Source organism: Cannabis sativa, chromosome 4 (assembly GCF_029168945.1).
Source record: "Cannabis sativa cultivar Pink pepper isolate KNU-18-1 chromosome 4, ASM2916894v1, whole genome shotgun sequence".
Taxonomy (NCBI): Eukaryota; Viridiplantae; Streptophyta; class Magnoliopsida; order Rosales; family Cannabaceae; genus Cannabis; species Cannabis sativa.
Window position 1 is genome coordinate 79880828 of NC_083604.1, and position 110542 is coordinate 79991369.

At 30.7% G+C, this 110542-nt stretch overlaps 13 protein-coding genes, 1 non-coding gene and 2 pseudogenes across 33 annotated transcripts in view; 7 read left to right on the forward strand and 9 right to left on the reverse strand.

Moving 5' to 3' along the window:
• Positions 1 to 146, reverse strand: part of LOC115712951 (RPM1-interacting protein 4) — a 3475-nt gene extending 3329 nt beyond the window's left edge. For both annotated transcript variants that reach the window (XM_030641386.2, XM_030641385.2), the window contains exon 1: positions 1 to 146. This exon is cut by the window's left edge and continues 217 nt beyond it. The gene's annotated coding sequence lies outside the window, so the exon portion shown is untranslated.
• Positions 147 to 26413: 26267 nt separating this feature from the next.
• LOC115713851 (uncharacterized) lies at positions 26414 to 27724 on the forward strand. Its single transcript, XM_030642336.1, has one exon. It carries the CDS (start codon positions 26414 to 26416, stop codon positions 27722 to 27724), a length of 1311 nt encoding a protein of 436 aa, XP_030498196.1.
• A 3168-nt stretch (positions 27725 to 30892) lies between these two features.
• Positions 30893 to 37025, forward strand: LOC115712424 (probable methionine--tRNA ligase). The gene is made up of 14 exons (XM_061114652.1): positions 30893 to 31257; positions 31350 to 31494; positions 32637 to 32790; positions 32890 to 33045; positions 33126 to 33356; positions 33445 to 33588; positions 34294 to 34384; positions 34461 to 34567; positions 34652 to 34766; positions 35432 to 35550; positions 35630 to 35695; positions 35784 to 35912; positions 36580 to 36726; positions 36824 to 37025. The coding sequence occupies exons 1-14, from the start codon at positions 31122 to 31124 to the stop codon at positions 36929 to 36931; spliced, it is 1848 nt and encodes a 615-aa protein (XP_060970635.1). The 5' UTR covers positions 30893 to 31121; the 3' UTR covers positions 36932 to 37025.
• A 933-nt stretch (positions 37026 to 37958) lies between these two features.
• Positions 37959 to 38031, reverse strand: TRNAK-UUU (transfer RNA lysine (anticodon UUU)). The gene has a single exon. It is a non-coding gene; the product is annotated as a tRNA-Lys (tRNA).
• Positions 38032 to 38100: 69 nt separating this feature from the next.
• On the forward strand, positions 38101 to 43218 carry LOC115714501 (uncharacterized). The gene is made up of 13 exons (XM_030643226.2): positions 38101 to 38299; positions 38382 to 39060; positions 39393 to 39477; positions 39580 to 39669; positions 39873 to 39946; positions 40344 to 40428; positions 40532 to 40621; positions 40943 to 41073; positions 41358 to 41439; positions 41521 to 41568; positions 41799 to 41871; positions 41961 to 42064; positions 42158 to 43218. Exons 1-13 carry the CDS (start codon positions 38152 to 38154, stop codon positions 42281 to 42283), a joined length of 1815 nt encoding a protein of 604 aa, XP_030499086.2. The 5' UTR covers positions 38101 to 38151; the 3' UTR covers positions 42284 to 43218.
• LOC115714948 (uncharacterized) lies at positions 42990 to 45563 on the reverse strand. 2 transcript variants are annotated; one of them, XM_061114655.1, is made up of 7 exons: positions 45313 to 45563; positions 45014 to 45154; positions 44591 to 44652; positions 44206 to 44471; positions 43982 to 44056; positions 43829 to 43891; positions 42990 to 43322 (listed from the first exon to the last, which is right to left on the reverse strand). In XM_061114655.1, the coding sequence occupies exons 2-7, from the start codon at positions 45118 to 45120 to the stop codon at positions 43278 to 43280; spliced, it is 618 nt and encodes a 205-aa protein (XP_060970638.1). In that variant the 5' UTR covers positions 45121 to 45154; positions 45313 to 45563; the 3' UTR covers positions 42990 to 43277. The 2 variants fall into 2 exon arrangements, with proteins under 2 accessions (XP_060970638.1, XP_060970637.1); XM_061114654.1 differs by having other exon boundaries at positions 42990 to 43891; positions 45313 to 45556.
• A 1857-nt stretch (positions 45564 to 47420) lies between these two features.
• LOC115712945 (cyclin-L1-1) lies at positions 47421 to 84708 on the reverse strand. Of its 3 annotated transcripts, none has more exons than XM_061114942.1 (9): positions 84683 to 84708; positions 50023 to 50317; positions 49860 to 49941; positions 49273 to 49413; positions 48954 to 49123; positions 48429 to 48702; positions 47897 to 48233; positions 47726 to 47767; positions 47421 to 47636 (listed from the first exon to the last, which is right to left on the reverse strand). In XM_061114942.1, the coding sequence occupies exons 2-9, from the start codon at positions 50172 to 50174 to the stop codon at positions 47593 to 47595; spliced, it is 1242 nt and encodes a 413-aa protein (XP_060970925.1). In that variant the 5' UTR covers positions 50175 to 50317; positions 84683 to 84708; the 3' UTR covers positions 47421 to 47592. The 3 variants fall into 3 exon arrangements, with proteins under 3 accessions (XP_060970925.1, XP_060970926.1, XP_060970924.1); XM_061114943.1 differs by lacking the exon at positions 84683 to 84708 and adding an exon at positions 50610 to 50909 and having other exon boundaries at positions 50023 to 50196; XM_061114941.1 differs by lacking the exon at positions 84683 to 84708 and having other exon boundaries at positions 50023 to 50370.
• Positions 51942 to 55025, reverse strand: LOC115714586 (uncharacterized). 2 transcript variants are annotated; one of them, XM_061114945.1, is made up of 10 exons: positions 54314 to 55025; positions 54143 to 54219; positions 53837 to 53922; positions 53644 to 53701; positions 53472 to 53536; positions 53288 to 53369; positions 53092 to 53163; positions 52585 to 52665; positions 52374 to 52493; positions 51942 to 52295 (listed from the first exon to the last, which is right to left on the reverse strand). In XM_061114945.1, the coding sequence occupies exons 1-10, from the start codon at positions 54405 to 54407 to the stop codon at positions 52104 to 52106; spliced, it is 927 nt and encodes a 308-aa protein (XP_060970928.1). In that variant the 5' UTR covers positions 54408 to 55025; the 3' UTR covers positions 51942 to 52103. The 2 variants fall into 2 exon arrangements, with proteins under 2 accessions (XP_060970928.1, XP_030499188.2); XM_030643328.2 differs by having other exon boundaries at positions 53472 to 53539; positions 54314 to 55024.
• Positions 55692 to 64317, forward strand: LOC115712952 (uncharacterized). Of its 4 annotated transcripts, none has more exons than XR_009687586.1 (4): positions 55692 to 56093; positions 56174 to 56269; positions 63778 to 63908; positions 64011 to 64052. XR_009687586.1 is itself a non-coding variant. In XM_030641390.2 (3 exons), exons 1-3 carry the CDS (start codon positions 55778 to 55780, stop codon positions 64148 to 64150), a joined length of 552 nt encoding a protein of 183 aa, XP_030497250.2. In that variant the 5' UTR covers positions 55692 to 55777; the 3' UTR covers positions 64151 to 64317. The 4 variants fall into 4 exon arrangements, 2 of the variants coding, with proteins under 2 accessions (XP_030497250.2, XP_060970929.1); XR_009687585.1 differs by having other exon boundaries at positions 63778 to 63903; XM_030641390.2 differs by lacking the exon at positions 63778 to 63908 and having other exon boundaries at positions 64011 to 64317.
• Positions 64318 to 68098, reverse strand: LOC115713847 (uncharacterized; annotated as a pseudogene).
• Positions 69277 to 74520, reverse strand: LOC115714766 (xyloglucan endotransglucosylase/hydrolase protein 2-like). Its single transcript, XM_030643521.2, has 4 exons — positions 74233 to 74520; positions 72601 to 72701; positions 72321 to 72514; positions 69277 to 69755 (listed from the first exon to the last, which is right to left on the reverse strand). The coding sequence occupies exons 1-4, from the start codon at positions 74414 to 74416 to the stop codon at positions 69371 to 69373; spliced, it is 864 nt and encodes a 287-aa protein (XP_030499381.2). The 5' UTR covers positions 74417 to 74520; the 3' UTR covers positions 69277 to 69370.
• LOC115713848 (xyloglucan endotransglucosylase/hydrolase protein 2-like) lies at positions 76613 to 78669 on the reverse strand. Its single transcript, XM_030642331.2, has 4 exons — positions 78387 to 78669; positions 78191 to 78291; positions 77274 to 77482; positions 76613 to 77027 (listed from the first exon to the last, which is right to left on the reverse strand). The coding sequence occupies exons 1-4, from the start codon at positions 78574 to 78576 to the stop codon at positions 76658 to 76660; spliced, it is 870 nt and encodes a 289-aa protein (XP_030498191.2). The 5' UTR covers positions 78577 to 78669; the 3' UTR covers positions 76613 to 76657.
• Positions 80541 to 85196, forward strand: LOC115712122 (ATPase 8, plasma membrane-type-like; annotated as a pseudogene).
• A 957-nt stretch (positions 85197 to 86153) lies between these two features.
• On the forward strand, positions 86154 to 87888 carry LOC115712948 (ribosomal RNA-processing protein 14-C). Its single transcript, XM_030641382.2, has 2 exons — positions 86154 to 86303; positions 86604 to 87888. The coding sequence occupies exon 2, from the start codon at positions 86604 to 86606 to the stop codon at positions 87657 to 87659; it is 1056 nt and encodes a 351-aa protein (XP_030497242.1). The 5' UTR covers positions 86154 to 86303; the 3' UTR covers positions 87660 to 87888.
• A 10853-nt stretch (positions 87889 to 98741) lies between these two features.
• LOC115712936 (uncharacterized) lies at positions 98742 to 103174 on the forward strand. 5 transcript variants are annotated; one of them, XM_061114948.1, is made up of 10 exons: positions 98742 to 98955; positions 99111 to 99265; positions 99446 to 99526; positions 99646 to 99839; positions 99873 to 99911; positions 100121 to 100357; positions 100869 to 102125; positions 102202 to 102351; positions 102445 to 102625; positions 102703 to 103174. In XM_061114948.1, exons 2-10 carry the CDS (start codon positions 99145 to 99147, stop codon positions 102882 to 102884), a joined length of 2442 nt encoding a protein of 813 aa, XP_060970931.1. In that variant the 5' UTR covers positions 98742 to 98955; positions 99111 to 99144; the 3' UTR covers positions 102885 to 103174. The 5 variants fall into 5 exon arrangements, with proteins under 5 accessions (XP_060970931.1, XP_060970930.1, XP_030497225.2 ...); XM_061114947.1 differs by having other exon boundaries at positions 99111 to 99318; positions 99465 to 99526; positions 99646 to 99911; XM_030641365.2 differs by having other exon boundaries at positions 99646 to 99911.
• LOC115712938 (uncharacterized) lies at positions 103005 to 107675 on the reverse strand. 8 transcript variants are annotated; one of them, XR_009687587.1, is made up of 10 exons: positions 107256 to 107653; positions 107074 to 107173; positions 106198 to 106339; positions 105861 to 106100; positions 104605 to 105598; positions 104290 to 104528; positions 104129 to 104202; positions 103922 to 104030; positions 103414 to 103539; positions 103005 to 103306 (listed from the first exon to the last, which is right to left on the reverse strand). XR_009687587.1 is itself a non-coding variant. In XM_061114953.1 (9 exons), exons 2-9 carry the CDS (start codon positions 107130 to 107132, stop codon positions 103471 to 103473), a joined length of 1926 nt encoding a protein of 641 aa, XP_060970936.1. In that variant the 5' UTR covers positions 107133 to 107173; positions 107319 to 107653; the 3' UTR covers positions 103005 to 103470. The 8 variants fall into 8 exon arrangements, 5 of the variants coding, with proteins under 5 accessions (XP_060970936.1, XP_060970935.1, XP_030497228.2 ...); XR_009687588.1 differs by having other exon boundaries at positions 103409 to 103539; XR_009687589.1 differs by adding an exon at positions 103655 to 103799 and having other exon boundaries at positions 103005 to 103539; positions 107256 to 107650.
• Between the last annotated feature and the right edge of the window lie 2867 nt (positions 107676 to 110542).

The following is a 110542-nucleotide window of genomic DNA, read 5'->3' on the forward strand; positions in this document are numbered from 1 at the left end:
ATTTTAGAGAGAAGGGGTAGGAGTTGTAGAGAGAGAGAGGTTTATCAACCCATTGACCGGAGCCACCGGTCAAGTTTGACCTTTCTTTGTTCTTCTTTTATTTTTCTCTCTGTAAAAGTCTCTGCTTTTTTTTTTAATTTTTTTTATTTTTAATTTTTCAAATAAATAAATAAAGTTTGGCCTAACTTGTCTGTAATAATATTTCAAATTCAATTCAAACGTCTCTCTCACTCGGTTGAGTCTATGCAATTTACGTGAGTTGGTGTATATTTGCTATTGCCAGGAATGTTTTTTACTGCTTCCAAGAACTTTAAAGCCAAAAGCTATGGAGACCGAGTTAACTCAGTGCGTGGAAATATGAAAAATCAAAGAGGGCACCGTTATTGGATATAAGTAGTGTTTATAGGTAATATTCTTAAATTTAATTATATGAGATTCAATATTTAATTTTATTAATTATAATTTGACATGTTAATAAGTATATTAGACACTATTAATATGTTTTAGTATTTCTTAAAATCAAACCCTGAATTCTCTATATAAACAAAGTAATAAGGTTTTTTCTAATGAGACTAAAATTTCAAAAATAGTAGAGTTTAGATATAAAATTGCTCTAATAAAATTCTAAATATTATCCTATATTTAGTTTTTAATATTAAAATAAGGTACTTATGATTAAAATTTTATATTTATATTTTAATAAAGAATATTTTTTAGTGTTTTGGTGAAATAGAAAAAAATCAGTGCTAAAATTATATTTTTTTGGTGTTAATTTAATATTAAATTTAACTTTGAGCATTGGAGTTATTTTGATATGTGCAGACATAAATCAGGCACAAATATAATACAATTATGTGGTAAGTTACTTTTGATAAGCGGAATTTATTTTAAATAAAATTTATTAGTTGAAATTACTTGTCAGCGTAAGTCAAATTTGTGTGTAAATTATGTGTGTTAATATCATTACTAGTATAAATATAGGTACTAGTAATACCCTAACACCATCACCAATAATATTGGATTATTGGGTGACACTACTAATGAATTAAATTAAAATATTTAAATATGTAAATTCAATATTTAGTTACACCAATACTTTATAATAGTGCATTTCTTTTATACAAATAAGTATAGTCTTGAAATTAATTCATTCTACCAATTATGTGAACTCTTTGATAATTTATCCTGTACGTCTAAAGTAATTTACAAAAAAATGTCACAATTATATTAAGAATAAGAATGGAAATTAGATTGGTAATAAGCGGGTAATGTACATCCTAATTTCGTCTCCATTTTTAATTTATGCTCTCATTTATGTTCTTGTCCCGTTTAATTCTCGACAGGTTTAGAGTAAGGAATTTCAGAATTGGTGATCCATTAGGTATCTATTAAAATTAAAATAACAATAATAAAAAAATAATTTAATGTAATTTAAAATAAAAATAAAAAAAATAAGATATTGACTTTAAAATAAACATATATTCTATCTATTAAAAAGTTTTTACTACACAGTAATACGTAATAATTAGAAAACTATATAAAAAGTTTAAAAACTATATATCTGGGTCGAGTATGGGGTAGGTAGTATCACAGCGACCCCGTTCTGAACTTGCTTTAGGTATATAAAATTACACTCTACCCTTGTCCTATCACTCATTAGGACGGTCCTATGTTAATTTGAGCCTTAGGCAAAAATAAAAATTAAAGTGAGACTATTGAGATTTGACCTTCCAACCTCTTAGTTGTTAAACTAATCAAATTACCACTAGACTACAACACATATTTATTATTAAAAGTATTATTATTTATTTTATTACTAACTATATTTTAATTTTTTTTTTTAAAAAAAAGGGGCTTGAGCGGTGGGGGCCTAAGGCGACCGCCTCTTCATCTTACCTCAGGGCCGGCCCTATCACCCATTAAAATAGTTAATCCTAACCCTATTTAGAGTGAGAACCCGTTTCCGTTGATTAAATTTTTATTACTAATTAAGAGTAGTTATGAGATATTATTTTAAAATTAATTAATAATATTTTATAATAATTATAAAATTAAAATAATTAAAACTTAACATCTACTAATTATGTTATCACATATTGTAATATAGTATTAAGTACTACTAATAAATGCTCTTCTTCATTCTCTTAAAGTATAAAATGACTTTGAAAAAAGATACTATTTTTGGGGAGGGATTGAAGTTTAGAGAGGCCGTTTAGTAGTTGGCCGTTGGGTTGAAGTTTGTTTTATATTACCTCAGCTGAGTCATTAACGCCGTTACTGTTAGTGGCGGCTAACTGACTGACTAACTAGCAATAATAATAATAATAATAATAATAATAATAATAGTATATCATTAGAAGGGTATAGTGGTAATTTTATTATAATAGTTAAAGCTTCGTTTGTCCTCTTATGTTGAAGATGAGCCTATTTGTCAGTATCTGTGAATACATAGTATGCTTACTACGCACCTTAAATTGAAGCTATTCAAAGCTAAATAAATTTGCACTAACTTAGAGGCAAATAAAAAATAATATATATGCCTTTTGGGTTAATCTTCTTAAATAATATATATGTATTTGATTCAGTGTATAATTCTTTTTATATACTTATGAATCTTCTATTTTCTTGTTCATATATGGGTCATTCATCATGGCCATGAATGAAGTATTCGGTCTTAAATTTAATAAATTGTGTTCATTTTCATTCTTTCTCATTTCATATCTATAACACAAATAGGGTATTTTTTTAAAAGTGGTAATATTTTTACTAATAATGTTTAATATTTTATTTTTTAATAAATGATGACATTTTATTAATAGCAATCAGCTAAAATAATAACCCTACAATTCAATCGAGAGATCTCTTCTAAAATTAGAATTAGAAAAGCAAGTCAAATAATTAATTATCTAATTCGCAAATCGTTTATAAAAAAATTATCAAATCAAATGAAAAAAAAAAAAATGTAACATCACAGGTAATTACCTTATCCAGTTACAACAGTAAAAATTATTACATGAAGTTCATTCAACCTGATTAGCTTGAGTACTCAAGTATTGTACAAAGTACGTAATTACACTACTAACAACCCTTCGGTCACATAGAAATTGTTATTCGCAACCACTAATAACAATTTGATTGCGAGCTATCAAAGAACAAAGAAGAACCTACAAACAAAATAAACAAAACCATATCACACAAACAAGACTAAATTACTCAAAACTATGTCGCAAATACACGACTAAAACACTCAAAACCCTACCACTGAGAAAGCACCACTCGATGGTAGACTAATTGTAATAATAAAAATAAACACAACTCCAACCAAGCCACACATGTGCCCAAGAAAAACCAGCGATCCTGACCGGAGAAAAATAACAACCTTCTGTAACTATAAATTTAGGAATGAAAAATTCTAAATTTTTAATTTAGTTCACAATAATGTCCAATATTAATAAAAGGTAACGTTTTAAATTACATCAAGTGTGATATGTTACTTTTAGGGTCGGCTTTGAGTAAATTTAAGCCTTAGAAAAATAATTTTTTTAACCATTTTTATAAAAATAAATATATAGTATTTTTATAAATTATTTAAAAAATATATATTTATTAATTTTTTTTTTATTTGGGTTAGAAGTGGGTCCTAAGCGCGAGCTTACCCCGCTTTAGCCTAGGGTCGACCCTGATTACTCAATTTTTTTTTTTTTTGAGATGATTACTATATTCATTTAGTTGTTGATATATTTTTTTTAAATGATTTAGTTAGCTTATTATTATTAATTCTACTCTGAGTAATATTTACACGCAATAAATTATGAACTATACCTGATTTATCAATTAAAAAAAACTTTAATTTACCAATAAAAATAATAGTGTGGTTTATCAATTTTCTTTTACTCATGTTTAGTAAAAGAAAAACTTTGATGATAGATTTTTAAAAATAGATTATTTCAAAATTATTCTTTTACCCTTAATTATTATTTTAAAATAACATTAGTATAGGTTATCTCATATATATATTATTTTTGTAATATTATATTACAATTTTCTGCTAAGAGTAATATTATATTACAATTGCTATTAGAGATTTGAGATAATATTATACATATATAGTTTTATAATTCTTATAGCTTATTACAATGTTTATCTGTATCTTTTTAAAAAAATATGTTTATTTTATTTTATTTATAATTGAGCAACTATATGGTATACTTTATATAGAAATTTAATTTACATTGTATTTTATTAAATGGAATCCCAATAAATTTATTTTTTCAATTTAATAATTCTAGTTGGTTTATTTTCATACGTGCTATACACTAGTCATAGTAGTCTAAACAATTTACTACTACTAGTTCTTCTACACAAAGTCAATGGAATGTCTTCTATGTACTAGCTGGCATCATAGAACAAAAGTACACCAATTTGGTACTTTTTATTTTTATTTTTTCTTGGTAAATGGTAAGACTGAATTTATTGGGTTACAAGTTACAACCACCCATCTAATTTATTTTTTGTAAACCTATATTAAATGATGATAATTAATTAATAAATTGATTTTGTTATAATTTAATAATAAATTAAAATTGTGTTCCAGCTATTTGCCAAACAATTTGAAGTAATTTAGTGATTTAAAAATTAATCATATGGAATGGATGGTTTAAAGTTTAAAGTTTTCTTATGACTAAAACTATTAGAGCAACAATTAATAATGTAGACTAGGTGTGTAGGCAATATATATATATGGACTCCAATAAGGAGACCGATTCGCCAACTAAAGAAGATTTTTTTTAATAAAAGCCAATTTTGCCAACCAAGTTTTACTAACACGTGATTTGTAACTAAAGAAGATTATTTATTATCATTTCTATTTTTTTTTTCTTTTGTTTTTATACAAGTGGGTAAAGAAACAAAACAAAATATTGCTTATATTTTTTCTCTTTCTTTATTCTAAAACCAAATTTTGAGTATGAAAATTAAGGTGGTATTTAGTTGAGAGAAATAAAAATACATCAACTTTCATTGTTCGTTTAAAAGAAAATCGGAATAAGAATGGGATTAAGGTACCAGTTATAAAAAATGTGAATAAAAATATTAAATAATTTTATTTCGATTCTCATTCACATTCCTATTTCGATTCTCATTTCAACAATTTAAAATTATTGCTATACAGTTATATGATACCAGCTCTAAATGTTAAACATCACTAGTATCGTATAGTAATGTCATCATCATATATATGTAATTGTGTTTATTTTAGTTGGTTATTTTCATAGTTGATTTGTTGGAGGAGATAAAAATTTATTATAAATATTATACATAAAGAGTATTAAGAGTTTGTGTTAAATTTTATCAGCACAAAGACAATTTCTACTTGCTATTCTTTTTTGTTTTGCTTTTATACTTTTTTTTTTAAATAAATAAGAAACTTAAATTAATTTTTAAAATTTACTCTTAATACTTTTCTAATATATTTTTTTTATATATTTTTCACTCTACTAAGATTATATATATTTCTTAATATTTAAAATATATATTATATTTTATATGTGTATTTTTTAATTAAGTTGTGAGAAGAAACAAAGTATCTTTACAAATGTTAGAATATAAATATACAACTCCCTATATACAGATGGTACTATGTACTCTAATTTAAATATAATATATAAATTTGAATATTGAATTACATTAATATATTATAGATTATTGGTAATTGAATTGTTAGTATTATATATTATCTCAATAAAAATTCACTCGCACTAAATTATATCAATAACATATAATATATATGATACAGTAGAACCTCTATAAAGAAAAAAAACTAAAAAACTAAAAAATATCAACGTAACAATAATAACAATAAATAATTATTAATACTATACCATAATAGAAATATTTTAGAGTAAATATAATATTCATACATGTATTATAATTTAAAATAAAATTATTAATTTTTTACATAAATAAATTTACAAAATACATATATATATTTTATTAAGTTGTAATTATTCTTATATAGAGGTATACTTTGGTAATACGAGACTTAAAAAATATATAACTAATTACAATTTAGAGGTTATTCTTATTTATAACTGGCCCAAATTGGGACTTAATTTTTTTATAACAAATTAGAGATTATTCTTGAATAGAGTATTCTTAAATAGAGGTTCTACTGTTTATGTAGTTTTTAACATCACTTTATACTCATAAATTACACGTACTTAATTATATCAATAAGAATATATGATAAAGAAAAATAATTAATTATAATTTAGATAATTATGATTAGTATTTTTAAAAATAAAATAAAAATATGATTGGTTTTTTCTAATAAAATAAAAATTATCGTGTCCTTATGAATAATATTTTGGCATAATTTATAGGTGCCCATATCATTTGCATATGTGTATTCATGAATTCAGGACACTTGGCAAATGGTAAGTGATTAATTATTGCCTAGTTGTGTGGAATTGGATTGATTTGCCTTCAAATGATTATGGTAATGATAGAAGGAACTTAGAACTAGAACAAGTTAACTTGCACTAATAAATGATAAATTTCATTCTATGATGATATATTATATAATAATAAAAAGAAAAAGAGCAATTAATAACTCCACTTTTTGTGTTGTAATTGATTTCTTTTCTGCTTTTAGGAGAAAGATACTAAGATAGACTAATGAATTTGGGGTCAATTTAGTCTTATATGGAATGGACCATAAGAACAAAACAGCCAATGTTGAAGGATTTATATGTGACCCAATGAGAAAAAAAAGTATCAAAGGAGAGGAAATTTCTCATCTACTTATTTAATCAATTAATCCACGTTTGCTGCCCACCAAATTTGTTTCCTTTTTATTATCATATTAAATGATTTTTTTATTAGATTAATTATTTTATTGTCTAAACTACAATACCATATCATATGACCTTATATTATATACTTTTTTTTTAACAAAATTACCTTATATTATATACTTAATAATAATAATAATTGAAATTTCTTATTTATTTATTTTGGACTTGTCAAACAACTCAATCAATAAAAATGTTACTTTTGGTCGGGATTGAGCTTAGGTAAATTAGGTCCGCGCTTAGAGCTTATCTGGGTTAAAAAATAATATTTTTCCTTTTAAGATATATAATTTAGATTTTTTTTTAAAAAAATATTACATATATTTTAAATAGAGAATTCAATAATTTTTATTTTCTAAGGTCCACCCAATTTTAAAACTGGACGTGGACACTGCTTACTTTCTTTCGTGAATCTCTTATTCCTTCTTTAAACTTGCACTATAATACAAAAAACAATACACCATATTTCGAGTAAATAGATTTTTTTTCGCCAAACTATTATTACATTCAATTTGTACTACTAAAACTTTCACGTATTAGTAAAAAATTACCCAAACTATATTTGTTATTGAATTATGTCTCTTCTAGCAACCACGGCGTCCCCAGGATAAAACAACCTCTGTATAAGTACGATACGTTCTGCACCGAACTGTATCGCTCTGTAACACCCTACTATTTGCTCTCAGAAAAATCGTAAAGAAAGAAAAGAATTTTTTTTTAATGTAGAAAAGATGTGTTCTTACGTTGTTCTGATACGACTTATATAGAAGTCGATCCAAGAAAAAACGGTAAGAAAACGGTAATATTATCGTTCGTGGGAGGAGTAGGATCGTGGGAGGAAAAGGCGGATCATTGACTGATCACGTTTTACCTCTTCTGATCACGTGTTAAAATTAATTAATAAATAAATAAATAAAAATAAATCTTTATTTAATTAAATAATTTTTTTCTTCAAAAAATAAAGTGACACCTCACCCGCCAACCCGGCTCGGATCGGTCGGACGGACGGCGGCGGCGGCGCGCGCGCGTGTGTGGTGGTCCAGTGTGTGAGTCCTCACCCATGCGCGCAAAACTGGGTACCCCTTGGGGCCCAAACCCATATCTCAAACTTGCACTAGATATACACTTAAAATGTAGTGTTTCTATCCCATGTGGGACTCCTACTCACACACTTCACTTTTCTATTTTTACATATTTCATACAAAGTTCCAACAATCCCCCACTTGAAATTTTTAAAAATATTTTCTCGAGCAACCTCAACAACTATAAGACAAGGAGCTTCAAAGAAAGATATCTTTCGATTTGAATCTTGCATAGTGAATACGATTTAGATTTTACTAGAGTGACTCGAAGTCTTGAACTCTATCTCTAACGTCGTACCACGCACCAATCTTTCAAGGGTGTGTTCAAATAAGCCCGTGCGTTAATGGCCATGCACGTCTATCCCAGTATAGTGAACGCTCTAGAAATTTTGCCCCAAATTTCATAGGAAGCGGCCCCACTCCCACATTCACATAGGTGAGTCTATCAAGAGTACTCCTGTAGCTCGGTACTCCACTCCACATAGAGTATAGATCTCATTAAGAGTTTCTATTAACTCATCCTCTTATCGCTTCAGGACTTCATGCTTCTCGTATAACTATAGCATGATCAACACATATCAACTCATAATTTGTTATTACCCGTTGAACCTAATTCTTGGGATCTCCAGTCATTAGGTTGGGTTACCATTATGAGTGACTCATTTTTCTAAGGGCAATAGTCCCATTCCTTTCGAAGTTTTATAGACTTTCTCTCTAGCTAGTCCTTTCGTCAAAGGATCTGCTAAATTGTCATCAGTGCGTACATGATCCACTCTAACAGCTCCTGTTGAGAGGAACTCTCTAACAGTGCTGTGCTTACGACGGATTTGTCGTTTCTTACCGTTATAATAACGGTTCTGGACTTTTGCAATAGCCGCGGTACTATCGCAATGGATCAACACAGCTGGTATCGGTTTTTCCCATAAAGGGATCTCAGCTAGCAGGCTTCTAAGCCAACCTGCTTCTTCACTAGCAGAGGCTAGTGCTATCATTTCAGACTCCATGGTGGACTGTGCTAAAATAGTCTGTTTCTTTGACTTCCAAGAAACAGCGCCACCAGCTATGCTAAAAATATAGCCACTTGTAGCTTTGGAGTCATCTGACAAAGTGTTCCAGTCTGCATCACTGTATCCTTCAAGGACAGCTGGAAACCTTTGATAGTGTAATCCAAGGTTCATGGTTCTCTTAAGGTATCTCATTACCCTCTCAATAGCATGCCAATGCTCTATACTAGGCCTACTGGTAAACCTGCATAATAATCCCACGACATAGGCAATGTCGGGTCTCGTACAATCAGTGGCATATCGAAGACTGCCAATGATGCTCGCATAATCAGATTGTCTCACACCGTCACCAGTGTTATTGAATAGCTTTACACTTGGATCATATGGTGTGCAAGCAGGTTTACAGTCAAAGTAATTATATTTCTTAAGAATCTTCTCAATGTAATGAGATTGATCCAAAGAAATTCCCTTTTCAGACCTAGTAATCTTAATACCAAGGATTACATCAGCTTCTCCGAGGTCCTTCATATCAAAGTTAGCACACAATAATGATTTCACAGCATTAACAACATGGATATTTGAACCAAATATAAGCAAATCATCCACATATAGGCAAATAATTGTGCAAATGTCATTATGAGATTTATAGTAAATACATTTGTCACTTTCATTCACTTTGAAACCATCTGAGATAACTAAATTGTCAAACTTCTCATGCCATTGCTTAGGTGCTGCTTAAGACCATACAAAGATTTATCTAACTTGCAAACCTTATGTTCCTGGCCTGGGATCACGAACCCTTCAGGTTGATCCATGTAAATTTCTTCTTCTAATTCACCATTAAGGAACGCTGTTCTAACATCCATTTGGTGCACAACTAAATTGTGTATAGCAGCCAGAGAAATTAAAACTCTAATGGATGTTATTCTAGTGACAGGTGAAAAGGTGTCAAAGAAATCTACATTCTCTCTTTGTCTAAAACCCTTGGCTACTAAGCGAGCTTTGTATTTGTCAACAGTTCCATCAGGTTTCAATTTCTTTTTCAGAATCCACTTACAACCTATAGTTTTGCACCTGTGTGGTAAGTTTGTATAATGCCAGGTTTTATTCTTAATAAGTGAGTCCATTTCATCATCAACGGCCTCTTGCCACGAATTCGGCATCTATGGAAGACAAAGCTTCTTGGAGGTTGGCAGGATCCTCCTCTAAGGTGTAAGCACAAAAATCTGAACCAAAAGTTTTTTCTACTCTAGCTCTCTTGCTTCTTCTAGGTTCTATTTCATTACTCTCAGTGTGCTCATTATCCCTAATGGTAGGAACATTGCTAGTAGATGTACCCCCACTATTTCTTAATTTAAAAGGAAATCTATGTTCATAAAATTCAGCATCATTAGATTCCACTATAACATGTGCATTCAGATCATAGAATCTATATGCTTTGCTATTCACCGCATATCCAATAAATACACATTCATAGGCTCTACTAGCTAGTTTTATTCTCTTAGGATCAGGAATCCTAACATAAGCTAAACAACCCCAGGTTCTAAAATAAGACACATTTGGTTGCCTATTTTTCAAGATCTCATAAGGTGAAAATTTACTCTTAGTTTTAGGAACTCTATTCAGAACATAACAAACAGTCAATAAAATTTCACCCCACCAGTGAGATGCAGCACCAGAATTCAACAAAATAGCCACAACTAATTCAGTAAATGTTCTATTTTTTCTTTCAGCTTTACCGTTCATTTCAGGTGAATATGGTGCAGTCCTTTCGTGTATCATACCATGTGAATTATAAAATTCAATAAACGAGTTTGATTCATATTCAGTTCCTCTATCACTACGAAGCATTTTTATTTTCTTATTATATTGATTCTCAATTTCAGCTACGAATAATTTAAACATGTCAAGTGCATCATTTTTATTTTTCATCAAGTACACATAAGTAAAGTCAGAACAGTCATCTATGAAAGTAATAAAATAACGTTTACCATTTCTGGTTAGCGTTCCATCAAGTTCACATATATCAGAATGTATCAAATCTAAAGGTTCGGTTTCTTTAGTAACTGATTTATGTGGTGTCTTAGTTATTTTTGCTTGACTACAAAAGATACATTTTTCAAAATCCTTTTCTGACATTTTCGGGATTAAGCCAATATTACTCATATTCTTAATGATACGTTTATTAACATGACAAAGTCTAGAATGCCAAACATTAAAATCACACAGCATGTAAGCAGAAGAAGATACTTTATTAAATTCAACATTTAATTTAAACATTCCATCAGTAGCATAACCCTTCCCCACAAAAGTACCATTCTTAGTGATGGTGTACAAATCAGCCCCAATTGTTTGAGTAAACCCAGCCTTATTAAGCAAAAAACCAGAAACCAGATTCTTTCTCATCTCGGGAGTGTGCATTACATCTTTCAGCAATAAGGTTCTTCCCGAGGTAAACTTTAGCTCCACGTTTCCGGGGCCTAAAGAATAATAGTGGTGTGGGAATCTCCCAACAACACTTTCTTGTCATCAGCAGCAGTGTATGTCTTAAACATAGCACGATCATAGCAAACATGGCGAGAGGCGCCAGTGTCTACCCACCATCCTTCTGATCCACCAATCATATTGATCTCAGAGATCATAGCTATAAAAGCTTCTTCAGTCAAGTTAGCCTGCGGAGCAGAGCTAGGCTTGTTCCGACACTTTCGTGCCATATGACCCGGCTTGTTACAGTTGTAACACAAAAACTGTGCGGGGTCATTCTGTTTATGTGGAGGTGGCTGCCTTCCATGTTGGTTCCTATTATGGTTCCAACTCTGATTATTGTTACGAGGAGGGTTGTTGCGGTTAGAATTAGAATTCGAGTTGCGGTTCTGATTCTTAAAATTTTTGCCATTAGGCTTCAGAACCGCTGGTGTGGATTTCTTAGTGTTGTTGTTTGAAACAAAAAGCACTTCATCTTTCTGGTCTTGTTTTCTTGCTTCCTCCTCTATACGAAGGCGGGTGATCAAACTTTCTAAGGAAAATTCCTTAGTCTTATGCCTGAGAGTACTTTTGAAATCCTTCCAGGAAGGGGGTAACTTATCAATTAATACAGCAACTTGAAACTGTTCATCTAAAGTCATACCTTCTGAGATGATCTCATGTGCAATTTTCTGAAGCTCGTGAGATTGGGCTTCCACAGGTTTGTCGTCCACCATTTGATACTTGAGGTAGCGACTGACAGCATACTTTTTAGTTCCAGCTTCTTCAGTATCGTATTTCTTTTGCAGAGCATCCCATATTTCGTTTGCTGATTTATCTGAATTATAATAGTCATACAGATCGTCAGATAAACCGTTAAAGAATAAAATTCTTACAGAGGAAGTCATTTTCGACCCAGGAGTCCAAATCCTTTTGTTGCTTCTCGCGTTCAGCCTCTTTGTCCTTGTCGGTAGAAGCTTCAGAGACGACTGGCTTCAGAGCAGTGAGAACGAAAGCAACTTTCTTCATCGTCAGGTAGAACAACATCTTCTGTTTCCATCGCTTAAAATGTAATCCCTCAAAACGGAAAGGCTTGTTAATATCGTTAGAAGCAGAACCAGAAAATTCATCGGTAGCAGCCATAGCAGAACTGAACGTCTTAAAATTGTTATACCGAAATTAAATACAGTGAAATTGGAACGAATTACCGATAGAATAATCTGGCTGAGTCGCGGACAATGTCGCTCTCTTTAAGACGTTTCGCGGCTCTGCCCGAAGTGTGCACGGCAGTCTAGCAACCACGGCGTCCCCAGGATAAAACAGCCTCTGTATAAGTACGATACGTTCTGCACCGAACTGTATCGCTCTGTAACACCCTACTGTTTGCTCTCAGAAAAATCGTAAAGAAAGAAAAGAATTTTTTTTTAATGTAGAAAAGATGTGTTCTTACGTTGTTCTGATACGACTTATATAGAAGTCGATCCAAGAAAAAACGGTAAGAAAACGGTAATATTATCGTTCGTGGGAGGAAAAGGCGGATCATTGACTGATCGCGTTTTACCTCTTCTGATCACGTGTTAAAATTAATTAATAAATAAATAAATAAAAATAAATCTTTATTTAATTAAATAATTTTTTCTTCAAAAAATAAAGTGACACCTCACCCGCCAACCCGGATCGGTCGGCGGCGGCGGCGCGCGCGCATGGTGGTCCAGTGTGTGAGTCCTCACCCATGCGCGCAAAACTGGGTACCCCTTGGGGCCCAAACCCATATCTCAAACTTGCACTAGATATACACTTAAAATGTAGTGTTTCTATCCCATGTGGGACTCCTACTCACACACTTCACTTTTCTATTTTTACATATTTCATACAAAGTTCCAACAGGAATCAACACCATAAGACACAGTTCAAAAAGGTAATATGGGGTGGTTGAAGATATCAATAAGCAATGAGAAAAATCCTCTATTCTTCAATCTGAATTCTAATCACAATTCATCAGAGATGTCTTACTCTTAGCCATGTGATTTTGTCAAACATTGAAAAGTAGTAAGTGTTGAAAATTCTACATTATCACAAACAATTAGTAAAAGTAAATAGGCACTTAATTAGAAACTCATATACTTCCTTCTCACAAATCTGCATGAAGAAAAGAAATGACTTCAATTAATCAGAACCAACATTATAATAATAATAATAATAATTATAGTCATCAATCACTCTGAGCTAAACTAAATGATTTTCTTTAATTAAAAACATAAAATAACCAAAGAATAGAATAGTTTGCATATAAGAATATACTTGTCATACTATTAAAACTCATTTGTTCTAAGAGCATTATATATGATCATTAATTCATGATCATACCAATCCAAGTATTGGCTCTATTTAAGTTTTCATGACTTGTGGGCAAATAAGAGGAAGAACATATTTGACTTTTGACTTATGCTTGACAAACTCAAGTGTCAAAGCTGGTTTTGTACTAAATTTGATCAATTTATCAGTTTCAAGTGGACCAAAAGTATGTTAAGATTCTTGGTCTAGTTCAAAATCATGCACATGCTCCATAATTCTCATCTTATAATGAAGAATAATGAAAGTTGATGGTGGGTGTTATCTTCCTTTAGAAAATAATGAAAGTTTTCATTCACTTCTACAACACTATAATTGTTTTTTCTTTTCTCTACAATTGAATCTTGAAATCATTTTGCATGAGAGAAGAAACCATTTTTTGACGGAGTGACTAAAGGCCAAAAGGAAAGTTGTGTGATTGGGTTTTAAGGTTTATTGCCATCTTCAGGGAGAACATTAAAGGTCGATCCTAAAATTGAGTGGATCGTAAGAAAAAAAAAATTATTGGACCTTTTATAATTTTGAACACTATTAAAAAAAATATATATAGTTTGTGCGAAAGCATATAGCCCGAGTTGATCGCTAATAATCATTGCATTTCAAAATATCAAAGTCCTTAAATTTTGTCTTATCAAATAGAGCATGAGCATAAGAAAGAGATCCACACTTATGACTCAATTCTCTTCAATTTACCCGTGTATGGATTTACCCAATTTCAAGAAACCAAATATAGACACTACCCAATTCAATTCTATGCATTTTTACCAACATTTCAAGAGCTGTGAATTCATTTTGGGCATAACCAGAAATCAAAGCACCCTATAAGTCATCTTTTAAATAACCAATCAAGCAAGAAATCAAACTTTTCAAACTTAACATACATATATCAACCCCAACATAACAACCCCTCCAGCTTCCACACCCTCCTTTTGCATAAATATCAACTGCTTTTAATGGCTGCCCACTTCAGACAAACCCGATCATAAAATCCCTTTTTGACATTTTATTGAACAAGCTCACTACATCATTTATTCTCCCACACTTGGCAATGGCATACTAAATACTTGCTAAACTTATTGACACAATATGAAATCAGCACGATCCTGAAGGTGAAGGTACGAGCACGATCCAAATTGGTACGATACGAAAAATATAAACTTAAGCAGGACACAATATTATAAGTCCAGACATGACCTGTAAACATGAATTACAAATATATTAGTTTGAAAGTCCGTTCAAAAATCTGATAATTTGATAATAATAATGATAAATATTTAGTTATCAACTATATATAAATTAAAATAATATTAAATTCTAATAATTATAATTTTTTATATGATCGTGTATAACTATTGTTGAAAATTATATTAAAGTAATCAGATCACGACCTCGATTCTAAATTTGGGAGTCGAACTTATATTGGTGTTGTGGTACTAAATCAAATACGTAGCGGAATAATTTTTTTTTGATTATCATCATACCACATCCTCAAGATCACCATATATATATACATTAAATCTAAAATAAATAGATAAAAAAAAAATTTACCTCTTGAAACCTACCAGGGTATCGTTGTTTCTTTTCATATATTGTATCCTTGAATGATGACAAAGAACTCACACCGTAGTCTTCCAAATCTTTCACCACACACAAGGACTAGTATGTGCTAGTAAGATATAATGTATATGGAGTTCTTGGTTTAATTCTTAACACATAAGTAAGAACTCTTTTTGGAGTGATGATGGAAAAAAAATTAATGTGATTAATTGTTTTTAGACTTCTCAAAAATAATACTTCATACACTATACATAAATTAAAACTAATAAAGCTTTTATTTAATTTAAATATTTAAACACAAATAAATTAATAAATAATAGTTAATTATTTGAATTAATATTTATAACTAATTCTGTTCATCTCTTATAGCTGATTTGAGGAAATCTCTCAACTACTTGAAATAATATTTCAATTACTTGGAAAAAATCTCTCAACTACTATGAGAGAATATCTCAACGAACTTAAATATCTATAACTACTTTTCAAATTCAAATTCAAATAGATATTTATTTTTTAAATTAATTAATTAACCCAAAAATAACACAGTACAAATCATGCCACCTATGTCTTAATAAGATATTGGTAGTGTCTTTTGTCAAGACAACTTTTATCTCCCCAATTTATTTAATTAATAAATTTAGAAATAAAATACTTACTACAAATAACTAATTACTATCCCTACCCTTGACAGTGTTTTAAGGTGGTAATCCGAGGGCTATGGACCTATAATTCTAAGCTCCAATAAATTCTATTATTTATTGAATCTCATCAACCAAATAATATTATTTATTAATTCTATGATTACTCTACTATAAATATGGAATTGAGCTCTTAGTAATTATAGATTATATTTATTGAGTTTTACTACAGTGTCCATTGATATAATCAATTCCACTAATTATCCCTCCATATGTCGGTTTGTAATTAGTTTTGGTGAAATTAATATTTTACTCTTCTAATTACTTCTATATCTTTTAGTACCGTTAATTCACTAGTGAATATAATTAAGATCTAATTTAAATTTGTGTACAACTTTTCAGTTCTAGAATTAACACTTAAATGGGAACCAACATTCGATCCGTTAGGAAAATCAGGATTCTATAATTGTAGATCAAGTTCCTAGACATCCATATTATTAGATTCCTAAAATAGAATTTGTAAGAATCATCTTCTTTGAGAAACTTTAATGAGTGAATAAGAGAAATTAATAACATAAACAGAAGTTCATAATTACTCAGGATTAAGGCCGATCTACTATTGATCATCTTTATGATATGAATTAGGTTTTTAAGGTAGACGATATGTTTGTTAAAGATAACTTAATTACATATCGGTCCTTATCATATATAATCTTGAATATATACACACTTTCACTTAGATGTCATACTACATCAGTAATCTTAATCGAGATTACTTGTACCGAATCACGAGCACCAGTGAACCACGCTATCAACCGTTGATTAAAGATTTCATAACTTTAATTTGTTGTTGACTATTTTATTCATTGCTAAGTGATCTTAATTCTCCATAACTTTAAGCCCCTCTTAAAACTCGAAATTAGGATTTAACAACCCTAATTTTTGCATTCTGACCATAGCGGGCCGCGACATTGACCCTCCATGTTGCGGCCATTGAAGGCCATTTTTAGGTAGCAAACTTCCTAGTGCAATGACTGATAATATTTTAGACATAACTCTATATTATTGATCGAAAAATGATGATTCAATATGTTTTAGAAAGTTAAAAGAGAGATCTAGAACTTTTATTCACAATTTTTTTTTTAAAGTGAGTCATTCATAGTCAAAAATTAGATTGAAGCTTTAGACTTGATTTTCGATCACAAACTGAGCGTGATGAGCATTCAAAACTTAAACTATTTCACCAATTATATCTTAGAATTCCAAGTTCCATGATAAATTCATCATATTCATCTTATTTAACATGTTTCTTCTCATTTTAAATTCATTATATGAATTTTACCATTTAAACCTGAAATAAGTAAAAAAACAAGTGTAATTCTGCACAAAATGAATATAATCAATTGAGGCACATATCTAAAACACTTCATAAAATGCACCTTAAACTAGCTTATCACCCTTAAGAATATTATAATACATGTTAATACATACCATTGTTTAAGTATTCAATAATACAATTCATATTAAAATTTATGATTGAAATAACTGATACAATACAAAATTCAACCTTGTTAATACATTAACTGTTACCATTTTTAAGTTAATACATGTTCTGTTTTTTTTGATACAATACAACCTTGTTATACGATATGCCAAACGAGTCTTAAGATATAAAATATACACATTATGACATGTTATTTAAATGTATAATTAAATAATAAATCACACTAAGAAATATAGAAGTTTATGTTGACGACATGCTTGAAATTTAAGACATCCGAAGAGCACAATATAGACTTCGAGGAAGCCTTCTCAGTTCTTGATTAGTGGTTAAAAATACACTTTTATTTATTTTAAATGATAAAATAAATTGAGTTTTAATTGATATTTTCATGAAATTATTGTAATATATTTTATAAATGAAAATATTTGATTTTGATTCAATTTATGTCTTTCTTGTAGGAATTAAAGTGTATTTTTGTTGAAAGAAAGAGGAAGGAGCAAAGTTGAAAAGAAATGAAGAAAAAAATGGCATTTTTGTTGAAGTCCAAAGCAACCCAACCCAAAAAGGTTAAGCCTAGCCCATGAAGCTCATCATCAATTTTGTCTATTCCAAAGCATGTGATGCAATGATGATAAGTCTAGGTCATCATCAACCCTATTTTCCTCTTCCACACTCAACCTTCATCCAAAGAGTAGAAGTCAAAATCACAATGATAACAAAAATAATATTAATTTTATTTTTGATTTGAAATGTCAAATTTAATCTCAATATTTATTTTATAATCCCAAATTTTTATTTATTTATTTTTAGTCCTTTTGTGGCTCTATAAATAGGAGCTCATTTTAGTAATTTTTGGAGTGTAATTTTTAGTGTAGAAAAACTATAGCAAAATTCTCTCAACTTTTCTTCTCATCTTTTCTCTTTAGAAATTTTATGAGAATGATTAGCATAATGGCCTAATCTTCCTTGGAAGGTTAGGGATGATTCCATATGCAAAGTGAGGTTATTTTGTATCTTTGATTCACTTTTTGTTGTAATGTTTATTTGAGTAATGCAAGTTCATATTCCACTTTTATTTTTATGTTCTTCTTCCATCTATACTATCTATGCTATTATACCAAATATATATATATAGACTTAGTCATGCTCTTTCTATATATTTTTATTTAGTGATTATAGTAATGGTAGTATTGCTCATTTCTATCTTTTATGTTCATTTTTATTTACTTTTTGTTAAATGATATATAGGTTTAGTCATGCTCTCCCTATGTGTCTAAAAATTAATAAAAGTAATATTAATGTTCATTTCCTTCACTATCACCTCCATCTCCATCTCTATCTCTTTGTCATTATTTTTACTAAAAATATATAGGATTAGTCATGCTCTTTCTATGTGTTACTATTTAGTAAAAATAATATTGATGTTTAGTTTTATATTTAATCTTTTATTGCATTATTGCTTGATGTATAATGTCATTTCTAGGTTCTACATAAGATTAATTATTTCTTTTATTTTTAAGAACTTGTATACTCAAAATATAATGAACTTTAATGTTACATCATTTGTGTCAACTTAGTGAATCAAAGGTACAAAATAGCTAAACAAGCATATGGATGATTCTTGAAGCCTTTCTCTCTTTTACTATTGATTACACATCTATTTGCTTTCTTTTAATATTTATTATCAAATTAAAAATCACAAAATCATTGGTTACTATTATCACTTATTATTAACCTTTTGTTTTTATTTTTCTACTAACGCTTTTGTCCATAATCACCTCCCTGTGGAATCGACCGCCCGATCTATACTACAACCACCGCTAGTGGAAGTCACATTTGGGCGTTAAACAAATTTTGGCGCCGTTGCCGGGGAGGTAATTTTTTTAAAAAAAGCTTAGTGAAATCTACAATCAAGAGGTTAGCAATTTTTTTTTTGTTATATTTTATTTTCATGTGAATATTAGCTTATGTTGTGTAAATATTTGTGAAGAAAAGAAAAAAAAATTATCAAGTAATTCAAAGTATGCTCTAAGGTTGCGGTTTTATCCGATCTTCCTTATCAAAAATGATTTCTTGATTAAAAAAAGAAACACATATATATTTATATAATTTTTTTTATTTGCTTTTCCTAAAAAAAAAAATTATTATTTAATTTTATAATAGCTATTGTTTAGTATTTTTATTTTTTTTTACTTTTTTTGTTTACTTTAGTACTTGTTATAGTGTGATAGTTTATATTATTTTTTGCTTTTTGTTTATTATTATTATTTGTTTTAGTTTAAAATTTCTTTTTCTTTATTTTAGCTCTAGATTTTAGCAACTCTAAAAAAATCATAAAATACAAAAAATATATAAAAATCATAAAATACTTAGTATTTCTTACAACAATGTAATAATATATATGACACAAACCGAGTTTGTTCTGTCTAAGAAAGATTGGTTTTTAAATAAGGTTTGCGTTAGTGTACCCTCCACCTTACCTGGGAACTTCGGTTCTGTCTAGGCAAGGTCGGGACGAAGCGGTACCTTGGCAACCTTTCCAATCGGCCTGGGAGCATTCTTGTGTTAGTTTTTGTAATATTGTATTTTTGTACCTTTTACTAAAAAAAAAAATAAAAAATAAAACTTATGACTAAAATAAAAGAGAAATGAATGAAGAAGAGAAGCAACGTTTTGAGTTTTATTTTCCAACATACTATGCTTCATGTAGAAACTTTGCAAATTATAGTACTACTGATGGTACCAATAATTTTAATGGTGCATTTCAACTTAGCGAAAGAGAAAAACTTCAAGCTCAAGTAAATTTATTAACTAGAAAATTAGATGTTTTGAAAGCTAAGTATGATGATACATATGAAGTTTATGATGAACCTTATTTTGACTATGAAGTAGTTGATAATAAGAATGATAATCATAACTGGAAAAATCTTATTGACTGTAGTTGGAAGTCTGAGTACAACTACAATGCACCAATTGATTTAGATTTTGCCGAGAAAGCTTATACGTTTTGTCATTCGTCTCAATTTACCAATAGCAAATCTCTAGAGGAAAATAGTTCAACATTCTTTTCTAGTCTAGAGAATGAAAGAAAGATGAATGAAAACCAAAGTGCTTTGCTCACTCAATTAGTAGAGGAAAATATGGAATTCAATGAACAAATTTCAAACAATGTTCTTCCTCCACAAATTGAGATAATACCATCACCCTCTACCCCAATCTCTTGCAAACTCGATGGGGATGATGCTATTACTATTTGGAGTGACAATATTTCTCATCCTGAAATTCTTCCAAATGAAAACAAGTGTTATCATACTGATGTGATACACACAGTTGTGGAGGAAATTTGTAAAATTTTCTCAAGCAACCAAGCATACTATTTCCTCCATGATTTTGAGAACAAATACTTTCTTTATCCTGAAAATGTCACCAATGCATCAATTCTTGAGACAAAGGATAAAAGAAAGTTCATTTTTGATACTGGATAGTACAAACATATAGTTGGTAGACTTACCTGAGGAGATCACTTCTGTCTACCAATGACTAATCAGGTTTTATCTTTATGTTTTTAGTAAGTTTATTTAAGTTATTTTATCTTTTTTATTTTCTATGTTTGTTTTGGGTTATTGTTATCAGGTTATCTCCACTCTCACTCCGTGCATATTATCGTCAATCAGGTGTACTCTTTTCCCTATCTTTTTTCATTTCATATTTTTTGTGACATTGAGGACACTGTTTAATTTTGAGTTGGGGGTGGTGAGCTCTGGTGAGCGTTCATTTAGAGAATTGTAATTGTCTTGTTGAATTTTTTAAGTCAATTTTTTTCAAAATTATCCAAGCATGATTGTAAATTACAGTTTGAGTCAATATTTGCTATATTTTGTTACCAAGTTGTGATTTTCAGAATTCTTTTGTGCACTTTCCAAACAAGTGGTAAAATAGTTGTTAACACATATAGTTGAGAAAAATTTTGAGTGTAAAGTTTTTCATTTTTGGTGAGTTGTGAGAGTTGAGAAAACAACTTGTTAAACTTTTATTGATCATTTGAATTGGCAAAGTCAAATTTTTGGAATTTCAAACATGGTATTTACTAGAGGGATTAATTTTATGTTAAAAGAGCCTTTGTATTTATGTCTTTGTAACCTTATTGTATTTCTTTGTATCTTTATTTTTATATGTTGTCTCGTCAAAAAAAAAATAATAATAAAAATGATCATCAAATCAAAAAAAAAAAAAAATCATCAAAAAAATATATATAATGAAAAAAAAAAAAAAGAACAAGAGCAACATCATTTTATTTTGATTTTCAAGTAGTCTCCATCTTTTTTTTTTTGAGAAGAAAAAAATAAAAAAAAAAATAAAAATAGCAAAAGTAATATCATCTTATTTTTATTTTCCTCCATTCTTTCCATATCTAAAAAAAAAAAAATCATGTTAGTTTATTTTAATTAAAAAAAAAAAGAGAAGCATCACATGTCTCTCTAAAGAAAAAAAAATTGTTATTATATTTCTTTATTTATTAGTTAGTTAGTTGGCTCTTTATTTTGTGAGTTTTTCATGTAAATCCCAAAGGTTGTTTGTCATTTGAATTCTATTAGTTTGATATGTCTATCTTGTGATCAATATTTGTTCAAATTGCTTGTCCTAAAAAGTTTATCCTCTCTCATTTGTGCGTTAATTGTTACATTTCCAACTCCAAAGAGTGTCACCCTTCCAATATAAATACTTTCAATACCCGTGAAAAAAATTGGAGTTGAGACCTTTACACTTTTGAGATTTTTCGATACTATTTGTGTTAAGACTTGAAATAAAATAAATACAGTTTGGTGCACACACACACAACTCTGTTGTTACAACTGAAATAACACTGATAGCAATCTTTAACTCTCTACTAATATTTTGAAAATGCTTGGATATTTTTGCGTGATTTGACTTGTTTATTCAACTCGATTATTCTTTTTCTCCGCTTGAATTGCTAGGGACTAGCAATAAGCTAGTTGGGGGTTGTGATTAGTGGTTAAAAATACACTTTTATTTATTTTAAATGATAAAATAAATTGAGTTTTAATTGATATTTTCATGAAATTATTGTAATATATTTTATAAATGAAAATATTTGATTTTGATTCAATTTATGTCTTTCTTGTAGGAATTAAAGTGTATTTTTGTTGAAAGAAAGAGGAAGGAGCAAAGTTGAAAAGAAATGAAGAAAAAAATGGCATTTTTGTTGAAGTCCAAAGCAACCCAACCCAAAAAGGTTAAGCCTAGCCCATGAAGCTCATCATCAATTTTGTCTATTCCAAAGCATGTGATGCAATGATGATAAGTCTAGGTCATCATCAACCCTATTTTCCTCTTCCACACTCAACCTTCATCCAAAGAGAAGTCAAAATCACAATGATAACAAAAATAATATTAATTTTATTTTTGATTTGAAATGTCAAATTTAATCTCAATATTTATTTTATAATCCCAAATTTTTATTTATTTATTTTTAGTCCTTTTGTGGCTCTATAAATAGGAGCTCATTTTAGTAATTTTTGGAGTGTAATTTTTAGTGTAGAAAAACTATAGCAAAATTCTCTCAACTTTTCTTCTCATCTTTTCTCTTTAGAAATTTTATGAGAATGATTAGCATAATGGCATAATCTTCCTTGGAAGGTTAGGGATGATTCCATATGCAAAGTGAGGTTATTTTGTATCTTTGATTCACTTTTTGTTGTAATGTTTATTTGAGTAATGCAAGTTCATATTCCACTTTTATTTTTATGTTCTTCTTCCATCTATACTATCTATGCTATTATACCAAATATATATATATAGACTTAGTCATGCTCTTTCTATATATTTTTATTTAGTGATTATAGTAATGGTAGTATTGCTCATTTCTATCTTTTATGTTCATTTTTATTTACTTTTTGTTAAATGATATATAGGTTTAGTCATGCTCTCCCTATGTGTCTAAAAATTAATAAAAGTAATATTAATGTTCATTTCCTTCACTATCACCTCCATCTCCATCTCTATCTCTTTGTCATTATTTTTACTAAAAATATATAGGATTAGTCATGCTCTTTCTATGTGTTACTATTTAGTAAAAATAATATTGATGTTTAGTTTTATATTTAATCTTTTATTGCATTATTGCTTGATGTATAATGTCATTTCTAGGTTCTACATAAGATTAATTATTTCTTTTATTTTTAAGAACTTGTATACTCAAAATATAATGAACTTTAATGTTACATCATTTGTGTCAACTTAGTGAATCAAAGGTACAAAATAGCTAAACAAGCATATGGATGATTCTTGAAGCCTTTCTCTCTTTTACTATTGATTACACATCTATTTGCTTTCTTTTAATATTTATTATCAAATTAAAAATCACAAAATCATTGGTTACTATTATCACTTATTATTAACCTTTTGTTTTTATTTTTCTACTAACGCTTTTGTCCATAATCACCTCCCTGTGGAATCGACCGCCCGATCTATACTACAACCACCGCTAGTGGAAGTCACATTTGGGCGTTAAACAGTTCTCCAACCTTAAAGTTTTAGTCGTGATCATATCTATTGTGACAGTCAGTAGTCCCGTGATCCGTAAGGGGAAATATTTTGGGTAAGCTATGCAATCCCACATCGCTTGGGAGAGGTCAAGTGGGATGATTCTGAGACTGTATAGGTATGGGACTACACAGTTAAAGAGAGCTTAAATGGATTGATTGGTACTACCTATATCAAGGTGCATCTTATTTTTCGGTAGCCCATCACGAAATAACTCCACAGTTAAGCATGCTTGACCTGAAATAATTTTAGGATGGGTGACCTACTAAGAAGTTTTCTCACGAAGCGTGCGAGTGAGGACAACACACGCTGGAAACACTCGTGTTGGTCTGTAGGGTTAGTCATCAATCCAGGAAGCAGCCAGAGTGGCGTACTCGTGTATAAGAGCCATTATTCCGTGGGGTGTAAAGGTCTAATGGAGGCTTGAAGCGGGAACGTTACAAATGGTATCAAAGCCTTGACCCAGCTGAAAGTGTGGTCGACGAGGACGTCGAACCCCGTAACGGGGGTGATTGTGACAGTCAGTAGTCCCGTGATCCGCAAGGGGAAATATCAGGTAAGCTGTGCAATCCCACATTGCCTGGGGAAGGTCAAGTGGGATAATTCTGAGACTGTGTAGGTATGAGACTATACAGTTGAAGAGAGCTTAAATTGATTGATTGGTACTACTTATATCAACAAGGTGCATCTTGTTTTTCGGTAGCCCATCACGAAAGAACTCCACAGTTAAGCGTGCTTGACCTGGAGTAATTTTAGGATGGGTGACCTCTTGGGAAGTTTTCTTAGGAAGTGTGCTAGTGAGGACAAAGCACGCTGAAAACACTCGTGTTGGTCTGTAGGGCTAGTCGTCAGTCCATGAAGCAGCCAAAGTGATGTACTCGTGTATAAGAGCTATTATTCCGTGAGTGTAAAGGCCCAATGGAGGCTTGAAGCGGGGACGTTACAAATGGTATCAGAGCCTTGACCCAGCCGAAAGTGTGGTCGACGAGGACATTGGAACCCATAAGGGGGGTGATTGTGACAGTCAGTAGTCCCGTGATCCGTAAGGGGAAACACCAGGTAAGCTGTGCAATCCCACACTGCCTGGGGAAGGTCAAGATGGATGATTCTGAGACTGTGTATGTATGGGACTGCACAGTTGAAGAGAGTTTCAATTGATTGATTGATACTACCTATATCAACAAGGTGTATCTTGTTTTTCGGTAGCCCATCACGAAAGAACACCACAGTTAAGCGTGCTTCACTTGGGGTAATTTCAGGATGGGTGACCTCCTGGAAAGTTTTCCTAGGAAGCGTGCGAGTGAGGACAAAGCACGCTGGAAATACTCGTGTTGGTTTGTAGGGTCAGTCGTCATTCCATGAAGCAGCCAGAGTGACATACTCGTGTATAAGAGCCATTCATTCCGTGGGTGTAAGGGTCCAATAGAGACTTGAAGTGGGGACGTTACATCTATGGTGGAGGGTTGTTCCTACTAGTTCAGAGACTATTCTTTTTACCAATTCTTTATTTTGAAGTTTGTTTGATTTGATTAAAAAAATGAGAAAGAATTTGTTATTCAAGATAAGCTCGAGTATTTACTCAAACAGAAAGTAAAAGCATAACGGAATAATAATAAATTTAATAATCCACTCGAATATAGAAAGTAAAAATAGGCTAAATCATAATAAAATTAAGATTTTTTTTAAAAGTAAATTTAGAATCATATTACATATTTTACTTTAATAAGATGTATAATATTACATATACGATAAATAATTATTGATATAATTTAATATCGAATTAACTACACTACAAAATATTGCATTAACATAAATATAATAAGGGCTCGTTTGGAACGCCGTATTAAGTCGTATTGTATTATATTGTATTATATTAATTGCATTTTATGTAATATTTTTATGTAAAATTATATGTAGTATTAAATTTGATGGACACCTAAATATATAATATTTTAGTATAAATTAAAGTTTAACATAGTATTATATAAAAATATGATATATAATCCAATTCAATATAATACAATACAATACAATACGACTTAATACGGCGTTCCAAACGAGCCCTAAGAGTATAATCCAATATACTTTCACATATAGAATATACAATCTACAATATACAATATGATGTTATAACCTAATGTAAATGTAATTTTCAAGATTTTTTTATACTTCAAAAATTTACTCAATTCATTTTTTTTTAAAAAAAAAAAATTAAGAAAGTAGATATATATATCATTGTTTTAACCCTTCCTCATCCTCATGAGTTGAGATTGAGATCATCTCAATTCCCAATTCTCTAAACTGAAAAAATCTAGGGCTTTACCCAAAAGTTTTTAGAATTAGAAGCCATTAACGACTGAAATTGATCATCATCATCATCATCGATCAAACCCCACAAATGTATCATCGTCGTCCGGAGATCAAGTGGATGTTCGAGAGGAGGAAGAAGAGGAAGATTGATAATAGTGAAAGTGAACCCAACGTGTTTGATGATTTGCCTGAAGAGTTAAAGATTGAGATTTTACGAAGATTACCAACAAAGAAAGCTGCCATACTTACTCTTGTTTCAAAGTCATGGTTTTGGTTGATCACAACAAAGATCTTTCCCAAGACAAACCCAAAGCTTCCTTTCATCGGTGTTGTCCTCATTGGTAACTATGATTCACGTCCCAATACAACCATATTGATAGAGGCCCTTCAAAATTCAGACTCACATTCAGTGTTGCCTAGCAATATTGAACGTGATAGACACTATCCTTTTACTTTTTTCACTTCTCAACATAAAGTTTTGATGAATTGCTGTAATGGGTTGATTTTGTTTTCTGGTTGTAATGAGTCTAAGAGGAGTTTTAACTATTCATATATTGTTTATAACCCTTTGACTAATCAATGGGTTGATTTTGATTATGTTGTTAATAAGCCTTATGTTACTGCTAAAAGCACAATGTATGCTGCATTGGCTTATAACCCTTCTGAGTCTTGTTTTTATAGAGTTGTTCAGTTTCAGGGATTTAGGTGTTTGAATGTTTATTGTTCAGAGACAAGGAGTTGGAACAAGCTTAGATATCGTCTCCCAACTCGGGTTAGTACTTGCAAAACAAGGTGGCTTAAACAGACTGTGTTTTACCAAGGGGCATTGTTTAGACTATCCACCTCTGGCCATTTGTTGAAGTTTGTGATTGATAAGGAAGCTACTTCAATCAAGGATCAAGCTCAAGCAATTGATTTGCCTAAGTTTCAGGCTTCCAAACACCCTCCAAATAGCTATGGCCTTAATTGTATTGGGCTAAGCAATGATCAGATAAACTTCATGGCATTTGACAAGGAATTGAGTTTGTGCATTTGGGTTCTTTCTGATACCTATGAATGGTCTCTTAGAACTAAGCTTTCGAAAATCCATGAAAAGTATGGTATGGAGAACAATTTCTGCAGACCTTTGGCTTTCCATTCATACATGGATACAGTTTTTGTTGGTGCAAAGTCTCCTCATTTAGGTTCATTATTCTTGTCCTTAAATTTTGAAAAGGATGTTTGTTCTCAACAGGAAGATAACTATGTCATAGAGACTTTGAACTTAGAAGGGTTTCAGTCATTAAATTGGCTTGATGTTGCTCCTTCCTCTTTTCACTACTCTCATGTCCCTTTCGCGAATGGAATGGCGAAGAAACTTTCTCTGCAAGTGGAAGAATGGAAGCCAGAACACACATGATTTGTACATCACTATGCTTGTTTTTTAGTTTAAATTTTGGTGAACATGGTATTATTTGTCATTAGAACAAATTGATTTAGTGTTCAATCCTTTTAGTTTGTTTTGCTCAACGCTCATTATGGTTGCGCCTACACAGATTCTATGCCCTGTCATTGTTAGCTTCCTTATACTAATGAACTAATATTTGCTTAGAAATTCCTTCCCTACAGCATGTTCTTACTTTAATTACTCTGTATTTCTTTTTTACAGAGGAAGAAAACTTTCAAAAGCTTGTTGAAATGAGCACTATGTGCTTGTTCTAAACAATCTTTGTGTTTCAAACCTTTGATAAATTAATCAGTAGTAGAGTCTTTTTGGTTTCTATTGCTTAATGCCAATTCACACAACTAAGATTCTTTAGTGCTTTGTTCACTCATACAATGCTTAAAGAACAAAAGCATGAGAATATTCTTTCTTTGTTTTATTGCATATATATTTACATATAGATTATTATATGCAATAGAAAATGGTCAATTTGCCACTTTGCATCTTACCTGAAAAAGTGGAACAACAGCAATGTGTTGATGTACTAAGATTTTCCAAAAGAATATTGGAGTTTTGTGTTTTCTTCATCTTAGTGCACTTGAATGATTTTCAGACCAGTTACTTGATTCAACATTTCATGTCATAGAAATTTGAGATCAAAGCCATAACTCCCAAGTCATGTGGATGTAAGTAGTTACAATCTTTAAACAAAATGAAATACACAACCATTGTAACTGTCCAATAAAGTCCCACACTAGTATGACCACAAGATCAGTATTGTCAAGTCAGACACTAAGATAAGGTCCACAACCTAATGGTAAGTCAACATTAAACCGAAGTTGAATTGATCAATTAAATCTATCGCGAAAACACGAGTTAGTCTCTGAAAGAGGATGAAGAATGCTATATCTCTATTAAAGCCATTGTATGAGTGAAACAAAATATTGTCATTATACTCAATTGCTTGCCTAGTTTATCGTTTTTTATTGTCAAATTTACTGATTTAAACGTCAGAGTTCTTTTGGCCTACACTATTCAAGTATTCCAAAAAAAAAAATGGACATCTTTTGCTTTGTTTTGTAGGTTGTTAGTGAGTGGAAATAATCAAGTGAAACTATCAGTCTCAATTGGTTGGGAATTTTAGCATCTACATTTATTTTCATTTCTTTGAATAAGTAAATACTATTCATAAAACTAACATTAAACTTCATTTAACCAAGACAACAATAACTTCATTGTCATATACCTAGTTACCTACTGTCAAATGACGGTAAAATAATAATAATTAAAAAAAATTAAGATATACTCTGAAATAAGAGTGTGATAAATTTGGAAGAAGACAAATAAATGTAATAAACACATAGAAATATACTAAGGATATATTTGGTAATAATTAAGCAATGTTTGGTAACACTTTATTTTTAAATTTTTTATTTACAAAAATTTTGATTTTTAAAATTTTAATTTTAAAAAATAAAAATGCTTTCTATAATTACTTTTGTTTTTCAATTTTAAAAGCAGAAAATAAAAGTATGTTCCATAAATTGTTTAAAAAAATTTTGAAAGTGATTTTTTTTTCTAATTTTTAAAATTTTAATTCTCAATTAAAAAATTGAAAAGTAAAAACAATTTTATAGAACATCATTTTAGAAAATATTTTTACTTTTCTAATTTTAAAAATAAAAAACTAATTAAAAAGTGTTACACTATTTTTTTTAATCAATTCTTTATTTTTTTTAATAAGAAAAGTGAAAATATTTTCTAAAAACATGTTCTATAAACTTAATTTTACTTTTTAATTTTTTAATTGAGAATCAATTTTGAAAACAAAAAAAGTTACTTTAAAATTTTTTTCGAACAACTTTTTTTTTCTTAATCAATAATTTGAACTGCTACCCCAACTTGGACATTGATACCCAAACCCCGACCCCGACCCGACTCCGGACACTTTTGTTTTATGTTTTTAAAATTAAAAAAAAAATGGTTATAAAACACACTTTTATTTTTCAAAAATAAAATTTTAAAATATCTTATCTACTATACCTCTTTTTAGGCTAATTTTATAATGTAGTGTTTTTTCTTCTTTTATTATTATTATTATATTTTAAGAATAAATTCATTTATCATTTTAAAAATATCTCATCTCCTATATTTTTTTTTTTTGTTTGAGCGTAGCATAGTGATATAACATATTTCTAATAATTTAGGCTAGACACTGCACTGAGGCTAGCTCAGCGGCAGGGCCGACCCTGAAATTCAGTGGGCCATAAAAAAAATTATTTTAGGCCCTTATTTAGAAGAAAAATATGATATTTTTCAAAATCAGTAAAAAAATTGTATAATTTTTAAAGTGAAACTTTTTTTGGGCCCTTGGGCTAGATGAACCCTAAGCACAAACTTAGCCCGCCTATGCCAAGGTCGGGCTTGCTTAGTGCCTTTCATCTACTATGCCTTTAGCTTTCTTAACTTTTGCTCAATCATCTTCAAACCTAAAGCTCTATACAAATGACGCAAATTTATTTACAAATTTGGTGCAACTAGATGCAAATCATGCAATGTCTAAAATTTTGTGGAGTCTAACTTTGTCTTGTACTAATTAATAAAGTTCTCTTGCGAGAAATACAATGACAACGTCAAATACAACAAAGTCAAAGAAATACCATATTATCTAAAAGAAAAAATTAGTACCCACTTCACATAAAAAAGAACCCCACTAATGCAAAGCCTAGAGTATTTTTCAGTAAGAAAGATCTTATAATCTAGTGTTATAATATTAACCCAAGTTCCACGTAGACAAAATAGGCAAAGTTGTTTCGTCTAATATCATACCTTTTTTGGAGAAGTGCCTAAATCAAATGACCCTTTATAATTATGTTTTTGAAAAAACTATTATGTAATAATTTAGTATATTTTCTTCTTCATAGCTTTGCTAGACTTAAGAGACTAAAGTCCCATTTAGAGAAATGTTACACGTACAAGTCTTTATCCAACAAACCCAATTAAAAAATGACCTTGCTCACCACGCATTGCCGTCCAAGAAAGATTACACGTGTAAAGACTTTTGGACTTTTGGGGTTCTTGCTGTTGACTAACCCCCCCAATGACCCAAACATCATATAAACACACACCATTTTCTCAAAGAGTACTCACTAAAATCTCAAACCAATTATATTCATTATTTGATCAATATATCCAACTTGTAAAGAAAACAAGCATATTTTTGAGACATAAATAAGCCATTTTCAGGTGCATATGCTTAAATTCATTGTCACGGCGCGTAAAAACCAAGCACAACTACTACATAACATTACATATACTATATTAGTAGTATTATTATTAACTAACTTTTATTGTTAAAACAAAGTACGAAGAGATGGAAGAAGAAGATGATTCAAGAAGAGTAGTGAAAAGTAGTCCAAAAGTACCAATACGAGGTAAGAGGAACGTACTAATCACTAGTGCCTTGCCTTATGTCAACAACGTTCCTCACCTCGGCAACATCATTGGATGTATGTATAATTGTTATTGTTGAATTGAGATTATGTTTATTTAGTAGATTAATTATGAAATGGGTTTTGAATTTAATTTGTGAATGGATCAGGTGTTTTGAGTGGTGATGTTTTTGCTAGATACTGTCGTCTTCGTGGGTACAACGTTGTTTACATATGTGGGACTGACGAGTATGGTACGGCCACTGAGACAAAAGCCATTGAGGAGAATTCTACTCCTCAACAGATTTGTGACAAGTAAGCTGGTCAACCTCACAACTTTTTTTTTTGGAGAAGAAAAGAAATAAAACAAAAATCATTTGGTTCCTAATTGTTATATATTTTAATTAAGATTTTATTTTAGAAAAATTTGTAGCTGTTTCTTCACATCATAAATTGGAAAGTTATACATAGGTCTCTGGTCAAACATAACGATCAGTCAGGGCCTAGGGTGGCCGGGCCGTTGTCCAAGACCCTTCAACCAATTCGTATAATTTTTTATTAAACTTAATAATAATATGTATTTTGGATGAAATATTGATATTTAAGACAACTTTTAAGTAAAATAAAAATATTAATATTGAGTTAATATTGTGTTTGAGAATATTTTGTTATTATTTGTACTATAAATTTATTAGAAGTAAAAAAGAAAAATTATCAAAAAAATGAACAATTATTTTAAAAAAAGTTTAAAACGACCGCGAAATCTATTTATGAGTGGATTAATTTGGTTTGGTTAAATTATTTAATTGGTCTGGTAGAGAGTTTTGCATTAATAATGTTTGAAATTAAATAACATATATAAGATGCATGAGCTATTTCTCTCATTGAGATGGAACCTCATGCACCTTACTATACACTTTTACATTCTAATATGGTATCAGAACCAAACTAAACTCTAACGAAAATCCAAAAACTCGTCCAAAAAGACGAACAAAGAGAGCCACTTGTGATTTGAGGATAAAGCCACTTATGATCGAGTCGTGCAAGATTGAAAAAAAAAATAGAATGTTAGAGAGTCCTACATTAATAATGTGTTAAAACTAAATACCATATATATAAGACTAGTTTAGTTTGAATAATTTAAAAATCCGAACTAAACCAATACATAACCAGCCCTACTTAATACCGAAAGTTCCCGAACATATTGTCCCTCTATCAAATATTAAGGTGAATTTTTTATACCATTAACATTTTGGTATTAATTTTTATTAAGGGATATTTCTCTTTGTTTATTGAGTAAAACTATGGGGATGGCCTTTTTTTTTTATGATTTTCATTTAGATATTATAAACTGTATGAGCCTGTAATTTGGTATATAAGCTGATCTTGTTATCTTTTTCCATCTTTCTTTTCTCTGTTTTTTTCACTTTTATTGTACTTCTTTACTTTGTTAATAGATATCATGCAATTCATAAAGAGGTCTATGATTGGTTCAACATAAGTTTTGATGAATTTGGACGAACATCAACGCCTCAACAAACCGAAATTTGCCAAGAAATTTTCACCAAACTGATTGAGAACAATTGGCTTTCTGATAACACAATGCAGCAAGTATGTCATTTGTTTTTTGTGTTCAAACATTCATCTTTTACAATCTATGCATCACTTGTTTGTCTTCTTTGTTTTCTCTAAACTGGAATGACTATTCAGCTTTTCTGCGAAAATTGCAACCGGTTCTTGGCTGATCGGCTCGTTGAAGGTACATGTCCACTACTGGATTGTAACTATGATTCTGCTCGCGGTGATCAATGTGAGAAGTGTGGAAAGCTATTGAATCCAACTGAACTAAGGGATCCCAAGTGTAAAGTATGTATTTTTCTCCTGAGTTACAATTCTGAGTCTTTTGGGTTTTTGTCTTGGTGAAAATTCAGTTAAATGAACAACAGGTATGCAACACAACTCCACATGTTCGGGACACCGAACACTTATTTCTAGAACTCCCATTGTTGAAGGAGAAATTGGAAGAATACATCAATGTCATGTCAGTTGCAGGGTGTTGGAGCCAGAATGCCATTCAAGCTACATATGCATGGTTGAAAGAAGGACTTAAATCGCGGTGTATAACAAGAGATCTTAAGTGGGGTGTTCCTGTTCCACTTGAAAAGTTTAAGGATAAGGTTTAGTATTGTACTAAATTCTATGTACTGGTGTTTTTTTTTTCTTCTTTTTTGTTGATGATTTTGTTGTGAAAATCACTTTGTTTAGGTGTTCTATGTTTGGTTTGATGCGCCTATCGGTTATGTCTCGATCACTTCATGTTACACTTCTGATTGGGAGCTGTGGTGGAAGAACCCTGAAAATGTTGAGTTGTATCAGTTTATGGGAAAAGACAATGTGCCTTTTCACACAGTAAGAGTTTTTCATATACATTCTAATAATAATATTAAGGTGTTGCCAATCTAAAACTCTTAGGAAATCTAAACAGATTTCTAGCTCAAGATCCAATAATCAGAACACTCAGAAACAAAGTTAGATTAGATGAAGAATACTAATTTGTTAGACAAATACATCAATCCGAGATGGAATCCCACCATTTATAAGCATTGGGGCCTTTAATCAAATAGGCTTGTTAACAAATTACTTATCATTATGGAATTTCTCTCATTATTGGGACCCTATTCACCTTTTTAGGCTTTCTATCGAATCGAGATATAGATTTGATTGTCCATCTATTTGATATAATATAGATAAATATTTTGTCTTCTTCATATTACTATATATCTAGAGTCGATAATTTTATCTGGAGAACTACTGAACTCAATCATTTGTTGTCGTTACTCTAGTATAACTCTCAAGTGTTTTTCCTCTCAAACTCTCTAACCCGAGCCTGCACTTTCAAACAGTTGTGCAGCTCATTACAAAACCCAAATTAGTTAAAACGGCTAAAAAGTGAGCCGTTTTAATGAGCAAGTGGAACTAAGAGACTAAATATATAGGCTCTCAACTAAGAAACCAACACCATATGCCTCATAAATCCTTCTAGTACATATGGGGTCTGCAGTTGTGATAATTTACAATTATTCATGTTTGGTTTACCTGTTACACTTTTTTCAGGTTATGTTTCCATCTACACTTATTGGAACTGGAGAAAACTGGACACTGATGAAGAACATTAGTGTGACTGAATATCTAAACTATGAAACAGGTACAAGTTAAGCTTTATGGTTTTGTTTCATAATTACTTTGTTACTATATAGTAGTTTTAAATTTTCTTGGTGCAGGTAAGTTCTCCAAGAGTAAAGGAGTAGGAGTTTTCGGTAACGATGCAAAAGATACAAATATCCCATCAGAAGTGTGGCGATACTACTTGTTAACTAACAGACCAGAAGTATGTTGTGTTGGACTTCAGCATTACTAATGTCACATAATTGTTTTGACCCAATTTCTAATGTCATTGTTTGTTTTGTTTTAGGTCTCAGATACAATGTTTACATGGGTAGATTTGCAAGCAAAATTAAATACTGAGTTGCTTAATAATCTTGGGAATTTCATTAACCGAGTTTTGAGCTTCATTGCAAAACCTCAAGGTTAGTTCAGTAAGTTAGCCAAGTTTATGATCTCTTTGGATGAATATCTTGTTAGTTTTTAATAAACAATGGGGGTGATATGTTATTATTAACAACAATCAACACAAAATCATGCTCATAAATTATTCAAGATTGAAATATTTTATTTAGGGAATTAGTTTAGTATAGAACACACATCCAATGTTGAGAATTGAATCTCCATTATAGAAAGTGAAAGAGAGAGTTATGGTAAGCAACACTCTCTCAAAACCTTACCACCTTATCCTCACAATCATCTATTCACCAGCATAGCCAAACTAGTGAAATTATCCATACTAAACGGACCCCAAGGTGTAAAGTGGGCATATAAAATGTTGAGAATCATAGGGTTCCATCTCAAAACTAATTGGCAATGAGTGGAGTAGCCCATGTTCTTATATATGGCTCAATTCTCTACCATTTATTCTATGTGGGACAATGTCCACAACATTCCCCCTCAAGATGAGAAATATGGCTCTGATACCATGTTGAGAATCATGGGGTTCCATCTCAAAACCAATTGGCAATGAGTGGAGTAGCTCATGTTCTTATATATGGCTCAATTCTCTACCATTTATTATATGTGGGACAATGTCCACAACATAAAATTTTCTAACATATTCATTCCATGTTATGCTCTGCTACAGGAACAGGATATGGATCCATCATTTCGGATTCACCAGGAGCTGAATCCCATTCCTTAACACAAACATTAGCAGAAAAGATTAGTAAGCTTGTGGACCAATACATTGAAGCAATGGAAAAGGTAATTATGTGAACAATCAAATAAGAACAATTAGTTTTCTTCTCAACAACTTTTACCTTACACTTGTTATTTGATTCAGGTCAAACTGAAGCAAGCACTAAAAATTGGAATGAGCATCTCTAGTGAAGGCAATGCATACCTACAAGTAAGATCACAATTTAAGCTTGCATAGTAATCAGCTGTACTTTAACTTGTTCTAAATGTATTATAATATATGACATAATACTTTATAGGAGAGCCAATTCTGGAAGCTTTACAAGAATGACAAAGATTCCTGTAACATTGTTATGAGAACTTCAGTTGGTCTGGTCTATCTTCTATCATGCTTGTTACAACCATTCATGCCTTCTTTCTCACTCAAGGTAGGTATTGCATCATTACCAATTCAAATGTTGTTAAACTCGGTCTATTCTCTATTTAATCATCTTATTTAAGAATCAAAGAATAATAATAATGATAATAATAAACACTATGTTACCTTGTAACAATGGCTATGAATCCTTAGAGCACTTTGTTCTTCAGTGTCATCCACCCACACAAAATGTAAGGGGTTTGTTAGAATTTGGGATAGAGTGAATGTGGTTTTATCTCAAAACCAATTGATAATGGGAGGAGTAATCATTCATCTTATATGTTCTATTATCTTTCCACATATTAACAATGTGGGACTCTCTAACAGAGTTCCATGAACGCAACTCTTTTACACTTTGCACACATCTTAGCCACACACATACCTCTTGGTCACCAATAAAAGGGCACAACCTTGGGCCAATTGGGTCTACATGCTCAATTTGAAAGAATTAATTTTCTTGACCATTGGACTAACCAAAGACATTTTAGAACATGTCCATAAGTCCCAAACGTGTTAGCACATTATGTCTATCATATTATGGCCTAATGATAGAAATAGAATATCATGCAATACCGATTATATAGTTACTCTTATATGCTAATAATGCTAATAATGACACTGCCCATATGAATATTCTAACAAATTACTCTTCTTTTTATTGACACTCTTTTGTTAAGGTACTAAAGCAGCTTGGTATCTCCCATGAAAATCAACTTTCACTTAGCAATGAAGATGGAAATGTTGCCGAAAGGTTTAGGAAACCTTGGGAGCTTGTACCTGCTGGCCATAAAATTGGGACACCAGAACCTTTATTTAAGGAATTGGTATGTAAATTATTTATATTACTTCTTAAATAAAACCATTATTTGTAATAAATTTCTCTTGACTGATTCATGTATCTTCTTGTGATTTGTTGTACAGAAAGATGAAGATGTGGAGTTGTTTAGGAAGAAGTTTGCTGGAAATCAAGCTGATAGGAATGAAGCTAGTAAATTGGCTAAGAAATTGGCCAAAACAATTATTGTGTAATTATGAAAAATCAATTTGAAGGCATATATGTGTACCTACTAATGTAATAACAATAATGATAGTGATGCTTCTCAATTTACTCACTTAAATTCAATATATGATGTCTTGTCTTACTAATTTTAATTAGGATATTTCAAAATAGGATCACATCATATTTAGTTATATGGTTAAGATAATTACATCATATTTAATCTTCATCCACATTAGATTTTGTAGGAACAAACAAATGATGTGATCATTTGAAATGTATGAACTAAAGAAATGAAGTCCCTTTCCAAAATAAATAAATAATAAAGAGTCAAATTTACATTTATTTTTTTGGTTTATAATATTTTAGACTTTTTATTTTGTGAAAATAATTAATTAAATCTTCTATTTTGTTAAATAATAAAAAAAAATCTCATATTCATCAAAAAAAAAAAAGAAAAAAAAAATCTCATACTCTCTAATTTTGTATAAATAAAACACTTATCTTAATTTTTTTTTTAACATAACTAATTTAAAGACAGTAACATGTCATATTTAAATTAAATTATTATTAAATTTTATTTTAAAAACAGACGAAAAATGTTATTTATCATATATTTTTTAAAAGAATACTATTTTGACTCGTGTTTGCAAAAGCTATGATTTGACTCGTGTTTTGTTAAATGACAAAATGGACCCTGTATTTTCTAAAAAAAATAAAAAATAGGACCCTGAGCTTAATTTTTGACAATTTTTTTTTTAATATAACCAACTTGAAGACAATGCTTAATACGAACAGATACAAAAAATGTAAACAGTTTTGCCATAGCACTTTTAGATCGGATTATAATTAAACTTTATTTTGACAAAAAATCAATTCAGGGTCCTATTTGTACTATTTTAGAAAATACATGGTTTATTTTATCATTTAACAAAACACAGGGTCCAATTAATAACTTTTGCATAACAGAAATCCAAAATGGTATTTACTCTATATTTTCCTCTAAGTTTCAAAATTAGATATTAAAAAAATAAACAAATATTATACAACTAAATAAAACGCCGTCTGTGGGAATCGAACCCACGACCACATGGTTAAAAGCCATGCGCTCTACCGGCTGAGCTAAGACGGCTTTGATGAAATAAAATTATTATATATTAAAAAATAATCTGTTTTCGAAATTAAAAAAAAAAATAAAAAGAAATAAAACCCGAACAGAAATTTCAGTGAATCGGAGCTTTGCCTTTCATCAATGGCGGAAGTCTCTGAAATTACCAAATCAGAAGTATCTGAACAACATGATCCACAATCGACCTTCGATCCAAAATCAATGCGAAAGACTAAACCTGGCCTTAAGCGCCTAGTCCTCACCATTTCAGTGCTCTTCTCCTTCGTACTAGGTCCTAAAATCCTTATTCTTTCTCCTCGTCTCTTTCTATTATTGCTTTTGATCTCTAATTCATTTCCTTTTTTGCGTTACAGGTTTCCCATTGCTATGGAAATCAGTGGAAATCTACCGTGCACCTCTACCGTTCCGCGAAATCGACCACCTCTCGGCTCAGCTAGATTCCACTCCATTACAATTTCCCTGTCACTTTCAGGCTATCTTCATCGGTTTCGAATTCAAATCTTCTGAGGACCTGGAGACCTCACTTCTCGATCGAATGTACAAATTGGGTTCAGGAACTCCAGAATGTGGTACGTGTGGCACTAACTATACTGTCTCAGTAGTTGTTGACTCCGGTTCCCACTGTATCCAATCACCAACCAGTAAATCATCGTGCCCATGGAGGTGTGGTGCCTTAAGTAACGTTGATTTTGGTGGTGGTGATGATGAGGCTGTTGATGAGTCGTTAGAGTCTGCTTTGGGCGGTTGTTCCGAGCTTGCCCGAGGCGGGAAGGTCTATACTGTGGTGTTGGTGAGTAGAGATGAGGATGTTAGAGCTGTCACCGGAAAGTATAGGCACGCTTGGATTTCCGGGAAGGTTTCTGAGACGGCGGCATTGTCTCGAGTGGCGGAGATTTTTGTTAAAGTGTTTGTTAATGGTGGAAAAGAAGAAGGTTCGATTCATGGGGAGTTTATGCCTGTTGGTGCTGATGGAAAGATTGTGCTTTCCTTCAATTTGCTAAATTCTGATCCAAGAGATGGGGTCTATGATTGGTATGGAGTTCTTTCATTTTTATATTATTGGCATTTCATGGTGTTATGATTGAAAAATTATTATGAAATAACTGGTGATGATGATGAAAACATGCAGTAAATTAGTAAGTATATCTAACAGTTATGTTGACACGTTGAGGCTTTCCTTATTTGTCATGTATCTATAATCTATGTATCTATAGTAGTTATATTTTCTTGGTCTAAGATATGGTGAAATATCTCTTAACTATACTGATAAGGTATGGGAAATGTCTAGTATGGTTGAACACCTAGTTAGAAAGTACTCGTAGTGATCTTCAAATTTCTCTTGTTGGGTTTTATTGTACCTGCAGGGATTTTCGAAGTGTGGAAGAGATTCTCTTGGCCCCTGTAATCGATGCTCTAAGACCTATTGCCAACATAAGCGTAGAAAGTCAAGTAATATTCTTCAATTAATTTGTTTTCAGTTTTGGTTAATTTTCATATAGATTGTCATTTTAATTATGTAGTCTGATTGCACTGTTCTTTACTGTGTATCAGGTTTTATACCACACACCAAAGTCCTCATTTTCTTACTGGGATGACAAGTGGAGCAGCTTCATTTTTAGTACCAAGGATCTTCCTTTCTTTGTATGCTAAGCCTTGTGTCATTTCATGATTTGATAGGAAGCATTATACTAGCTAATTTTCGTTTGATTTAGATGGTTAATATCTAAAATTAGTGTGCATAATATATAATGTCCATGCTTGTATTCATTTAGGTGTACTTAAACTTTGATTATTTCAATTTCTTTTATTCAAAATCTTTGAACCTAACTAATTATGTTGTACAGGTGAATTCAAATGAGTGGCACTTGGATACTTCCATTGCAGCTGGTGGGAGATCAAAGATATTACACTTTGTGGTGTATATTCTTCAACTCATATCATTCTTCTAATTATTTTACTTATATAAATGTTTACTGTATGGATTATGATTTAATTGAGTTGAAGCAGTAACTAAGATAAATATGATATTGCAAACATTCTGCAGTATGCACTTTTCAGTATGTAAATCTTTTTCAAAATTTAGTGCTATATCATTGTCTACAGGTTGTTTGGGCTTGGAGTTATATATCTATTGAGAGAAACTACTTTACAATTTTTTCCCTATTACATTGAATATGTTTGTGTTGGGGTACATGTCTTAACCCTAGTTTAAGAAAAAATCTTTATTTTATAGCTAATTCTGACTCTAGTGTTGTTAGAGAGAATTCTATTTATAACTCACAACCCCAATAATTATTTTCTGTACTTGTTGCCAGATATATTCCTTCGGCAAAGGAGTGCCCCCTTCTCCTACAGCTTGAAAATGGAGAGATTTCTAAGACAAATGGTTTCATTTCCCCGGTTAGTTAACATGTCACAGTTATCTATTTTCCAAGCATTCTTAACTGAATTTTCTATTTGAACTTATCCAATTTTTTATATCCCAATGATAACTGTACTGAAGATGTGGGGAGGAGTCACTGTTTGGAACCCTAAAGGATGTGGGAAAGTTTTGAGAAGTAAGCATCCAGTCATTCATACAATTTCACAACAGGTTAGATGTTTTTCTATGCTTTTAATCTTATATTCTAGATGCTTTGCTATTCAAGGAAAGAAATTCTCTTGTGGTACACTATGTTGGTTAGAGTTACATTGTTAACCTTTCTTGATAATCTCTTTCCTGAGTGCTGAGAGTGAGGAATTAACTTAGAAACAAGAACAGATCATTTATTACTTTATAATGTTGCTAAAAGATAAATTAATTTTGTACCCATGAATAACTCATCAATAAAGTTTCAATGACTGGGGCTCTGTTCTATTATTGTGGATGCTTTCTGTTAATTTTCTATAACTGATGCAAAAATATTTGGAACAGGATCTTCAGAAAGTTATTGAAGTTTTCATGGGGCAATTAAGGCAACTTTTTGGTCTCAAATCTGACAACCACTTTTTTGGCTCTTCTGGCATATCCAACCTATTAACTAGTGAAAGAGGCTTCACAGTGTGGTAAGATTCAAATTAAAATGTTGTGAGCCAAAAAAAATAAATGAAGCATCACTAACTATGTATATGAATGCATTTATATTTTGGATATATCAAGGAAGCTCACTGTATTTTGCTAAAACCTGCAGTTGGTCACTTCCAGATCCCCTTGTTAACATGTTTGTTATAGTAAATCACTTCTTTGATGTGACCTTGTGTTTTATCAACGACTTCTCCTGTTGATGTCATATAATGGTATTGCTTATTATAATATTAGGTATGAATTATTCTATTTATTGATTTTGTAGGGAATTGGATGTCTTGTCGCGGCAACATGCCTGTTTTAACCTTCGATCATGTGCTACCACCCTTGGATCTCTTTCCAGACTGGTACGTCTAAACTTGTTCGGCATTTGAATTGGTTTTCTGCAGCTGATCTTCGTGACAAGAATAACACATTTCTTCATACAGGTTCAGTCACTTCCTAGGATGATTATTATGGACGAGATTGGTAAACAGGTAACTTTTCTGATACTCTCCAGTGACCGTTGTCAAGTTACATGTGTCTAATTTTTAACTAGACTCTTAAAATTAACACAATGCGTGGAAAATGAGCATTCTATGCTGTTTAGCTTGGACCCAAGTGCATTTATAGTAGCTCCATAAACTAGGGACACAAATGTGTCTATAGCTTCTAGCCTTTTGCTTCTTTCTGATACTGATAGATCTCAATTCATCTCCACGAGTAGGTAGCGTATTCTCTGGAGGCAGCAAAACTGACTCAAAATAATGCTTCTCTTGGTATTTATGATGCTTCTGCTGGTATGTGCCTTTAACTTGTTAATATCTCATGAATTGTCCAAAACATTTGATTTCAAGCTGAGAACTAGTTTTATTTCTTTTGTTATCAGTGGCATCTGGACAAGCAAGATCTCTGGCAGAGGACGCCTTTTTTCACCCATCGATCATGTCCGTTAGCTACTACTCATTCGAGCACTGTTTTGCTGTCTACTCGGTTAGTTTACTAAAAACATCTTATATATCCCATGCTAGAATTATGAAAATTCATTCTCTCTCATATTTAATCTTCTTCCATATATATGCACAGCCATTTTTTCTGCCAGTTGCCATGCATGTTATCTTGGCAGCTTTAAGAGAGTGGAGAAGATACAAGCAAGAAAACAACAAGTACTTGGCATGGAAGAAGATCGAAGTAATCAAAGCATCTTATTAAAAAGGGTTTTTAGCCCAAAGAATATTTGTCAGTTTTGATAGTTTATTTTTCTGTAGATTAAACTAACTTCACAATTGTGCCAACTAATTTGTTCATTAGGAGCCAGCCACTGGTTTCATTTATACATGTTTTGGATTGATTTGAGTTAGCTTTTAAGACAATCTCCAATCCAATGGTTGTACAACTTAGATATATTATTTGCTTCAATTTACTTAAATTATGCTCCAATAAAAAATTAATATTAAATATATTAAAAAATTCTTATTATTATTATTACAAAAGGAATTTCATTAAAATTCGAAATAGCTCGATTAGCACGGGGGAGAAACACAAAAAAATAAATATTATAATAAAATAACTAAATAAAACAATAAATAAATGAGAAGAATTATTATAATAAAATAAACAAAATAGCATAAATATAAATAAAAAAAAATTGTTCATTTATTATTTTTCTTAAGGAAAAGTAAATTTTTCTCAAGGATAGTTCTTACATTTTTTACTAATTTTACATCACCCATATTCACTTTCATTGAAGATGCTATAATATGTCAACAACTATGAACCAAATACCATATTTGTGATCTCACATTTGGGTGTTTGGAAAAAAAATGGTAATTTCAGCACAATTCACAATTGTATATTGCATTATAACATTATATTTTATATCATTATATGCTTGAATTTGAATATAAGGAAAATGGTATCCACAGGCAACGAGCAGTATAATATATAATATAAATAAATGACAAAATTAATATTCCTACTAATTCAAATTTACTAAATTGCAACGACCATTGGGGTTTGATACCAATTCCTAACTCCTTAGAGCCAATTTAATCAATACAACCAAGGTCTTTGAAGACACAAAAAAAGTAAAGAAGCTATCTGAAAGCTGATCTTAATCAGAACAAACACAAACATCTGAAGTGCATCTGCCATATAAAAAATCCATGACAAGATCGAGCTACAAAACATATACCACTTCGAAAAGTCATCCTCTCGATTCCAATGCTAGAAGTATCTTCTTTCTTGGGCCCTGTTGTACAAAAACGAGTGTGTTATGGCTAAAGAAACACAGTAAATGTAAGACAGGAGCATTGTAAACATTGAAAGTGTATATATTTCGGGTTGTTTTTAATCTATTTTGGTTAGGGTAAAAAGATCACCACTTAAAAGCCTGAGTAGAAAATCATTGCACATTCAAATTGGGAAAAGGGAACACCAAACAAAGATAAGTCCATCAGCATATGATAAGAAGGTTTGATCGGGAGTAACTAAGGGTACGTTTGATCAGGAGTAATGAAATGAAATAAATTTTAATTTCGTTCATTTGTTCGGTTGCATTTTAAAACTTTGGAATATCATGATTATTCCAAGTTCTTTGATTGCTCAGGACATAATACATATTATATGATCTTTCAACTCACACAGGAAATAACCAAAAGCCAGCATAAGCCAAAGGAATGTTAACATAGTAACTTTCTTCTAACTAACATAAATGTAAAAAAAATGAAGAAGGCATATTAGAGCTGGAAGCTTTACCATTGGTATTCCTATGGCCTTTAGGTCTTCATCAGTCATGTGTGTAAGAGCTGTCATATCAACCTACACAAACAACACAACTTAAACGATAAACAAAATGAATTGTCATCAAAATTGGGATGTAAATGAAAGATTGTTCTAAGGTAAACGTACTTCCTCTGCTTGAAATGTAATGGAATATTTCTCAAGACCTAAGGAGTGCAGAAAGTCATCCACTGATGTACTTGCCTGGACCAACAATGAGTAATCAATCAGAAAGTTTAAATACAGTAATACAGTGTTTTTGGATCATTACTTCAATCATTTAGTGTTTTTTTTTTTTGTTTCATAAGAGTTCTTTATTATCAACAAATGGTAAAAAAATAATTCATTCATGCCTTTTGCGGGGCCTTCTTCTTAGCAGCTGAATTGGCAACCTTTCTATTCTCCGGTGCAACAGCAATAGCAACACTTCTCCTGGTTGGCTTGGCGGCCTCCAGTGAAGGCTTATGTGGATCGTAGTTTACAGGCTGTGGATGCATACTACCAGAAAGCTTTTCACGAAGATCTCTCACGCCTGAATGAGACCCTCTTCCACTTACAGATGCTTGTTGATTTTTCCTTTGGAGCTTCAAACGAAGATCTCGAGAATCAATTTGGCGATCTTCATAAGCCATTAACACATAGTCAAACTCAAAACAACATAAGATACATACTGAAAACCAACAATAGACATTAATTAGTTTTCAGTTGCATTGCATGTGATATTATTTTAATCCATACTTGAAACTTGAGCTTCATTATCCTCATAAAGATCATGTTCCCATTTGTCATCTTGCCTTTGTCTGCAAAAGGGAATAACAACTACTCAGTCATAATTGTGCTTCCAAACCTCAAAATACCTAAAAAAAAGCTAAAGATTAACGATTGAGAAATTTTTCCACTGAAAACCCATTACCCAATAGCCAAGAGTACAAAATAAAATTAGTACTTCCTCAAAATATCAAATGCAAATAAACAAAGCATTTCAAGGGAAATTAGTACTTCGACATTCTCTTGTCTTATTGGCTCGAATAGACCAACTTGACCCGAAATCTAGTGTAAATCAACAACATAATCATAATATTACAGGTTTCTCTATGCTTTGTGTCAAAATTGGGTGTCATTTGCTCGGACAGAAACAAGTGAGAGGAAGAGAAACCCTACCTTTTACCGGTGAATTGACGGCGTCGATTAGAGTCATCTCTAAAGCTACCATTAAGACGGTCCTTTATCGACCTCCTATTCTCAGCGTCCTCTCGATCAGCATACATCTCAAATTTTATATCAAACGAAACCCCAAAAACCCTAATTCCAAAGAAGTTGGCGAAAAAAAACTAGTTATTAGAGAACAAATCTTTATCGGTGGGTACGAAAAGATTGAAAATCAAAACCCTAATTTTGAAATCACTGAAAGAAGTAAGCAAAAAAAAAAAAACAAGGAGAAAAGAGGAAGGAACCCAAACCCGCCAAACTGCGATGCTGTGGTAAGCTGTTAGAAAAGGCTTGTTGTTCGCAATGAGGAGGAGAGAAGAGAAGCCCACCTTTCTTCTGGTATAAGATTTTAGAGAGAGAAAGAAGAAATGGGGAAAGATCTCATATGGAAATGGGATCTCTTCTCTTCTCTTCTCTCTCTTTCTCTGTCTGCGTCTGGAAAGAGAAAGGACGAAACGCACCGTATTGGTCCAACTAAGAAAGGGGTTGAATTGAGTGTGCCTTTACATTTTCCAATATATTATTATATTTTTTTCAGAAATGAGAAGCTGTATTTCGCGCCGTCATTTTTCACATCAAAATTAATGGATTAAAAATGTTAGGAGAATTCTACAATTTTTAACTTAAAAAAAAAAAAATGAAAAAAAAAAGAGATACCTCTAAACCAGTTTGTTTTAAATGAATATAGGTAATTTTTAAGTTGATAAGGTTAATTTATTTTTTAAAGAGAAAACCTAAAGGGTATCAGTGGTGTTTACCATTCTTTTATGTGTAAATAAGGCTATTGGTCAAACTAAGTATTGTGTCTCATATAATTTAATATAATAGCTTTTAAAAAGTATCGCTAGCCAATCGCAACACGGTATGTTGAGAAGGTGCTAGGCATCACTGGTGCCCTAATAACAATGCTCTTACTTTAAGTTTGATACGCTTAATTTAAAAATGATACCATAATAATCTATGTAAGAGTATATGTTTTTAAATTTATAATATGTAAATTATATTTTTTTTAGTTAAATAAGATATAAATATGTTAAATTGCTCATAAATATGTTATAATAAGATTGTAAACATGTTAAGTTTTTTATAAACATGTTAATGAGTTGATAAGTTAACTAAAATTAAGCATGATTTTTTATATAAACAGGTCAAGTCAGGTCAATCCATTTAAAAAACGATTGAGTTTGAATTTTAATTTTTGACACGATTAATAAATGGGTCGGGTTAGGTTTGATATTTGGTTGTAAACCTAAGTCTCGACACAACACCATCATGACCGACGAACACAAATTGCCACCTGTTTTGGCATCCGAGACAACTTATTAGTTCAATTTTTTTCATAGTCATATACATTGTAATTATTTAAGACATCCTATAAACTTTTGAAAAATTTAAAAAAATTTAATACGCCGAAAATATGAATATGTTGCAAGCGTGACTCTTTTATTTGTGTGAAATAGATTATTTGAATAATATTTTTTATATTATAAATTATTTTGAATTTCTTTAAATTTTCTAAGATGTCTTATATAATTATAAAAAAAAATAAAAAATAAAAATTACTTTTAAATACCAAAACAGATAGGGATGCATTTGAAAAAAAAAATGAATTGTGAAAGTATCCTAAATATTATTAGTATGAATAAGTATCATTGACTTAAACATAATTGACCTGAAAACTAATATAACATAAAAATATAGAATTTTAGATGTTTAATATAGCATTACTAGATTAATTAGGGGTATAATAAAGTAAGGAAAATTTACATGGTATACTAACTTTTGTCATTTTCTTACAAAAATACTGTTAGGCGGAATTTTTAACTTTTTTACTGTGTTTTTTCATAAGTTTCATACTGCAGTATAATGTATTAAGTTTTCACTGGTGTTCTACTGGTGTTTTACTAGTGTTCTACTGTTGTTTTGAGTTGTTCTGCTTTGTGTTTTACTGGTGTTTTACAAAAACACAGTATTTTTGAAAAGATTTCCGTGTGACAGTATTTTTGTAAAAGTTAACTCAAATTCCAGTATTTTTATAAATTTCCCTAAAGTAACCCCTACAACCAGCTTAATACAATCCGAATAAATTTACAAAAATCCTATTATTTTTTTAAGCTAGTTGGAAATCAATGTCAATTAGTAAATTTTCATTTTTTTTTATTAGTTCGGATGATAACTTGTGTTTGCCTTTAGCAAAAAAAAATTCTTACATTATCAATTTTCATTAGTTCATTGAAACTTCAAAATCGCAAAAATTACAAAGCAAAAATGCAATAATTTTGGAGGGGGTTACTTTATTATACCCTTAATTAATCTAGTATTAGTAATGCTAAAATAAGAAAACAATCTAATAAAATTCTGTCAACACAAAAAGAAAATAGTAATATGTATCATAAATTTTGTCCAGAATGAAAATTTTTCATTAATCATTTACAACAAGATTGCTTCACTATATCGCTCTGGAAAGGAATAAACACCAGAGCATGTCATACAAGTTACTTGAAGAAGCTTTGAAAACTGATTCAAGCATATTAATGGTGTCTATATCGATCCTTCTCTCTTGACGGATAAGAACCTGTAATAACCGAAAGCTTTTTAGGTAATGTACAACCTAACTCAAAGAAGAATTCATGTAGGTATGACACCTAAGTAAAATATACATACCTCTTGATGAGTGATGTCTTGATTTATCTGAATGCCCTCCACCTGAATTCAGACACCATTAAAAATCTTAGTTTAATGTAATTTGCTCAAGACAAATGCTGAAAAGAAAATTAAATTGTTGAATATTTGGCATGAAGTTTAACGAAATTTGAAACTTGTTAGGCAAATTACCTGAAGCTCTATCCTTGGAACGATGGTGTCGTTCCCTAGCCTTATCTCTGTCCCTTTCGGGCTCCTCTCTATCTCTTTCTCGGTCAGAATCCCTACCCCTATCACGATCCCGAGACCTTATCCTATCCCTCTCTCTTTCCCTATCTCTTTCTCTTTCCTTGCTCCTATCTCCACTGACATCTGTTCTACGCTCGGGCTTTTTGTGCATCAGTTCCTCTCCTGTCTCTCCTTCCGCAGTCACATTCTTATTCGACTCTATTATCTTGTCACTGGATACTGATGGAGGAGCCTTGGAGACAGTATCACCATCAACTGGTGGGCTACTCTTTGGAACAACCTATAGAAGAGAAAGCAAAACACATGTTATTTTTTGTAAATTTAAGACACAAATTTATAGATGAAACAGCACTATGAGAGAATATTTAATCACACAGCGGTCACCATCAAATCATGCCACTGCAGTTTAGGAACAGATTGTCTAATGAAGCAATATATTGAGAATCAACATACCGAGAAAGTTAAAGAGAATTACCTTCGGAAGAGGCTGAGAATGAGAATCCCATGACTTGTTAGAAAATGTAAATGAATCACCATCCTTGCACACTGGTAAGTACTGTGCCTTGGGAAGGCTGTAGAGGTGAGCAAGAACCTTGCAAACTTCATCAATCCCTGATTTTTCTGCATCAAATGCCTTCCACCATGGTGGATTCTCAGGAAGGGACACTTGAAACCTACGAGCAGCCGCATATACTACCCCACAAGCTACTACCTCGCTCTTAAATCGAACGCATAAGGTAGTACGTAAGCTGCCATTAAAAAGTGAGATGAGCCATTGCCATGATAGAGAGTGCAATAGTAAAACGCCAAAAACCATAGGAGCATCAAAATAAAACAAATATAAATAGACAGAAGAACAAAAGCACAGCAAAGGCCTGAGTGTTAGATCTAATATTATCAATAACAAAATTTAAAATACTTCATATTCAGAAACCTCATATCCAATCATTAAATATTATTCCTATCAAATATTTACATCTACAGAAAACTTTTTGCATACCTGTCATTTGCTAGATTCCATGCTTCTTGTGTCAACTCTGGAGGTGTTTCAAGCGTAGCTAGGTAATTTGATATGAACTTATGAGGATGTTCAACATGGCAAATGAAGCCCATCTCTTTCAAGATGTGTCTTTCTGTTCTACTCAGCTCCATCTTTAAATCGGAGTATTTCTGGCAAAAAAAAGTGAAACTACTTTACAGGGAGGACATAAAGTATACATCTCTATGCGTATATTCACCCTTGAAGACCATAGAAACAATAATTTTTTCATAATTTCTAAAAAAATAAAACCAGCAAACTAACTGTATAAGCTTCTTACCTTAGAAAAAGGGTCCAAATGCTCTATGGGTAAATTCTCCCTCCTACATTCCATTCTGTGGAAAACAATTATAACCTGTCTGGCTTTTCTTGGGCACTCCTCCAGTTTTGCAGCAAGCCACACACAACTAGCTGCAACTTTCTGCAGAAAATCAAAACAACATCGGACATTTACTGTATTAAATATTGGCTATCCGGCTGTGTGTTTTGTAAAAAAAGTCATTATGAAATTTTTATTAGTAAAATAACTTCCTTAAAAAATTTATTAGCAAAATAACAATGTTCAATCCACAAGCGACCATAATGTAAATTTAATGTGGTTATTTTGCTAATTTTACATTTTCATATGGTTAGTTTGACAAATTTCACTATAGCGCTGGTAAGTGGCAATTCACAACTCAAAAACAACACGAAATTAAAAGGTTTGACCAAACATAAAATTCTTGTGAAGAAGGGAATACTTTTGAATCTGGACAGACACTAAGAACTCAATTAACCTAATATCACATCCCCAAGTTCAAATTCAAAAAATTAACAATTTTATATACGAATTAAGAAATTAAAGGTGGACAAATTAGAGAAACAAACCTTGACATTGAAGCGAGCAAAAGACTTCTTGCAATAAAAACGATGGAACAAAACCTGGGCAGTCGCCATTACAGCTTGGGGCCTGAAATTATTATAATTACAGTATTAGAAAAAATCAAAAGCATAACCTAGTTAAGGAAAATAGAAGAGAAAAAGAGCATACAATCGCAGCAAAATGCCGCTTTCTTGAATGAGATCGCAGCCATAGATTCTAAGAGTAGTTTCGGTGGGTTCATCTATATTATCTTTTCTGGATGGAGAATTCTGGAGTTGATCGTTTGTGAGATAGAAGGTATCGATCGCAGTATAAATCATCTTCAGCTCCACAGTCTAAACCCTAATAATCGATCAATACAATAAGGATCTGTATTTGAGATTTGAGGAATAGGAAGAAGAAAATTAAAAGGCGTGTTTTTTATTTAGGAAACAGGTATTATATATTAAAAAAATTATGTTGTCTAAAATCTAATTTTTTTTAATTTTTTTATTTATAAAAATTTTATTTTTGTATTTTGTTATTAGATATTTTTTTTTATAATTAGATTAAACATACAACACGTGTCAAATTAGACACACCTTTTTCACTTTTTCCCATATATATATGACTAAATAGTAATTAATATTCTTAAATATACATTAATTATTTTTTATAAAATAAATGGTCAAAAGTAAAATTTAGATAATATATAAAAAAATTCATTAAAATTTAGAAATGCAAAACAGAGAGGGAATAAATAACAAGAAGTAAACCTCTATAAAAATCCGGTGTTATCTCTTCCTTTATTTTTCTGCATTTTTCTATATTATGTTTATGTGTGTATGTATGTAATTTCTGGGTTTTTTGTGTTGATGTTCTTCGTAGGAAAGGCTCGGTTTTGGGGGTTAATTCGAACTGAGCAGTGGGTTATTTTCTGGGGTTTAATTGGGTTTGGGAAGGAACAAATTAGGGGTTTGTATCTGGTTATTGGGGCTGGTGTTCTTCATGTTCTTCATAGAAGAACATTGAAGAAGAAGGTGTTTTGTTCTCTGGTAGGGTTAGTTTAGTGGAGGCTGCCGTTTGAATGTTTGGGAAATAAAGAGTATATCTCAAAACCAGGGAGTCAAATAGGAGGTTTGACTGGGGTGAAAGGTCTAATTTGGCCTTGGAAAACTGATTTAATCTTGCTGTGTGTAGGGTTATTTTAGGAATAAATTCCTACAACACCTTTTCATTTTTTTTACAAGATTATATTATTTGTGTATAGAGAATAATCCAATTGACATTTGATATATACATGATTCTATTTCAAAAAAAATTACTAAGCGATTAATTTTAAACCATTAACACATGTAGTATTAGGGGTGTTCATAAAATAACCGATCCAATCCAATCCGCACGATCCAATCCAATTCAATCCGCAAAGTACGGATATCTGCACTTGTGCGGATTGGATTGGATTGGAAAATTCAAAATCCGCACTTGTGCGGATTGGATGTTGATTGACATGTAAAAGTAACCGATCCAATCCAATCCACACATATTTATAACAAAATTAAAAAAATTATATATAAAAAAATAACATTTTAATGTAAAGAAAATAGTAATTTAAAAGTCTAATACATATGATACAATTATATTGCAAAACTTAATAGATAAAATTTATATTCTATTCTTATATATTTTTTTTTCTACATACAATTTAAAATAAACTTAAATATTTTTTTATATATACAATTTTTTTCTTTCTTTGAATTTGTTATTTGTTATTTTATTTATTTAATGTGTTGTTGTAGACATAAAATAACTATAATTTATTTTAATTTGTTGCTAGTTATGTGAAAAAAAATATTTTTTTCATAAATATTAAATAATTTAATATTAAAAAGTAACCAATCCAAAGTAACCGATCCAATCCGCACTTTTGCGGATTGGATTGGATTGGATTGGATTTGAACTATTGTGCGGATTGGATTGGATCCAAAAAATGAAATCCGCACTTAGTGCGGATTGGATGTTGTTTGACCAAAAAAGTGCGGATTGGATCGGATGAACAGCCTTTATGTAGTATCTATATACATGTCCTATGCATAATAAAATAGTCATTTTAGATCAAATGTTAATATTAAATGCCAATTTCATAAACTTATAATAACTAGCTCTAGCATATATTTATTAATAAACATTCCTTATGCATGTTCAAATCAATCCATATCAACTTGCTAATTTTACACATCAATCTTTGAGTGTTCAATTCACTTAATTAGTCATATCTCCTCTTTTGGCCTGGTAAAGACACCAAAGAAAGGATTGGTAATGGCAGATTTCAATAGAGAGCCAGCTGAGTTTAACAATGCCATATTCACTTTTTCACTACCAAGATACAAAAACTCTTCTCTTCTCTCAAACCCACAAAGCTCAAGAAACTCAACACCTTCTTTCATACTCCCAATTCTCTCCTGCTCAAATAAATCAATACATATAGTCAATAATAATTTAATTAACATATTTTATTATAATTTCATAAATTTATTTACCTGGAATTTAGGATTACTCATTCTTATTTTCCTGAATTTTTCTTGGTTGGGATCCCTTGCAACATTTCCAACATATGTTAACAAAGTTTGGAAAGCTCTTCTTACTTTGGCTTCATTATCCTATAGACCCAAAAAAAAAAGTCAATTATAACACTATTGTGTTTTGTATAACAATGTGAAAAATGTTGTGAAAAATATAATTTATTTATACCATGTGATTGCGTTTGAGAGACCTTAAACATTCACTCATGAGCTCAACCTTTGAAACAGACATAATGGGATCATGTGAAATCTGAAACTCAAAGAATATATCATAATTAATTTCATCAATTTTGGTTTTAACACTTTTTTTTTATTATTATTTTGTTCACTTAAAGACAATTTTTTAATAATGCTCTCAAATAATAATAGGAGTGTCTTACTTTATGTAAATGTTTGTGACATTCTAAATTATTGGTGAAAATAGGTTTCAAAATAATTACTTTTAAGTACATATTAAATAGGCTTTAGAATAATTTATTTTCATGTTTTAGGTACATGAATCTTTGTAATGTACTAAATAACTATAATATATTCTAAAAATTATAATTACTAAACTAAAAACCATTTAATGAAAGCAAAAATAAAATTACATGTAATTATATTTTAAATTAAATGATTAAATTAGTGAATGAATATATATATATATATATATATATATATATATATATATATATACCTGTTTTTGTTGCACCACAGATTGTTTTGCAGGGCTCTTTAATGGCATTTGAACCTTACCCCTTCTTTCCAACTAAAACCATAATTTTATCAAATAAAAGAAATAAATAAAAAATTGTATAGAATCAATTACAAAAGGCATAAAGATAAAAAATTAAACCAAAGAATCTTTATTATTATTATTTTATAATTAGCACCTTATCTTGTTCAAGTTTCCATTTAATTTTCTCTTTTGCTCTTTTTTCTTCTTCTTTCTCTGATTGTTTCAAAGCCAAGTAACTGAGACATAAAAAAATTACTAATTATTTCACTCAAATGAAGAACAAATATTTTCATTAATAAGAGAAATGAAAAAATTAAAATGAAAGATTGAAACAAAACCGTTTTCTTTCGTTTTCTTCCAAAACTCGTTTCGCTTCCATGAGTTCTTTCCCATAACTAATCCTCTTCTGAATCAAAAAACAAGAAAAAAAAAATCAAATCTTCAAATCAAAACTAAAAAAAAAAAAAAGATTACAAAGAAAAAATAAACTTGTTTGTTGATAATATATACCTTCTCTCTTTCTCTTTCAAATCTTTTTTCTTCTTCATTCTTCTTTCTTGCTTGATCCCTAATCATAATAACATCAAAGAAATTATTATACAACATAATAATATTTATAAGTAATTGTACTTTATAATTATGTTATACACCTTCATATAAAAAAATTAGGAGTAGTCTATAAGAAAAAAGTGAAACATGTTACCTTAATTCTTGAGCTTTTCTTTTCATTTCTTCTGTTAAAGAAAATTGCTCAGTTGAATCAATACTAATATCAATATCAGTTGATACCTGTAACAAAATTTGTGTATACAATTTAGTTTAAAGAATAAAAAAAGTGGTGTTTTAATTAATCAAGGCAGATTGGTATTTATATATAGTGAGGTAATACAAGGAAAAAAGAGTTGAAAAACAAAATTAGTTAGTTAATAACTGAAACTAACAGAAAAATAAACCAGACTTTTAGCTACTAATAATTACAATGGTAAATAAATTATGGAAATATTGATACCAAGGGCATTTGGTCAATGTCAGGATCATTTTCATGATCAATGATCCAATTTACAGCATCTTCTATACTGTTATTGCCTAAAAAAAATTAAATAATAATAATTAAAAATTAAAAAAAAAAAATTGGTTACCAATAACAAAATAAAGTAACCAATATTGATGAGTCTCTCACCAGAATAATGAAGTGCTCTTGTTGACTGAGCTAAAGGAAATCCCATTGATTCAAGTTGATTAAGAAAACTCTCATTTACTTTAGGAACATACATTTTTTTTAATCAGAAAATAATAAATATATACCCTTTTGGGTGTAATTATTACAAGACTATGAAAAATCCAATAGTATTGCTATTAAGAAAAATGTACACAAAAAGGGTTTATGAGATATATGAAAGTTATTGAATATGAAGTGTTTGAGTAGATGGAGTGGGTTTTCCATATTGGGTGTTTTTGATTGAATGATTTTAAGAGAGTGTGTTTGGATTGAAACAAGAGAAGTGTAGATATGTGTAGCTGGTTCTGGCATTTGATGATTCTTTGCCTCTTTTTTGTGTTGCTTCATTTGAGTAAACATCTCTTGATTCTTAATGCTTTCCTTATTTGTACCTTTTGGCTCTCTCTGTCAATTAAGAAAGGAATTCTCTAATGTTTTAAAAAAATTTAATGTAAAATCTATTATCCAAACTATTTAGCAACAAGAATTGAGTATTGTTATTTGTCACTTTAAAATGCTTAATACTACACCGATATTAAAATCACAATGTGTAGAGTCAATATTAAAATGCACAAATAATAATTTATCACTTTTTGTGTGGTGTTTATCAGAAGTGTTCATCAAATTACTTATATTACACAAATTGTCTACACCGTATCACACTGGATAAAAAATACGACCTAAAATTTTGTACAATGTAGTTTAAGAAATTATAAAAATTACATATGCGGTTTGATTTAAAAAATGTTACAACCCGCACCATAAACAAGTAATTACTAGAGTTAGTCATTTCAAACATTAGACTCATAGTCATCCAATCCAATGTAGGTTTATTAATTTTTTCTGTAATTGTTTTTTTTGAAAAAAAAAAAAATCACAATATAATATGTATCATATTATTTAATAACTTTGGTAACTTTAATATAACTAAGAAGTTATTTTAGTAATCACAAATTATTTTTTTAGTAACGTTCTTCTAAATAATATATATTTGATTTTTATTGTTTTTAAGGTACAAATTTGCAAATCAATTTTTCTTAAAAAAGTTATTTTATGAAAAATATCAAAAAAAATATGACGAAAACAGGAAACTTATTACACTAAGAAGGCCCTTAAAATTGATTGAAAAATAAAATCATACTTTTATAAAAACTCATAAATATTTGTAATTTCCTCAAAATTACGTTCACCTTTCGATATTTACCACTCTCATTAGTCATTAGGTTAGGCCCAATTGCCCTGGTCCAATTTCGAAGCCCATTACGAGCCCGCCTCTTCCGGAAGAACTCTCTACAAGAACAGAGCAGAAGCTAAAAGCTCAGCTAAAGACTCTTCCAGAAACCGTTAGAACTGAGTAGAGTGATCACTCACAGTCACCGATCGGAGAAGACACAACCAACTTTCCTTCCATACCAGAAAATATCTATGTCTGAGGAAGACAAAGGTAGAAGAAGGATCATGCTCTTACTCTACTGTCCTTCACTTTCCAACCTACTTCAGCTGGCTGTTTGTGAGGATCAACGAATAGATTTGGGTTACATAGCCACAGCATTTGGGTTAGACCCATTAACACTCAGAATCAATGGCCACTTCATCGCTACAGGAATCGACTTCATCTCCTCCTATCTTACTTGGAACTCACTCTTTTCTTTCTTCTCTGCTAAACGACTCTCCACTGGTAAATACCCTGCTTCTGACCCATTAATCGTCCATGGAAAGCTCTCCAGACTCGGAACAAAGAGTAAGTATTTCTTTGTTTGGTTTCGGAGAAAAATCATCAGTTGCTGCAGCTGATGACGTATTTATTCATATCTTTTGCAGGAGCGCATGATCCTCAGGATGATCGTAGTAGGCCAGAGGTTGAAGATGATATTGTTTTACCAAGCAATAATAAGAAGATGAGAGAAGCTGATTCAGGTATGAAACAAGTTTTTAAGTATAATATATGTATTTGTGTGTATGTATAGTGTATAATACAAAGTTGGTAATGTAGTATTTTGAGTTTTATATAATTAAATCCAATATAGTACTTATTATAGAGATATTTAAGAGATAAGTAATTAAAGTTTTGAGCTTGTAATCAAACTCATCATTTTTTGATTGGCATAAGTTTGAAATTGTAATTTTTGCCTAATTTCATTAGTATAGACTTCTTAATATAGAACACATGTAACCAAGATTCTAAAACAAGTAAAAGTAGTATTCACCAAACTAGATGAAAATTACATATTTACAAGTATTTATGATGCTAAAACAAATTATTAAGTTTATATTAATTACAAACTCAAAATTTTTGTTTGTAATTATTCAAAAAAAAAAAAAAATTACAAACTCAAAATTTTTTATCCCCATTTAATATTACAAATATAGTTTGACTTTTGATTAAGCTCAAAATATTAGAATATTTTATTTATGGAAATTATTTTCTAATTAAGGAAATGATTTTCTATTTAAGGAAATAAATAAATAATTGATTTTCTGTTAAATGAATATTTTATATTCATTAAATCTGGACAAAATCAATTATGTAATATTCTATATATGGTCAGATTTCTATATTCATTACCTGATTTGATTTCCTGAATTAATTGTCAAAATATTCTGACAATTAATGTGGCGCGTACATGATCGGAGTATCTCACCTATAAATATAGGGTCTCGTCCCCGAGCTCCTCACTCATTCTCGTTCATATGACAAGAAATTCCATCTAAAGAGAGTTGAGAGAGCGAGGAAGCCCGATTACCCACATCAATCGGTTTCTTTTGCAGATCAAGCTTATGTGAGACTAAAGCTCAAGAATCAATGGCTGGAGGTATTTCGATCCTTAAATTATAGTATATATATGTTTGATTTAATTCCGCATTTTATACATAAACATATATATTTCAGTTTATACATATAAATATCTAACAGTTGGTATCAGAGCGGTTTTTATCTCTGCCTTGATTTTAGTTTGAGTTTCATATATATATATATACTCGTATATACAGTGTTTATATATATATATATTTATTCAGTGTTGATATATATATTTATTTTCGTTTGTGTATATATTTATATATTCATATTCATTCAATCCCAATTATATATATACATATATATTTTTATACATATATACTTGTTTATTCATTCAGTTCATATATATATATTCATATATATATATATATTTTCTTCATTTCATTACGTATATATGTTGTATATATATATTATTTATATATCTAAATGCTATATACAAATATATACATATATACATTTCATGTTTATATATATACATACAGTATTTTTATTTTTCTGTATATATATGTATATATATATTGTATATGTATTAATACATTCATATATTAATATAGATTGTTCTAAGCATGAAAATCCACTTTGAAAAAACAAAGAAATCTCAAAATTATTCTTCAGAAAATTTTGGTGATTTTTAAAGTCTTTGTTTTATGTATTTTCGATGCATAAAATCTATATGAATGTCTTAATTTTTGCATTTAGATTCATTTGGAATTGATTTCATGATTTTTGGAAGTTTAAGGAAATTTTATCATGTCGTTTATGGCAGTGTATTTTTCAAAAAAAAAAAAAAAAAAAAAAAGGGAAAAAAAAAAAATTTCGATTTTTTTTTATATATATTTTTTATTTATTTGGAAATATAAATTATTCTCCTATTGTTAATTTAGTCAATAAATTACATTCATTAATTTCCATTTTTAATTTAATACATATATTTAGAATTAATATGTTATTTAGTATAAACTGAAAATGGAAATTTGTTTTAATATGGTAATTAATTACATGATTTATTTAGGCATGTAATAATTGTGCAATTTGTATAATTGTGCATTTAATTATTTATTACCAAATTTATGTAATTTATTGTTTAAATTAATAAAATTTGAAAAATCTGCCATTAAGTAGTCTTTAATTTTGCATTTAATTCATTCCATATAATTAATTGTACTAATTTGTATAATTACCTTATTTATACAAATTAATTATTAGTATAAATATTTAAGATATTATATGGTCATAAATGCATAATTAATTATATAGTATGGAATTAAGCATTTAATTTATTATCATACAATAATTGTATTAATTTGTATTTATTTGGCAAATTTATGTTTAATGCAATTAATTTAGATTTGTATGATTTAAATGCTATACATAAATTCCTTTTATAGTGCTAGATATATTTAGAAATATTCAAACATTAAGATAGGTTGAATATTTTATATAGCACATTAAGTTTCATAAAACTTCATAAAATATTCATAAAACTTCCTAAAATGAATAAAATATGAATAAAATGTAAGTAATTTTGTGGTTTGACATAAGAAAACATGAATTTGGGACAAATGCTCATATCTAGAACGGTTTTTAATGATCTTCGGACGACCACACTAGGTGAGCATTAATCTCGTTGATTGTCTACTATGTTAATAACGAAATTACTTTTAGGTAGAGCCCATTACCTAATGTCAAAGTGAAAATATAATTTTATATAATTGTGGAGTAGCCAAGCATCCTTATTTGTATAAAATTATATATTAATTAAAATTCACCTTAATGGACATAACTTGTAATTAATTATATAGGTATAATAATTTTACCCCACAGGATTTTATTATATTTGTATAATTAATTAGATAATATGTTAAATTAAATTCTCTTAATTTACTCCCATTGTGGAGTTATGGGGATTTAATTTAATAGTGTTATCACAAATTTAATTAAAGATAGATAATAAACCTTCATTTTCCAAACCTAATTGTTTAATTAAATCTATCATAAAGTTCATCTAATTTTATTAAATTTAAAATTTAGCCCACAGGCAATTTTGGATTTAGTAAAATTTTAATCTTCGCCTTTATACTTTGGTGTCTAAGTGAACCACATAATTTTAAATAATTGTGAGTAGCCACAAGATCCTTAATTATATAAAATTATATATATTAAGTGGATTAAGATCACATAATGGACATGAATTATGTGAACATAATAATCTTACCCTACAGCGATTTTATTATATTCACATGATTAATATGTTAAATTAAATTCTCTTAATTTATCCCACAGGAAATTATGTAGATTTAATTTAATAATTTTATCATAAAGTATAAAATTTTGAAACATTTATAAATAATTAAGTGTTTCATACCTTTCATTAAGATAGAAATATTAAACTTTAAGTTTTTCATAAATTGTGTAAATCTATTATAATCTACATCTAAATCTAATCTTATTAAATTAAAAATTTAGCCCACAGGCAATTTTTGTTTAATAAGATTTCATATTTAAGCATGTTTATTCATTGGTAAAAACATGATTCATTTAAACCTCAAAACTATATATGTAATTTTATTACATCACTATTCATAAATTTCTTCCATACTAGTAGAAAATTTCTTCCATAACAAAAGAGAAATTTTCAAAATTTATTCTCGATAATTTCATCTAGCATATACAGTTTTTACTGTATAATTAAGAAAAATAAATCACACTTTATTATCACCAATAAATTTTAATTTATTGTGTATGAATTCATTCTAATATAGTTAATGTGATTATTAACACATAGTGGATTATTTTAGATTATTATTCCACATTCATAATTTCTTGCAAGGTTTACAAATAAACCTAAGAAAGTCAGTATTGTGAGCAAATCTTATCCACAGACAAGATAACTTCTCACATTTAGAAGTTTAAGGAACAAGCAATATAGTAGTGGCTTTGTTTTAAAATTGGGAAAGATCTTTATGTTCCAAGATTCTATTGAAACTTGATTTAGACACATTTAGAGGTCTTTACTACAAATGATGTCACTCATAAAGATATGCAAGTTCAATCTGACAATAAGAAATGTGTTATTAATAAGAATTCTTCTACATTATAGCACCAAACATTATGGAACATATCTCCATAAATAGAATAAATGTTAGTAAATGGTGGGGATCTTCATTACACTTGATTTTACTAACTTTATTTAGAACTTGTGTGAATTTCATTAAGAATATGTATTCCAACAAGTCAAAATCGGTGCATACTAGAATTCTATCATATTAGAAATCATACAAGTCAATTAATTTTGAAGACATGGACTCAAATTTTGCATCTCTTTTTTAACGATTACTCACATAAATAATTTTTCTACAAAAGTATCGATTTATATGTTTCAAAGACATTTAAATCTTAAGTAGAGAAATGGTGCATTTTGCATATTAAGATAGTGAGATCAAATATAAAATGGAGAATACTACATTAAAATTCGTGAGTATGGATAAACTCCCAGTCTATTTGCAAAGTTTCTTTAAAAGCATGGGTTCATTGCCCGATACATATGCTTGGTACACCTAAATTATAAAGTGTAAAATGCATTTAAGAAACTAAGCATTTTTTGGACATGGGGTGGAGCCTACATAGCAAACTCAATCTTTTCCTAAATCTTTGTATATTGATACTCAACAATGGGGTGTACATATCGAATCGTGTTCTAACCAAAGTTGTTTCTCAAACATATTTCAGTTGTGATAAGGTTGAAAACCGACTTGATGACATGTACACATTTTATAAATACCCATATATAGTTAGAGTACAATTGTCAAAGAAAAGATCTGGGCCCTAAACCATAAATGAGCATATTTCATTTGAAAAGCTATAAGGTTTAAGGGTTACATATTTTATTATCCATCTCACAACACTAGAATTGTGGAATTAAGAATTGACTTGATCAGTGGGAGTGATCAATCTAGGAACCTAGTTTCCGAGAAAGATCATTCATATTTTCTCAAACTTCCACCTCAACTGTTAGATTAATTATGATTCACAACAACCCTCAAGATTACTGGTTATTGAGAATTCATAACTAATCATTAATAATCTACAAGTCATTGATAAAATTCTAATAAGTTATGTTATTTAGTAATTGCTAACAATTTCTAAAATAACATGCATATTGAACCATTTGCTCTTTTAAGAGTTTGTTGGTCCATCCTTAAGATGACTTATTAGAACAGTAAGATCAATGTATTCTAGTGATCACATTTTGTACAATAAGAGTTCAACTACAATATTAATTTGAGACACAAATTAAATTATAGAATGATAAAGAATTGAAGTTGTAGTACAATATGCCATGAATGAAGAAATGAATATCTTAAATAGCAATAAAGTTTATCTTTAGTAAAGTTGCCTAATGGGGTGGAGAACATTAATTAAGCATAGGTTTTTTCACCAATAATATTCATTAGGCAACATTGAGAAACATAAAGATATAAAAGAATATTCATTGCTAAAAAGTTCATTTTGAACTAAGAATCAATAACAAAGGAGATTTACATTCTCAATTGTTTTTATAAAAGATTCTATTATAGACCTTGGCATTTGTTGCTTGTTTTAATTCATTAATCAATTCCAAATAGTGAACTAGAGGAGAAGGTATACAGACTGCCATAAAGATTTTCCTCTAATAAGTGGTGAACATATGCAAGCTTAAAGTGTCTACCTATAGATTAAAACAAACATCTCACAAATTGGTATTATATCATCTTTTCCTTTAGGTTTGAAAAGAGAATTATGGAAATAATCATATACCAGAAGGTTAGTGGGAGTAATATTTGTTTTATACGTAGACAATATGTTACTTGCAAATGATGATAAAAGTTTTCTATATAAGTTGAAATAATTCATATCTCAAATTATTATTTTGAGATAAGGAATATAAATAATATATATAATTTTAATTAATTAGAGAGTAGCCACAAAAGATCTCCGATTAAATAAAATTATGTATTATTCATCTGATATAACTTTTATCTTTAAGTGTGATAAATTCAACTCGAACCAAAGATTCGAAAAATGGTCTCGGAATGAGAATAAATTAAGAACATTCATTTGCTTCTATTTTAGAAGCCTAATGTATGCCTAAGAGTCCGAATAAGACTTTGCATTACATTTGTTTCAGATCGTTAAGTACGTAATAACTAAAGTAAAGTTAAGACCACTTTATTTTTCATACAAAGTGATGAGGTATCTTTAAGATACTAAAAATTATATTCATACATATTTTAAGATGAATTGACCATCTGAAAATATAGTTAACCAATTAGATTCTAACATACTTCACTGGTTGTATTTATTCACGTAAATCAATATTTTATTACGTCGTTAAGATTACCAGTAAGTTATATTGTAGAGAATCTTGATTGTTATTTCCACTATAGAAGTCAGATTCATTTATTGTTTTGAGGATACATCTCGTATGATGTATTATAGAGTTTCATAGTAGGCACAGAGTTCGAATTGGTTCATTAGTGCCATTAAAAAAAAAAATTGCGATAAATTCGCCTACAATATTTATGGCTAATAACTCTAAATACATCGGTCGAAGCTAGCATATCGACATTAAGTATTTAGCCATAAAAAGGCGTGATAAGTGGTCATTAATCACGCAAACTGAATTGGGTGATCGCATAGATCCTTGACTAAAGGCATGCCGCAACACAAATTCAAGGATCATAAAGTAAATGTGGGATTCATTTAACCCATATGCAGTTTTTTATTTGTACAACCAAAAATTATTCAATGAAACTCTAATTTAGATATTTTCTCATATTTATGTGCACCTTAATTTCATCTGAGAAAATTATCGTAAGAGGACCTGAATAAACATAAGGGTTAGGGTTTATTCACTTAAGTACATTGCCACATAAAGTACATTGTTATATAATAAATATATCGTAATACATGGAAGATAATACTCGACTTATAATGAGGACATGTCGCTATGATTCGTATGTTTATTATATAATGAGGAACGTTGGGTTTGAATATTTTAGTTTAAATGCTGACCAAGTGGGAGAATATTAGAATATTTTATTTATGGAAATTATTTTCTAATTAAGGAAATGATTTTCTATTTAAGGAAATAAATAAATAATTGATTTTCTGTTAAATGAATATTTTATATTCATTAAATACGAGACAAAATCAATTATGTAATATTCTATATAATGGTCGCATTTCTATATTCATTACCTGATTTGATTTCCTGAATTAATTGTCAAAATATTCGGACAATTAATGTGGCGCGTATATCCGATGGAGTATCTCACCTATAAATATAGGGTCTCGGTCCCCGAGCTCCTCACTCATTCTGTTCATAACAGCAAATTCCATCTAAAGAGAGTTGAGAGAGCGAGGAAGCCCGATTACCCACATCAATCGGTTTCTTTTGCAGATCAAGCTTATGTGAGACTAAAGCTCAAGAATCAATGGCTGGAGGTATTTCGATCCTTAAATTATAGTGCATATATGATTTATTAATTCCGCACTTTATTCATAATCATGTATGTTTTAGTCTATACAAATAAAAGTCTAACACAAAACACATGGTAGTGGAATTATTTGGTTCATTGTGCTTTAGGTAAAAATGGGGATTTTTGAGCAAGTCCCATATTGTCCAAAGGCCTTTGTTTTAAGAGAAATCATTTAGTTGAAGACTTAAGCCTATTAAAGAAGCTAAGGATCAATGAAATTGAAACCTGTACAGGTCAGGTACATCAGATTATAGTGTTCTGACTTCGTATCAGTCAAACTTTTGTTTTTGTTCCTTATTATAGCATAGCTGATAATATATAATATGGGGTTTGTTTTCAGATATTCTAGAAAAGGATAATAATAATGAATTGTCCAAAAGCATTTCAAGCAACCGTTTTAGATGCACTCCCATGAAGAGGACAAGGGAAAATGATGTTGATGAAGCTATTGTTTCAGCTCCCTACAAGAAAATCAGATGAATTCTTTAATTTTTTCAAAAATTATTCCTATTGTAAATTGTGAGAGTTCCATACAGAAAATTTGTAAAAATTTGTGTAATGACATTGTATACAAGTACTCTGATCGTGAGTTCTCTAATGAGTTGAATGAAAATTGAAAGTTCTCTTAGAGTTTGAGATTGTCAAAATTGAAAGTGAAATAAAATACTTTCAAAGTGATTTTGGAATCTGAGTGTGTAGCCTACTTGTAAAATTAGCTGGTTCCTAATGTACACAGGTTTACTAATGGCATCATTCCAAATAGAATTTCCAAACAGCAATTCCAGCCACTAATATAATTTTGAGTATGAGCTTTGAATTGAAGAAAGACGATTTTGTGGAAGGTGACTCTGCTGTTTTTAACGGTCTTCCTGTAATCTTGGAAGACAACTTTGATAAGAACCGAGATATGGGGCTGGCTTTCTTCGAATCTGGAACCAAACAGAGTTAGTGAACTACCGGTACAACATAAACAAAGGAAAATTCTCGATTAGTAGTATGGTTTTACCTTTGTTCTTTAAAAATCTCTCTTCTTCAGCAACGCTACGACGGAGTACATTTAGTAAAGATCCAAAATATAAGGCGAAAACTGTGCATGTAATGGTGATGACATTGTATGGCATGCTAAAATCTGGAGTGGTTAAAGGGACAAGTAATACTTCTGTGTAAGACAGAACAGTACTGTTTTCCTACATTACAAATCCATAAAAAAAACAAAGTAAATACAAAATCTAATCAAAAGTAGAACATGTTTATAACTAACATAACATTTTTCAGCTGTACCTGAAGTTTTGCCAAAATAGGTAAGGTCTCCAAAGATTTATCTTCAATGTAGTGTATGCTTGCTTGGAAATATGGATAGCTTACTAGGGCCGAGGGGATATCGAATCCCTGATTAGCATCTGGTGGATATTCATCAATATGCAAAAATCCCTACAAAAATGTACTAATCCAGTTATTAAGGAAATAGGGGCACATGCAATTTTGAGCCACTATGATGAAATCATACCTTATCGAATTCTAGAGTTACAACAGCTGATTTCATGGCACAAGGGAGCTTTAGTAACATCTCCATCGACCCAGGTGACACCTTGTCTTCAGAAGGCGAAACGCACATCTTCTCAATTGAATCTGAAACTGTTTGTGGTTGTTCATCAACAAATACTTGTAGTGTATGATAATACACCTTGATATACCAAGGCACTACTTGGAAAATCTTAACCTGCAATTTGCAACTCTCTTTTGTTGTATCGAAATGCAATAGATTCCCATTCAATCCAGTGGGTTTGAAGGATATAGCAATAGCACCCCTTTCATTCCCACTTCCCATTAAGAATCTACTAGCATGTAATGGTGCTTGCTGACATGACCAAACAACAGGAAGCTTCCATGTTAGGCCCAAATCAAATGGCTCTGATTCGCTATACTTCTCAACCGAATATACATACAGAATTGAAGGGTTACTCTGATAGGAGCCAACAACTTCCTCCAGTACCCTGTCAGGCTTCACAGACGATTGAAATCCAGGACTACTCCTCAAACCTTCATAAACTATATCATCAGCAACAGAAATTTCATTTTCTTTTGGAAGCTTATCCAGTTCAGCAACTAGACCCCCATCAAGTTGAAGATATACATTACTGGACTTAGCAAGAACACATCTTCCATTGACTTTCCTCCCAAAAATTGTAGTCAAAGACCAACTTGGTTGCGGTTTTGTTTCCTGGGAAGTTATAAGGGTTCTCCTTTCATGAGGCTGCAGAACAACTGTAAGTGTTTGCTCAAGTAGGATGGCTGAATCTACACCATCCAAATCAAATCAAGTTGAGGTCAAATGCAAACGCTGCGAATGATAAAATCCTTTGTAAATAGACGGTCTATCCATTAATGCAGCAAGCCCAGCTTTGTCTCGACAAGGAAGAAGCTTGAGCCAAGGAGTAAGATTCTCAGTACAAACAGCCTCCCTTGGCAAAGTACCATATCTCAGACTCCCTGAAGCCGACCGAAATAATACTAATAATTTAATATTTTTTTTTTTAAATGTTCAAAATAATTTTTATTTATTATTTTTCATATAATTTTCTAAAAAAAATTAACAATAATAAATAATTATAAAGAGTAAAATATATATATATATATAAGAATGTCAATCAAGTCGGGTCAGGCTCAAAACCCCACTCAAAAAAATAAAAAATGCATACCAAACATAAGTTAGACTTAGTATTTCCATTCCAGAGTAAGAAAAACTGTGTACCAAACAACCTCTTAGGGTTTTCTTTTTTTCAAAAGTATTTCTTTATTATTTTTCTAAAATGTTTAATGTTTTTTTTTATTCTTTAAAATGATTTATTTTTAAATTTTAAATTAATTTATAATATTATTATTTAATTTTTAATTTTTTTAAATTATTTTTATAATATTTTTTAAATTAATATTACGTGGACTACTGAAAATTTGCCACGTGTACAAGTGTGTACACGTGGACAGTCCACTGTGGCACTTAACTGTGATTTTCGGACGGAGGTGTACAGAGCAAAACGGAATGGGAGTTTAGTAGGTTTTGCCGCCAAAATTTTGGTTTTTGTGGTTAAGTGTTACAAATCCTAAAATTAAGTGATTTAGCCGTCAATATCTCATTATTGTGTCAAATTAACACGTGTCAAATTATTGTCAATCCTTACTTTTCATAATATTTTAATAATTAGTGACAACCATATTTAAAATTTTAAAAATTATATTGTAAAATAAATCATAAATTTTATTAAATGATAATTAACTAATAAATTGTTTCAAATTTTAATCTTATTAATTATAATAATATGTTAGACTTAACTATTATTTTGAGAGTGAATTGTCATAAGAATAAATTTATCATATGATTTTAAAACCGTTTTCATCACCGTATCTTACTTTTAGTCAATATATAACATTCAAGGGTATTGTTATATATCCTCATATTTAACTTATAGTTAACTATCCTTCCCAACATATTTTTTATATATACAAAACAAATATAACAATGAATTAACTACTTACTTTTATACATAAATTAATTTAAAAATCTTTATAGAAGAAATATACTAAATAAAATCTATTAATTAATAATGAAAAAAAAAATTGTAACTAATTAAATTTAAATTCTAATAGTATGTTTTAGATATTAAGTTATTTGAGGTAGATTGGATAGATGGAAGATTGTTTGAGGAAGGCAATGTGGTCCTTTATTTGAGGGACGAATTATTGGGTGTGAAACTATAGTCCCACATTAGCTAGAAATGTGATAAGATCATGGTATATAAGAATGGACCATATCTCTATATTATTATAATATTTTGGGAAGGTGCCCAAAAAAAAATTTGTGAGAGCTTAGGCCTGAAACGAACAATATCATACGTGGGATATATGGTGTAAGTAGGTGAGCCTTGGTAATCTCACGATGGGATTCGTAGATGTGTTCAGTTAGACAGTGTTGTGCTCTGGATAGAGGAGTTGGCATGAGAAAGAGCATGACTCTCATAATAGTCTAAAGAATATTCCAAATAAGTTTTTATTAGAAAATTAATATTTCACACAGTATAGAAAAAGAAGACAGCATTGAAAATCCATTTCAAAATAGAAAAATATTCCTCATATTAAATGTTTCATATAAGTAAAGTAATTAAACTATTTAAGTATTCATTATTTAATACCAAAACACAATACTGAGAAATCTTACATTGCCTACCTCAGACAACATACACTCACATGCAAAAACATGTTACATTAGAATTGGGTGCAGAGGTATAAGGAAAAGAGAACTGGATTTTCTAAGATTTTTAGAAAGACAAACCTGTAGATCCGATCGGAAGAGGTAGTCATGTTCATCTGATTGGAAGTGGTGGTTTTGCTCCTTTGGTTGTTGATGCGGTTAGCAATGGTGGTGGTCGCCATGGCCGGCCATTAACCTGTGCAAACAGTGCTAATGCACAGGGCCTAAAATTTAAAAAGGCCCAATATAATTTTTCAGATTTTTTTTCAACCCAACATTCCATAAATGTGTCATGCTAAATAAAATGGAAAGTTTTTCTATGACTTTTTTCCTTTATTTAATGCTTTTTAGTTTTTTTATCCATAATATTTGATATTAGCTTGAAGTTGTATTAAAAATAATAACAATTTTAGTAAAATTGGTTGAGTTTTTAGGTGTTTAATTATGTAAAATATATTTTTGTAATATAATAATATTTTAAAATATTATTTACAAATTATATATTTTTTTTTGTTAGGGCCTACTTTTTAATATTAGAACAGGGCCTCTAAAATATTTGAGACGACCCTAGTGGTCGCATCATCGCTACCTCCAAACTCACCATTGTTGGCGGTCTCGAAGCCCTTGTCGTGGTCCGAAAAAGAAGATGGATTTGGTGGAGTCGAAACCCAATTTTCGGTAAGCACGATATTAACAAGTAATCTTCAGAGAAAATCGTATGGATTCGTTTATTCTAGAGAAAAAATCGTATGGATTGTTATTTGTTAGGATTTTGAAGAAGGGATTGTTAAAAATCCTACGGTTAGATTTACATATTTTAGTGTAAATTATATTTTGTTATTAGTATTTTTATTAATACCTATTATTATATAATTTCCCCAACTTAACGTCTAAATTAACGTGAATAGTTAAAGTTAATGGAAAAGAAAAAAAAATATGTTAAACCAAGAATTACCGTTAGATAGACACTTTTAATATATAAAAATTGCTCTCAAATTACATTTTTAATCAAATTGTTAAAAAGTATTAAGTATATATCATTATTTACAAATAAATTACTGTTGAATTGTTGAGTAAAAAAAAAAAACTGTTGAATTGACGAAAATTTAACAAAATTAATCACTTTTTAAATATGCTCATCTTTTTTAGTTTGAAGGATTTATTACTTACTAGATTGAGATGTTAAATTGTTAATAGGGTTAATTCAAATAATGATCTACTTTAGTCATCATATAATAATATGTCACATTGTTAATTACAAATAATGACCTTGTATAAATTTTATGATTATTTTCAACTTTCCTCATAAGATATCTTGATAATAAAATAAGCAAAAGAAGATAATCCATCAATACAAATATTAGGATAAGTAAGTTTATTTCCACTAATATTTAAATTGGATTTTCTTTTCATATGTTGTAAAATATAGTTATTGAATAAACAAAGAGATTAAACTATGGTTTATCAAGGCACTCAGGTGGAGGAGTGGGATATCTAGACCTATCAGAGCAATAATCATAGTTCATATAATTCTTTCTCACTTTTTCATAAGCTCTAATTTGATTCGAATCCAAACTCTGATATTTTTTCGTGTTCCAAAAATACTTATTTTCAGAATTACAATCTGAATTAACACTTGAACACCCATCAACGTGGAACCCCTGAAAATGGGCTTTGAATGGGGCATAGGCCCAATTAGTCTTGGTCTTGCCTCCATCTGTGGCCCAATCTTCTCCATTCCATAAACTCACTTGGATTTTCATGGGCTTTGTTGGGTAATTTACTCCTTTTTTTGTGTTGTTCTTGAACACCCTAATTGGTGTATCGTCCACAAAAAATCTGAAATTATCACATGTGGAAGTAAAGTATCAAAATTATGTTTGTTTATACTATATAGTAATTTAGGTAAAATAAACAATTTTATAATCTCATTGGGCAAATGATTCTTTCTTGAAAAGATTAAAAAAAAAAAATAGAATAGAATTTAAACATATTATCGACGACTTTTGATCAGACGAGCTTAAAATTGTCCATGTAAGTAGTGACTGAGCCAGCTACCTTCGGGAATAATTTTCTTAAAAAGGGTATTAGTGAAAAATATAATGTATGAGGATAAAAATAAAAATATAAAATGTGAATTTATAGAGATAAAATTGTAAATAGGTAAGAATATATATATATATCTATATATATATATATACTAGAAGAGAGTTACGTGGCGAGCCACGTAAATATTAGTTTTATTTTAAGTTCTAGGGGTTTTTGTTTAAGAATTTAGTGACTAATGGTAAATTATGTTATAAACGATACGTTTTATAAAACTAATTGTTAATAATGTCATAATTGTGTATATAAATCTATAATATACACATTGTTATTCAAATATTTTATGTTATAAGCGATTTTTTTTATATAGAGTTTAAATTTTATATTGATGATTGTTATTTAGGGTGGGTATCGGTGTAGTTTTTTTTAATTTAAAAAAAGATTGTTTAATTTTTTGGGTTTAATTATTGGGTTTAAACGTTAACAGTCTGTTAAGTTAATCGATATTAATATTTGTTAATTTTTTATTTATTTGTTAACGTTTAACTAATAAAAAAAATATCAAAAATTGGGGACATACAGTTTGTTATGTTAGAGAGATATGTGGCAAAATTGATTTTTTTTAATTTAAAAAAAGATTGTTTAATTTTTTGGATTTAATTATTGGGTTTAAACGTTAAAAAAAGATTGTTTAATTTTTTGGGTTTAATTATTTATATATTTTTGAAAGTTAACCGATATTAATATTTGTTAATTTTTTATTTATTTGTTAACGTTTAACTAACAATTGTCCATGTAAGTAGTGACTGAGCCAGCTACATTCAGGAATAATTTTCTTAAAAAGGGTATTAGTGAAAAATATAATGTATGAGGATAAAAATAAAAATATAAAATGTAAATTTATAGAGATAAAATTGTAAATAGGTAAGAATATACATATGTATCTATAAATAAAAAAAATATTCGAACAAATATATAAAATTTAAAAATTTATATATAAAATTTAATTTATAAAAATTTAAGGAGGCACATTGATCAAGAGATGTTGGATATGAAAATGAATGATTTGATAATTTTTTGAGAAATGATCTTTCACATCTCTCACATTCTCTACGTGTGTCACAATATGATTTTGTAAAATAAATAAGATTTATCTCTCCGAAAATTCTTTTAGAGCATCTCCAATGGTAGCATTATTTAAGGATGCTAAAAATTTCCACATCATCTAAAAATATAATATTTTATTTTATCTCTCTTCCACATTATTTTTAACACTCTTACTTTTAAAAACATTCCAATGGTATATCATTCTTCAAAAATGCTATAATTATGATCTCACATATTAAAAAATTGTATATGTTTCCTCATTTTTAGCAACAACAAATTTTTAGTTTTAATTTTTTATTAAAAAATTATGATAGCATTGATGCTACTGTATAGCATCCCCACAAATTCTTAAAATGGCATTCTTTCCATTCCAATAATATAACATCTAAACATTTTGCCACATCATTTATCCACCTAAGCAAGCATCTTCCTTTTTTTTACCATTGGAGATGCTTTATAGCAATATTTTGATCATTTATTTAAATAATTTATTGATATAATAATAAGATAATGTTAATCTAACCCAATTCAAGAATCAAGATAAAAAATAAATATATAATTAGTAATTTAATATAACTTCTGTATATGTGCATTAAAACAAATTAAATTTTAGTGTTTAAAGTCATTGTACTATAGTTATAATTGTAACTCCTATCTCACGCAAATTGTTATAAAATAAAAGAAAAGAATATAACTGGAAAAAAATATTTACAACAATTTGCATAATTCAAGAAGAGAATTTTTGCAATTGATGAGACAAATTGAGAGAACAAAATTGTACAAAAGTGATAGTTGAAAAAGCAAAAATTATATTTTATTTTAGGGAAAATACTATCTTGGACCCTCTGTTTTGTAAAAATTACCAATTGGACGTTTTGTTAAATGACAAAATGGACCCTATATTTTTTAAAATAGTACAAATAGGACCCTGAATTCATTTTTTTGTCAAAATAAAGTTTAATTATAATCCGATTTAAAAGTGTTATGACAAAACTGTTTACATTTTTTGTATCTGTTCGTATTAAGCATTGTCTTCAAGTTGGTTGTATTAAAAAAAAAAAGTTATCAAAAATTAAACTCAGGGTCCTATTTTTACTATTTTAGAAAATACAGAGTCTATTTTGTCATTTAACAAAACACATGGTCCAATCTATAACTTTTACAAAACAGAGAATCCAAAATAGTATTTAGCTTTTATTCTATTTTGTATGGAAGAAGAAGTGAGAGAGATGATATGTATAGTAAACTTACACAATTTGGTAAGGGTTCCAAAGAATGGAATAAGTGTGGAAATCATTAGAGGGATCAAACCACAAGAGAGTTCTTTGTTCACGATTGCCTTGTCCATTTGCAAATACATTGGTTTGTAAAGTCACTGCCTTCCCTTCTCTGTTTCCCAAAAACTCAAAGTCCAATTCATCATGTTTATCACCATCTGAACTTAACTGATCATCAAAAACAAATTAAACAATAATAATTAATAATTAATTAAAAACATCATATATATAATTATAATTAAGTAGGAACGTACATAGAAAGCTGTGACAACCCCAGCTGAATCTCTGTCAGGCAATTTGGTCCTTAAATTAATGAATCCAGAAGAGTAGCTTTGTTTGGATGCAAATCCAGCCCCTACAATATTAATTAATAATTATTCTTAAATTAATAATACAAAACAAAAATTAATCATGATGATATGTATAAGAAGAAACCTTTCATAAAATAATGTACGTTCTAATATAAGCCCCTTTTAGGTCAATCAAATTATTACGTACGGGCGTTGACCTAGCTTGTTATATAATAATAAAAGTTCAATATATAAATACAAATAAAATAAGTGATCTATATATATATTAAATATTATTGAGCAATTTGCGGCGAAACTCCCTTATGTTTTGATTTTTATACACTTAACCCCCTTATCTTTATTTTTGGTGGCAAAACCCCCTTATGTTTTAATTTTTATACACTTAACCCCCTTATCTTTTTTTTTGTGGTAAAACTCCCTTATGTTTTAATTTTTTACACTTAACCCCTCTATCTTTTGTTTTGGTGGTAAAACCCTTCAGTTTACTTTTCTTTGCAAATTTAAAGTTTTAGTTAAATATTACCGTTAAATACTAACTGGATTACTACTGTATCGACTTCGAGGTTTTACCGTTACATATACAAAGGTGTATACAGTGGTCATCCAATTGATATTTAACGGTAATATTTAACTGGCGTGTCAAATTTGCAAAGAAAAATAAACATAAGGGGGTTTTTCCACCAAAAAAAGGATAAGGGGGTTAAGTGTATAAAAATTAAAACATAAGGGGGTTTTGCCACAAAAAAAAAAAGATAAGGGGGTTAAGTGTATAAAAATTAAAACATGAGGGGGTTTTGCCACCAAAAATAAAGATAAGGGGGTTAAGTGTATAAAAATCAAAACATAAGGGGGTTTCGCCGCAAATTGCTCAATATTATTTCATATATATATTGATTTGTCTTATATATAATATGTTTGTTTTGCTAGTGTGCTTTAAAGTCTGAAAACCAAAATTCTCTTCCACCATGCAGTCACTTAAATTTTTATAATATATATTATAAATCATCATTGAAACAAACACTACATGTGTACGTAACCTTTATATATAATTCTGTTTTACACATTATTCATATTATTAGAAAAGCAAACTGAAAATTAGGATATGCAAAACTTGTGTTCCCATTTAATTTTTTATGTATCAACTACACGGCTACATAATATAATTCATTTAAAATGCATGATCTTTTATTTTAACACATATGAATTAGTTAATTATCATTATTTTTATAGAATTATTTTAAAATGAGAAAGATATAAACAATGCCAAAAGCATGGATTAATTTGATTTGTAGTATTCCATATATTAGGTGCCCATAATTTAGTGTACTATTTTAATATCCAATTATTGACTTTATATTTCTTAATCATGTTTAGGAGTATTTAATTTCTAATAATTAACTTTCTCTCACTGTATAAAAAGTCTATCTAATAAAAGGTTTAATTAGTTAATTGACACTAAGTTTAGTAGAAATGAGACAATATAATATTGGGATATGATAATATAATAAATATAAAGATATATTTATGATAATTAAATATATAAATTAATAAGAAGAAGAAAGATTAGATAATAACCGGAAGATTTATCCATTGAGAGCTGAATTTGTGTTCCTTGATTCAAAGACAAAACATGATCAAAACCCCACGTAACTTTATAATTTTCATCAAAATTACTATCACTTTTTTGGCTTTTAACCAATAATAATCCCTTACAACTTAAACCCAACAACACAAACAACACCAACACTGAAAAACCCATTTCAATAATATTTAATTAATTAGTAGTAGCAATCAATAATCCAAATCAACTAAATTCTCTCTATGTATATATGATAATATATATACTTGAAATGTTATACTCCAATATTTATGGATTTACACATATATATATATATAAGGCAAAAAGGGTTTGTGAGCCAACTTTTTTATTAATTATTATTATTATTGATTTACATTTCCCACACGCTATTGATCATGTTTGGCTCCATGCTTGAGAGATTTGATATATATTTACAACTGAAATTAATTGGCTGCCAAATTAGACCAAATTTAATCATGTCAATATAATAAGAAATAGACATTATTTTATAAGTTTGATATATGTTTTAATTTAAAAAAAGGTGCAAATGCAGTGCAAGAAAGAAACTCTCCTATGTATTTTGTGCTATGAATTTAATTAAGTGAAGTGAATAATACCAAATAAAACTAGCTAACTTAACTATAGGCCTGATGAGCCCATTAATATGTATGTACAAGAAAGGTTCAAAGAATGATACATAAACATGATTGGGTCACTATTGAAACTTGAAATGAAAGCAAAGGAGTTGAGTTTTCAAGCTTTTTTGACTAATTAATTTATGATGATGATGATGATGATGAAGAAGTATGGAGGCTATATTATGGGCTTGAGTGATTACATCAAGGTCTTTCTGGATTGAGCTGTTTTCACACGTTTTATTAGGCTAAAAGGGTATGGGGCCCATTTCCTTGCCCTAACTAACAATACCCTTTTCTTTTTATTTCAACAATAACAATACATTACCTCAAAACTTATTATTAGGCACTCATGTGCAATTTGGGAATTGGGAATGCTTAACACTAGTTTATAATAATTATTAAATTAAAATATATCGTAATATTATATTAGCTATAATATTTTATGATAGTATTAAGAAAACTCCAATCACGCCTGATCTTGAACTAAGACAGTCTAGGCTCGTGCTTAAGGCCCACCCAACTTTGAGCCCAACATTTTTATATGGTATATTTTTTTATATTGAAAAAAATGATATTTTTGTAAAATTTTGTGAAAAAAAACTCAATAATACTCACTCTATTTTAGATATAACACATAGATAAAAAATTTCTTAGGTCCATTACTACCCTCACTCCACCTTAGTACCTTACTTTACCTCACAAATTACTTTTTACTTAAAGTTAATTGATTAGGAAAAAGAAAAAAAAAAACATATACGTACACAAAAAAAATTGGAGGAAATTAGACTCTATACCATTTTTCTATTGTTCTCTTTCATTTTTACCCTCTTTTTTAAAACCTATAATTTTTACCTCTTTTTCTAAACACTTTACCGATTTTACCCCTGTCACATCAATATACTCTCCATGTGACTCCCTTATATCAAGGTATTTTAGGTACAATACATATAAAAAGAGGTATGTTTCAATTAAATATAAAATTAGAGGTAGTTTTGGTTAATTGATAAATAAAAAAGATATTTCTCAATGTACCCCAAAAAATTGGTTCGGCATGGAGGATGCCAATTCTTTCTTATCTTCTTTCTATAAAATATTATTGTCGGCCCAATTGGCCCAACTAACTGACGAACACCAATATAAACATAAGATAAGTTGAAGAATACTTTTTTATTGTATTTATTAATTAAAAATATCTTCATATTATATTTTATTAAAAAATACTCACTTTTATGAATGTGGGTTATCCAATATACCCTCAATCTCTACTCAAGTGTAGTACATAATTTATATTAACCTAAAAAATATAACGAGAACATAATCTAGTGAATAATTTAATTTTCTATATATAAACAATGTTCTATTAGTGTTGGCCATAGGCAACAACACAAAGATATAGCAATCATTGAATGTCAAATCATACTCTATAGAAAGTATGTATTTCAAATAAAAATGCTTAAGGAAGTGGTCTATTTTAGGGTGATGGGTTGAATGATGTCTTTCTTTATTTCCTTAAGTAGTAATTGACTCAAAACCCACATTTAACTCGTGCTTTCTCAAGTAGCTAAGCTCTATAATACTGTCCATTTCCATATTTTCATTTTCTTTATAATATTTTTGATTAATACCCACTCATTCATACCCAAAAAAAAAAAACTCTAAATAAATTTACCAAAATTGAAAAGAAGAATATTGGCCCATTATCATTAACAAAACAAACCTACAAATATTTTTAAAAAAAAAATAAAAAAATCAAAGAACATTAATTAGCCAAACCAAAATTAGATCAATGATTTAGTTGGCATTCCTTAAAGGCACTTCCTTTTTCTTGACAATAATCATAATAAAGGTACTTTGCCTTAACATTATCATAGGATCTTTGTTGTCTTGGGTTTAAGGCCCATTTTTGTTTCTTATTCCACCAAAACGTTGCATTTGCAGCAGAACAGTCAGTTGTACCGTATTCACAGCCATTGATCTCAAACTCTTGATAATGGGCCTGAAATGGGGCCTTGGCCCAATCTGCACCAGTTCCATTTGAAGCCCATGTTCCCTCCCATATACTTGCTGAGATAAACATTTCATTTCCTGGATAATTTACACCATAGTTGGTCCAATTTTTATACACCCTTATGGGGGTATTGTCCACAAAAAACCTGAAAAAAAAAAATTCTTCAAAATAAACAGACCATTTTAAACTTTATTTTTGACACTATAAATTATTAAGAATTTCTTGAAAATAGACAGAATAGCTAATATATAATATCATATAAAAAATTGAATATAATTTCTTAAAAGTACGAATGAAAGTGATGTTCCTACCTAAAGCTTCCCAAATATTTATATGTATATATATGTTATAAATAAATAGAATAATTGATAGGTTAATTTAATTTAATTACACTATTTGATGAGTATTCCAAAGAATTGCATAAGAATGAAAATCTTGACTTGGGTCAAACCAAAGATGAATCTGTTGTTCTCTGCCTCCATAATCGTTTGAGTAAACATTAGTCTGTAAATTGTAAGGAGGGCCTTCTGTGCTCAAAAATTCAAAGTCCAATTCACTGTGACCACAGTTGGACATTGACTCATCACATTTATTTCCCAACTGCCAACATAAAAGGGAAAAAAAGCTCACTTAAAAATAAAAAAGAAATGTAAAACAGCAAAATGTACATTTAAGATAATCAAATAAAAAGTTAAGGAAAAAAATATATTAAAGCTAATAATAAGTTACAGAATATATTATAAAGGTTGAAATAGGTTTTAGGAAAAATAATTTTTTTGATCCTTATTATAAAAATAAATAATATTTTTAAAAATTATTAAAAAAATATATTGTTTTTAATAGATGTTTGTTTTTATTTGAAGGGCCTAACCCCTATAAACAAATAACATTCTTATTAGTGTCTAGTACATATATGGAGTGAATCTTATAAATAGTTAACAATTTTTTATAATCGTTATTAATTAAAGCAAAATAAAGACTTGATATTGATTACATCAAAAGCATTGCTATAATATAAGACATCAATAAAAAGTAGTATCTTGTAAACAATTAACGATATTTTATAATAATTATTAAATTAAATTATGTGTTACTAAACACTAATACATTTTAACATTTCTTTTACATGAGTTACAATACAGTATTTCATAAAAGAGCTAGCTAGTCACCGGTTAGCGTTTCTCAAAATAATAATAATAATTATAACAAGAAGAATAAGAAAAAAGATTAATCAATTATTGAAACTAACACTAATTAATATTATACATGGTAATTAATTGAGAAAAAAAAATGAAAGAAAATACTTACATAAAATGTAGTGACAATTGATGGAGACTGACTTTGTGGTGTCTTAATCCTCATCTCAAAATACCCTGAACCATAACCTTTCTTTGATCTAAACCCCGTTCCTATATAAACACAATATATTATCAAATATTTGTAAATAAATAAATAAATATATTAATATTTGAAGAACATGAAGAAGAAGAAGATGAAAATGAACCTGAAGTATTGTCCATTGTAAGCTGAACTTCTTGTCCTTGGTTGAGTTGAATGAAATGATCATTTCCATATGTAATCACATAGTTATTGTCAAAGGTTGTATTATTATTGGCTTCACATTCATCTACAATTTTAATCAAAAATAATATGGAGACTAACACAGTGATAATGAGTAGAGAATTAATCATCATATTATATTTATATATTGAGAAGAAATATTAGAGATCACTATACACTTTCTTTCACTAAAAATATCTAATAATTTAATTGTGTTGTTGCTTGAAACTTATTATGATATACTCACTTATATATATAGATAGACTATATAACATCAAATTTTGGTTGTTTATAAAAAGAGAATTTTCAACCATTTGAAATAGACAGCTGTAACATTATGTTATTTAGCTGTGTTTTTGCTAATACCTCAATAAACATATATAGGGTATATTTGTAATATTTTTTTAAAAAATTATTATCATTATCCAAAAGCAAAAACTACTAGGTTGTGACTGTATAATACTATATATATATGTTTCAAATTAATGCCTGTAATTTGAGAAATTACTAGCATATGAAACTATGTATGTAACGGATGTATTGGCATTATTTGCTTTCTATAAGATTAAAAAATTAATTAGCTAATGAGTCAAATTATATACGGAATATCAAAGTATATTAATCGATTAAGTATGATTTAGTAATGGTCAATATTGATTTACAAAAATTGAAATTAGTTTTTTTGGAATTATTTTATATAAATAACAACTTTTACATTTTTATCAATCTACAATTGTTTAATTTTTTTAACAAAAATGTAGTGTTATTTTTTTCGCTGTTTTAGAAATGATATTATTTTGATGTTAATACTACGAAAAGTAATATGGTTTTTTTAACAATAATATAGAGTGTTGTTTTTTTTGTAGTTTCATAACAATATTTTTTTAACACGTTACTACTAAAATTAGCGTAAAAGTAACATTTTTTTCTGAAAAAAAAACAAGCAAAAACTGTATAAAACATAATTTGTAAAAATATGAATAAAAAAGTCAATGTAAAAAGAAATTTATTTTTAAGTGCATTTTTATTTTTTAGGAAATTACTTCATATACTATTTTTTTAATTTTTTTTTTTAAATTTAAGGTTTGAGATTCTAAAGTAATTTCTCCGGTAGTTTCTGTGTGGGTTGTTTTATGAATTTTGGTTATGATTTATGTAGCTAGTTGCAATAGAGTTTTTACGTAGAATTTGGTCAAAATGTAAAAAAAAAAAATATTTTAAAGTGTAAAAATAAAAAAAAATAAAAAATTTATCTGTAGGATTGATTAAATTATTTTAACAGTATTGCTGGATGCACTTTTGACTATATATGATGGCAAAGTCGATGTTTCCTCTATTCTCTCTAATTATATAATATGTAATGACTGTATCTATTTTTTTTATTATTTTTTTTAATATATTTACTATTTCTATATAACAAAAATTAAAATAAAAATCCCAAACCAACAACATGGAAAGGAAAAGAACAATTTCATGCAACAGATTCCCACAATTGTATATCTATTATCTACCAACTGTGAAATCTTGTGAATTATAATTCAAATATAAATGAAAATTATTAACTTTTAAATTTTAAAAAATTGTAATTAGTTTTTAAAATTAAAAATTGGTTCATCAAATCTTAAGAAGTTATGCATGGAAGTGGTCCACGTCTTCCTCTTCTTAAAATGTTTAAATTAATTGATGTATGAGAATTTAATTGATTTAATATATTATTATGAGACACCATTTTTTAATAGAAAATTTTGATTCATATAAAATTATTATTTTTTTAATAGAGAAATACATTAATGAGTTTAAATTTTAATTTATATTATTTTAAAAAATATATTTCAATTAAGTTTAGTTTAGTTTTTTTTAATTAACATAAATCCCACATTATGACCGAATCAAGGATTTCTATCTCCTATTCAAATAAAGATTTTTACACTGATATTTATTTTAAATAAAGATTCGAATAAATTAAGTGGTTAAAAGATATTTTAAGAAATTCATCGTAAAAAAAAAAAAGATATTTAAAAAATTATTTAAAATTTTAAAAAATTGATAAAAGATATATTGAGAAATTATATTTAATTTTTTTTAAAAAAAATGATAGTCTCTCCACCATTATATAAATAAATCAGCATGTTCAGCCCAAATACAAAAATTAAAGTAAGTTACGTGTAGAAGTGACCAGTATTGACTCCGTGCAGTGTAGTGTTGGGAATTTCATTATGGCTTCTGATATTTCCTTAGAAGAATTAAAGAATGAAAACATTGATCTCGTAAGACATTTATTTGTGTTATTATTTATTTAATATAAGTGTTTCTATAATGTACAACTTTTGGTTCATGATGAATTTCATGATTTTGGTCGATAATGTTATAACATTTATATGGTTTGTATATTGTTTTGTTGTTACAATGATCAACTTTAATATTTTTTAGTATGAAAAAATTAATTGTTTATTGTAATCTGTATTTGTAGAATCAGATGGTTCATCATGAATCATGAATTTGGTGGATAATTTTACTTTTTTCCTCTCTCTTAACTATTAAAATTATTGTAAATATTTCATTCGGTTAAATTTTTTTAACAATTTGGTGATGAATCACTAATGTGACTCTAGCGTAATTCAGTTTGGAAAAAGTATATATATATATATATATATATATATATATGGGGTTTAGTGATAAATTTTGGCTATATGGGGTTTAGTGAAAAAGTATATATATATATATATATATATAATTTGATTATAATTTGATTAATTTTGTGACTATAGGAGGGACTTCCTATTGAGGAAGTGTTTGAGGTGCTCAAATCAACAAGAGAAGGTTTGACCAGTGATGATGCAGAGAGGAGGGTCCCAATATTTGGTCCAAACAAGTTGGAAGAGAAAAAAGAAAGTAAATTGCTTAAGTTCTTGGGATTTATGTGGAATCCTCTCTCATGGGTTATGGAATCTGCTGCAATCATGGCCATTGTTTTGGCTAATGGAGGGGTAACACTTAGAATCTTTTATGTATCTTTCTCTTTCACTTTCTCAAATACATAACTAAGATTATTCTTTAACCATGCACAGGGCAAACCACCAGATTGGCAAGACTTTCTTGGTATAGTTATTTTGCTTATCATCAACTCAACAATCAGTTTCATTGAAGAAAACAATGCAGGCAATGCTGCAGCTGCTCTCATGGCTGGTTTAGCCCCAAAGACAAAGGTATATAATGTTCATTGAATATGGTATTGTTTCTAACAAAAGAAATTATACTAATCTTCTCTTTTTTTTTGTTTCATGGAACAATGAAGGTTTTGAGAGATGGAAGGTGGAGTGAGCAAGATGCCGCAATATTGGTGCCAGGAGATGTTATCAGTATCAAGTTGGGAGACATTGTCCCTGCTGATGCTCGTCTCTTACAAGGCGATCCCTTAAAGATTGATCAGTCTGCGCTTACTGGCGAGTCTCTGCCTGTTACCAAGCATCCTGGCAGCCAAGTCTACTCTGGCTCCACCTGCAAGCAGGGTGAGATTGAAGCAGTTGTTATTGCTACTGGTGTGCGCACATTCTTTGGGAAAGCTGCTCATTTAGTGGACAGTACTAATCAAGTTGGTCACTTTCAAAAGGTAAAGAGTGTCTTTCTTTTCTCATGGTGAATAAACTTCATGTCAAGTTAGTTTGAATGGTTACTCACAAATTTTCACCATTGTTGAAATGTTTGATCAGGTTTTGACAGCTATTGGTAACTTCTGCATCTGCTCAATTGCAATAGGAAGTGCGATCGAAGCCATTGGGATGGCAATTCAACATAGATCATACAGAGATGGTGTTGACAATATTTTGGTTCTCCTCATTGGTGGTATCCCAATTGCTATGCCAACAGTATTGTCTGTAACCATGGCTATTGGATCTCACCGTCTTTCGCAACAAGGCGCTATCACCAAGAGAATGACAGCAATTGAAGAGATGGCAGGAATGGATGTTCTTTGCAGTGATAAAACTGGAACTCTTACTCTTAACAAACTTACAGTAGATAAGTGTTTGATTGAGGTGAGTAACTATGCTCAAACTAAGTATTTATAGAAGAAAATAATTTGATAATTTGAGCCTTTGTTATAATCAATGAATTGCATAATTCTAGGTGTTCAAGGACATAGATAAGGACACTGTTGTCTTGCTTGCGGCTAGAGCTTCTAGAGTTGAAAACCAAGATGCCATTGATGCTTCAATCGTTGGGATGTTGGGTGACCCCAAAGAGGTAAAATATTAAAGGCTTTTCCCTAAACATATAGAAATTGAAGCATCTAACTCTTGTTAATTTCTTGTTGGTGTGTGTTATAGGCAAGAGAAGGAATCACTGAGGTACATTTCCTACCTTTCAATCCTGTGGATAAGCGCACTGCAATTACTTACATTGACAACAATGGAAACTGGCATAGATGCAGCAAGGGTGCTCCCGAACAAGTAAGCTAAAATCCTCCTCTTGTTCAACCATTTGATTTTCTCCAAGCTTTGATGGAAACTAACTATACCAATTCTTTTCTATGCAAGATTATTGATCTCTGCAATCTCACTGCCCAAGTAAAAGCAAAAGCACATGCAATCATTGACAAGTACGCTGAACGCGGTCTTCGTTCCTTGGCAGTTGCACGACAGGTAAATCAAGAACAAGTTATTACTTTATTGATTGACTCTTTTATCTTAATTGAAACATAATGATTGGATTGTTTATTATTTCAAATTATAGACTGTTCTAGAGAAAACAAAGGAGAGTGCTGGAGAACCATGGGAGTTTGTAGGTCTCATGCCTCTCTTTGATCCTCCAAGGCATGACAGTGCTGAGACTATTCGCCGAGCTCTTGAGCTTGGTGTCAATGTGAAGATGATCACTGGTGACCAACTTGCAATTGGAAAAGAGACTGGTCGTAGACTTGGTATGGGAACTAATATGTATCCTTCATCCTCTCTTCTTGGCCAGAATAGAGATGAATCCACTGAGGGGATTCCTATTGATGAGCTTATTGAGAATGCTGATGGTTTTGCTGGTGTCTTCCCTGGTAATAATCATATTGTATTATTGATAATGAGAATTCATGGCATTTTTGTATTTACTAGTATTGACTTATTTGATATATTTTTCAGAACACAAGTATGAGATTGTTAAGAGGCTACAAGAAAGGAAGCATATCTGTGGTATGACTGGAGATGGTGTCAATGATGCTCCGGCCCTTAAGAAGGCAGATATTGGTATAGCTGTTGCTGATGCAACTGATGCAGCTAGAAGTGCATCTGACATTGTTTTGACAGAGCCAGGACTGAGTGTCATTATCAGCGCCGTGTTGACAAGCCGAGCAATCTTCCAAAGGATGAAGAATTACACAATTTATGCAGTTTCCATTACAATCCGTATCGTGTTGGGGTTCATGTTGGTGGCTCTCATTTGGAAGTTTGATTTCTCACCATTTATGGTTTTGATCATTGCCATCTTGAATGATGGGACAATCATGACCATTTCAAAGGACAAGGTGAAGCCATCTCCTATGCCTGATTCATGGAAACTAAAGGAGATTTTCACTACTGGAATTGTTCTTGGAACCTACATGGCTCTCATGACTGTGCTCTTCTTCTGGATTGTACATAGCACAACATTTTTCTCTGTACGTAAAATACCAAATTAGTTCAATGCTTTCACTAACAATTCAATTAGCTAGTGTTTTAAGTCTTGAGAATAAACTCTAAACTCTAACTATTTGCAGGAAAAGTTCCATTTAACTCCTCTTAAGACCTTGCCTGAACTTAACTCAGCTCTCTACCTTCAAGTAAGCATTATTAGTCAAGCACTCATCTTTGTGACCCGTTCAAGGAGTTGGTCTTTTGTTGAACGCCCTGGTTTCTTGCTTCTTGGAGCCTTCATGGCTGCACAGCTGGTTTGTAGTTTCTTTCTTTTATTTTTTTCCCTTCTAGTTTACATAACAAGTCCCCACATAGTGAAATTTTCTGCTTATACAAACAGGTTGCCACTTTAATTGCTGTGTATGCAAACTGGGGTTTTGCTAAAATCCAAGGAATTGGATGGGGATGGGCTGGTGTGATATGGCTTTTCAGCATTGTCACTTACTTCCCTCTTGATGTTCTCAAGTTCATGACTCGATATGCATTGAGTGGCAAGGCTTGGAATACCATGCTTCACAGCAAGGTTTTCTTTCTTTAACTCTCTCTCTTGACAAAATATATATGTATCCATCAATATAATCACTTACTCTTTTTTTTTTTGAAAACCAATTAAGATTGCTTTCACAACAAGGAGAGATTATGGAAGAGGTGAAAGGGAAGCTCAGTGGGCATCGGCTCAACGAACAGTTCATGGTCTTCAACCTCCATTACCTCATTACAACAATGATAAACATGAACTGTCTGAGATTGCAGAACAAGCCAGAATACGTGCTCAAATTGCTAGGTAAAATCACAAAAACATACACATATATATTATATATATTTTTTTGGCTATTACCAAATTGTTCAAATGTTACTTTGGTATATCAAAATGTGTAATGTGTATATGTATTTATATCAATATGGATTCTAATTTTTTAGGCTGATGGAGAATCGTACGTTGAAGGATCGTGTTGAATCAGTAGTAAAGCGCAAAGGGCTTGAGCTTGACGATATTCAGCTAAATTACACTTTGTAAAAAGTCATCCTTCATTGGAAAAAGTTTTTTTTTTTCATTATTAGGATCTTCATTTAGTTTATTATTTAGAGATTTGTCATCTACTTTTAGTTATGCTTGATGAGCACATATAGATAGGAAATTTTAGATGTGCTTAGAGAGATATTGGAAAAGAACTAAGAGAGCTCTAATTTGTACACTAAGATATGCTTAGGTTAATATTTTTAATTTAATTTTATTTATGTATATTTTTAGTTGTATAATTAGTTTTTATTTTTGTGTGAATGTTATTCAATAAATATTATTATTTTTTATTAAAAAATATTTAATTTAAGTGTTATTTATTAAAAAAAAAAAATTATTGTTATACTTCAAAATATTTTTTTTTTGTATTTTTACGGAATCCTACATAGAAGATCTTATTTCAACTAACGTCCACCTAAATTGCAATTAAAATCTATATAGCAACCCACATAGAACCACCGGAGAAATTATTTTAGAAACTCAAACTGTAAATTTGAAAAAAAAAAAATTAAAAAATAGTATATGAGAGTAATTTCCAAAAAAAAAAAACATAATAATCTTTAAAATTTGTTGTTAATTATAATTTTAATTTAATCGTAATATTTTATTTTTTATTTTTTTTAGAAATATCATATACTTTTTCAATTTTTTTTTTTTGAATAGTATACTTTTTCAATTTTATTTTTAAAAATAACATAAATATATACATATAGGTAAGAGCATCATAATAGTGTTCTTTAAGAAACATAAATATATTTTTTATTTTAGGGATATTGACAGCTAAACTCTCATTCTGTTTTGGTTTGTACCCTTCTGTTTAAAAATCATAGTTAAGTGTTACAGACGGTATTAATTTTAAAAAATAATTATAAATATTTAAAAAATAAAAAATAAAAAAAATAATTTTAAAAATATTTTCTTTTAAAGATATTAGCCGCTAAACCACTTAAACTTTAAATTTTTTAATACTTAATTACAAAAATTAATTTTTGAGATAATAGCCTTCAATATCCCAACTAATAATAATAATAATAATAATTTTTTTTTTAAAAAAAAAAAAGAAAGAAAGAAAGAGGAAAGGCAAACCCTTAAAGGACAATTCTGAAAGACGTAAACCCTAAAACCCTGATTTGCTTCCACTCACTCTAACTATTTCTCTCAACGCCGGCGGCCCTCAAAGCAGGTATTGAATCATCAACTTTGATTGCAATTTAGAGTTGAGCTTTGTTGATTTCAGCTATATTAATTGGTTATCACTTCTTTGGGTCTCTCTAATTAATAGATACGTCAAGAATGAGGGTTTTCTTTTGGAATTTCATACTCTTTCGCTAAAGTTTATTTCTTGTTTTTGTTGGGGAAATTTTGTTATCTTTCGTTCGATTGTCTATTGTCTACGATTTGTGTGATTTATTTTGTGTTACTTGTTGTTGAAAATTGTTGTTAAATTTCTGAAAAATCTTAAATTTGAATAAAACTGGTTTAGATGAAGAAGAAGAAGGTCAAGACTGGTGGTGAATCGACCACTGTTGTTGATTTGAAGTCTTTAATTCATCAACATTCACTGTTCTTTGATAAGTTGGTTGAGCTTATACCTGCTAAGTTTTATCTACCTACCGATGACAAGGATAAGCCCTGGTATCAGGGTCTTAGCAAGGCCCAAAAGGCTTCAGCCAAGAAGGAAGCTAGGGAGAACATTAAGAAAGCTCGAAGGAATCGATTAGATCCCGATAAGTCTTCTGCAACAACCCTTGATTTGCTCAAGGAAAGCTTGGAGAAGGAGAAAAAGGATGTTGAGAGTGATGATGAAGTTAAAGCTGAGACTAAACCTGTTTTGTCTGGTTTGGATGATGATAATAGGTCAGTTACATATGAAGAGCTAAGACAACGGTTGCGTCGTAGAATTGAAGAGTTTGAGTCTACTCGGAGCAATGGTGGCTCGGAGCCTAGAATAACCAAGAGGTATGAGAGGAATGAGAGGAGAAGCATTGAGTATAAGAAGCGTAAAAGGGAAGGTGAGTTTGGAGACAAGGCAGCTAAACCTGATGTTTCGAAGAAGAAAGTAGAGGAAGATGTTGAAGAAGCCTCAAAGGTGCTTTCATTTGGTCATGTTAAGCTCAGTAATGATGAAGAGCATGAGAAGAAGAAGAGGAGGGTTTCAAAAGCGAGGGAACTTGAGAGAGCAAAGAAGTTGGAGGAAGCGAAGAATGATCCAGAGAAAGGAGAGATTATCTCAAAGAAGCATTCTTGGGATGCTGCAACGAGTAGAGCTGCTGGGAAAAAGGTTCATGATGATCCCAAGCTGTTGAAACAGAGCTTAAACAAGGATAAGAAGAGGCAACAGAAGAATGCCGAGAAGTGGAAGGAAAGGATTCAAACGACTGAGAAATTGAAATCAGAGAGACAGCAGAAGAGGTCACAGAACATAGAGCAGAAGAAACAGGATAAGAAGATGCGCCGAATCGCTAAGAGGGAAAAGAAGCTCATGCGGCCGGGATTTGAAGGTCGGAAGGAGGGTTTTATCAATGACAAATCAACTTAATAATTAGATTGGCTTGCTATAACCATTATGAAAAGCTTGAGATTCACAAGAACTGGTAAAACAGATTATAAATATGTTTTTCTCACAAATTGGTTAGCCTATTTGTCTTACATTATAGTTGATTTTGGTTCATCTTATTCTGTTGCTGCTTAAATTTTACTACTGCTCTGATGTTTTTTCTTGGCGCCTTTGCCACATATCAATTACAGTTTTCGAATTCAGGAGTTTACGTGATTATTTATTTATTTAAACTTGCCAAAGTGTTTAGATTAGAACATAGCTTTTGGCAATAGGATGTGTTGTGTATGTCAAACTCAAGACTAAATATCATGTAAGATTATACTAGCATTAAATGATCTATGTATGTCCTATGAGACACAAATTGTAACCCTACCAAAGCATGTTTAGCCTTGTTTTGGTTATAAGCTAAGCATCCTATGGTTTGACACAAACAATGGATTTTTATTATGCTTTCACATAATATTCGAAAAAAATGATGTTATTAGTGTTTACAGATGATAATGTAATGGTGTTTATTGTTAAAGATATTTACTTTAGTTTTTTATGAAGAGAAAATTGGAGAGTAGAACAATAGGAAAGAAAGTTATTTGGTAGAAGAGATGAAAAAAAAAAGTGAAAGAAAGTTCTACTAACACTAAAAATTGCACTTGAAAGGGTTGCTTATTCGATCTAATTAATACTATTTTGGTCAAAAACAACATCCAATCTGTCACATTTCATATTTTAGCTAATATATGCTTGATAGGCAATAATAGTCCTATATATATGCTTGATTATACTTAAGTGATACAATGATAAATGGCTAAACATAGAGAAATTAAATAATATTATATATATTATAATTTTTAAATGTATATATTTATATATAATTAAGTGGGGATTAGATTGGATCGGTTGTTTTTTGAGATTAGACAACATTCAATTTGTACAAGTGCAGATTTTAAATTTTCCGTTCTAGTATAATCCACACAAATGTGGATATTTGTATTTTACAGATTGAATTGGATTGAATCGTGCGAATTGAATGGAATTAGATACTTTGTGAATAACCCTATTTATTTTTTAACAGCAAAAGTATCCAAGTTACATGTCATAAATTTTGTTGTTAGATGCCGATGTGATAAAATAATTTGCTAAAAGTTGCACTTAAGTACCTACAGTTAGAATGATGCTAAAGAAATATGAGTATTAGTGTAATTTTTATCACAATTTAATTATGCTTGTCGCATCTATCACAATATCATCTCAAAAATAAAAATCTAATGATAAAGTTAATGTACTTATAGTAATTAGAAGTTGATTTAAATAATTTCTTATTAAGCATGAGATTGGTTTGGGCTCTCTTGTGGAAGACCGGTCCAATAATTTCTCATCTCTTGTTTGCTGATGATAACTTTTTCTTTTCTTGAAACTTCAACCAATTGTTCTCGTTTCGAAGAAATATTTTTGTTGTATGAATATTCTCCAGATTAACTTGTTAATTTACATAAATTTGTGGTCTATTTTTCTTAGTATGCTTACAAATTTTGTGCTTTTTGGCGCATATTCTTGGGATCCCTCTAGTTCTTTGTCATGACAAGTAACTCAATCTTCCTTGTTTTGTGAGTAAAAGTATGAATAATCTCTTTCAATCTATCAAAGATAGAATTTAGAACAAACTCTTAAGTTTAAGCTTTTCTTTTTCGAGGAAGGGAAGTTCTCTTGAAATCTTTATTCAAACCATTTCTACTTATGTAAGAATTTATTCCGCTTGCCAGTGGGAATTGTGAATAAAAAATACATCGCATGCGTGCTAGATTCTAATAGGAGTGGATTGATGATAAGAAAAAGATGCACTGATGTACTTGGTCTATCTATGTTGGCATAAAAATGATGAAGGTATGGATTTTCATGACATGTTCCTATTTAATCAGGTATTACTTACTAAGCAAGTGACTCGTCACCTAGACTCTTTGATTAGTTTATTATATATTTGTAATATTAAATGGGGATAAAAAATTTTGAGTTTGTAATTTTTTTTTTGAATAATTACAAACAAAAATTTTGAGTTTGTAATTAATATAAACTTAGGTGCCGTTTGGTAACACTTTTGTTTTTCAATTTTTTAATCACAAAATGAAAGTAAAATTTTTGTTTTTAAAAAATTTATTTTTGAAAAACAAAAATGCGTTCTGTAACAACTTTTGTTTTTCAATTTTAAAAACTATAAACAAAAGTGTGTTCTGTAAAGTTCATTTTTATTTTTATTTTTTGATTTTATTTAAGTTGGATCTAGGTCCGAGGTCGGATTCGGGTTCGGATCAGAAGCTGGGTTCAGCGCCAGGGCTGTGGGGAGGAGATTTGGTCCGGGTCTGGTCGTAATCCGAAAGATTGATTACGAAAAAAAACAGTTTAAAAAAATATTGAAAGTGATTTTTTTTTTGTTTTTAAAATTTTGATTTCTAATTATAAAATTGAAAAGTAAAAACAATTTTATAAACATGATTTTGAAAAATATTTTCACTTTTCCACTTTTAAAAACAGAAAACTGATTAAAAAAGTGTTACCAAATGCCACCTTAATAATTTGTTTTAGCATCATAAATACTTGTAAATATGTAAATTTCATCTAGTTTGGTGAATACTATTTTTACTTGTTTTAGAATCTTGGTTACATGTGTTCTATATTAAGAAGTCTATACTAATAAGCCACTAAGGCTAGCTAAGTGGTGAGGGAGGGATGAGAAAAAGGGAGAGATCATAGGTTAGAACCCAAGACTTTTAAACTATTAAGCTAATATATGATTGTAAGTCTATACTAATGAAATTAGACAAAAATTACAATTTCAAACTTATGCCAATCAAAACATGATGAGTTTAGCCGATTAGAAGCTCAAAACTTTAATTACTTATCTCTTAAATATCTCTATTGTGGTGAATCCACAATTCACCTCATTCAAGAACACACAACAAAGAACATATCAACATAAACCAGAAATCGAAAATGCAAACCAAAAACCAGCAATGAATTCAAACCAGTAAGAACTTTTAAGCAAACAACAATTAAAGAACTTTAAGCAGATAAAATGGCACCTTTCTTTTACGAGGTTCGAACATAGATCAATGTAATCTATGCCTACATCCTCGGGAAACAATCAGCATACTTCTTTATTGATTAATCAAGAATGATTACAAGTGATTTGATCACAACAGAGAGGATCAATTACAGAAGGAGTCAAGCTCCTAATCCTCTCAATCACTCAGTCTCAATTCTCTCTCACTCTCTGATTTTGTGTCTCAATTAGTGTCACATAGAATTGTCTTGGTTTAGAGTTTATATAGGTGTAGTACATGAAGAGAGTTCCCTCCTAAACCAACTAACAAAACTAACATTTGACTTGTCCAATCCGAGAGTGCCACATGTCCTGAATTTTAGACTTATGTCTAAAAATACCACAATTATCCACCTTTTTTAGTCATAAGTCTGAAAGTATGCATGCTCAATGTTTCCTGGTACCTCCGAGAGTCTGTCAACTCGGCAGTGTTGTGATGTTGAGCAAGTTTAGACAATGTCTAAACTTTGCTAAAGTCACACACTTGGTCATCACATACGGGGTTGTCATCTGTCTTAACCTTCTTCACTTGCACTTCACCACTTGCAATAATTTCTCTGATGTAGTGGAGTCTGATGTCAATGTGTTTACTTCTTTCATGGAACATTGGATTCTTCATCAAATGAAGAGCACTCTGATTATCACAGTAGACAGTGATATCAGTGGCATTAATCTTCATTTCTTGTACAAATCCTTTCAACCAAACTCGCTTCCTTTATTGCTTCGTGGTCGCCATGTACTCGGCCTTCAGTTGTAGATAGTGCAACCACCTTTTGTAGATTAGATTTCCAACAAACACATCCACCTGCGTAAAACAAGAACCGGTGCCGAGGCTTACGGTGTACATGCTTCTGCATAGTCGAATCGACATAGCCGATGACATTACGGGGAGAAATGTTGTCTTTGTGAAATTTTAAACCAATGTCCAAGGTTCCTCGACATATGCGAGAGTCCATTTGATCGGCAGCCCGGTGTTCGGTGCCGGGATTGGCAATGAACCTACTTACAACACTCATTGCATAGGCCAAATCTGAGGTCTTGTGCATACCATAGAATACATAAGACTCCCAACACATGATGCATATGGTATGTTATCCATGAATCTTTTGTCTACTTCAGTTTTAGGTGATTGAGCTTGTGTAAGTTTGAAATGAGGAGCAATGGGAGATGTTACCTGTTTAGCCTTGTCCATGTTGAACTTGTCTAGAACCTTTTGAAGATAACTTTTCTAAGATAGCATGATATATTCTGGTCTCTTTCTGATAATGTCAATTCCCAGTATCTTGTTTGCCCTCCCTAGATCTTTCATATCGAATTCACTACTCAGTTTCATCTTGATTTTGTCAACTTCACTCCTTAGTTTACCTATGATCAAGATATCATCTACATAGAGAAGTAGATAAACTTGATCATTGTAGTAAACACAGGGATCGTATTTGCTTTTGTTGAAACCAATTCGAATCATGAACTCATCAAATCTTAAGTTCCATTGTCTTGGAGCTTGCTTGAGGCCGTATAGGGATTTCTTGAGTAGACACACTTTGTCTTCTGAGTTTTCAACTTCAGCCCTTCGGAATGGCCATGTAAATTTCTTCATCTAGCATACCATGCAAAAATGCGATCTTCGACATCCATCGATCCACCTCATAATCGAATTTAAACAGAGCCATCATGATTCTTATTGATGTTTGTTTGACAACGGGGGAGAAGATATCATTGTAATCTATACCTTCTTTTTGATTGAATCCCTTTGTACAAGCCTTGCCTTGTATCCGACCTTGCGAGTTCCATTGTCACTTTCTTTTCTGCGAAAATCCACTTGCACCTATGATTCTCTCGTCCTTTAGGTCTTTTCACCACTATCCATGTCTTGTTCTTGATCAATGAGTTCATCTCTTCATTAACAGCCATTAACCATTTTTCTCTAGCCTTACCCCGAATTGCTTCGGTGTAATCGAGAGGTTCGTAGTTTTCAATCTCTTCGTTAAAGGCAAAGGCAAAAGCAAGGTACATTCGAAGCGGAAGTAATGCGCATAACCAAATCTATCTGGGGCTTTTGCTTCCCTTCTTTCTCTGTCCCTTGCAAGTTGGTAATCACTTAGATTTTCTTGATTTACATTGTCATCATCAGATTCAACTCGAGCTTCCCCAGTTTCTGTCAGTGGTGCATCTGGTGTATCACAGTTTTGACTTGGTTCATCTTGATCCACCTGAACTTGTACCCTTCTATTCAAAATCGAATTCTGTCCAGGTCTCATAGCCATTTCATTCTCTTTGAACACTACATCTCTACTAATAATGCACTTCTTATAACCATCTTCCAAACACCAGAGCTTGTATCCTTTCACACCATCTGGATAGCCTAGGAATAAACATTTCAAGGCCCTAGGTTCAAGTTTGTCTTGTCTAACATGAGCATAGGCAAGACAACCAAAAACCTTTAAGTGATCATAATTTGGTTTGTTTCCAGTCCATATCTCTTGAGGTGTTTTGAAATTCAATGCAACAGAGGGACATCTGTTGATTAAATAGCATGCAGTCTTCACTGCCTCACCCCAAAAATGTTTCTGCAATCCTGCACCCTTCAGCATACACCTAACCCTTTCTAGAATGGTTCTGTTCATTCTCTCAGCCAAGCCATTCTGTTGAGGTGTCTTAATCACTGATTTGTGTCTCTTGATTCCAGTTTTGGCACAATAATCCTTGAATTCATCTGAGCAGTATTCCAGTCCATTGTCTGTCCTCAAAACCTTTAGTTTTCTACCTGTTTGGTTTTCCATGAGCTTTCTCCAATTGCTGAAAGTTTCCAAAGCTTGACTCTTGTTTCTCAACATGAAAACCCAAACCTTCCTACTGAAATCATCAATAATGCTCATGAAGTAATTGGCACCTCCAAGGGATTGTGTTCTTGATGGCCCCCACAGATCTGAATGCACATAGTTGAGTGGTTCCTTGGTGATATGTATGCCAGTAGGGAACTTGACCCTGCAACTCTTTCCTAAAACACACTCTTCACAGAACTCCAATTTCCCATTCAACTTATCCCTTAACAGACCTTGTTTGTCTAGTTCAATTAGACCTCTTTCACTCACATGCCCTAATCTCAAATGCCACATTCTAGTTTTGTCCCCAGTACTGTCATTAACAGCAGCATTTGCTGTTCCCAACACTGCCTTCCCATTAAGAACATAGATACCATTTCTGATATCACCTTTCATGACTACAAGTGAGCCTTTTATTACTCTTAAAGACTCATCAATCTTAATAGAACATCCACTAGCAGCTAATTCTCCAATAGACAGTAAGTTTCTCTTAAGTTCAGGGACATACCTGACATTTTTGACTGTCCTCTTGATGCCATCATGCATGGTAAACAACACAGATCCAATTCCTTTGATACGACGGGCTTTGTTGTTTCCCAGGAGTACATTTCCACCTTGTATCTCCTTGAATTCACGAACGATTTCGTGAGGTGTCATGTGAAATGAGCACCCGTAATCTAATATCCATTCTCCGCTGATTCCTTGCGACACTACCAATACATCCGCCGATTCGTATCCATCCTCTCGCAACATTAGTTTCACCTCTCTCTTTACTTTTACCTCTAGAATTCTTTGCTTTCAATGCTTTCTACATTCATCTCGAAAGTGTCCTTCTTTACTTGATAATGAGAATTTCCCAGGTCTTGAATTTGGATTTGTTCTTGGATTGGCTAACCGCCTAAACTTATTCTTGAATTCTCTCTGTCGGGTCTTCCTCTTCCGATGTACAGACTATCACCATTCGAATCTCCCCTGTCATCAGTTTTCTTTTGAATTTCCTTTGAGTTGAGTGCAGCCTTTACCTCTGACATTGTCAATGTATCTTTTCCATAAAGAATGGTGTCTACGAAATGCTCATAGGTTTTAGGTAGAGAACTCAGCAAAATAATTGCTTGATCCTCTTCCTCGATCTTGACACCTATGTTGTTCAAATCAAGAACTATTCTATTGAATTCATCAAGGTGACATCTCAGTTCTTTGCTTTCATCCATTCTCATTGCATAGAGCTTTTTCTTTAGATACAGTTTGTTGGCTAGGGATTTCTTCAAGTAGATGGAAGCAAGTTTAATCCACAGACCAGGAAAGAGCGTAGTTTCATCTGATACTTCTCTCAGGACCTCATCTCCAAGACTTAGTAAAATGGCACTGTGAGCTTTTGATTCTGTGTCTCTTTTGATCTTTACATCTGTTAGTTCTTCAAGTTGATTAGGTTCGATAGCTTCTGAGATTCCCTGATGAACAAGCAAAGCTTTCATCTTGATTCTCCATAAGCTGAAGTCGTTTGTCCCTGTGAACTTGTCAACTTCGAATCTTGCTGATGACATTTTCAGGTTGTGTTCTTTGAGTCTTGAACCGATTCTTGAATGTCAATTCTTTCCTTAACCTTGCTCTGATACCATTTGTGGTGAATCCACAATTCACCTCATTCAAGAACACACAACAAAGAACATATCAACATAAACCAGAAAACGAAAATGCAATCCAAAAACCAGCAATGAATTCAAACCAGTAAGAACTTTTAAGCAAACAACAATTAAAGAACTTTAAACAGATAAAAATGGCACCTTTCTCTTACGAGGTTCGAACATAGATCAATGTAATCTATGCCTACATCCTCGGGAAACAATCAGCATACTTCTTTATTGATTAATCAAGAATGATTACAAGTGATTTGATCACGCAGAGTAGATCGATTACAGAAGGAGTCAAGCTCCTAATCCTCTCAATCACTCAGTCTCAATTCTCTCTCACTCTCTGATTTTGTGTCTCAATTAGTGTCCCATAGAATTGTCTTGGTTTAGAGTTTATATAGGTGTAGTACATGAAGAGAGTTCCCTCCTAAACCAACTAACAAAACTAACATTTGACTTGTCCAATCCGAGAGTGCCACATGTCCTGAATTTTAGACTTATGTCTAAAAATACCACATCTATAATAAGTACTATATTGGATTTAATTATATAAAACTCAAAATACTACATTACCAACTTTGTATTATACACTATACATACACACAAATCCATATATTATACTTAAAAACTTGTTTCATACCTGAATCAGCTTCTCTCATCTTCTTATTATTGCTTGGTAAAACAATATCATCTTGACCTCTCGGCCTACTACGATCATCCCGAGGATCATGCGCTCCCGCAAAAGATATGAATAAATACGTCATCGAGTTGCAGCAAGAATCGATGATTTTTCTCCGAAACCAAACAAAGAAATACTTACTCTTTGTTCGAGTACGAAGAGCTTTCCATGGACGATTAATGGGTCGAAGCGGGGTATTTACCAGGTGGAGAGTCGTTTAGCAGAGAAGAAAGAAAAGAGTGAGTTCCAAGTAAGATAGGAGGAGATGAAGTCGATTCCGTAGCGATGAAGTGGCCATTCGATTACGAGTGTTAATGGGTCTAACCCAAATGCTGTGGCTATGTAACCCAAATCTATTCGTTGATCCTCACAAACAGCGAGCTGAAGTAGGTTGGAAAGTGAAGGACAGTAGAGTAAGAGCATGATCCTTCTTCTACCTTTGTCTTCCTCAGACATAGATATTTTCTGGTATGGAAGGAAAGTTGGTTGTGTCTTCTCGATCGGTGACTGTGAGCAGGGACGGACCCAAGTGTATTAGTTTGGGGGCTATAGCCTCCTTAGCAAAAATATTGCCTTTTCAAAAATTAAATGTAATTTTTTAAATTTGATAATTATAGATCAAAATCGTAAAAAAAGCTCCCATAAAATTAAATAAATCTAGTAAGAATAATTATAATATAGGTATAAATATTTTTGAATGATAAATAAGCCCCACAAAGTAAAATTTCTGGGTCCGTGACTGATTGTGAGTGATCACTCTACTCAGTTCTTCAAGTAACCTTGTTGACATGCTCTGGTGTTTATTCCTTTCAAGAGCGATGCAACCTTGTTGTAAATGATTAATGAAAAATTTTCATTCTGGACAAAATTTATGATACATGTTACTTTTTTTTTTTGTGTTGACAGAATTTTATTAGATTGTTTTCTTATTTAGCATTACTAATACTAGATTAATTAGGGGTATGATAAAATAACCCCTCCAAAATTATTGCATTTTTGCTTTGTAATTTTTGCGAGATTTTGAAGTTTCAATGAACTAATGAAAACTGATAATGTAAGAATTTTTTTTTGCTAAAAGCAAACTCAAGTTATCATCCGAACTAATAAAAAAAAATTAAAATTTATTAATTGACATTGATTTCCAACTAGCTTAAAAAAATTATAGGATTTTTGTAAATTTATTCGGATTGTATTAAGCTGGTTGTAGCGGTTACTTTATTATACCTCTAATTAATCTAGTAATGCTATATTAAACGTCTAAAATTCTATATTTTTATGTTATATTAGTTTTCAGGTCAATTATGTTTAAGTCAATGATACTTATTCATACTAATAACATTTAGGATACTTTCACAATTCATTTTTTTTTTCAAATGCATCCCTATCTGTTTTGGTATTTAAAAGTAATTTTTAATCTATTTTTTTTATAATTATATAAGACATCTTAAAAAATTTAGAGAAATTCAAAATAATTTATAATATAAGAAATATTATTCAAATAGTCTATTTCACACAAATAAAACAGTCACGCTTGCAACATATTCATATTTCAGCGTATTAAATTCTTTTAAATTTTTTAAAAGTTTATAGGATGTCTTAAATAATTATAATGTACATGACTATAAAAAAATTGAACTAATAAATTGTCTCGGATGCCAAAACAGGTGGCAATTTGTGTTCGTCGGTCATGTTGGTGTTGTGTCGAGACTTAGGTTTGCAAACAAATATCAAACCTAACCCGACCCATTTATTAATCGTGTCAAAAATTAAAACCCAAACTCAATCGTTTTTTAAATGGATTGACCTGACTTATCCTGTTTATATAAAAAATCATGCTTAATTTTAGTTAACTTATCAACTCATTAACATGTTTATAAAAAACTTAACATGTTTACAATCTTATTATAACATATTTATGAGCAATTTAACATATTTATATCTTATTTAACTAAAAAAATATAATTTACATATTATAAATTTAAAAACATATACTCTTACATAGATTATTATCGTATCATTTTTAAATTAAGCGTATCAAACTAAAAGTAAGAGCATTGTTATTAGGGCACCAGTGATGCCTAGCACCTTCTCAACATACCGCGTTGCGATTGGCTAGCGATATTCCTTAAAAGCTATTATATTAAATTATATGAGACCCGATATTTAATTTGACCAATAGCGATATTAAAAGATAGAAAGGTAATAGACACCACGGATAGCTTTTAGGATTTTTCTTTACTAAATAAATTAACTTTATCAAGTTAAAAATTACCCATATTCATTTAAAACAAACGGGTTTAGAGGTATATCGGTGTACAATGACGGCGCGAACTACAGCTTCTCATTTCTGAAAAAATATAAAAACATAGGGAAATTCTATAATGCACCCCCTTAAAAGGGATATACAGATACATCTCTATCTGTTTCAGTATCCGAAATAATTTTTTAGTCAAATTTTTTCTCATAGTCATGTAAATTATAGTTATTTAAGACATCCTGCAAAATTTTAAGAAATTCGGAAAAATTTAACATGCCGAAAATTACGTTCTAACAGTGTGTTGCACGCGTGACTATTTTATTTTATACGCGTGTAAAATAGACTGTTTGAACATTGTTTTCTATATTGTAAATTATTCTGAATCTCTCAAAATTTTGTAGAATATCTTAAATAGCTATAACGTATATGAATATAAAAAAAATTAGACTAAATTTTTTTTCTAAATGCCGAAATAAGTAGAGGATGCATCAGTACATCCTTTTAAATGGGTGCGTAGAATCACCCAAAAATATATAATGGAAAATGTAAAGGCACACTCAAATTCAACCCCTTTCTTAGTTGGACCAATACGGTGCGCTTTCTCTTTCCAGACGCAGACAGAGAAAGAGAGAGAAGAGAAGAGAAGAGATCCCATTTCCATATGTGATCTTTCCCCATTTCTTCTCTCTCTCTCTAAAATCTTATACCAGAAGAAAGGTGGGCTTCTCTTCTCTCCTCCTCATTGCGAACAACAAGCCTTTTCTAACAGCTTACCACAGCATCGCAGTTTGGCGGGTTTGGGTTCCTTCCTCTTTTCTCCTTGTTTTTTTTTGCTTACTTCTTTCAGTGATTTCAAAATTAGGGTTTTGATTTTCAATCTTTTCGTACCCACCGATAAAGATTTGTTCTCTGATAACTATTTTTTTTTTCACCAACTTCTTTGGAATTAGGGTTTTTGGGGTTTCGTTTGATATAAAATTTGAGATGTATGCTGATCGAGAGGACGCTGAGAATAGGAGGTCGATAAAGGACCGTCTTAATGGTAGCTTTAGAGATTTCGGGTCAAGTTGGTCTATTCGAGCCAATAAGACTAGAGAATGTCGAAGTACTAATTTCCCTTGAAATGCTTTGTTTATTTGCATTTGATATTTTGAGGAAGTACTAATTTTATTTTGTACTCTTGGCTATTGGGTAATGGGTTTTCAGTGGAAAAATTTCTCAATCGTTAATCTTTAGCTTTTTTTTAGGTATTGTGAGGTTTGGAAGCACAATTATGACTGAGTAGTTGTTATTCCCTTTTGCAGACAAAGGCAAGATGACAAATGGGAACATGATCTTTATGAGGATAATGAAGCTCAAGTTTCAAGTATGGATTAAAATAATATCACATGCAATGCAACTGAAAACTAATTAATGTCTATTGTTGGTTTTCAGTATGTATCTTATGTTGTTTTGAGTTTGACTATGTGTTAATGGCTTATGAAGATCGCCAAATTGATTCTCGAGATCTTCGTTTGAAGCTCCAAAGGAAAAATCAACAAGCATCTGTAAGTGGAAGAGGGTCTCATTCAGGCGTGAGAGATCTTCGTGAAAAGCTTTCTGGTAGTATGGATCCACAGCCTGTGAATTACGATCCACATAAGCCTTCACTGGAGGCCGCCAAGCCAACCAGGAGAAGTGTTGCTGTTGCAGTTGCACCGGAGAATAGAAAGGTTGCCAATTCAGCTGCTAAGAAGAAGGCCCCACAAAAGGCATGAATGGATTATTTTTACCATATTTTGCTTTAGCTTAGTTTTTTGAAAAATAGTAATCACAATACAGCACAATCTTGTTGTATAATAAATGAACTCAAATGAAACAAAAAGTTCACTAAATGAATGAAGTAATGATCCAAAAACACATGTTATTGTTAGTATTACTGTATTTAATCTTTCTGATTGTTTACTCATTGTTGGTCCAGGCAAGTACATCAGTGGATGGCTTTCTCTTTCTTTATCTAATACTCTTTTGTCAATTCTTGTGTGCCAATGCGACCCTCCGATCCGCCATCGGAGAAGAAGAATTCTCCGAGGAGTTGCTGCTGAGACCTTTACCAGATCGAAAGATTCTTGCCCACTTCCATTTCGGAATTAGTGCTCCGCCAATCAGCTCCAATGGCCACCACCACCATCTGTTCCCCAAAGCTATATCTCAGCTGGTATGAACTTGCTTGCCCTCTTCTTTTGAAAATTATTTTTGAGGGAAAAATAAAAAGGTAAAGGACTAAAATTTAGAGAGTAGAAATTCAATTATAGGAACTTTAACTCTCAGATCTTGTGAATTTTCTATTTTTGGTTTCTGGGTCTAACTAATGTTGATTAATTTTAGATTCTTCAAGACCCTGATTTCAGTTCAATAAGAATGAATCTTTGAAAGTCCTGACTGATCCAATCGTTTTCTTAAATACTATATATTTCACTTCAAGAACAAACCCATGTGTATATTAGGAGCCATGGTGCCCAACACAATTATGAGTTAGCTTCATATAAATAGTTAGCGGTTGTCTATAATAGTTGTTAAAGTAAAATAAGGGAGAAGTGATATTGAATTGTACAAGATGTTAGGCACTATGGGTGCATTTTAGCATTTCTCTTAGGTTAGTATATTCATGAGAAGTAGTAGGTGTTTGTAAATACTTAATAATTTACAGGATATTGTTCCATGGACAGGTTAAGAAATTTCAACTTAAGGAAATGGAATTGTCTTTCACACAAGGTCGCTGGAACTATGAAAGCTGGGGTGGTTTTGACCCCATACCAAGCAATAATGCCAAACCTCCTGGAGTTGAGTTATGGGCTGTCTTTGATGTTCCTCAACATCAAGTTGATGCTTCATGGAAGAATCTAACTCATGCTCTTTCTGGTCTGTTTTGTGCTTCCATCAACTTTTTAGAATCTTCAACCTCTTATTCTGCTCCTCAATGGGGATTTCGGTCGGCTTCAGGGAGTCTGAGATACGGTACTTTGCCAAGGGAGGCTGTTTGTACTGAGAATCTTACACCTTGGCTCAAGCTTCTTCCTTGTCGAGACAAAGCTGGGCTTGCTGCATTAATGGATAGACCGTCTATTTACAAAGGATTTTATCATTCGCAGCGTTTGCATTTGACCTCAAATGAATTTGATTCGAATGGTGTAGATTCAGGCATCCTACTTGAGCAAACACTTACAGTTGTTCTGCAGCCTCATGAGAGGAGAACCCTTATAACTTCCCAGGAAACAAAACCGCAACCAAGTTGGTCTTTGACTACAATTTTTGGGAGGGAAGTCAATGGAAGATGTGTTCTTGCTAAGTCCAGTAATGTATATCTTCAACTTGATGGGGGTCTAGTTGCTGAACTGGATAAGCTTCCGAAAGAAAATGAAATTTCTGTTGCTGATGATATAGTTTATGAAGGTTTGAGGAGTAGTCCTGGATTTCAATTGTCTGTGAAGCCTGACAGGGTACTGGAGGAAGTTGTTGGCTCCTATAAGAGTAACCCTTCACTTCTGTATGTATATTCGGTTGAGAAGTATAGCGAATCAGAGCCATTTGATTTGGGCCTAACATGGAAGCTTCCTGTTGTTTGGTCATGTCAGCAAGCACCATTACATGCTAGTAGATTCTTAATGGGAAGTGGGAATGAAAGGGGTGCTATTGCTATATCCTTCAAACCCACTGGATTGAATGGGAATCTATTGCATTTCGATACAACAAAAGAGAGTTGCAAATTGCAGGTTAAGATTTTCCAAGTAGTGCCTTGGTATATCAAGGTGTATTATCATACACTACAAGTATTTGTTGATGAACAACCACAAACAGTTTCAGATTCTGTTGAGAAGATGCACGTTTCGCCTTCTGAAGACAAGGTGTCACCTGGGTCGATGGAGATGTTACTAAAGCTCCCTTGTGCCATGAAATCAGCTGTTGTAACTCTAGAATTCGATAAGGTATGATTTCATCATACTGGCTCAAAATTGCAAGTGCCTCTATTTCCTTAATAACTAGATTAGTACATTTTTGTAGGGATTTTTGCATATTGATGAATATCCACCAGATGCTAATCAGGGATTCGATATCCCGTCGGCCCTAGTAAGCTATCCAGATTTCCAAGCAAGCATACACTACATTGAAGATAAATCTTTGGAGACCTTACCTATTTTAGCAAAACTTCAGGTACAGTTCAAAAATGTTATGTTAATTATAAACATGTTCTACTTTGGATTAGATTTTGTATTTACTTTGTTTTTTTATGGATTTGTAATGTAGGAAAACAGTACTGTTCTGTCTTACACAGAAGTATTACTTGTCCCTTTAACCACTCCAGATTTTAGCATGCCATACAATGTCATCACCATTACATGCACAGTTTTCGCCTTATATTTTGGATCTTTACTAAATGTACTCCGTCGTCGCGTTGCTGAAGAAGAGAGATTTTTAAAGAACAAAGGTAAAACCATACTACTAATCGAGAATTTTCCTTTGTTTATGTTGTACCGGTAGTTCACTAACTCTGTTTGGTTCCAGATTCGAAGAAAGCCAGCCCCATATCTCGGTTCTTATCAAAGTTGTCTTCCAAGATTACAGGAAGACCGTTAAAAACAGCAGAGTCACCTTCCACAAAATCGTCTTTCTTCAGTTCAAAGCTCATACTCAAAATTATATTAGTGGCTGGAATTGCTGTTGTTTGGAAATTCTATTTGGAATGATGTCATCAGTAAACTTGTGTACATTAGGAACCAGCTAATTTTACAAGTAGGCTACACACTGAGATTCCAAATTCACTTTGAAAGTATTTTATTTCACTTTCAGTTTTGACAATCTCAAACTCTAAGAGAACTTTCAATCTTCATTCAACTCATTAGAGAACTCACGATCAGAGTACTTGTACACAATGTCATTACACAAATTTTTACAAATTTTCTGTATGGAACTCTCACAATTTACAATAGGAATAATGTTTGAAAAATTAAAAATAATAAAAGTTGAATTCATCTGATTTTCTTGTAGGGAGCTGAAACAATAGCTTCATCAACATCATTTTCCCTTGTCCTCTTCATGGGAGTGCATCTAAAACGGTTGCTTGAAATGCTTTTAGAGAAGTCATTATTATTATCCTTTTCTAGGATATCTGAAAACAAACCCCATATTATATATTATCAGCTATGCTATAATAAGGAACAAAAACAAAGGTTTGACTGATACAAAGTCAGAACACTATAATCTGATGTACCTGACCTGTACAGGTTTCAATTTCATTGATCCTTAGCTTCTTTAATAGGCTTAAGTCTTCAACTAAATGATTTCTCTTAAAACAAAGGCCTTTGGACAATATGGGACTTGCGCAAAAATCCCCATTTTTACCTAAAGCACAATGGACTTGAATTCGTATAACATCAATTTATGAATCTCAATATACAAATAGTCACATTTCATTTCATAATAGAAAGAGCTGATATATTTACAAACTGAATTATACCCTATTGATCCAACCAAACCAAACTTAAATCACATCAAAAATGCCAAACACATTCCCCTATATATATAAAGGAGACCTTGCCAGCCTTGTCTTGCTCTACAAAAATTCATTTGCAATGTTTACATTCCTTAACATCAAGTTCAACCTGCATTTCAATATAATATGATTACTAATTTGTTTATAGTTCTTCCTTTATGTTTAATTAAGTTTCAGTTAGTATTATTCTAAGCTAGTTGAAAGGGCTGGCATTAAACTTTCATAGATTACCTTAACATGAATGTTCGATTGAGGTGATCGGCAACAGGAGCAGTTAGCGGAGGAAAAACCAAGGCGATTGGAAAGCTTTCGAAGTATAACTCTTAGGTAATTGTAGATGCTGCACATACACAACCAACAATATGCAATTTCTTAGATGAGAGTCTATATGGTATTTACTTCAAGTATCTGAAAGCACAATTTGGCCACACAGGTTACCTTAGTCTATGCCTATTGCAGGATGCAACGAATGCAGATAGAACGCTTATAATACTTCGGATAGAGCGAAATACCTACACATCACATCAATGCAGAATCAAAGAGAAAACCATTTATCCAAAAAAGAGTTTATCAATAGAAGATGCATCAAAGAGAGGAACCTTTGAGAATAGATCTTTCCAAAGAGAATGCCAAAGTGAGAACTCAGACGGCTGAGGCTTTATACGAACAAGATTTATGAGCCGAGTCATGGTGTTTACAACCACCATGAAGGAACTCTCAATAACTTCATATATTTCACAAAATAGAGCACCCAAGTAACTTGCCAATGTAAGAAAACTTTGTATAGAAAAGAGGCATAAATCCCACAAGGACTTTAAGATTGGGTGAACTAGTGTGGCTGCAGACAAAGGATACAATCAGATAAAAGGAAAATTCTGATATAAGCTAGAGAAAATTCTGTGTAATGTTTGTACCTGAACTCAATACATATGAATAGAGATCTTCCAAGGGTGTGATCAAATCCTCGACTAAGAGACCAACTTCGCTATTCAAGAACTCAATTGTAACCAATCCAGTATTGTACAATGCTTCCGTTGTATCAGCTGCAAATCTCCATAGTGGCAGTAAGAAATCAGCCATTACTTCAATTGGGTACATCAGAAAATCTGAGACTTCCGAAACTAGCAGTTTAACTCCTCGTGTTGTCATAAGAAACATCTTCACAGCCTTCTCGAAATTCTGGAGGAACAACATTGTCCCCAGATATTTGACTCTAGAAAGCATCTCCCATGATTCAATCCAGTTGAAAAAAGGACCACAAAGGTGAGAGATAGTAGCCTTTAATAGGGGGACATTCTTATAGAGATCATAAAATCCAATTATCACTGTTACAAGTGAGATTAGTATATAGATAGTTCTAAACAAAGGTCTCATCCAGGGACGATAAAGTGCACAAAATAGTGGATATGACTGAAGAAAGATAACCCAAGTGGGGAGACCTGACTCAAGTAATGTAAGAAGCTTCAAATCTGAGGTGATTACTTGCTTTAGTTTAAATGGAAGATCTTTATTTTTGAACCTGCATAGCAAAAGAATGTCCTCATATACCATTGGTTCTCTGCCACTATTGCTATAACAATCCACTTCCCCATTTTGTTCTGTGTTTCCTGACGGTTTCGGTTCTTGTAGCTGCTGCTGATCCATATCCATTGTGTCGTTTTCATCAAGAGCAGAGTCACTGGCATCGAAGAATATGTCTTCAGAAAAGACCTCATCAGCCTGTGATGCAACTTTCTTCGTCGAATGATGAGGAAATTTTCCTTGCAAAAGAATTAGATTGTTCCTCAATATCTGTGTTTCGGGTTGAGTCCCTGAGAACCATGATGAGATACAACTCAATGCTTGATCAATGCTGTTAAATTCCCATTTAGTCAACGATTTTACTTCGAAAGCCATGGATCCATCTGTCTGTTATGGCAACACATTGTATTATTAAACAAGCCAAACACAATCGATAACAATTTAAGACTATTTTACCTTCTTTCAAGATAATATGTAACTGGTTTATTCAAAGATCATGTTTACTAACTCAATTACAGTTGAGATGATCATGTCAAGGATTCAACTTTCCTTAACTAATTTAATAATTACATGAGGACTGTTGTTTCCTTTGTATCTTAAATCACAGTAACCATTGTCAAAGTAACTTTCTCAATAGACTTGTTTATACCTGAAGCTGATTCAAATAATTGATTCCCCTAACATCTTCCCATGAAACTTCAAACACAATAAAACCATGCAATTCCTTATACAAATTTTTGATGGAAAATGGAGTCTTGTCTCTCCAACTAGCAATGTCAAAAGTGGGAAACCACTTAAACAAGCGATTCGTTTCATGGCCAGAAGAGCTTGAATGGAAACTTGAGCTCCTTAGTAATGGTCTAGTATTTCTAAATGGTGAAGTTCTGTACTGTAATTAAGGAAAAAGTTCAAGTTAAATGATTTTAATTAACATGATAGTGAAAATATCACAATCAAACATTAACACAATTGTCCTAAAACCTCACTTTGGTGGTCACCAACGCCTTGAGGCGGGTTGATGTTGAATGCTTGGCCTTCCTCCATGATTGATTATCAACAAGGATAAAAAACTTATGACTAACAGAGGCGAAATACAAGAATTCCCTTGAAAGATTTGTATTGATATCCCTAAAGGCAAAAGAAACAATGTGAGAAAAATGCCTTGAGGTGTGGTTTCAAGACCAGAAATCATTTTACAAACACGAGCTCATGTGGTCCAAAATATGATTTGACACCACAAACAACAAGTAAGGACAAAGAAGTTGTCTTTGGCATATTTCATAAAATATCTTCCGGGCAACTAGTATTTTGGTGATCAAAGTGTTAGAAACCAAAATTCAACATCACGAATCGAATTCCCCACTACCCACAAAAACAAAAAGAAAGAAATTGACATTTCTGTTCCAAAACATAGTTGACTCGTTTAGATAAGGTTAATTAAGATTTTTTCTTTCTAATTTGACATGTACTAAATCGTGCCTTTTGAATTTTTCAGTATTAAAAATTACCACAAGTTATTAAGATTGTTGTATTTAAAAATTTTCGTCAAATTTCGTTTAATTTTACTAACAGACGCCTAACGTGGTGACTGTAAATGTATATGTATTCCGTCCATACAACTGCTGTTAGTAAAATTGAATGAAATTAGATGAAAACTCTTAACTCAACAATCTTCGGAAGAACTTTTCAAGTTCGGAGGCACGATTTGGTATGTGTTAAGAAAAAAATCCTAATTAGCCATTGTAATATGCAAACTCAGGTACAAAGAAATGAAAAAAACAAAAGCAGTAAAACATGGATGAACTCATATGAATGGTATACTCTTAGCTGAATACAGAAAATGAATATGAATAGTCACTTACCCAATCTGTAAACTTGTTAGAGGATAAAGATGATCAGAACAAGACTCCATGGAATCCATGTTCTCCCACCAGAGAATAGATTTTTATTCACAAAATTATCCTGAATAAATAGATTATACTTCTCTCAAACACTTGAACCCATTAAACCAAATAGCAGAAAGAAAGAAAAAAAAATCTCATACAGTTGAGAAAATCGAAGCTGAATTGTGAAAGCCGAAATGGAGAACAGAAGAAGACTGTACCACCTCTTCGAAACAAAATGGAAACTTTCCATCGACCCAGTTTTGATTATCAGATTTTGATACGTACGCGGAATGGAAAAGAGAATTTGAACGAACGCGTTTTGGTGTGAAAGACTGGTCTCTGCCTTCTTCGTTCTTGAAGATAAACACTAAAGTGTAATCAACATGGAGTAATTTATTTATTTATTTAATTATTTTGATGAGATATGGCATTTCATCTACAAATAGTTGGAGAAGAAGATTGAGTGTAAAGATTGTTAATTTGGTTTGAAGAGGTTGGAAAATGACCTGAAAATGAAATTAGTTAGATTCTGCCATTGATAGTGATAGGGATGAAATTGTAAAGTTATTTTTGGTTGGGTTCTGTTAGCGTAATATTTACGAGAAAGAATCTTATAAATTTTCCTTTACAAAAAGGTCCTTTGCCAGGTGCACATTTATACCCGGAATCACCCACTCCAAAACCCAAAAAACCTAAAAAAAAAATTACAAAAATATTAAAATTTGGGTTAATTTTTACAAAAATACCGTCACGTAAAAGTTTTTAAAAATACTATGTTTTTATAAAACACCAGTAGAACACAAAACAGAACAACTCAAAACAACAGTAGAACAACTAAAAAATACCAGTAGAATACCAGTGAAAACTTTACACTGTATACTGCAGTATGAAACTTATAAAAAAAATACAGTAGAAAAATAAAAAATACCGCCTCACAGTATTTTTGTAAAAAAATAACAAAAATTAGTATACCATGTAAATTTTTCTAAAAAAAAAAAAAGGATTTCAATTTTGGGAGAAATTGAAAAATACTCACTTTTTTTAAACATGAATCAAATTTACTTCTAAATAAAATTAAATTCAATTATACCTATTTTTATGAGTATTGTACTCAAATTATCCTCACACTCACATAATTAAGAGATAATTTTAAACATAATAGATTTATGTTCTTTGTAGATGGATGTGTAGGTTTGTGGGAAAATGTAAAATTTTGATTTAAGTGATAGGGGTAAAATTAGTAGAATAATTGAAAAAAGAAGTAAACATAATAGATTTTTTTTAAAAAAAGTTAAAAATTAAAAATATCAAGTTAAAAGAGGTATATAGTGTAATTTCCTCTTCAATTTTAGTAGATCAGGTTCAGGTGTAACTAGGTTATTTATCAGAAGGGGTTCGGGTTTAATATTTTTAAAAACTCAAAATTTGGAACCTAGTTAGCATTTTTTATTTATTTATTTTTTCTATGTATATATGTTATATAATTATATTATATTTATTCTTTTTAATTGTGAATTTGTGAGTGTTTGTTAAATTGTTAATGTGTTAGTTTATGTAATATGTATATATAATAATAATATATTGTATAATTGTATTATTTAGTAGCTTTTAGTATCTTTCTTGAACCAACACATATAATATATATAGATGATATGTTGGTTCAACAGGATGCAACTTGCAAGGGTTTGGTAGTTGTTGGTGCGGCAGGATCGACTCTGAGGGTTGGCAAACTAGGCGTGTGTCTCGAGCCACTAAATGTTGAGCCCCTAAAATTATAAAAAAAATATTATTAGTATATAGATTAAATATTAAATAATAAGAAAATATAACAAATATTGTTTGGTGTAGTAGTAAAGAGTCTTACTTTAAGTTAAGATATCAAATGATCAATTATCAACCTCTATTTTTTTTATTTTTTTAAAAAAATATATAATGTGTAGTTATGAAGGATTGAAACTTGAAGCTAGGGATGCACACGGGACGAAAAATTGGCGGGGAGTGCTCCCCACGTTCCCATCCCCGCTTAATTATTTCCCATCAGGGATAGGGCAGGGAATCCCCTAATGGGAGCAGGGACGGGACGAGACGAGAAATTCTCTAATGAAATAATGTTAATAATAAAAATTTAAATGTATAAAAATAATAAACTACATAAAAATTATAATATTTCACGTTAATTATTATTCAATAAACTAATTATTATCCAAAACACAACTTGAAATTCATAAAAAAGATACTAAGAAAATACACATAAATTATAAATAATAAAATATTACTAAAAATATAATATAAAATACTAAACAGGTCCATGTCGGGGCAGGAAGTGTGATCCTCGTCCCTGTCCCGTTTAACATTCAGAGACAGAAAGTAATTTCCGTCCCCACCCTATTCCTCATTTAGACGGGAAATTCATGCCCCATTAAGAGCGGGTCCCCGCAAGGCCCCATTCACATAGGAAAATGTGCATACCTACTTGGAGCTCTTAAGATTCCAAAATATTAGAATTACTGTTTTGATAATAATTAAATTATATATAGAGCCCTAAAATTTGATTTTATTTTAGATCTCATATACTTTTTAATCGAGAGGAAGTTGAACCTTTTGTTTCCACTACAAACTTTGGTGCTTGAGTTTCAATTTTAATAAAAAATTTCATTAAGAGCACTTTCATTAGATTCTTTACTTTACTTTTATATTTTTTAAACAGTAATTTGTGACATAAATACTTAAGTTTAACTTTTAATTGTAAATAAATACTTAAATTTAATTTTTGACGGTAATAATATTTAAGTTATAATTTTAGAAATTCTGTAGGTACTTAACTGTTAAGTGTTAAGTAAATTAACACAGACAATCTTTTATTGGTTATATTTTATATTATATATTTATTCATTTTAAATATATATTAATTTATACACATACACATAAAATAAATAAAAATAAAAATAAAATAAGTTTAAAAGAATGAATAATGGTTCCTGTGGAGACACTAATCATAATTAAAAAACAAGAGTATAAAATAACTCACTTGATGCATATTATTTTGTAATAATTCTCTTCTCTATTTTTTTTTTCTTAAAAAAAAATTAACTTATTTAAAAAAAAAAACTAATGTCAATGCTCTAAGTAGTAAGTAATATGAAAAGAAAGTCATATTTTTGTAAATAGTTAAAAAAAAAAATGAAATTATGATCAAAATAATATGAGAAAAGTAATATTATAAAATATAATATTATTATTAGTATAATTTAATATTAATTTTTTTTAATTTAATAAAATAAAAAAAAATATAAAAACTAATTATAAAACATCATATATAATATAAAACTTGATACAGTAGAACCTCTATTCAAGAATAGACTTGGGACTAAGCAAATTATATTCTAATTGAGAGGTTATAACTAAATAGAGTTATACTAGAAAAAAAAATTAAAATACTAAAAAA

Coding starts and splice junctions, on each gene's coding strand:
- LOC115713851 (XM_030642336.1), top strand. CDS start 26,414: ATGTATCATCGTCGTCCGGAGATCAAGTGGATGTTCGAGAGGAGGAAG.
- LOC115712424 (XM_061114652.1), top strand. CDS start 31,122: ATGGAAGAAGAAGATGATTCAAGAAGAGTAGTGAAAAGTAGTCCAAAA. Junction 33,046..33,125: donor TAAGGGATCCCAAGTGTAAA/GTATGTATTTTT, acceptor AATGAACAACAG/GTATGCAACACAACTCCACA. Junction 34,385..34,460: donor ATATCTAAACTATGAAACAG/GTACAAGTTAAG, acceptor TTCTTGGTGCAG/GTAAGTTCTCCAAGAGTAAA.
- LOC115714501 (XM_030643226.2), top strand. CDS start 38,152: ATGGCGGAAGTCTCTGAAATTACCAAATCAGAAGTATCTGAACAACAT. Junction 41,440..41,520: donor TTGGATCTCTTTCCAGACTG/GTACGTCTAAAC, acceptor TTCTTCATACAG/GTTCAGTCACTTCCTAGGAT. Junction 42,065..42,157: donor ACTGTTTTGCTGTCTACTCG/GTTAGTTTACTA, acceptor ATATATGCACAG/CCATTTTTTCTGCCAGTTGC.
- LOC115714948 (XM_061114654.1), bottom strand. CDS start 45,120: ATGTATGCTGATCGAGAGGACGCTGAGAATAGGAGGTCGATAAAGGAC. Junction 44,472..44,590: donor TAATGAAGCTCAAGTTTCAA/GTATGGATTAAA, acceptor TGGCTTATGAAG/ATCGCCAAATTGATTCTCGA. Junction 43,892..43,981: donor TTACATTTCAAGCAGAGGAA/GTACGTTTACCT, acceptor TTGTTTGTGTAG/GTTGATATGACAGCTCTTAC.
- LOC115712945 (XM_061114942.1), bottom strand. CDS start 50,174: ATGATTTATACTGCGATCGATACCTTCTATCTCACAAACGATCAACTC. Junction 49,414..49,859: donor TTGCTCGCTTCAATGTCAAG/GTTTGTTTCTCT, acceptor GATTTTCTGCAG/AAAGTTGCAGCTAGTTGTGT. Junction 49,124..49,272: donor ATTTGGACCCTTTTTCTAAG/GTAAGAAGCTTA, acceptor TTTTTTTGCCAG/AAATACTCCGATTTAAAGAT.
- LOC115714586 (XM_030643328.2), bottom strand. CDS start 54,407: ATGTATGTTCCTAAAGTAAATGAGAGTTTTCTTAATCAACTTGAATCA. Junction 53,702..53,836: donor AGAAAAGCTCAAGAATTAAG/GTAACATGTTTC, acceptor TATTATGATTAG/GGATCAAGCAAGAAAGAAGA. Junction 53,540..53,643: donor TTGAAAGAGAAAGAGAGAAG/GTATATATTATC, acceptor TTTTTGATTCAG/AAGAGGATTAGTTATGGGAA.
- LOC115712952 (XM_030641390.2), top strand. CDS start 55,778: ATGTCTGAGGAAGACAAAGGTAGAAGAAGGATCATGCTCTTACTCTAC. Junction 56,094..56,173: donor CTCCAGACTCGGAACAAAGA/GTAAGTATTTCT, acceptor TATCTTTTGCAG/GAGCGCATGATCCTCAGGAT. Junction 56,270..64,010: donor GATGAGAGAAGCTGATTCAG/GTATGAAACAAG, acceptor GTTTGTTTTCAG/ATATTCTAGAAAAGGATAAT.
- LOC115714766 (XM_030643521.2), bottom strand. CDS start 74,416: ATGGGTTTTTCAGTGTTGGTGTTGTTTGTGTTGTTGGGTTTAAGTTGT. Junction 72,702..74,232: donor CTCAATGGATAAATCTTCCG/GTTATTATCTAA, acceptor TTAATATTGTAG/GGGCTGGATTTGCATCCAAA. Junction 69,756..72,320: donor TGGAACCCTTACCAAATTGT/GTAAGTTTACTA, acceptor TGATAATTTCAG/ATTTTTTGTGGACGATACAC.
- LOC115713848 (XM_030642331.2), bottom strand. CDS start 78,576: ATGATGATTAATTCTCTACTCATTATCACTGTGTTAGTCTCCATATTA. Junction 77,483..78,190: donor CAATTGTCACTACATTTTAT/GTAAGTATTTTC, acceptor TTATGTTGGCAG/TTGGGAAATAAATGTGATGA. Junction 77,028..77,273: donor TGGAATACTCATCAAATAGT/GTAATTAAATTA, acceptor TTTTTTTTTCAG/GTTTTTTGTGGACAATACCC.
- LOC115712948 (XM_030641382.2), top strand. CDS start 86,604: ATGAAGAAGAAGAAGGTCAAGACTGGTGGTGAATCGACCACTGTTGTT.
- LOC115712936 (XM_030641365.2), top strand. CDS start 99,145: ATGTATGCTGATCGAGAGGACGCTGAGAATAGGAGGTCGATAAAGGAC. Junction 99,527..99,645: donor TAATGAAGCTCAAGTTTCAA/GTATGGATTAAA, acceptor TGGCTTATGAAG/ATCGCCAAATTGATTCTCGA. Junction 102,626..102,702: donor GAGATTTTTAAAGAACAAAG/GTAAAACCATAC, acceptor GTTTGGTTCCAG/ATTCGAAGAAAGCCAGCCCC.
- LOC115712938 (XM_061114953.1), bottom strand. CDS start 107,132: ATGGATTCCATGGAGTCTTGTTCTGATCATCTTTATCCTCTAACAAGT. Junction 105,599..105,860: donor ATTATTTGAATCAGCTTCAG/GTATAAACAAGT, acceptor TTGCCATAACAG/ACAGATGGATCCATGGCTTT. Junction 104,031..104,128: donor TGCAATAGGCATAGACTAAG/GTAACCTGTGTG, acceptor GTGTATGTGCAG/CATCTACAATTACCTAAGAG.